At 40.1% G+C, this 142,344-nt stretch overlaps 1 protein-coding gene across 2 annotated transcripts; it reads left to right on the top strand.

Moving 5' to 3' along the window:
* Positions 1-33,823: 33,823 nt before the first annotated feature.
* NDNF (neuron derived neurotrophic factor) lies at positions 33,824-72,076 on the top strand. Of its 2 annotated transcripts, none has more exons than XM_060147420.1 (4): positions 33,824-33,904; positions 61,990-62,178; positions 68,017-68,141; positions 69,812-72,076. In XM_060147420.1, exons 2-4 carry the CDS (start codon positions 61,991-61,993, stop codon positions 71,203-71,205), a joined length of 1,707 nt encoding a protein of 568 aa, XP_060003403.1. In that variant the 5' UTR covers positions 33,824-33,904; position 61,990; the 3' UTR covers positions 71,206-72,076. The 2 variants fall into 2 exon arrangements, with proteins under 2 accessions (XP_060003403.1, XP_060003404.1); XM_060147421.1 differs by lacking the exon at positions 33,824-33,904 and adding an exon at positions 34,506-34,563.
* The last annotated feature ends 70,268 nt before the right edge of the window (positions 72,077-142,344 follow it).

The following is a 142,344-nucleotide window of genomic DNA, read 5'->3' as shown; positions in this document are numbered from 1 at the left end:
GCGAAGGCTCTGTCACATTGATCTCAGCTAGTCTTTATTTCACCATCTGGCTCCTTTTCCAGGGCTCCCTCAAAAAGGATATCCTTAACTAACCCAACAGGGCCTTCTCTCCCACACATCAGTCCGCATAGAAACAACAAAAGATGTCAATTGTGCTGATTTTCTGTGTAAGGCCCCATACCAGGCTTGTTAGCAGAAGCCTCCTCCTTCACCCAGCCTGGCTGGCCTCCCCTTCACAGTCAGGAGTCTTCATTTAAGTCCCTTTTAATGAGAGGAGCTGAGAGCGAACTCAATAGTCCCAACCTTCCTCTTAAAGGAACTGGGCCCCACCCTCCCATCACAGCTACTTCCAACAGTATTCCTAATAAGACTTGGTAATGTTTTCCTGTGATACTTATTCAGTGCCCGCACAATTTTATTTTCGGAAACAACAGGGCTGTTGGTTCACCAATCTGAGCTTATTCCACAGTAGTTCCAAACCACGTATCATTTTGTTGGGTGAAACCTGTTCATTGAAGAGATGAGTCCAGTGATCAAAGAAAGAAGGACAGTGTACAAAAGCTCCTTCTGCTTCCAATTATTTCAGTGATTTATTTGGGGCCAGATAAGCCACTCAATCTAAGTGTGTTTAAATAACGCACGCGTGAGTTGCAGCTGAATCTCAGTGGTGGCTCTTTTAAGATGCTTATGGGCTCCCAGACCTGCCTGTGGACATCACCAGGAAGTCTATTCCATGCTATTCTCTTTGTGCTTGTTTCCAGCGGATGGTATTCTTCAAATACAGAGTGGCACGTTCAAAGATATGTGTAGCATAAATTTTGCTCTGACAGATGATTGGAGCAAATATATGCCCTCACATTTACCTTTAGGGAATCTTTTAATCATTTAATAGAAAATTCATGACAAACGTGTCTACAGTTTCCACATCCTCCATTTACTTGGTATGACCCAATCAGCCTTGCCTATTGTAATCAACTCTCACCCACTGAGGTCAAATTTATGAAACACTGCTATATTGCACCTGTCACTTTGGGTATGAGATCCTTGGTAAGCAGACTGGGGAAAACTGGCAGTCTCTCTTTGTGGCAGAGTGAGAGGTGCCCGTATTTCCTGGCGTGTTGTCTTAACTCAGTAGCTGTATCACACTGCTTTATGAACTGTCCAACAGCTGTGACTTTGGGCATTTAGACACTGATTTCTTCATTGTAAGAAATGACATTATTAATGTTTACAAATGGTGGTTCTCAAAGTGTGGTCCCCAGACCAGCTGCGTCAGCAACAGCTGGGAACTTGTTAGAAATGCAAATTCTCAGGTTATACACGAGAAGTTGAATCAGACGCTCCAGAGGGTGTTTTAACAATCTCTCCCCGGGCCTTGCTGAGCCTTCACGTGTGAGATACTTTGCAGACAGCAGATTTTTACCTGCACATTAACTGGGTAACACAGACAACAGTCTCTCTTGTGTTGAGGAAAGTCTGAACACTGCACTCTTAGCAGACCTTAAATAATCTTTTCTGAAGCCTTTTGCCTTTGCTACAGAAAGGTTGAAATTTCAATATTTTCTTGTTCTCACCCAATCCATTTTATCACATGAATCTTATTCCCTGAAACCGAAAGCCCTGTTGAAAAGAAGCGGGTGAATAATTCTAGGCAGTGGAAACATCCTAGATATGTACAGCAAGCATGGTTCCCACAACATAACTGGCAGGCTGTGCTTCTTTTAAATATTTAAAAAATGAGAATCTCCGTCTCTAGGCTATTCCCTTTCTTCCTTACTCAGCAGAATCTCTTATTTAAGATGTTATTTTGTCCAAGGACTCTATCCTTCTCCTAATAGGCTTTCTCAAGCAACATTTGCTTAATTCTCTCAGGTCAACTCCAAATACAGCCACTCTGATAGTCTTCTCTGTTATTGTTTCTTGACTTGAAATGCCAGTAATTTCCTTTCATCTTTTCCCATTAATCACCAAGTTCATATCTTGAGCCTTCATGTTCTCCAGTAATCTTCACCAGGCTTCTTGGTGCTGTGTGGTCTTCTCCATTCATTCACCATCTTCTACCCAAGCCATTTTTTTATTAGTTTCCTTCAGTTGGTCCTTAGAGTCCCTTATCTTTGCCTTTTTCTGGGATCTATTTAATATCTGATAGCGTCACCTGGTCTGGATGTAGGTAAGCTGAGGGGCTGTCCACAGTGACAGAATGGATCCAAGACAGGATGAGAATCAGACAGTCTCCTTGTGGGTGAAACATTTTAACATAGAATCTATCTGTGTGTGGAAAAGGATAGAGGTTGTTGAGTGAAACAGACCACAGTTGGAAGTCAGGTTGACCAGTGCGGAGCCATAGCTTCACCATCACTTGTTTTGTTCTGGGCACTCTAAGCCACCTGCAATTCCATCTCACTTGCCCTGCTTTGTGTGTTGCTTCCAGCCTTTGGTTTACCCCATGCCTTTGTGCAAGTTCCAAAAAAGTGGTCCCTCTGAGGAGACATACCCACAGGGCAGACATTTAACAAAGGGGCCCTTTTGGGTGGACAAAATACAGACCAGCGGCCCTTCCCGAATGCTTACATTGCCCTCAGGGCCTAGCAAGTGCAATAAGGGCTGGATTTCAAGGTCCGTTGCGGCCCCACAGCCCATGCTGGTGCCTTTGTTTCATGCTAAAACTGCACAACCCGACCTGTGGCACTGCTTGCTTTCCCCCATTTCGTACTGCTCTGTCTAAATCAGTGGTTCTCAAAGTGCAGTCCTTAGATCAATATTACCATCACCCAGAAACATGTTAGAAACACAGACTCTCAAACCCTGCTGCAGACCTCCTGCCTCCGCAAACAGCAATCTGTGTTTAAACAAGCCCTCCAGATGATTCTGGTGCACACTCAACTTTGGAAACACTAGAAAAATATCTGACGTGTAACAGGTATTTAGTAAATGTTTGTTGGTTGAATGAGGAAATTAATTTCTCCATCAAAATTAAGCTCAAGCATCATTCCCCTGAGCCTCCTCCAGCCTCCATCTCATCAGGCTACGGCCCCTCTGTGTTCTCACCTGAGTCTGTATCACTGCACTGTGCAATGAGATTTAACGCACTGCAGGAAATAAATTGGACAACGTGGCTCTCTCCATGACTCAAACTGGCGCTCCTTCAGGAGGAGAAGAGGGTAGAAACTGTGTTTACTGAACTTCATTTTTGTACCCCTCAACACAGTGCTTTGTCTGCAATAGGAACTCAATTCCCATAGAAGGAAGCGACGGAGGATGATGCAAACAAACAGGCAAAGAAAAAGTAGTCACCAGGCTGGGAATTGGTACTCCCGAGAGGACCCAGGGCTGGAAGTTTTCTTTGTATAAAATTCCAATCGATTCACAAACTCATGCTCAAAAAGATCTTTCCTTATTGTGCCTGAAGTAATATGTTACTTCCTCTTGTTCAGTTGTTTTGCTTACTTTTAGTTAATAATAAAATTTGTTTATTAAAGTATTTAAGCGACTTGTGTCTAGGGTGGTATTTGTTTCTATTTCTGGGTCTATATGGAAACAGGATCAGGGAATGAATATTGCTGGACCTTTAAGATGCTGATCTAATCAGTAGCAAGAAATCGTAAAATATTGTCTTTTTGTGTCTGGCTTATTTTACTTAGCTTACTTCACTTAATGTTTTCAAGGCTCATCCCTGCTGTAGCATGCGTCAAAACTCCACTCCTTTCAAAGGCTGAATAATATTCCATTGTATGTACACAACACATGTTAATGGACACTTGGATTATTTCAACCTTTCAGCTATTGTGAATAATGCTACTGAGAACAATAAAGTTTTTACCGTATAGAGTAATGCAGTAGTTTCAAATTGCTTTCCATGGAGTTTCATTTGCTTTATATATCAACACTCCATTTGAGGGTTAAAAGTAATAGTTTTACTCGTAAAGTAGAACAAGCTAAAGCTTTGGAGTCAGACGAGATGCCATTTCTGCCTTCTGTCTTCTATGTGAACTTGGGCAAGTAATTTAACTCCTCAGGGTCTTAATTTCTTCATCTGTTACATGGATAGATGTAATAATTTCTGTTGTACAGGTTGTAATGAGGATAAATAAGGCAGCATATATAAAGCACCTGGTCTAATATTTGGCAACTAGTACGAAAATAGTAACTGGAAACCATTAGCATTATTTCCAAATGGCCTACACTTGTTGTTGTTGTTGTTGTACGCGGCCCTCTCATTGTTGTGGCCTCTCCCATTGCGGAGCACAGGCTCTGGACGCGCAGGCTCAGCGGCCATGGCTCACGGGCCCAGCCGCTCCATGGCACATGGGATCCTCCAGGACCGGGGCACGAACCCGTGTCCCCTGCATCGGCAGGCGGACTCTCAACCACTGTGCCACCAGGGAAGCCCTACACTTTTAATCTAACTATACTGCTTTCTTCAATCCCTTGTCACCCATCTGGCCTTTATTCCCACTTTTTCTTCTAGTTGCTGTTAAGAGTTTTATTTCAATCACTTGCATAGGTCACAATACCACTCCCCAGTTTTCTAACCTGTTTAATATTTTATATCAAAAAGTCTATTTTATCAAGTTTACCTTCTGCTCTAGTTTATAACTTGGAGAAAGATCATAGGAGAATATATTTTTTAGGAATTCAAGATGATTCATGTATGAATTACTCTGAGGCCCATCTATTAAAAAGTGTTTATGTGGTATCAAAGACTTCTTCCATCCCAGTGAAAGGGCAAGGATGATTGACCTTTAAGGCCTAGATAGAAGACATTCATGGACCATATCACTTAACTTCTGTTTTTTAATTGAAAAGTGGCATTAAATCGCCCTGCAAATATATGTAGATCCCTAGCTCATATGCCTAAATCCAGGAAAAGCATTGGGACACTCTGAAATTAGTCCCAGTGTGTGCAAAAGAGGTACAGAGATCCTACTTAATTCAAAACTGCCCTGGTAGGCAGTTTGTCTGCTCTGGGTTGAACCACTTATAGTCAAGGAATATAAGGGATGAAAGAGAGCCAGAAACGTCCTCAATCCAAAGACCCCTGCACCTGGAAATACAGTCTGCACATTCTAGAAGATTTATCCAGAGCTTAATCATTTTAATTTTGAACCGAACTAAAAATAAATAATAATCCAATCAATTATCAATGGTTGATCCAATCAACCAATTTGGTCTTTTAAAATAAAAGAGATCCATAGATTTAGGTTTCAAGTTCATGAAATCAGGATAACAATAACAAGAACTTCTGGCTTACTTTATTCCAAATGTTTAGAGGTTTACTCTGTAGGCTGCCAATCTGCTTTTAGACATAATGTGATTAGAAGTAACACTGCCAAATCAGTAAAAAAAAAAAAATCCAGCCATGTTAATATTTTGGAATCATCCATATGATTAATATTTGAATGAAACATCTGAATAGATTGGCCATCTTGCTATTGTGTTGCAAATTAGAGCCACTATCATAGGTCAAGTTTTTGTATTTCCAATAGTTCACTTTAGATGGCCACTGATATTGATAGGAAGCCCCTCTTGCGCTATAGGACTAAAGCAATTGTCAGTATCATAGAAGTTAGGAAGTGACTGGCATATATTTGATGCCGAACGCCAATAAATATTGTTGCTGAAATGAATAAATGAATGATTTCTATTACTCTGCATTTTGGGAAACGTGTACCAGATTTTTGTTTTTAATCAAATTGTAGTTTGTTTCTTGTCACAGTCATTCCAGTGTTACCTAGTTTGGCTCTCCACATTGATTAAATTATCGAATTCTTTTTTTTAGTGTGTTCTTAAACTTAGGAAAGTGTTTTATTTACAGGTAGATTTTTTTTAGTGTGTTCTTAAACATAGGAAAGTGTTTTATTTACAGGTAGATATTTTTGTTTGTTTTCCAGCATAATTATTTGGTTTCTACCTTGTTACTTGTGAATTTAATATTTTAAACAAGTTATTTATCCTATTATCTTTGTTATTTTCCTCTAATGCTCATTTCATTAAAGAAAAAAACCTTTCTCTAACTTTTGGAATCACAGGTTTGTTTCTAAGTAAATGTCCACTAGATGGAACTATTGCTTCAAAAGAGGAGGGTGACGCCTTAGAAAGGACCCATTTCTAAAGATTTCCCACTGAACTTTACCTCATAAAAACTGCTGATAGGTAATGCCTTTTCTTTCTTTTTTTTAACTAACTCCTTCTTTTTTTCGTAAGTAACATTACCATTTAAAGCACATGCTATTTGAAGGCTTATATTCTGAAGACCTGTTGCATCTCTAAGACTTTTAATCTGTCTCAATGCAGAGTTCTCTTTTTAAAACTTTTTTTTCCTGTATACTTCAAGGGTTTAATGACAACAAACGAAAATATCTTAGTTGTAAAATGTGCCTTAAAAATGGAGGGAACTTGCTTAATGAGTCAGAAATTTAAAAACACAATTCATAGAGGTTTAAATAAAAACCCTAAAACTAAAGTCCTTAACAAAAAGATAATAAAACTTCAAGTGTGGAAACACCTACACAAAGATTAAATGTGAGTGTCCATTAGGTATGTTTCTCAAGTTCTCAAAGAAACAATATCACTGTGTATTCACACATTCTTGCCCAGTTTACACAACTGTATTTAAACTGCATAGCTTACTATTTGCTAATGCAAATGACATGGTAATGTTGCAAGTTACTTTCCTGTTTGCATGCTTAAGCTTCTAAAGCAGTTTTTACATTTTCTTACTATAATGTTTATCACCAATATTTTTAAAGTATTTACTTAATGTCTTATGGCATATTATGTTTTATAATTAAATATGGCTTTGGAGTTATTAACTTATTACCTTTAGGAAGTACAATTTTAAGGAAACAAAGTTATAATGCAATATAAAAGCATGTTAGTTTGAGGCTTCAAAACTTCAACCTAATGATAAGCTTCCTCTACATGTTATCCCACAAGTGTATACTTTCAACAAATGATAAAGAGAAATCTATCATTTCATTGACAAACTCTTTGTGGTAGTGACTGGAGACATCAAAGAGTACATATTTCATACAGCAAGCCTGAGTCACCATGATATCATTGAAAATTCTATGATTCCTTTTTTTCTCTATAAAGTCTGAGGGGAATTTTTTTATCATTATTATGTAAGTTTCAGGTGTACAGCATCATAATTCAACATCTGTATATGCTACAAAGGGATCACCACCACAAGTCGAGCTACCACCCATCACCATACAGTTGATCTTAAGGAGACTTCTTATTAATTAATTTATTTATTTTGGCTGCGTTGGATCTTCGTTGCGGCACACGGGCTTTCTCTAGTTGTGGCAAGTGCGGGCTACTCTTCATCGTGGTGCGCGGGCTTCTCATTGTAGTGGCTTCTCTTGTTGCAGAGCACAGGCTCTAGGTACACGGGCTTCAGCAGTTGTGGTGCACGGGCTTAGTTGCTCTGCAGCATGTGGGATCTTCCCAGACCAGGACTCAAACCCGTGTCCCCTGCATTGGCAGGTGGATTCTTAACCACTGTGCCACCAGGGAAGTCCCAGGGACTTCTTTTAATTAAGTTGAAATAGTTATAATACTTTCTTAAAGTTTTCTTCAAAGCTCTCACAACTAAAAAATATTTTTTAAAGCTTTGAATGTAAGTGTTCTTCCTTACATAATTTACTTAATGGTAAAATTTAGCAAATAAATTAAAGTTCTTAGAAACTAATAGCAATTTTATAGTCTTTCTTTAAATCATTTGTCAAAATAAAATTTCAAATATTGGGTTTTCTTTCCAATTTATTGGGAAATAATTTACATAGATCACTGTATAACTTTAAGGCATACAGCATTATGGTTTGATTTACATATATAGTGAAATGATGACCACTATAGGTTCAGTTAACATCCATTTTCTCATATGGATACAATAAACAGAAAAGAAGAAAGGAAAAAAATTTCTCCTCGTGATGAAAACTCGTAGGATTTATTCTCTTAACAACTTTCCTATATATCATACTTTAGTGTTAGCTATAGTTATCGTGTTGTACATTACATCCCTAGTAGGGATAATGTACATCCCTATTTAATTATCTTATAACTGGAGGCTTATACCTTTTGATTCCCTTCCTCCAATTCCCTCTCCCCCCACCCTCCTCCTCTGGTAACCACAAGTCTGATCTCTTTTTCTATGAGTTTTTTAAAGAATATATTCCACAGATAAGTGAGATCATACAGTATTTGTATGATCACTTAGCATAATGCCTACAAAGTCCATCTATGTTGTTACAAATGATAGGATTTCCTCGTTTTTTATGGGTGAATAAGATTCCATATTTTATATATATATTCAATATATACACATATATTATATACATAATGGAATATTCTATATATACCACAATTACTTTACCCATTCACTCATCAATGAACACGTAGGTTGCTGCATGTCATGGCTATTGTAAATAATGTGGCTATGAGCATCAGGGTGCAAATATCCTTTCAAGTTAGTGTTTTTGTTCCCTCTGGATGTATTCCCAGAAGTGGAATTTTTGGATCATATGGTAGTTCCAGTTTTCATTTTTCAAGGATCCTCCATATTGTTTTCTATAGTGGCTGCACCTATTTGCATTCCCAGCTAGAATGCCCAAGCATTCCCTTTTCTCCACATCCACACCAGCATTCGTTATCTCTTGTCTTTTGATGATGGCCATTCTAATAGGCAAGAGGTAATATCTCATTGTGGTTTTCATCTGCATTTCTCTAATGACCAGTGATACTGAGCATCTTTTCGGATTCTGTTGGTGTTTCATATATCTTCTTTGAAGAAATGTCTATTCAGGTCCTTTGCCCATTTTTTCATTGCACTGTTTGTTTTTTTTGCCATTGAGTTATAGGAGTTCTCTATGTATGTTGAATAGTAACCCCTTAACAGATATATGGTTTGCAAATATTTTTTCCTGTTCTGTATGTTGTTTTTTCACTTTGTTGATGGTTTCTTTTGCTGTGAAGAAGCTTTTTAGTTTGATGTAGTCCCACTTGTTTATTTTTTTTATTTTGTTGCTTGTGCTTTAGGTGTCATGTGCAGAAAATCATTACCAAGACCCATGTCAAGGGTCTTATTGTAGGAGTTCTATGGTTTCAGGTCTTACATTTAAGTCCTAATCCATTTTGGGTTAATTTTTGTGAGGGTAAGGTATGGATCCAGTTTCATTCTTTTACATGTGAATATCCAATTGTCCCAGCACCATCTATTAAACAGACCTGTCTTTTCTCCACTGAGTATTCTTGGCTCCCTTGTCAAATATCAGCCATATATGCTTGGATTTATTTCTGGGCCCTTGATTTTGTTCCATTAATCTATCTGTCTGTTTTTATGCCAGTACTATACTTATTTGATGACTATAGCTTTATAGAATAGCTTGAAATCAGAAAGTATGATGCCTCCTGCTTTGTTCTTCTTTCTCACAATTTCTTTGTTTATTCAGGGTCTTTTGTGATGTCATATAAATTTTAGGAGGTTTTTTTCTGCTTCTGTAAAAATTGCCACTGGAATCTTGTTAGGGATCGCACTGAATGTATAGCTGGCTTTTGGTAGTATTGACATTTTAACAATACCAATTCTTCCAATCTGTGAACAAGATATTTTTCCACTTCTTTGTGTCTTCTTTTAATTTCTTTCATCAATTTCTTACAGATTTCAGAATATATCTTTCAGCTTTCTTGGAAAATGTATTCCTAAATATTTGGTATTTTTGATGCTATTATAAATGGGATTTTTTTCTGAAAGTATATTGCTAGTGTTTAGAAACACCACTGAATTTTTATGTTAATTTTGTATGCTCCAACTTTACTAAATTAGTTGATTAGATCTAACAGTGTTTTGATTGAGTCTTTAGGATTTTCTACATATAAAATCATGTCATCTGCAAATAGAGACAACTTAACTTCTTCCTTTCTAATTCTGATACATTTTATTTCTTTTTCTGGCCTGATTGCTCTAGCTAGGACTTCCAGTACTACACTGAATAGGAGGGGTGAGAGTGGGCACCCTTTTCTTGTTCCTGATCTTAGAGGAAAATCTTTCAACATTTCAACATTAATATGATGTTATCTTTGGGCTTGTGATATATGGCCTTTATTATGTTGAGATATGCCTAATTTGTTTAGAGTTTTTATCAAGAATGGATGTTTTATTTTGCCAAATGCTTTTTCTGCATATATTGAAATGATCATATGATTCTTATCTTTCATTTTATTAATGCGATGTATCGATTTATGTATGTTGAACCATCCTTATACCCCAGGGATATCATACATTAGGTTTTAATTTAATGTTGTACTATTTGTACAAATACAAAATGGTCTTTGTTCATCCATCCCCTGATTCATTAATCAATATTTATCAAATTCCTAATATACCCTTTTTAGCATTCAGTGTTTTCTACATCTTTATTTTTAATATGCTGTCTTGCCTTTCTAATTTGATTCTCAAATGTTCTACTTTTTAAACATAAAAAATTCTATAACTTCCCACTGCCTACTGAAAATAAGTCCAACTCCAAACTCCTTGGTCTGACATGGTGCCTTTCCTCAATGAAGCTCCAACTCTTGAGGTTCATCACCTATTATTCCACCTATTTGACATTTCATTCAAATCTTATCTAGTCACCATTCCCTAAATATCACCTTCAATTCCCTTTGCTTATTCTCTTGCAATGTAATGGCCTACACTTCTGAGTCCCTCACATACTTTAAGAACTATCTCAGACTTTACCTCCTTTATGAGATTCTACTCCATCCCAAATCAGAAACAACCTTTCCATTCAGTAAGCTACCATTCTTTGCCTTCTATTTCTAACTCTCTCATGTCATCTATCACTTTCTACTTAATAACAGAATTATTAGCATATGTTTTATCTCCCTCTTCCAAACTGAGAGAGGACTGGGATCCTGGCATATTCGTCTTGGCATCTTGAAAGCTCTTATCACACTCTCATTACCCAACCTGGGACCATCTGGACCATCATCACTCCATCCTCCTGATACTTGGAGGGATTGCCTATTCCTGGTAAAGGGTAATGCTTCCACCAGTGCACTGTATCTCATACCCTCCTTCCCACCTCCTTAAGGATCTCCTGCCACTGGCTATTCTCTTTTCCTTCTTTATTGGATTTTTCCTATCAGCATATAAACATGCTTAAGTCTCTCTTAAAACCTTCTTTTCAACCTGATACACCCTTTCAACTAGCACACTATCTCTCTTCTGCCTTAACAGTCAAACTTCCTGAAAGCATTTTCTACACTCACTGTCACCATGTCCACAGCTCCCACTCACTTCTGAACCCTGTGTGATCTGGTTTCCATCCCCATCACTCAAATGAAGCTGTTATCACAAGGGACACCAATGACCTTCTGGTTGCTAAATCCAATGGGTACTTCTTAAAACTGTTTTTTTTTGGGGGGGGGGTGCTCTCTACGTCACCTAACACTATGGACCATTCTTTCCTCTTTCAAGTGCCCTCTTCCCTTGAATTTCTGTGATATTTTATGTTCCTGGATTTCCTCCTGAGTCTCGACCATCTCTTATAATGTGGGCTTTGGTCATTGTTCTGTCCTTGGCTTTCCTCTGTTCTACGTCTACACACTTTCCCTGAATGGTCTTCTAATCCACAGTTTCAGATGCCATTAGACTGGTGACTTTTGTAGCTTTGTTTTATTTCCAGCCTAGATGTCTCTTCTAACTTTATACATACATAAAGCCTTCTAGACTTTTCTATTTGGATGGTCCATACGCACCCAAAGTACAACATGTCCCAAGACAAACTCATCACATTTTCCCCCTTCACCCAAATCTGTTGGCTTTTTTTGTTCCTCATCACATTGAAAGGTAGTACCATAAATCAAGTTTCCCAAGTCAGAAACCACAGTATCTTTCCTGAATTGTCCTTCTCTTTTATTCTATATATTCAAAAAAACTACTGAACCCTGCTGATTCTAACTTCAAAGCTTTGGAATATGGTCTCTTTTCTCCCATCTCTTTCATATTACCCTGGTTAAGACACCATAATTTTTAATCTGGATTTCTGCTGTGCTTTCTAACTCATCACTCTGCTTTCAGTCTTGGTTTCTGGAAATGGATTTTTCACACTGAATGTTGAGTAAACTTGAAAAATACAAGTCATCCCCCTGGTCAAACACATCAATCATGCTAATGATTTGTAGGAGAAAGTCTAAGAGAGTTTACAATAAGATAGCTTACAATAGTGTGCATAACCTGATTGCTACTCACTTCTCTGGCCTCATCTATGGTCACACCCCTTGAAACTCAACATTCCAGCTCTCCAAGTTCTCTCAACATACTGCGCTCTCTCACCTTGGGCGCTATACATGCGCTGTTCCCTATGTCTAGATCACCCTTATTCCCACCTCTCAATGCCTTTGCAAGGCTAACTCCATCTCATCTACCAAGTCTCTCAGCTTATGTCTCTTCCTCCAGAAAATTTCTACTAAATTACTGCCTCTGGGTCAGGTATTTGTCCTATGTACCTGCAGTGGCATCTTACACTTTGTAGATCAAACTTAGTTGTTCTTGCCTGTTTACCTGCCTATATGCTTATGAATTGAGACTGTCTATTATGTACACAGCTATAACCTAATGGCTAATACATGCCTAATACAATGCCTGGTACATAGCAGTGACTGATATGTATTAAGGAGATCATAGATGCTCAAAAATGTATATAGTATGTGATGGATTTTAAAAAGTAATCAAACTTACCACAGTGGGGAGAAAAGGGCTTCTGGGCTTGGTTAGATAGTTTTCTTTTGTTTTTCACCATGTGACTGTAAGATAACAATTGTTTCATCTAAGCAAGTCAATACATGGTCATATACATAAGCCATATCATGAAATAGTAGGGCAATTCTATCAAATTATATTTTCATATGTACATAGATGGACAAGTCTACACAGATTGCCATATCCTAACACTTGGGTCATCCTGTGGGAATCAGCACTGACCTTTAAGAGGATCCAAATAAGTGAACTGGCTAGGGGAGAGTCTGTACATTCATGACTTTAAACCCAGCCTGTGTATGTGCTTATACATTATAATATTTATATTGAAGAAGTAATTTATCATAGATTATACTGAACTATTGGAGAAATCACTTTTCTTTGGGCTGGACAATTCTAGTCATTCACAAATTGAAATAAATTCTTCAGTTCAGTTTATAGATCTACACCAAATGCATTGAGTTAGCCAAAAAGTGCCTTCAGTTTTTAAGTAAAAATAAAAGACACATTTTTCATTTTCACCAAGAACTTTACTGAACAATGTATTCACCCTTTCGTTCCACTAACTTCTGCCATTTTTCGGGCAACTTCATAATTCCATCTTCCCAAAACTTTTTATCTTTTTGAGCACAGAACTGTTCCAAGTGCCTTTTACAGTCTTCCAGGAAATTGAGATTTTTTCCATTAAGAGAATTTTGTAAAGACCTAAATAAATGGAAATCTGAAGGTGCAATGTCTGAAGGTGAATATGGTCGATGAATCAGAACTTCCCAGCCGAGCTGTAACAGTTTTTGCCTGGTCATCAAAGAAACGTGTGGTCTTGCGTTTATCCTGATGGAAGGTTATGCGTTTTCTGTTGACTACATCTGGACGCTTTTCGTCGAGTGCTGCTTTCAGTTGGTCTAATTGGGAGCAGTACTTGTTGGAATTAATTGTTTTGTTTTCCAAAAGGAGCTCATAATAAAGGACTCCCTTCCAATCCCACCATATACACAACATCACCTTCTTTGGATGAAGACCAGTCTTTGGTGTGGTTGGTGGTTGTTCATTTCACTTGCCCCATGATCTCTTCCGTTCCACATTATTGTACAGCACCCACTTTTCATCGCCCGTCACAGTTTCTTTTAAAAACGGAACATTTTCATTACGTTTAAGTAGAGAATTGCACGCGGAAATACAGTTAAGGTTTTTCTCGCTTAACTTATGTGGAACCCAAACACCAAAGTGATTAACATAACCAAGCTGGTGCAAATGATTTTCAATGCTTGATTTGGATATCTTGAGTATGTTGGCTATCTCCCGTGTGGTATAAAATTGATTGCTCTCAATTAATGTCTTGATTTGATCACTATCAACTTCAACTGTTCTGCCCAACTGTGGAGCATCGTCCAGCAAGAAATCTCCAGCACAAAACATCGCAAACCACTTTTGACACGTTTAATCAGGCACAACACCTTCTCCATACACTGCACAAATCTTTTTTTGTGTTTCAGTTGCATTTTTACCTTTCTCGAAAGAGTAAAGCATAATATGCCAAAAATGTTGCTTTTTTCTTCCATCCTCAATATTAAAATGGCTACACAAAAATTCACCAATTTTGATGTTTTTTTTTTTAATGCACACTGATATGACAGCTGTCACAATACACTCTAACAAAATTGTTTCCAATAAAGTTAAAGACAACTAAGTGCTACCAGAGCCATCTTATGGAAAAAAAAATGAATGAAACTTTTGGCCAACCCAATAACATTTTTAACTGTCCAAAATGGCTAATTGCATAGAAGAAATAAATAAATAGCAGTGTGCTTAAATCCTAGAGAGTGTTCAGTACCTAATTGTCAATAGCTGGACAAGCAAGGGTCATCTTTCTCAATTCCCTCCTCGTATAGATGAGGAAAAAGGAGTCCGGAGAGGTCAGGTTTCATTGTCAGGTCACCCAGCATATAGAGGCAAATCTCCCATCTTGGTAGTGGGATCAGAGTAGAACCCATTTGGCACACCTTCCTACCCAGTCCTCTTTCCATTACAACGTGTGGTCCCTGACCACCCTCATGTCCTTTCATTTGCAGCTTGTGTAAACACCCTCAGCCTGGCTCAGAATTTCCAAGTCTTGCAACTTTGAGGAGGTATTTCAGTGACGTATGTTTCCTGGCTAAGGTTGTAAAAAAATATTTTTTTTAATGAAATCTTATCTGGAATCACAATATAAAAAACAGATAAAATCAATGAATGAGTTTTTCAGGCAATTTAAATCTTCGTTGTTTGTGGAGCCCCTGAAGCCCTTTCAAAGGTACAAAATACCTAGGGAGGGGAGTTGGGAAACTACTCTAAACTGAGGGAACTGGATATTTGGCAGCAGGAGTTCTGGGTTCTGCCATTCTCCTGGGACTTGGAGAGAGCCGGTTGACACAGCAAAGCATTACTTTAGCATCCCTATGTGTTTTAATAGGGTTGATTTTTTTTTTTTTTTGCCGTAATCAAGCACTGAATAATTACTACAATAAGATAATAGTGTAACTCAGAGCCCAGCCAAAATGATAGAAAACTGGGGGGAAGGAGTTCTCATGCTTTCTTCCCTTGTCATCTTACATGCATTCATTCAACAATTTTAAAACTGTTTATGTATTTATTTTTGGTACTATTTTCCCCAGAGGGGCTTTGGTCACCAGCATCTCAGTTAATGCTCCTGCATCTTAGATACCTGTCCTAGGGGAGGCAACAAATTTTTTTATTAACATAGTTTATGTTGCAGACACTGGCCAGTCGTTAAAACATTTGCACGTTCCATCTGCCTTGTTTTGCTTTCTTCCCATTCCTAACTCCAAGTCTACTTCATATTTCAGTTGCTAGTAATTCTTCAATGCCTATTTCACCCTCGCTCTCTGTTGAATAAAGCCATGTCTAACTCACCTGCAGGAGACTAAGATTGCTTCCTCCTTTAAACCCTTATGGCATTTGCTCATACTTCTTTTATAATACTTGGATTTATGAGTTTTAGAGTTTTCACAGTACTTGTCTCCTCTCTGCCCCACCATCCACTCCTCTCCACACCCCACAATGCACACTTCTATTTTTGAGACACTAGCTTTCTTACTTACCTATATATCCATTGGAGCAACCAGCCCAATGCTTTTTTAAAAAAGAACAGGCTATGGGAAAGATGAATTGAATACAAATCCTTGCCTTACAATTTTTTTAACCTAATATGTTGGTTCGGTAACCTTTCTGCATCTCAATTTCCCCATCTGCAAAATGGGGAGAAGACCTATTTGTAAGCCTTTGGTTAAGATTGCAAATAATGCATATAAGGTCCTCAGCCCTGGGCTAGTCGAGGAAGTCTGTCACTATTGAATACATGAATTAATTCACAGAGCATGGAGCTTTGGTCTGCAGGTTACTGGGGCTGCAGTAACAGTCTTTCCACCAGGTGTAGAAACCTTACATGTGTAGATACATAGGCCAGAGGTTGGTCTGTAAACTCTGTCTTGTAAAGGCCGATCTTCTTTCTACACAATCTGTTCTGTAGTCCTGAGCACACATAAGGCAGTGTAATATAATGGAAAGAACTACTCAAGAGCAAGAAAACCTTGTTTTTAACCTAAGCCTTTTTTTTTTTTAACCTTAACTTTGTTTGTATGATACTGAGGAAGTCAGACATTTATACCCTCAGGTGTTCATGCATAAGACAAGAAGAACCCTGCCACATTTGTCTCACAGGCTTTTAGTGTGGAGCAGAGAGAATTACAGAAGTGAGAGCCATTTGGAAACTGTGAAGGGAAATACCAATATGAATTAAACATTTAGTTGGCTTTTTAAAATATTTCAGTAGCTATTATATAAACTTTGTACACAATTTTAAAAATATAAATGGGTAGACAGTGAAAGGCAAGTCTTTCTCCCACTCCTGTCCCCCAGCCAAGCAGCTCCCCTCACCAGGGGCAACAGATGTTGTATTTTTTGTTTATCTTTCTAATATATTTATATGCAATGTATTATGTAACTTTTTATAAAAATCTCCAACAGCCCCCTACACCTTCCTCCAGCCTAAGGTTCCACTTCACACTTTTAAAGCCAGCAACACCCAGGGTTGACACTTATAGATGGCCACCTTGCACTGTTAACTGTATTTACTATTAAGAGGTACTCAGTCACTGAGAAAGATTCTGTCCTAAGTCTGAAAAAGCCATCATTCTCAGCACACAATCCCTCCAGGGAGCAGAGGGCCCAGTGAAGCCCAAAGATGCTACATCTTCTGCTCAGAACCACAATAACTAAATGGTCCCTATTCTCACACATTCCAACTGAAGCCACAATCCATTGAAAATCAGTTGTTTTACTTTTTTTCTTCCACTTGCCCTTGCTCAACTTTGATATATATGAAATGATTTATTTGGATTTTCCCCTATATTTGCTTGAAATAGTTGTTTGTATACTACTTGAAACCATCTTAATCTTTGGCTGACTTTTGTGCGATATTTACATCCTATCACATTCACAAGATTATATAACTCAGATTAATTAAGTGTCATTATACCAAGCTCTTCCAAATCTTTAGGTAAAAAGTCTTCAGTAGCTTAAGTATGTGGCTTTAAATATTAGAGAGTATCTCTAATATTAAACTACTTCAAATGAGCGTTGTAAACCCTGAAACTTAAAGATTGTATTCTTTGACGTCTTCTGGTAGGTACATCCTGAATTTTGAAGATCACACTTAAAATGATCAAGATTAATGTTTTAAGTGATCATCTGTGTTAGTCTTTAGTCACTTATTCAGTCAGGGTCCAACCAAAAGACAGAAACCCTGTCTGTTCTTTAAATAGAGAGAATGTAATATAACCAGGTGTTGGAGAACTGAAAAGGGCACAAAGGGAACTTGGAGGTCTCCCAGAGGTAGCAAGTGAGAAAGCAGAGGGTTCCCCTGAGCACAAAGAGAAGAGGTGGAACTGTTCAAACCTACAAGCCTGGAATTAGAAGCATGAAGGAGTTTGGTGGAGCTGAAACTCAGATCTCTGAGGATGAGACACAGTTAAACTCATGCTGCTGTGTCTGACCTACGACCTGTGACCTGGACCTCTAAGGACAGGATGCTGGTGTTTCTGACGGGATGTGATGAGGCTGACTCTACAGGCCAGGAAAACCGCAAACGGGCATCCATTGCTGCTACTGCAAAATACCACCATGGCCAAGTGGAGAAGCCCCACTGGGTGAAGTCTGAGGGTACAGGAAGCAAAAGCAGCAGTGGGAATGAAACAGGAAGCACTGAGGAAGGCAGTGCCCCTTCTCCGTCCTCCAACCCTGCATTCTCACCCCATCATCCGTAGGCAGAGCCCATTCCAGAGCAGCTGGCAAAGCAGAAACCTGTTTTGCCAGCTCCTCAACACAGCAAAGCGGGGAGGGAGAAGGAGGGAGGTACAAAGCGGAGTGAAAAGAGCTTAATACCAGGCACAAAAACGTTATGTATTCAAAGGGGAACCTTTGGAAAGAGAATCATTCCCAAACCCGAGAGGTGAAAAATGAAGAGTCCATCCTTGTTTTAGGAAGACCTGGGAACTGTCCACAGCTTCTCAAACATTGGTCAGTAGAATTTATACGTTATTCTCTTCTATGCTTTTGAGATAACAAATATATTAGAAGATTTTGATAAAACACCATAATATTACTCTCAGTTAAGAATTTAGTGGGATATAAATCATCTCTCCATCTCCACTCTGAAGCAGAACTATTCCTCTACCTTAAGTGAATATCTGTCTCTTGAGATGCCTGAATTAGGTGTTTCACCCACTGAGAGATGCCATTTAAAAACAAGACATTTTGTGTTTACTTTAGGTTAAAATCAATTAAGTTGGCCTTTAATTTGGTTCTTCCCATTCGTATTATAAAACTGATTTTCTAGTTCTCTTGAACAAAGATAGTACAAGAAACCTATAATAGACCTGGAGGGGTGTGTGTGTGTTTCTGTGAGTGTGTGTACGATCTATAAGAACTGGCATCCCAAAATAAAAGTGAGAGTTAGAATGAAACTGTTGCTATACTCTTCTTCTACTGACCTAATTCTGTTAAACTTAGCCCCAAACATATTATAGCTTCAAAAGAACACAAAAATGACATTTCAAATTAATATCACCTCTTTTGAATTATGTTGATGACCCTCTCTTGAGTTTTTGAGCCTGTGAGTTGAGGTAGATTAAAAATGGCCACAGGGGGCTTCCCTGGTGGCGCAGTGGTTGAGAGTCTGCCTGCCGATGCAGGGGACACGGATTCGTGCCCCGGTCCGGGAGGATCCCACATGCCGTGGAGTGGCTGGGCCCGTGAGCCATGGCCGCTTAGCCTGCGCGTCCGGGGCCTGTGCTCCAAAACGGGAGAGGCCACGGCAGTGAGAGGCCTGCCTACCGCAAAAAAAAAAAAAAAAAAAAATGGCCACAGGGCTTCCCTGGTGGCGCAGTGGTTGAGAGTCCGCCTGCCAATGCAGGGGACACGGGTTCGTGCCCCGGTCCGGGAAGATCCCACATGCCACGGAGCGGCTGGGCCCGTGAGCCATGGCCGCTGAGCCTGCGCGTCCGGAGCCTGTGCTCCGCAACGGGAGAGGCCACAACAGTGAGAGGCCCGCATACCGCAAAAACAAAAAAACAAAAATGGCCACAAATTCTTTACAGATTCTTCCATCAAGAAGTGGAGTCTAGGGCTTCCCTGGTGGCGCAGTGGTTGAGAATCTGCCTGCCAATGCAGTGGACAAAGGTTCGAGCCCTGGTCTGGGAAGATCCCACATGCCACGGAGCAGCTAGGCCCGTGAGCCACAACTACTGAGCCTGCGCGTCTAGAGCCTGTGCTCCCAACAAGAGAGGCCGCGATAGTGAGAGGCCCACGCACCGCGATGAAGAGTGGCCCCCGCTTGCCGCAACTAGAGAAAGCCCTTGCACAGAAACGAAGACCCAACACAGCCAAAAATAAATTAATTAATTAATTTAAAAAAAAGAAGTGGAGTCTAGGGACCTCCCTGGTGGTCCAGTGGTTAAGACGACATGCTCCCAATGAAGGGGGCCCGGGTTCGATCCCTGGTTGGGGAGCTGGATCCCTCATGCATGCCTCAACTGGGAGCCCGCATGCCGCAACTAAGAGATTCCACATGCTGCAACGAAGATCCTGCACATAGCAACGAAGATCCCATGTGCCACAACTAAGACCCAGCGCAGCCAAATAAATAAATATTAAAAAAAAAAAAAAGTGGAGTCTACTTCCTCACCTCTTGAATCTGGGCTGGCTCTGTGAGTTTCTTTCATCAATAGAATGAGGCAGAAGTAACATTGTGTGACCTCCATGCCAGACCTCAAAGGGCTATTTCCTCATCTCTCCCCCTTTCTTGCAGGCCTCGGGGGCTCACTGCCCATTGCTCTCCTGTATTTCCTACTTCTTTAGGGTCTTTCAAGAGCTTCCCACTGCTGTGGATCAGACAAGAGTCCTTCCTGCCTTCCTCATAGCCTAGGACTATCTCACTTTCCATGCATGCAAAGCAGCAACGGCATGAGATATTATTTTAAGTGGTTCCATAGCAAATATTTTATTTATTTTAATGTGTATGAGGAAAAAAACATAACTAGCATGTGAAACAGATATTACTGTTTAGGTTGTTAATTTCCTTTTTAAATAAGCTATTTAGTAAAAAAAAAAAGAAGGTCTACAGTTTAAACAGATCAAGTAAGTAATAGTAAAGTCTGTGTTTAAATATGGAAAACTTTTGGGAAATTCTACTGTAAGGCATATTGGCTCAAATCTCACTCAGTGAAAATACACAATCCAGTTTAGTTTCTCTCCTTTTACCAGTAGGACCCCTCTAACTTCAAAATCCTCCCCACTTCAGTTTTCTATCTTCCTTCTTTTCACTCAAATTGCCCATGAAAATGAAGCAGCTCTTCGAAGCTTCTCTAACTGATAGTGAGATGCAAAATCTTGAAATATGCTACTCTGCCTCCCAGTAAATGTAGGTGTACATTTTTGTTTTCTCATTACGTAAGTATTGACTCTGTGATGTTACCTCTAGATTTGGTGCTAAGTCACATACCTTTCCTTTTTTCTTGGGCTTCTCGACTCCTCTGATGCACTCTGTATTTTCCGGCCCCCATGCCCACTACTGACTAACCTTAACCTAATCACTTTATTACGTGTCTTTATTTTCTCATCACTCTCTATTTTAAGTTCTTAACTACTATTTTGTCTTCTCTTCACTTTTTTCTCTCCTTTTTATCTCTACTTCCCATCACCTTTATTCTTCATTTTATTGTGTTTCTCCCCCTACATGTGTTTTGCTAGACTTGCCTTGAAATACAGAGGAAGAGCAAGTAGGGGATTTGTAAATGTATTTGCTCATGTAAAGATGAAGAGAATCAAACATTTTTGCACTTCTGAAGTTCTTTCTGCACTTGGATCCTGCTTGATTTGTATCACCTATTCCCTTAAGAACATTCTCACTAGAAATAAATTACAAAATTTCTGGTCTAGAATTGATCGGATATAAGATTATCTTTAGTTCTTGAATGAGACTTTGTGTTTAACACAAATTACATATTCCTCATAGGTTGGTGTGCAATTTCCCACACAGATAAGGTCTTTGAAAAGTTCTTTCAAACTCAGAATGATTTTTCTATGTTTTGACAGATGTACAAATGAGTTCTTTGGAGTTTAGTGTTTCAAATGACCACTGAGTTTCCAACCTATTTGAATTTTCATGATGTTATTCTCTTTTAATTGCAGAAAAATGTCCAGCCCCTAAGTTTTGTTTCTTCACCATAGGAATTCCCTCAGATTTTGACTGAGTAGTCTAAGGTTTGGGGATTGGAAGTGATATGATACCAGTATGATTAGCACATTCATAGAAATTTATAGACTTAGAAATATAGACAGTTACTGATAAAACGCTAGGAAGACAAAAGAGAAAAATTCAAGGTTCTAAATAGGTAATATTTATGGAGAGAATATGTCATATAAGGATCGATCTGAAGAAATGAAGCAGGTTTAGACTAGATAATCTAAGTTTACATTAACAAAAATCAAAATTTTCCTTTGTAACACCAAGAGTTTTCAGATTCACATCAGACTCTACCAGAATGAAAGCTGTTTTCCCAAAATACTTTCAGTGGTTCATTTACAATTTATTATCCAGAAAAATGGCTTTATTCCTTTTAAATGACTCAAAATAATGCAATATTTTCCTTCAACAGAGCATAAGATTGTTGAGAAGTTATTCTCAGGGAACAAGAACCACCTATGTTTCTTATTACCTTGCACATACAGATTTTGAATTTTACAGGGTAGTGATTCATATTTGATGTAGTTTTATAATAGAATCTGATTTGGCACAATGGATTAAATATTAATACATTTGTTTCATAAATGCTGCAGAGGGTATGGAGAAAAGGGAACCCTCTTGCACTGTTGGTGGGAATGTAAATTGATATAGCCACTATGGAGAACAGTATGGAGGTTCCTTAAAAAACTAAAAATAGGGGCTTCCCTGGTGGTGCAGTGGTTGAGAATCTGCCTGCCAATGCAGGGGACACAGGTTCGAGCCCTGGTCTGGGAAGATCCCACATGCCGCGGAGCAACTGGGCCCGTGAGCCACAACTACTGAATCTGCACGTCTGGAGCCCATGCTCCACAACAAGAGAGGCTGCGATAGTGAGAGGCCCGTGCACCGCGATGAAGAGTGGCCCCCACTCGCCGCAACTAGAGAAAGACCTCACACAGAAACGAACACACAACATAGCCAAAAATAAATAAATAAATTTATATTAAAAAAAAAACTAAAAATAGAACTACCATATGACCCAGCAATCCCACTACTGGGCATATACCCTGAGAAAACCATAATTCAAAAAAGTCATGTACCACAGTGTTCACTGCAGCACTATTTACAATAGCCAGGACATGGAAGCAACCTAAGTGTCCATCGACAGGTGAATGGATAAAGAGGATGTGGCACATATATACAATGGAATATTACTCAGCCATAAAAAGAAATGAAATTGAGTTATTTGTAGTGAGGTAGATGGACCTAGAGTCTGTCCTACAGAGTGAAGTAAGTCAAAAAGAGAAAAACAAATACCGTATGCTAACACATATATATGGAATCTAAAAAAAAAAAAAAAAAAAAAGGTTCTGAAGAACCTAGGGGCAGGACAGGAATAAAGACACAGACATAGAGAATGGACTTGAGGACACAGGGAGGGGGAAGGGTAAGCTGGGACGAAGTGAGAGAGTGGCATGGACATATATACACTACCAAACATAAAACAGATAGCTAGTGGGAAGCAGCCACAAGGCACAGGGAGATCAGCTCAGTGCTTTTTGACCACCTAGAGGGGTGGGATAGGGAGGGTGGGAGGGAGGGAGATGCAAGAGGGAGGAGATATGGGGATATATGTATATGTATAGCTGATTCACTTTGTTATAAAGCAGAAAGTAACACACCATTGTAAAGCAATTATACTCCAATAAAGATGTTTTAAAAAAAATACATTTGTTTCCTAGATGTGGCATTTAAAAGTAGAAATGTGACAAAATCCAGTGTTAACTGGTCTAATCCAATAAGGGATTTAATGTTTGAGTCTGTTACTGCACACTGAGAAACTTAACAGATTTTTTAACATTATGTTATTCTATCCAAGAAAAGTTTCATTTTCTCAAAGGGAACTTTGGATATGCCACACTACTAAAAAATAGTTAAAATGGATGTTGATGTGACTGGACTTGGCTTGTTCTGAATTCTTTAGTTCATTCCCCACATTTGTAAGGGACTACCTTGAATCGATTCCAAAAGGGGGCCAAGAGGGTGTCATAGCCAATAGCACTGCCTGGGTTCAAATTTCTTCTTGGCAAGAAACAGGACAAGTTCTGACAGCCTCAGTAGCCTCATCTCTAAAATGGGCATCATAACAATACCTACTGATGCTGGCTCTTGTGGGGACTAGTGAGCAGTAACAGTAGAGGTGTGTAGAAACCACCTAACAACAGGGATTAGACGGACAAAAGGTTAATGCGGGGATGCCTTTTTCTTTTTTTTTTTTCCAGTAATTGACGTCTAGGGTTAACAAGTTCCTTGTAATGGAAACTGGTTGAATCAAAGGTATATATACTCATGTCTGCTTTTTATGAGCTGCACATGTGAAGATTTTTAAAAATTATGTTAGCCCTCCTAGCCACACTGTTTTTCATGGACAAGCCAGTTTGTCAAGTACCATTAGGGAAGCATCCATACTGTGTCAACTGGATGGAGTTTCAATGGTTTTCAAGTAAAAGACTCAGGCAGCTAAATCAGGTTGGACTATTCCACTTCCCTCTGGTTTAATCTTCCAGACTCGTGACCTGAGAAGTTTGTGGCTAGAATTGATGAATTCGTACACTTTGTGAAAACAGTATGTGTGATTAAATTTGCTCTTACAGAGTGCCAAGGAGCCACCAACTCAAATTCTGTGGTCAAATCTTTTTTTTATTATTGTCTATTAACATGACAGAACCAAAAAGAGAAATGAATATGTGAAAACAGTTGATAGAGAGGTTCCAAGTAATATACCTGGACAGCCTGGGGAGCTGGTTAAGAGCAGAGGATCTGGGGTCAGACAGAATGAGGTTCAGGTCACTTGAGTCCCTAAACCTCAGTTTCCTCATCAGTGAAATGTGGAAAATAATGTTTTTCAGTCTTTGTTTTAAGGAATAAACTAGATAAAAATTTGTAAAGCGAGGAGTATTCGATATAGCACATTTTATAAACCTGAAATTGCTCATTTTGGTCGTCCTAATGCCCAGGTTCTCGATGATTCCATTCATTTCATTTTTTTTCACTTACAAATGGCCTTCTGATTAGACAGGGGCAAATGTTTTATGTGTTTTCAGGCAAGTTGAAGCCAGGGAATAAGAATGGGCAGTTATTTAGTGCCTGTTTATATATCCGGCACTTTACATATTCAAAACTGTTTAATTCTGACACTAAAATTCCTCTCAGGGAAATTTTATTATTCCCATTTTACAGATGATAAAACAGAGCTTGAGAGAGATTAAACAACTTTCCAAGTCACACAGCCTCCAAGTCGTTAAGGGGCAATGTAGGAAACTGTACGCAAGACCTCTGATTCAGAAGCCTGTGTTCCTTCCACTCTATTGATGCCATTCAGCTTCAAAACATTAAAAAAATAACTGGGCTTTGTGACCACCTAGAGGGGTGGGAGGGAGAAGCTAGAGGGAGGGGATATGGGGATGTATGTATACATATAGCTGATTCACTTTGTCATACAGCAGAAACTAACACAACATTGTAAACCAATTATACTCCAATAAAGATGTTAAAAAAAAAAAAAGAAGAAAATAGAGGGCTCTGGAGAAAAATGAAAGAAAATAAAAGCTGATTCTTTGATATAAATATAATTGATAAATCTAAAAAAAATAAAATAAAATAACCGGGCTTTGGGTCTGAGTGGCCTTAAGGTAGTATGACATCACTGGCATGTAGCTATCAGGCGCTTGGGCCAATCTTCCTACATGAAAGAATTTTCTTTTTAACTGTGTCTAAACAAGCCATGCGAGGTAGAAAATAAAGCAATTTTTAAATTATCCCAAATTATAAGAACATATTAATCACATAATCCTGGACTCACTGTTATATCTAAGAATACCTCCCCACCCCTATTCCTTTCAGTCCTTTTTCTGCCCCGGACTGGCCTAGTGTTTCCGCGTCTCTTTTTGTGGGTGTGCACATATCATCAGTACCCTCACTACAGTGCTGCTAGTTTGTCTTGCATGGTCTGCTCTTTCTACATAATTGACACAGTGCAGGCTATTGAAAATGGCAATCCATGTCGATTTGGTCAACCAGCCTGGATCAAAGTACAGTGGTGGAATACCACAGGCTGAGACTCAATGTCACCAGTGGATTCCTTCTTCTAGAACATAGGATGCACTCAGGAAATGTTTTTCTGGATTGACATTAAAAAATACTTTAGTGTTTCTATCACATAACTGATAAAGTGTAGTATATCAACTAGAAAAATTGTTCACAGGAAATACAATGAACGAGCAGATATATACAGTGGACCCTTGAACAACACGAGCTTGAACTGTGCAGGTCCACTTATACGTGGATTGTGGATTTTTTTAAATAAATACTACAGCGCCACATGAACCTAGGTTGGTTGAATCAACGGATGAGGAATCACGGATATGAAAGGCCAACTATGGGACTTGAGCATCGGAGGATTTCAATATTCACAGTGGGTCCTGGAACCAATCCCCCAAGGATACCAAGGAAGACTGCACTTTGAAGTGAAACAATAGGGAATTTTATGTAAGAGGAGCCTATTTATTATAATCAAAAGAATGCCTCTTTTACAAACCAGGAGTGTCCTTCTTAAGTGTGGCAAACAATGCTTGCTTTAATGTTTTATTTGTTTAGGTTATACTCCTTGCCAAGAGGAATGAAGCCCAAACCTCATCTTATAACGTGGTCACTCCAATCTACCCAACCTACGTATCCGATTTCTTTTTCTATATTAATTCCATTAATTCCATTATCAAACCCATCCCAGCTAAACTAGTCTATTTTCTGCCTCTTAATGCATCTTGGTATTTCCTTCCTCTGAACCTCTTCCAATGACACTTCTGTGGCTTTGATGTTCTCAGTCTCCTCTCCCTTAATTCAAACTTTTCCCAATGGTGAAAAAGTTACGTCCTGCAATTTTTACTACTCTCTTGGAACTATCACTTGGTGTCTGATGTTGGGACCAATATTTGAAAGCCAACTGACTTGTCGCTATTGTGCTATATGCTCTCTGAGGGCAGGGGTGACATCTGTCTTTTTAATAATACATCCTCAGAATCAGTCAGGCAATAGGCACTCAATAAATATTTATTGAATGTCTAAAGAAGGAAAGAAAGTATGTCTGAACTCATCTTACACACTTTTCCTGGGCAAACACTATGCTTTAGATTTTTTTTTTATCTCTTTAGCATTGAGTTCAGTGCCTTGAACAAGGTAACAATAAAAACATTCTTTTTTGATGCACTAAGTTAATCTTTGGAAAGCCACGCAAAATTGCGTTTGAGGTTTCTAATAAAATTTTTAATCTTTTTTTTAATCCAGTGTTTCTTTTGTAAGATAATGGTAATTCTGATTTAAATTAAATGTATTTAAATGTACTATAATGGTTTTAAAATATCCCATTCTAGTTCTCACACAAACTAAAACTCAAGAAAAATATGTTGATCTTATCTATACCTTTAAAATTAAGGTAATTTCCTGTAGTAGTGGGTTTCTTGGTAACACTTTCTGAATATGTCATAGGCTATGCTGTTCCCTCTTGCTTCAAACCCTCATTGACTCCACTCCGCCATCCTTTAACCCAAGATGACTGACACATTTTCTGGGTCTCTATTTTTTAGATGTTACTTTTCCCAAGAATCTTCCCCTGACACTCCACTCCAATTTCTCATGGATTTGCACAGCACCTCACTACTCACTTATTACATTACATGGTAATTACCTAACTCTCCACTAGACTAGATTCCTGAGAGCAAGTGCCCTGCTTATCCTTTTCTTCCCAGCAGCTAGCATAGTGCCAGAAATATAGTAGGTGCTCAACAAGTATTTATTAAGTGAATAAATGCCCTCATGAAGAATGAGGGGTAACTCAGGCTTAAGGTTTCCACTTAACATTGGTTCTGTGTGTAAGAGTCATCAAATCAGAGGTAATCATTAATTTTGAAGGGAATTTAGAGTCCTACTTCAAGAACTGTGTAACAGCCTCTACCACGGAGAGGGTGGAGTAGGGAAGGGATTGAAAACTGAGCCAACAAACAAAAGAATGCCTGAAACTGATTCAGTAGACTGCCCAGGCATGGCGTGATACTGTTTTATCCAAACTTGTATTTGTATGATGGTTTCCACCAGTTCTTTTGTTCCAGTCCCCAGTGTAGAAATGTCCACTACAACACTCTATAGAGTTAAGTATATGTATAGAAGGGTCTACGTATATTTGTGTAAAATAAGAACTATGTTGGACAAAAAAATGCATGTGAGGTGTTGGCCAATCATTAGGCAGAATACTATGATAAGGCTTTGATGACCTTTCAATCTATTTTCATGATTAGGCCTGTTCTATAAGGCAGTGGTTCTCCAGAACCACTAAGAATCACTGAGGATCTTAGAATCGTTGAGGATCCCAAGCAGTTTTTGCTTATGTGGATTATTTCTATCAGTATTCAACATATTAGGAATTAGAAAATTTTTTAATTTATTTTAAAATAACTATAGCATATCTACTGTGTTAGCATAAATAGCATCATGTTTTTCTGAAAATAACGTATATTTTCCAAAGAAAATAATCTAGTAAGAAAAGTGGCATTGTTTTATATTTTTTGCAAGTCTCTTTAATGTTCGGCTTAGTAGAAGACAGCTGGATTCTCCTATCGCTTCTGTATTCAATCTGTTGCGATATGCTGTTTTGTTTGAAGCAAATGAGGAATATCTGGTTTCACACAGATATGTAGTTGGAAAATAAAATAACAGTTTAATAACGTTTTCAAATAATTCTGGATATTTTTCTTTGGTGCTATACGAAAACTCAACAAGTGGTAGTTTCTTAAACTTTATAATTGCAATACGGAATGTGAAACGACATCAGTTAACGTTTCATACTCTTATATTAAAATTCATTGGTCTGTCTTGGGCTTTGAATGGATCTGTAACTAATGCATGATTTTAGAACATCACACATTATTGGTTATTTGGAAAATACTGGTGCACTGCATAAGCAGACTTCCAAATATCAAGACATTTCATTGTACAATATCAAAAAAACCACATTAATTAAAAAGGCCACGATCCTATTAGAAAAGAGTTTATGTTTATGAGCCTGTCAAGCTCATGGTAGCAGATACAAGTTTTCTAATTTCTATATTTTTTTTTTCCTTGAAAGCTCAAATTTTTCATTGAAAATAAATACTGCCAGTTGTTTACCTTGAAGTGACAGGCTCACTTAATTTGTTTTGAAAAAAAGTGTCTGCCAAACATCAACTGTGAATAACCATAGCTGGTCTGTCAGTTGTTCTTTCAAGGAAAAATATGTTTCATGAAAAAAAACAACAACTAGTTTAGCTCACAACTCAATTACACAAGGGTCTTAATTCAGGACAAACACTGTATGCAGCAGAAAAGCTTTATATGTGTCTCTCACTTTGCTATACAGAATATTAAAAAGACAAAGTCAAGGGTTAAAATTTAATGAAATGAATAATTTCTACTGCATCAAAGGCATTCTTAGGAGAAACTGACATTTGTAGCAGTGGAGACGACAATAACTACTAGTACGGTTTGGTGCCGCTGCCTTGATTCATGCTAAGATGTTAGCAGTTTTACCCGCTATTGCTTTTGTACTATTGATATTAGCGCAAATGTCAACACAGTAAAAAAGGCAAATTACCATCTTCGAGTTAATATGATAGTACCTTGGCCTTACAGATCTCCCTGAAAGGGTCTCATGCCCCACCCCTCCACGGTTCTGGGGACCACACTTTGAGGACTGCTGCCTTAAGACAAGGGCTTGAACTAGGACTTCTCTTAAATAGACTTAAATTACACTCTTAAGTTTATAATAGTCTTGGACTTGTAATTTTTTCCCAATTGACTGAATATTTATGAATTTCATAGTTTAAAGGTAAATTGAGGGCTTCCATGGTGGCACAGTGGTTAAGAATCTGCCTGCCAATGCAGGAGACATGGGTTTGAGCCCTGGTCCAGGAAGATCCCACATGCCGTGGAGCAGTTAAGCCCGTGCGCCACAACTACTGAGCCTGCACTCTAGAGCCCACGAGCCACAACTACTGAGCCCACGTGCCTAGAGCCTGTGCTCTACAACAAGAGAAGCCGCTGCAATGAGAAGCCCGCACACCGCAACGAAGAGTAGTCCCCACATGCTGCAACTAAAGAAAGCCCACGTGCAGCAACACCCAATGCAGCCAGAAATAAATAAATAAATTTATTTTAAAAAAGTAAGTTGAAATATAAGTAATCAAATATCTGCCAAACACTTGAATACAGTATAGTACCTAATCCTCACAAAACATCTGTAAGTCAGCTATAATTTGTTCCATTTCTATATTGGAAAAAAACAACACTGAAGCTCAGTGAGATTAAACTATTTGTCCCACAGCAAATAATTCTCAGGGTTTAGAATTAAATGCAAGTCTGTCTGACTAAATAACGCATGTTCTAACTGATATGGTACATCTCCCAAGTCTCTCAAAACACACTGAGGATCCGTACATATATAAATATAAATACCCACAATGCCATTGGCTTTACCAATGACACATTTTTTGAGAAGACAGCTATATTGATATATGCAAATCCTGATGTTCAAAATTAGGAATATTTGGGGGAACTTGCATAAAAATACCTTTTGGGGCTTCCCTGGTGGCGCAGTGGTTGACAGTCCGCCTGCCGATGCAGGGGACACGGGCTCGTGCTCCGGTCTGGGAGGATCCCACATGTCGTGGAGCGGCTGGGCCCGTGAGCCATGGCCGCTGGGCCTGCGCGTCCGGAGCCTGTGCTCTGCAACGGGAGCGGCCACAACAGTGAGAGGCCCGCGTACCGCAAAAAAAAAAAAACAAAAAAAAACCTTTCACAGAGTTTTTATAGAACTTTCCCCATAGACTCCTCAGTCTGTCATTAATGGGCTGATTTAATAAGTCACTTTAACATCTTTTGGACTCCGTTTCTCCCCAATGGCAATTTTAAATCACTATCTTAATGCCTGGTTTATCTGAACTCCCATCAACACTGTGAGAGTCACCAGGGAGATACTGGTGCCACCGCTGCACTGAGGCGGGAACAGATCCTCAGAGAACTTCATAGACTACTCTGCCTTTCTCTCTCCACCTGCTTTCCCCTCAGCACTGTGCAATTAAGACCAGGTATATCAAATCAGGAAAACAAACAGAAGTACAACTACAAAAATGCTTTTCTCATCATCTCTCTCCTTCCCTCCAGGGCCAAAGTACCAGGGACATGAGCTATGTTCTCTGTCCCCATGATCTCACCTTCTCTACCTGCTATTAACTGGATCCATTACACACATACAACAGAAACTACAATTGCTTAGGTCAAGATCACTGAGACATTCTGAAAAGAGTAGCAGTTGCTTTTTAGCCCGGTTGTATTGTTCACCCTGCCGCCTTCCACCTTGGTCACCAGTCCTTTCCTTCCTCGGCTTCATCAATGCCGCTCCCTCCTTGGTCTCCTCTTCCCTCTCTGGTCTCCATCTGTTTTTTTCAAAGGCTCCTCTTTCCCCATCCAGCCCTAGAACACTGGTGTTCTGCCATGTTCCATCCTAGGTCTTCTCTCCCTGGCTGCCTTCGCCCTCTCCCTGGCTTCAGGAAATATCTGAATGCTGATAATTCCTGACGGATCCTCCAGCTTGGATCTTCTCTCCTAGGAACTTTGTTTCTGGCTGCTTACAAGGTACTGCACTCAGGTGTCCCAAATGCACCCCCTACTCAACAAGTTTAAGACAGAACTCATGCCATTCCTCCTAAAATTCCTCCTATCTATACATTGTTTCTCTTGACAAATGGCACAGTCCCCTGCCTGCTTGCCCCAGCCAGAAATCTGGGAGGCAGTCTAGACTACTCCTCCTCTGCATTACCCTCCATGTGCAATCGACCACTAGGTCCTGCTATACTATTTCCTAAATATCTCTAGAGCTGTCCCGATCTTCCAACTGGTACTTTCACTGCCCTAGTTAGGGCCTACTTTTTCCTCTGGAAATAACCTCTTCACTGTTATCTATTTGTCTTCCACCATGATTCCAGAGGTAACTTTCCAAAACTCGTATGTGATGACATTTGAAAACCTTAAGCTCTGTCCTTGCTTAAAACCCTTAATAGTTTCCCAACCACGTACCACCTCCAGAAAGTTCTGGCTCTCTGGGCCTGTAGTGTGTGGTGTGGCCTGGCCTTGCTTGCTTCAGCGGCAATTCAGCCACATCTAACTTCTCCCAGTTCCCAGGACACACCGTGTACTTTGACACTTTTCTAACCTTTTCACTTGCTTCTCTCTGTTTGTGGAAGTCCTTTCCTCCCCCATCCTTGTTTGCCTGGCATTCTCTTCCTCATGCTTCAGAACTCTACACTAAAATCTCTACCAAGAGTAACTTCTAAAGGGGAATTAGCTGCTTCCCTTTCCATGCTCCTACAGGAACAGGTACAAACACATATTATAGCACTAATCACATTTTCATTGATGCCTCTGTCTCCCCACAAGGCTATAAACTTCTTAAAGGCCCAGCACTATGTCTTACCTTGAAATCTTGGCACTGAGACATGTATGGTACACAGCAGGCGCTTAATAAATGTTTGCTAATGAGTTCTCCAATGACCTGTTTGGGGCCATACCTCAGAAGTGCAGAAGCCACTCTTCCAGAACTTCTGAGCAGAGATCCAGAGATCCCTTTTTCCTACCTCATTGTCTCATCTGCTAAAAACGTTGGCACAGTGATCTCAACGTCGCTTTTAGCGCTTAAAAATTCTAAGGCTTTTATAAAGCGATTTTGTGGAGTAAATCGGTTTCATAAATCCACCTACTGCAGTGTTCTCATCCAGGAGCCACAAAACTTAAGGAGCTGCATTGGGCTGCCCTCTGTGACCAGGTATTTAACAAGAATATTACCTCGGTAAGGTTGATTTTCATCTTGTCTTCATTTTTCTGTGGCAACGAGAAGCGGGCAAGTATTTTTCCTGCTTTCATTCCTGACACTATATCTTAATAAACTATATGTTCTGAGAACTTAAAGTGCAAGGGTCTACAAACCAGGTTAGCCGAAAACTAGGTTCGAAGTTGCCAAAGTGAGGTCACTAAATCACTTAGTCCCGCCCCGCCCCCCTCCCGCCTCCGCCCTCCCGCAGCCTTTTCCTGCGCCCAGGCCAGGTTGCAAATTAGGTAACTTCTTATCATAATTACCTAGTCAGCCTTAATGGCTTCACACACTCCGCTCAGTCTCTCTGGTCCTGCAGGGCCGCTTTTCAATTGTTAAAACAGCTGCTGAGTTTCAAACCCGAGGAGGCTCGGAGTGCGCAGAGGGGAAGCGCTCTCCGGCTGAAGGCTGTGGTAGGCAGGCGGCCGGGTGAAAAGTGGGACAGGAATGCACAGTTTGCACACTCTGCTTCCGCCTCCAACCTCTCCATTTAGCTCGTCTCCCCACCCCGCCCTCAAATCAACCCGAGTTCCCCCTTATTGTGCACCCAGGTCTCCCAGACAGGGCGATGGTCCCGTTATGCGTCTCTCTTGGTTTCGTAGCTTTGATGGGGTCTCGGTGGGCCTCCCTCTGCTTCCCCGCGGCTGTCTGGGAGGTACGGAGGGGAGTACGCCCCCCGCGACGCCGCCCGCGAGGGTCCGTTTGGGAGGGGGGGAGGGTGTGTGTGTGCGTGTGTGTGTACGCGCGCGCGCGCGGTGGCGCGCAGCGGGAGGGAGGGAGGAACAGAGCGGGAGGCAGCGGGCAGAGAGGGAGGGGGCGGGCGGGCAGCGGTGGGGCGGGAGGGGAGCGGCTCCGGGCTTCAGCAGTGACACTCGGGAGAGATCACACACTCCCAGCTCCGAGCCGCGAGAGAGCGGAGCGAACCGAGCCGCTCACACGCCGCCGCCCCGTGCGCCCAGCTCTCCCCGCGCGGCGCTCCAGCCTGGAGCCGGTGCCCAGAGCGGCCGCCCGTGGAGCCCGCGCCGGCTCCCCTCTCAGCTGCAGCATCCTCCCGCCGCCCGGCCCCCGCACTCTCCCTGCCTTTTAAAAGGACCTTCCGCCGCTCCCTCGCTCTGCCCCGGAATCCCCCCAGTTCTGCGCTTCTCCCCGCGCCACTTCGCAGCAACTTCGGCGGCCGCGCGCCGCCAGCCCTCGCCCGCCTTTGAAGTTTGCAGCGCCGGCCGCAAAGTTGGGACACTTCGGCCCATTTCATTTTTCTCCTTTATCCGCTTCCTCCTCCACCCACCTCCCCCAAGTCCCTTTGGTTCCTGAGTACTGGTGCTTAGCATCTTGGCCGGAGCCGGGGACGTGGCCCCATCACACCTCGGGAAGGGATATTTCCTCTTCCCCGCAGGAAAACATTTTTTGTAAGGTAAGTTGCGAAAGAAAAACCCCCGACGTCCGACGCCTTAGCCCGCCACCCGAGACCTGGCGCAAGAAGCGTTCGCACCCGAGGGCTCGTCTGGGATGGGGGTGGAGGCGCGCGTCTCCTCACTTGGTGGGGCCCCGCTAGGTTCTCGGTCACAGCAGGGCGAGGGCGCCGGCTCCCAAGGAGCCGAGGGCGTGAGGGGCGTGGAGCAGGTCTCCCTCAGTTCTCCAGGCTGGCTTCGTGGCTGGGCGGCCCCAGCGGTGCTGGGAGGAGACGCAGAGAGTGCATAGGCCGGGGGCACGGGGTCCGGTGCCCAGGGGGAGGCGGAGTCCGGGGAGCCGCCCCCGAGCCCTTATCCCCGACTCAGCCTGGACACTTTCTTTGCCCGCCCGCCGGGAGGGCTGCTGCCTCCCTCCCCTGGTTCATGCCCTCCGCCGGCCGCTGGAGAAAGCCTGCGGGGCTGGTGGGGTCTTGCAGGGCGCGTCTGCGTGTGAGGCGAAAAGCGAGAAGTCAGGACAGCGCGCGGGGCTCGCCCGCCGGCGGGGCGACGCAGGTTCCTGGCGGGCGGTCCGGAGCCGCGCAGCCCCCGGGGGCGTTGGGATCTCGCCGGCCTCGCCTGGCGGACCCCCCACCGCTCTGGCTCCTCCTTTGCCCTCTGCGTGGTAGGCGAGCATCGTTAGAGAAACTTCCTGGAGCTCAGCGGGGTGGCCTGGGACCCGATCCTACTTTTACCGGGAAAGCAGAGCGGCCACCGAGGGGACGCTCCTTCCCGCCCCAGCTGGAGCGACAGGGCATCCGGCCGTAGCACCGTCTATGAGGGAGTCTGGCGCTGCCTTCAGGACTGCAGGCGGGGCAGCTCCGACCCTCAGGAATCCGAACGATTGGCTCTAGGTCCCAGCTGTTCTCTTGGGGGCACTTCGCAAACTTCTGAATTTGGGGTGCTGTTTCGTTTCCTCGTGCGCCCTTCTTACCCCTTCCTCGCTGCACACTCCTGCCCCCAGAGGTCGAGGCGGGAGAACTCCCCGCAGCCCCCAGCCCCCACTCCGCGCGGGTCGCCAAGGCCCCTGGAGCTCACCGCGGGCACCTCGGCGCTGCCGCTGAGCTGTCCTTCGGGTCAGGTCGCGGTTCCTCTCCCGGTCCCCTTCGGGGCGCTGTCCATCTCCTGCTCTCTAAAAGCAGTTCCCTGAAACCACCAAGACCTTGAGCGGGAAATGAACCTGAGAAAATGTTTCTGGGTTGGTTGGTTTGTGTGTTTTTAACAAAGTTCTTTTCAGCAACTTAGTTGGGTTGTAAATGTTTATTCCTCATCCCTCGATCCCGCTAAATCACGCAAAATGCATATGTGTATATATTCATTTCGTTGCTGATCGCTCCGAACACGCTACCCTCTCTTCCCCCCGCACCCCTCCTCCTCCTGCCTCGTTTCCTGAACCCTTTTTCTTTTCTGAAGGAGGGAATCTCCGCACCTCCTCCTCTCTTCCTCCCACCCGATCCCTGAGCGCCTGTGAGAACCAGGGGAGTTATCAATGGAAATAAATAGGACCCCGCTCCATTCTCCGCCCCCTTCAAACAAGTAAAATCCTCCCTGGGCTTGCAGAAGTAGAGATAAAACATCCCTCCCGAGGGAGCGGTTTTGAGGATTTGATGGGATTGAATTGTGTTATTATCCTGAAAGACGTGATGGATGGATGCGAGAGCAAATATGCGTGCAGAGCAGAGGGTACTGAGGGCGATCAGTATTTATTATTACTCATTATCGTTTATTAAGAGTGATAATAAGGCCGTAACCCTGGCTGAAGACTATGTTTATATTTGGTTTTAATTTTACGTCAGTCTCTTATTACCGTGGTTTCAGAAAGTGAAAACACCAAAAGGGTATTAATTCCTCACACTCATGCTGCACATGGAATTAATCAATGTCAGAAAGATACTGTCGTTTTACCAAAGTTTTAACCCATGAACTTTTATAAGGTTGCAGTCTTATAAATGTCCTCATTTGCCTCAATCTGTCTCCTTAAAGTTCAAAAAACTTGGCAACATAATTAATTATGGTCCCAATTCCCATTTTCAATCTAAACCTATATTCAGGATTATATTAAACTATCCCATCATTTATCCTTTAAAAGTGACTCTGATGAGTTTAAATTCTTGGATGGGGAGCTGGGAATGAGGGCCCCAGAAGTTAGAGAAATTAATACTATTTCAGATTTCTCTCAAAAATCCTTCACTAATTCCTTAAAAAAAAAAAGAAAAAAGAAATCACAAGTTTTTTTCTCTGCACAGTTCTTAACTTCAGCGAATCTACTTAATCTTTACCACACACTGGGAACATAACAGCTTGCAGCTCTGTCTGTATCATTGTTTTCATTTTTATGTCAGGCTGTTTTATTCATTAACCTGTATGTCGAAGTCACAGGCTCAGCGTGACAGTAACACTCTGTTTTAATTAGTAGCTATCATAAAAAAAGAAGCTAGAACTCTGTAATGGGCCTAAATTGGTATGAATTATGTGTGGTTTAAATTACGCATTTATTTCAGCAGAAATGAAACCATGAATATAAAACATCTTTTAATCACTTGCAGATACAGCTTTTATCTCTTTAAAATGTAGCAAAATATATAATTGAAAAATACCCTTGTAAGAATGAGGGAAGCCCCCGCCCTCAGTTTATTTGTCCTGGGTTTATTGAACATCCGTGTGGTGAAGTATGAATGTTAAAGAGTAAAGAATAATGGCATGCTGAGGGAACGCTACATTCGAAGTAGCCACAGTGGGTCAGTCTTCAGATAACTTAATGCAGCAACTTTTTCAGTCGGCTTCATGAGCCTGGTGATTCAGATTTTAGTTTCCTCACTTGGATTTACTGACCAGGCTCTCTGTGTGATAGTGGGGGAAATGTGTTGTAAAGCTCCGACAAATTATTTGAAATAAAGGGGGGAAAGGTAGAAATAAAGCATAAACTGTCTGTTATCTTCCTATGTTCATTTTTCTATTCAGTCTATCTAGACGTCAGAATTTTTATTTTAAAACCGACTGTGTTTTTGTTGTCATTGTTAGGACAGAACTTATTTTGCATTTTGCTATGATGGATGAGTAGATATTGGAAATGGAACGGTTGTGCCTGAACTAACAGATAGTGTGGGAGTAGTGTGATTCCACATAATTTGCATTGATTGAAATTATTTTAATCCCTCTTCCTTAGTTTTCCCAATGATTATGTGGTTGATTCTAGTAACCAAGCAGGGTTCCCTGACACTTACTTGTTCGTTGTCTTCTTGTCAGGTGTTGCTTTGGGCACCAGCGCATCCGTAGTAGCAGCCTTGTATTAATGAAACTTGCCAGGGTCAGTTGCCATCAGCCATTCACCAGAAAGAAGGCATTTCCTATGATCTGTACTGGGTCAAAGGCAAGCGTAACCTGCAAGAATCATTCAGAGTATTCATTTGACCTTGAAATGATATCGAATACCTCTAAATATTTATTTTGGAACGATTATTCTGAAGAATGTAATTTACTCTTCCCCATTGGTTCACAATCATTTAGCAGAAGCAATAGCTTTAAAAGTTACAGTTGAATAGTCAGTCACACCAAGTCTGTGCCTTGAAGACTTTTAAAATTAAAGTCCTCCAGTATTTAAATACCCCATTTAAAAATACTTTGCAATTTAAGTCCTGAATTTAGGCTAAATTCTGCTCTATTTTCCCACTGTATTACAATGCAAATTGACACCTAGGATACACAGTTATGTTTCCACATTGTCAATTTCTACCTAGGAAGAAAAGTAAATACTGCTGTTGTTATTGTGGTTAAAGAAAAAAAAAGAGAATCGTATAGTATGACATGGAAAAACAGAATTGCTAATATTTTATTGAATTACACAGTGGTATATTGACCATAAATTCAATTATATTGCTGGGAAAACCAGCACCCTTTTAGTGTGAATCTGTGTGTGTTTGGTTGTGCGTACAGACTTACGTATCTATTGCCACTTCTGAGATGACACCTGAGATTTGCTGTTCTATATCCCACCAATGCCCAAACCAGTATAGGAAGCAGGTGGTTTCGTGGCTGCTTATTTCCTAAACACGCTTCTTAAACCCAAAGATGCTATATCTGCACCTTTCCCCTTCATTTTGGTATTTTACCAAAAACTGCAAACCAACAAATCCACACATTTTAGTCTTTTGAGATATTTGGAACACGTGAAATATATAATTTTAATTCACCCCAAATAAAAAAGGTATTGCTTGCTTTGCATTTTAAAAAGTAAGAGTGAAGCATTTGATCAGTATGGAATAAAAGCAAACTAGCAATATGTTTCTGCAGACTTTTCCCTTTGGGATGAAGAATCAGATTTGACCACAGAACAACTGGATATTGGGTCCTGTTACAATGTCAATTTTTTAAAGAACTCATCAAGCTAGATTTGATTTAAAATTAACTTAAGTCTGCAGACCTCAAGTTTATAAGTATAGAAACTTCCAAAATTACATGTTATTACTCCTTCAATAAGTTCCGGATCCTTTGGAAACTGATTTATTTTGGTAAGTTGGTGAATAGTTTTTGGTTTTCATTTGTTAATTTTTTCCTGTAGCAAATTTGGACATGATATATATTTACTGTTTCATGTATCTCTCTGAAGTATTTATTTTTAGTTTCACTTGTAAAAACTCTGAAATGAATCTTTTCTTTGAAAAAGAAAAATGTGGCAGAATGCATATGGTTATCAAATATCTCTTTAAATTATTCTTTTGAAAGAATTTGCTGCCTTTTATATAGTTATGAGAAAAGAAAAAACATTTTTAGAAGTAACGGGGTTATATAAAGTTTGGAAGGAACACAACAAAAAACATGATTACACATGATTGAAAATCAGTTCATTTGAGTGGAACTCTTACACACTGCCTCTGCAGTGTGGAGATTTTATATATAATAACCAAATAACAAAAAAATCAAGTTATGCACTCGTGTCTGTTTTCTAGTTGGAATGATTTCACACAATAGCACAAGTAGGGGAGACTGACTGAAGTAAATGGTGACTACGTAAGATTTTTGTCTGTTAGTGTTTCTTCTCCCTAACATGAAATCAGGGTAAACGCCCTCTTCTTCCAGCTGTGTGATCAAAGAGCCTATATTCCACAATCTAAAGACATAGCCAAAAAATATGGGCTATATTCAAATGGGTGTTTTACCAACAACAAAAGATTATCATAAGTACATCTTGTTCGCTGAGGCATGTCCTTATATACACAGATCTAAGTAAAGTATAAGACTGAAATTTATCATTTTCTAAAATAATTAGTAAAAACTGAACCCATAATTAGAAAGATCTGTGAGGTGTGACACCTTTTTGAAATTACCATGATTATTTTTAAAGTTATAGAAACTATGAACCAGTGTTTATATGCAAAGATAGATAATACCATATCTAGACAGTTGACAAAATGATAAACATTGTGGTAGTTACTTGGAGATATTATGTTTAAAAGGGAAAAATCTAATGTAAAAGGGCTTGATTTATTTAGGATTAATTTCTCCAATATAGGTGCCTCTTGGAGTATAGATGGTTACAATTTATAGCACATCGCCGTGAAAAGTAAACCCTAGCAATGCATGTGAACCTAGGAGATGGCTTTGATTACTCTCTTTTGTTCAGGTCATATGTACTCTAAGCCCATAGGCCTTGCCAAGTGTAACATTATGCATTTTATTCCAGTAATAAAATGTGTTTCTGATTAAATTATCAGTCATACCAAACACACACACATACACACACACGAACATAAATGTACTTGATCCTTCTTAGTTATCTTGTTTAAAATACATTTAAAGGTAAATAATAAATACTAGTATATCTATCATGATTTAAATCTAAATATTGTTCATATGTTGATAGCACTCAGTAAATGTTGTAATTTCATATTAGATTACAGCATTCACTAAAATTCACTGATATTATCAAAAGCTTCAAATAGAGATTGATTCAGAAGTAACTGGATCCTGTAATTGAAGAGATATTTGTTGCCAACAGTGGTGACAGAGATCGGAAACAGCAGTGCTGGCTAAAACACCTGGCCAACTGAGAAGAGACAGCAATCACTTACCTCTTGGCCTCTCCAAGTCTCAGTTCTAGGGCTGATCCTTCAAAATTTGCTAAAATTGCTATGAGGGACTTCCCTGGCAGTCCAGTGGTTAAGACTTCGCCTTCCAATGCAGGGGGGTGCAGGTTCGTTCCCTACTGGGGGAGCTAAGATCCCACATGCCTCACAGCCAAAAAACCAAAACAAAACAGAAGCAACATTGTAACAAATTCAATAAAGACTTTAAAAATGTTCCACATCAAAAAAATTCTTTAAAAAAATTGCTATGAAAATATATTACTTTTTAATGGAAAAATAAAACTGCCTCTTAAATAGGAGATGCAAATTTAACACTCTAACAATTGCAGTAGCAGGATTAGGTACTAGTAGATGAACCAACAGATGGGTCTCCTGAGAGATGGCCTAAGAGGTATTGGGACCCTGCCCCAAATGTCAGTATGGTCTCTCATGGTACTAAAACACCACCTAAAAAAAGATGATTTTTCATTTTTAAAGTAATTTTGTTTTTCAGTGTCCCCTATAAATATGAAAATATCCCCAAGATGGGAAACAGGGTAAGCTGCAATTGGCCAACATCTTCCAAAGATGTTAATGGCTAGATAAAGCCAGATTGAAATGAGGCTAGTTTTAGACAGAATTTTAGAGAGGAATGATGTATATCTTGGGCTGTCTTAGCCTCTCCTTCTGTAGACAACCTACCCTTAGTATGTACCTGTTCTATGGTCTCTTCCTCTAATCGATTCTCAGTTTCTTATACTCTAGTATAAGTTATACTCAGGGCCAGCTTCATGGGCTGCAGTTAGGAGGAACCCCTGTGCTCAGTTGAGTAGTCTGCTGTTGTCATCTTGAAATTCTTAATTTATGAAAAAGAAATCTTGCATTGTGTCCCACAAATCATGGAAGTCACCTTCATTGTCCTTTGGTGTGAATTTAAGACAGAATCTTAATGTCAAGGAATTGGAAAGGACATTTGAGGTTATTTTTGCAAGGTTGGGTCCAGTGAATATTTGATTTAAAAACATGTCTTTAACTAAAATGAAAGAGACAGGATACTTCTTTAAACAATTGAGGTAAAGGTTTCCCATTGCCTCCAAAATTATACTGAGTAGTTATCCAGCTTCCAATAGTGTCAGTCTTGTAAAGCAAAATTCCCTAAAACAGAGTGTCCTTTTCCCCTCATTACAGAACACACGGTGTCTCATTATGATGAAAGGAGAAAATATCAGATGCTTTATTTATATTTACTTTTATGTATAAAGAAGGAAAATGTTTTGTTAATATTATTTTCAATATATCTATTGAAAAAGGCACTCTCAGCGTATCAGATGGTCATTGAACAATAAAAACAACATGGCAGAGGTGACAGCTTCTATGATGTAAAAAGACAAAGTAAAAATGACATTCTAATCAACTTTTACGGGAAGTCAGCCCTCGCCACAGATTAACTAGAAAAAAATTTTAAATATACAATTTCATCCACTATAATTAATTATGATACTTATTCCAGTATAGAATGCCTTAAGTTATTTTATGTAAATAAAATATATCTATATATTTTAATCAGAATTCTAAGAGATTTGGAGACAACCCATTACAGAGCCAGAGGTCTTGAAAGGAGGTGGACAGGTAGCTGGAAGAACCCTCAATTAAATTAGCCACCATTATCTTCAAGGGTATTCTTAGTTATTTGTACAAACATTTCATAAGTCCTCTGTTATCGATAATTAGATATTATACTCCATTATATTCTGAAATTTCAGTATTTTAAGAGTTAAAAAAAGTTATCTAACCTTCTTAATGCTCTCATAAAAATGTATATTGTGTTACCTTTTGAAATTTTTATTTGAAATTTTATTAGTTTTCAGTATGGTTAGTTATTAACTGTGTTAAAGTTGTTTCTGTGCTTTGGATTTCACAGAGTGAATGGAAAAGATTCTGTTTACTAATAATATTATAGCCCTTGACTGTTTACAAGGTGCTTCCGCATCCATCGTTTTCTTTCATCTTCACAGGAACTCAGTGAGGAAGTTATTATATCCTCTTTCTCCTGAGAAATCTGAGACTCAGTTTCGGATTAAAAGACTTACGGAAACACACACTTTTAAAATAAAGTGATAACTCTTTGATTTTAGAAGGAAAGTTGATAGAAATGTCTAAAATTTTTTAATTTAAATTAATTGGCAAATTAATTTGCAAGGACACAATTTGCTTAGAATTTTTTTAAATATAATGATTCAAAAATATTAATTTAGTCTAAATCCGCAAGACTTTAATCGTAAGCTTTTTATGTGCTACATGTTTGTTTGTTTGTTTTGATATTAGTTAACTTATTACGGAATCTTTTAGGGGAAAATGATTACGTTTTCCAGTTTTAAATCATTATTTAAGGTCATGCCTAAACAACTTTTCTTTGAGAATAAACACATTCTAGTTGAAAATAACACAAAGGTCCAGCAAGGATAAATAGAAAAACAATGCCCCACACCTGTCCTTCTAGAAGGTTAAAGACTTTTTTTTTAATAAGGAGAATTTTTGAAAGTGAAATGGGGTATCGATTTCTGACTATATGTGTAAGTTCTGGTGTAAACCTGCCCCGCCTCCCCACAATCCCAACCTCTGTTTGCACAGATTCTACCCCAATCACAAAAGGCAAAGTAGTTCATCACTTTGCTTTATTAAATCTACATATAGCCATGGAATCAATTCTTGAAGGCAAATCTCTTTTCCTTTCTTCAGCTCTCCTCTTATGGTCTCACTGACCAGCCATCCAACCCTGGGTGTTAAAATGCCCTAAGATACGCTATTGGTTGCATCTGATGTGTATGTGTGTGTGTCTGTGTGTAAGTGTGTGTGTATAACAGACAAAGTCTTTAACATACTTTAGAGACAAGTTGTCTGGAAAAGGAAACAATAAAACATTTTCCTCAGAAAGTGGAGACTAATAAGAAAATTAGGGATTAAAATTGAGTTATAAGTGTATTAGAGACATATAACCTATGATTTTGACACATATTCCAAGTATATGTGGCAGGTATAGTACTGAAAAATCAATAAGCTACAGAATCCCTTTTAAAATTAGTAGTAATGAATAGTAATTAGTAGTAATTAATAGTAATTCACACTACAGTTATTTTATTATTCCATTAATAATGTGACATTTTTGAGAGGTAAGATTTCAAGTTAGTTCAGTGCTAAGATTTTTTTAAACAGTGATTTCCCAAAAACTTGGATGAAATTTTATTTTTCAATGGAATAATGAGAGCTATTATAGACATATATGATAAGATATTCCAAATATCCAAAAAGTTTAAAGCCCTTTAAAACACAGTGAGGAATAAGTAAGTTCAGACAATGAAAGTATTTATACACACCCCCATATTAACACTTCAGCCACCAGATTCAGTCTATAATTGAAAAAATGTCTCTACATTTAAAGTTTATTCACACTTACAAAGCAACGACCACAAAGAGGCAGTTTGGAAACATCTTTTCTCTTGGCAGGTTCTGTCTTGTAATGAGCACTGAACACTGTTGACCCCCAACACTCACCAGCTGCAGCCTTTCCTCAATGTTTCCCTTAAAAAGTTTTTAATAAGAATAAAAGCCACACCTACCTATACATCTTACTTTTCGGGGAGGAAAGGAATGAAGTAATTGTGGGTCTGAATACCCATATTGGGTCAGTATTTTGTGATTAGTCATCTCGCTAATTGTTGCAGGCTTATATGTTTGTATTATTTCATCATAATTTGCTATAAACTCTTTATTAAAAGTGACTGTGAGATCAGTCCACATCGTCTGCCTTTTGACTGTCCTGTTCTTCAATCATCTCTTAATCCAGGAATAATAATGCAGAACATCGCAGGGACTGAGCCTAACCCTCAACTCTCTGATCTCAGCACATGCATCTTAAATCCTTTGCTGGATCTAGTGCCTAAAAAGCTGGCGCACACTCACCTTTGAATCAGTTTTAATCCAGCTTTGTTTTTATTAAACAGTACTGATGTCCTCAGATAAGGCATACCAAGGATAACAAAAAGAATATTAAGAGTTTCTACTGTCTGTGTGGTTGTTTTTAAAAACCCAACATCTTGGCCTTTCCTCCGTGTTTCTAGTCAGTCTCTTATTAAATAGGAACCTAACCTTTTACCTGATAGATTAGGTAAATAAAGGTAGAATAATCTGATGCTGAAACTCCTTCTCATATCTTGTTTTAAGAGCAAGTCAAAACCTGTATCTTTTGCCATTGAATACAATTTTGCAACTAGTTGGGTAGCTGGATTATAGTATTTGTAAATAAATAGAGCCTTCTTTACTTTAAAAAGAGCATTCATGTCTATGATTTTTTAATCTTATAACAATCCTGGGAATAATTGTCTTCATTTTGTAGATGAGGAAACTGAGACTCAAAGAGATTGAGACTTGCTCAAAGAACAAAAGCCGATAATTATTTGGTCAGAACTTCTCCAACCCAGATCTTCTTACTCTCAGTCCAGTGATTGTTTTCTATTTTAAATAGAAATTTTGGCAGCCTTTTAACTGTCCCCAAACTTGAATAAATAAATTAATACATACATAAAAATTACATGACAGGGGGAGAATGGATAAGAATAAAGAACAAACCAAAAATTAAATTCAAGTTTTTGTAAAAATATTCAATCCTGAATTGATAGGAACCCAAGATGTGGGAATAGTCACCTGAGACACTGAGACAGGAGACAGGAGGGTGAGACAGAGAAAGACAGGAGAGAATCTCTAAATTACTAAATTGTCAGGAACCAGTGTCCTTGGAGAATATTACCTCATCTGTCCAAAGAAATGGCTCTAAGTTTATAGTTTGTTTTTGGCCTTGGATTTTAAGGCCAAACAGTTTGAAAACTTTAACTTATTTCTTTTTACAAGAACAACATACTCGCATGCCCTCCTTTTTTCTGGAAATAAGAATAATCTAGGGTTAAACCATTTTGACTCTTTGAGGTCCCTGGTATATCTATCTCACTCATCTCTCTTTCGATTACGTTATCGTGCGTACAGTTATTTCTAAATCGCTGTTTTGATCTTGTCCTGGGCTTTGGCACCGGAGACCCCTTTAAATCCTCTTTGGTAGCAGACAAGCTCTAATGCTGTCATATCAAAACAACTGCCAGGGGAGAGGAAGGAGTAAAGCTTTAGGACCATCAGATATTTGGGAAAATATGGGATTGGGTCCATGGAACCACACCCCTTCCTAGTCTATGATATTTATTATTCTATGGTAATAATAAATAATTTCTTCTTGATAGCATTTATTTACTAGGACTGTATTTGCCAACTCCAGTATGTATCACTATATGAACAAATTAGAAACTTTGGAATAACTTTGAACCTTCTCACAATTTCCCAAATGGTAAATGGTCCACTTGTCCATTATTGGGCTTTAAGATGAACCTAGACATATTCCTCAAAGGCAATAAACCTGCCTGTCATTCTTTTTTTTAATTTAAAGGAGGTAGAGAAAAGAGAAAGCTGAGAAATTGTGTGGATATAATAATAGTTCTCAAGGTAAGAGGAAGAGAGGATGTGGACAACCTCTATTTCACCCATGCTTCTCCCTAAATAGATGTTTAAAATGTTAAACTTTGGTAATGAATGAAAATTAGAAATCAGAAAGTTCAAACAGTGAAAATCTTGGAGATGAAAATCATAGTGCTGATCTTACCGGATTAATAGGATTGGAAGAGTCAGAGCTACTCAAAGTACCGTCCCTGAAATATCAGCACCTGCATCTCCAGGGAGCTTGTTCGAAAGGATGAGTCTCAGGGCCAACCCCAGACCTTTGGAATCAGAGTCTGCATGTTACCAGGGAGGCTGGGTGATTTGTGTGCATAATAAGGTTTCAGAAGCACTAGTCTGTACCACTCCTATTCTCTAATCAGAATGTATCCCAACCAAACATATTTTACGTGTTTACAGAAGACAGAGGCCTTCCTGAGTAATGCACTATGTTATTCTTACCAGGACATTCTTGTGTTCTTAAGGGCAAAAGAAATGCATCCTTATACGAAGTCCCGGCACTGCCTAGCACACACCATGTGTCTGTGGCAGCCACACCAGCAGATGTCTGTGATGTCCACCTCAAAAGATTAAAGATATTCTTCCCAACTTTTTAGGTTTCACACAGTAACTATTATAAGTTTAGCGCCCATAAAATTGTCAAAAGCATCCGTAACTTATTTCCTATTTAGCTTGTATTATCTCTTGTGAAGCAGATTCCATAAATCAGCAACAACAGTCAATTTCATTATTTTCATTTCCCTTTATTCATTACACACTCATGAAACATCATGGGCATCTGCTAGGGGTTGGGTTCCGTGATCAGCATATCACTGTTGTAGAGAGAGAGCATGTGTCCTTGCCACCCTAGGGGGGTGTCAAGAATACGTACAGAGAATTCAAAATGGTTTGCAATAGAAGTATGAGCGTGGAACATTTAGTGCACAACTAAATTTCTCTGTGGCTGTAGATGCTGGCGTCTTGAAGAATGAGTGGGATTTTGCCACCAGAGAGGGGGCAGTGGTATCCTGGCAAAGGAGGCGGCAGCTCCTCCGCGAGCTGGGAATGTGAACAGAGTGCGGAGAAGTTGTAGGAAGTGAGTTTGTAGAGTGAGGAGGGGCCTAAAGGACCTCGCATGCATGCCCTTCATTCTGTACTTCATGGGAAGCCTCTGACTTTTTTTAAGCAGAAGAGTGAAACAGATTCCATTTAGAAAGGGGACAGTACAGTGCTGTGCGGCACGATTGAGCAAAGATGCAGGAAATGAGTATGAGAACAGTCAGGGGAGATGCAGTAAGTGGACAATTTGAGGCGTTGGCCGTTTGGTTAGAGGAGAGAGAGCAACTTTGAGAGAAGATGCAGCAGGGAGATCATCAGGACTTGATGGGTAACGGGACACGGGGATCAAAATATCAGATAACGTTGAGGTTCTAGTTTAGCTGCTGGCAGGACCGGGCTGCTGAGGTAATACTGATGTGCACTGATGTCAAGGTAGCCCTTCAGCAGCCTCACCAGGAGCTACTGTGCCCTTTCAGACAACAAACATGGAAACCAAGGCTCAGAGCAGTTCCGCTTACTTCATCTGCCCACAGTGGCAGTGGTACCCAGGGGTTTCGACAGAGGAAGGAACCCAGGTTCAGATTCGAGCCTGACTCCTGAGTCTGGCTTGGCGAGGCCAGCCTTGAGCCACTCCACACCGTTGAGGGTTGGGTGCCTGGGAAAGGAAGGAAGATGGGTCTGGAGCTAGCAATCAGCCTTGAGGGTTTGGCCAATAACCACCCCCAACTGCCTTGCACAGTTCAGAACATTTAGGGATTTTTCTGATGGGAGACATTTCTGATTACCTTCCTCTTCCTATAAGCTTCTTGAAAACAGTATAATTAAGCAAATATTTATTTAGTGCCTATTTTATGCAAGAACTAAAAAAGTCTATGCAGGGGATATAAAGAGTAAAAAAGTAATCTTGGTCTACGGGGCACTTTCTTGAGTAAATTCATGTTATGTAAGCCTCGTGAAGAGCTTTTTTTTAGGGACAAGAAAAAATATAAAAATAGCTATAATTCAAGTGAGATAAAGTACAGAAGAATCAAAGTCTCTGGTTTCGCTGGAGGACTGTTATTCTGCCTTATCCGCCTCTGATGTCCCCAGGGAACTTACAATAGGCACTTAATAAACACTAGCTCATTTACTGACGGTGTACAGAGAGAGCTCAGATAACAGACCATCTAAGTAAACACCACCCTGCTGCAATCCTATTAAGAATCTCCCTGGGGAAAGTCAGGCAGCATCCTTCCTCTGTCAGAACACCTCCTCCTTTTTAAACTGCGCCTTCGCCCTTCAGTTTAATGGCTTTATCAGATAAATCCTTATTTTACTGAGTCCCAATGTCCTTCCCTATAATGCCGTGCCAACCACTGAGACTAGCTGGGCTAGCCAGAGGGCTTCAATCCCTCTTTTATCTGCTAAGGGGCCTTAACAATATTTGGTGTCACCCTTCCTAGCACACCCTGGGTTTAGCATTGGCCAGTTGTCCCCCACCTGATGTGATTGTCACGGTCCTCAGTGCCTGTCTTCTGGTCCCCAAGGCTTGCCAGTGTGGAAGCAAAGCCTCTTGGGTGCTGAGGGTTGAAGTTAATGCACAGGTGAGGCAGATTCCCAGATGTGAAGCCCAGGAGATGAAATAGGTCCTTCCCCTCTGTCTTCCTCAGTTTCCTCATCTGTAAAAGATCCCTTCTAGTCCCAACATTCTGTGTCTCGCCATGGCTTATTTTCTCCATTCAAGTCCCTGCTGAAATGTCACTTCCTCAGAGAGGTCCTCCCTGACCACTCAGCCTAGAATCACGCTGTCCCCCCAGCTTGCCCCTCTCTGTGGCTCCCCTCCAGCCTCGTCACCAGTTTCATTTTCGTCATGGTGCTACTGCTCTCTGGAATCAGTATGTGTAGTTATTTACTTATTCATCATCTCTCTCTTACCCGCCGAAGTGTAAGCTTTGCAAGCATGAGAACCTCATGCACACATCTTGTTCACTACTGTATTTCTAGATATCAAGCGGTGCCTGGTACAGAGTAAGTGCCCCAAACTGTTTGTTGGATCAGCCAATGAGATCTGCATTTCCATCATGCTTGCTGTCCTAAAAAAACTTTCCGTTCTCATTGCCTTGTGGATGAGTACCGCTTTTTATTACATCACTAGAAGCTCTGTTATAAAACATTTCTTTGATCAAAACTTATGGAAGATGCAGCCCATGTGTTCAGCAGACATAGCTGGCAGAACTACCAAAGCAAGTTTTTTTCTTTTTAATTTATTTATTTTATTTATTTATATTTGGCTACGTTGGGTCTTTTGCTGCGCGTGGGCTTTCTCTAGTTGCGGCGAGCGGGGGCTACTCTTCGTTGCGGTGCGCGGGCTTCTCATTGCCGTGGCTTCTCTTGTTGCGGAGCACAGGCTCTAGGTGGGCGGGATTCAGTAGTTGTGGCACATGGGCTCAGTAGTTGTGGCTCGTGGACTCTAGAGTGCAGGCTCAGTAGTTGTGGCACACAGGCTTAGTTGCTCCGCAGCATGTGGGATCTTTCCGGACCAGGGCTCTAACCCGTGTCCCCTGCATTGGCAGGCGGATTCTTAACCACTCTGCCACCAGGGAAGCCCCCAAAGCAAGTTTTAAAACCAGGTTTGTCCTGAGAACAGGACTATCTTTGAACTTGAATAATTTAAGTACCTGATTTTGTTAGTAGGGTAAATAGAACTAAAAAAGCCTTTTAGATTTTGAAGTTCCTTTGAGAAGGTAGTACGTCTGCCCTGAGATAGATGGAAAGGACATAAATAGTCAGGGTTGTTGCTGATGGATGAGTGATGAGCTTGATCACTTTTTAGAATCTTTTGTTCCTGCTACAGTATTTTGCTTTTGTCTTTTAGTTTTATCCTTGGTGTCACTAACACACAAAACCAGTAATGGTCTCATTTCAGAAGATGTAGTGATTATTCAGTTTGGCCCATCGGTCAATCAATATTTAGTGAACACTTAATTTGTGTATTACAAAATATCTGAAATGATTGCTAATTTTTCTCCCTTAGACTCTTATCTTTCAGAGCCTGGCGTCTGTCCTAATGACCCTGCCGAGGTCACATCTTTGCTTTCTCTGCTGCTTTTTCCTGCCTGTTGGTGAGCTCACGGCCTGCCTCTCCCTTGCCCACGCCTGTGTCGTCAGCCTCCTTGTCATATTATCCCTCTGTCTTGGGATTCCTCTCGTGGTGCTGCTTGCCAGAAAAGTGCCTGGGAGCCTCTGCTACGTGACATTTGGCAGGTGTGGCTTCATCAGAAAGTTCATAAGTTTTATCTAGCCTATCCATTGGGACATAGCTTATAAAGGGGTCTGATCATATATGCCAAATGGCAATGGTTTCTTGTCAAATTTTCTTCATAACTTCTGTATCTGTCTTTCTTCGTTTCCTGCGCACTTACCACAAACAACCCCTTACCAGAAATTTTGACAAAATAGTTGACCTCATGCATCCTTTCCTTTGAAGCAACTACTGGTGTGTGTGTGTGTGTGTGTGTGTGTGTGTGTGTGTGTGTGTGTGTGTGTTGCCTTTCCCCAGTATGTCTCACCACCTTCCCTGTATCCGGCGGATCCCATTTCCCACCCTAACAACTGAACTCCTGCTACTTCTCACCTTGGCCTGCGCTCCTTTATGTTTGTCATAACACGAAGAGAACACCTTCCTCTTTTCTCCTCTTTTCTAATACTTTATCCAGTATAAGAATTAGCTTTCAAAAACTGCATCAAGATGGCCAGCAACTAAAAATTATTTGATGCCAGCTGGAAATTCTGCTTGACTCATCTCATTTCCCTCTGTTTTCTTCCATCTCTTCATTACTTAGGTTTTGTCATTTTATTGTACCTGTGTTACTATAATCAAGGTGTTATCTTCGATTCCTCTCTTTTCCTCACTTCTTACCTCCAACTCACCTGCACATTCTGGTGGCCCTGCCTGTAAAACATATTCCCAATCTCTTCACTACTGTCCATCTCTGCCACGAGGTTTAAGCCATCAGCATGTCTACCGTGGACAACTGTAGTAGCCTTGCCTTCATCTGATCTTTCTGCTTTTACAGAGATGAGCTTGGTTTTTGCTTTGACAATGATCCCTTCCCTAAAACCCATTTTCTACACAGTAGACAGAGTTACACCGAAAAACCATGGACCAGATCACGGTCCTGGCCTGCTTAAAGGGCCTTCCATCACACTCAGGATAGAATCCTAACTCCTTCATATGGTCTGCACGGCTGTGTGTGATCTGCCCTTTGACCTCCACTCTGTTCCACACTGATAGCCTTTCCTCTCCATAGTGCCCCAGGCCTACTGCCAACTTAGGGCCTTCACACCTGCTGTTTCTCTGCAGGAATGCTCTTTTCCCTGCCATTTGTTTCACTGCTTCCTTTCCTTCATATCTCAGAGTAAATGTCATTTTCTCCAAGAAATCTTCTCTAAATATACCATCTAGAGTGGTCCTCACCACACTATCTTTCACACAGGCATCCTTTAATTCTCTGCATAGCAATGACTACCAGCCAATAGTGCTTTCTGACTTATGCATCTGTGTCTTGCTATGACCCCCATGAGAACATGGATTCATGAGATCATCCCTGGCCCCAGAAGAGGGCCTTGCATGTAGCAAGGACTCATTACATATATGTTAAGTAATAAAATAGTGAATGAGTGATACGGACATGATTGGACTCTGGTGTCTGGGTTGTGTAACTATTGTCTTTATGAGTAGATTATAAATTCCTAGGATATTTCTTTTGAGCCCTTATGTCACCTACTTCAGTTTCGAATATGGAGTCAGTGCTTGGAAAATTCTTATTCTCTTGATTTTTAGCTCTTTTGACCATATTTAGTTTTTGGTATCCTAAGAAATCTATGGAGTATCTTACTGAAAAGTTCCCTTCTTGAATAAAATAACTGTAAAAATATCAAATCTGTAATTCATATACTATAGTCCCAACCTCCAGGAGGTCTACAACAACTCACCTCCAGTGTTTTAATGATTATTTCCAAGAAAGTAGAATTGGGTTTACTTGCCAGTAGAATTTCACATTAATATTCTTCTGTAGTGTTACCATGGCTGTGGAAACCCTTTCTCAAGGTTAACCTACAACAGCAACCATTCAATACATGAAATGGATGGACATGTTTCTGTAAAGGTAGGTTGATTTTTCTTTACTTCTGTCCTTAACCTGTTATTTCTCATCTTAGAATTAGATACAGAGGAACCCAAGTTGCATTGTGTCCTTGAGGAGCTTAGTTTCTGCCCTATGCTACCAGCTTTTGTGAGAAACAGGCTGAACTAACCCTAGACTCAGGGGCTCACAGCTACAGGGTACCCTGGAGAACACCTGGGCCAACAAGCCATCAACATGAATAGCTCTCCTGCCTGCAGTGGAAGTGTCTTGACTCTCAGTCTGTGATTTTTCCACTGAACCATGCTTCTTGACCTTGGGGGTGGCGGGAGGCTCTGTGTGGAAAAGAAGAGTGATCTTCAAAAAAGTAGCTTGTCTTGATGAAATATTTGTCCTTGCCTCTGCGGTCTTTCTCTGTGATCTTAGGGACATGATGTGAAATTTTAAGGACCCTCTTCAGAAGGCAGTTCCCTGCTGATCTCTCTCCTAAGAATATTTTCTTCCTTACTTCTTACTAGACCATAAACACCTCAAGAGGAGAGTACGTGTTAGCTAGCACACCGTTCTGTGTCCAGCACATGGAGGGGGCTCAGATGACATTTGTTTACTGATGCAGTTCTACTTCTCTGCCTCAACTCCCTGACCTCCCCACCTCCATCTCCCTTCCCCAAATCTAGTTCATTCTTCTCCCTTCATCCTACTTCCACTCTGATTCCCATTCTGTCCTCACCAGCTCTCGGTGACTCTTCACTCCAACCCTGTTAAGCACTTATTATCTCAACTACCCTTTTCCTCTTGGTATGCGTTAGCTTACACTGGAGGGCACTTTTATGCATGATTAATGTCCGTCCGCTTGACTCGATGGTAGAGAGTGGGACGGTATGGCTGTGTATTCAGTATTGTTGTACTCTCAGTGTATTTTTGGCGTGTTTTACACAACAGGGACTCTGCTGACCATGACGATTCACTTTTGAGGCTGACATGTGCTGCTGTTAGATGCTGCTGGTACATTGCCACGTTCCATCTTAGCTACGTTTCTGTTGAGGATGGCGTGTGTCGTTTCTTAACTGCTTTGGAGAACATTGCACAGGAAGTCATTTCCATTTTGTTGCAGATCAACAGGAAATAAGGCTTAGTTGCCAAACTAAAGTAAGAAAAGCAAGCGAGCATATTCCTCCTCCCTTAGGGGCTTTCATTATTCCAGGAATCATTAGCTTCTCCCAAGACAGTGGAAATGAGCCCAGGTATCTCAATTGCACCTACAGAGGAAATTTGGAGAGGAGGAGGATATTCAGTATCTTGTTCCAGCTTTATTTTGCATTATCTTCTAAATTGCTTTTGAATTTATCATATCTTCGAATCACCTAACTAACAGATGCATTTTAGGAGATCTGCTCCTTCCTTTAGTAAAATGAGTGTGGCTTCCTGAATCAAAGACTACTCTCTATCTCTAGTACATTTATTTTGGCCATCTCTATTGTTCATGATTCTTTCCATTGGCATTAATTATGGTAGGAATACAGGGTCACTTCCTTTCAAACCTTATCCTCTTTCAAGCTGTTCTTATTATGTAGGCTTGGCCGTCTTTTAAAATTAGAGTGCCCTAGCCTTGGCCCTGCTGTGAACTGCACACCATGAGGATCAGAGGGAAGGAGATGACAGAATGGAAACTGTATTCAGATCTTTGGCATGTTTTAATTTTACATTGCTTTTTCATACTAATTTAATTTCCTTCCAGAATGAAAGTTGGCAATCATTTAGAGAAGTGGTAGAGGAGGTCGGAATCATTGCAGCTGAAATGCCTGTGAAGGTCCCTAATCCATAGATTATTGACATAATGAACTCTAAAACCCTTAATAATCATTCCACTCTGTAATGACAGCCTGCATTTAGAGAGCTTTAGCCTATGTGTTCTGTGCCCAAGGCTGGCTCTGCTCTGTTGGGCTATAGGCGTTAGAAATATTGCAGCTCACCCAGCACGGGCAGGAAACCACTCCTTAGCGCAGACCAGAAGCCCTTGACTTCTACCTGCTTCTTTCACCCTTTTCAAATATGGAAACACACCAAACCACAGAATGCTCTATTTCCCTCAAATTTGCAACCATAGTAGAGGCTATTTGTATATTTATAGGAACAACCAACTAATTTCAGTTAACATTTTCATTGTTTGCAAAAGACGGCAGAACAAAACGACTTCTGGGAATTCAGCTTTTTTCATTTTTTTCTGCCTTGAGGGAATCTGTAGGTCCAGGCTGGACACTCTACTGCGTCAAGTGCACACACAGACCCCCCCACCGCCCCCCCCGACCCCGCCACCTCTCCTTGCTCACAGATCACATCCCGGCAGGCACGGGGGCCATCCCCCCCCGACCAAGGCTACGTTTTTTTTTTTTCTTTACAGCTAGATCAGATGCTTCAGATTTATTATCAGATGTGGCGTGGATGATTCAAACAAAAACAAATGCCCTTGAGTTTAAAAATAGAAGTTAAAAGACTAAATATTTGCACTTAAAAAGGAAAAGAAAATAACAGAAATCTCTGCGGCAGACCATTCCTTGAAATTATCCTCACTAAATTATAATCATGCACTTTCCACTCTCTGTAATTAAACATTAGATTTTATTTATTCCAGATGCATTTGTCTCAAGTAAATTCAGAACGCCCCATCCTTCTTTTTGGTCATTGTAAGTTCATTTCATGTTTGTGGCCTACACGTGATTGGGCGCATTGGATAGTTTTTAAGTGCATTTTAATGACTCTATGAATTTTCTTTTTAATTGTATGCTATGTGTGGCCTGTTTATCCTGATGAATCTGATCTTATTAAGTTTTATACCATGTAATGTCTATAGGAGCTCGATGACATTTTTTTACAAATACGTTCACATGTTCTACAAGGAATTTGCAGAATCTTGGTGGTTGGTGGTAAAGGGATGGAGGAATTTGCTTTGATCATATAACTCACAGGTAGGTAGAGCTGCCGGCTGCTGTTCTGAGAAATCTACAGAACTGAGAAAGGTTGCAATGCCTTAAGTTATATGACATCTTCTATTCACAGAGCCTTGGAAGTTCCATGAAAACCCTAAAGAACTTTTTATTTACCAGCCTTGCAAATTTCTTAGATGAGTGAAATGATGTAACTAAACAGCAGTCTATAAATATTAAACGCAAGCATTTTAATGGTTTGAAATATTCACGACTCTTAAGACAAGATTCTCAATTAGGATTTGTGGTTAAATTCATTGAATACCTATTTCAAAGTAAAAAAAAAAAATTAACCACATTTATTTACTTACTCTCATTGTTTACACAGTTTCAAATAATAAATTTTTTTTTTCTTGCGATACACGGGCCTCTCACTGTTGTGGCCTCTCCCGTTGCGGAGCACAGGCTCCGGTCGCGCAGGCCCAGCGGCCATGGTTCACGGGCCCAGCCGCTCCGCGGCATGTGGGATCCTCCCGGACCGGGGCACGAACCCGTGTCCCCTGCATCGGCAGGCGGACTCTCAACCACTGCGCCACCAGGGAAGCCCTCAAATAATAAATTTTTATTTTCACTAAGTGAATCAGTGGATTAACCAAGATGATAAGTTGACTATGTAACTGAAGATAAGTTTTACAAAATGACGGTAGTAGAGCTGCTGCTGACTCCCTGGGGAAAGTTTTATTTGCTTTTAGGCCTATTGTGGTTTTTTTGTGGTGATAGAGGTCATCCTGGGTGGTTAGTTGGTACACTGATAAATTTTTCCAGGCCCCTTTAATTTTTTTTCTTGCATACCATTTGACCATTTTGCAATTCTCAAGCATTTCCACAGGTTTGTGGGAAAAGGTTGTGCCAGGTCAGTCTGACTGTTTAAAAGCCACGTAGAATAAAATTTGGGGCTTCCCTAGTGGCACAGTGGCTCAGAATCCACCTGCCAATGCAGGGGATACGGATTCGAGCCCTGGTCCGGGAAGATCCCACGTGCTGCAGAGCAACTAAGCCCGCGAGCCACAACTACTGAGCCCAAGTGCCACAGCTACTGAAGCCCGCGCACCTAGAGCCCGTGCTCCACAACAAGAGAAGCCACCGCAATGAGAAGCCCGTGCACCACAATGAAGAGTAGCCCCCGCTCGCCGCAACTAGAGAAAGCCCACGGCGTAGCAACGAAGACCCAACACAGCCAAAAATAAAAATAAATTAAACAAATAAATTTTTTAAAAAAAGGTCATGTTAATGCTGAAAATAAAGTCTTAGAATTATTTATGTGTTTTCAGTTACCCATTAGCTGCTGTACTCCCTACCCATTCTGGGACAATACAAATGCTTTATATCTCTACATTGGCATTTTGTTTAAAACTGATCTTCAATTCACCCACTGCGGTCCACGCTCCGCGTTCTCTCTGTGGGGTAGGGCAGCAGAGAGCCCAGCAGGGAAGGAGGCAAATGGGAGAAGCAGCTCCAGTCATCACAGCCCTCAAACATTCAAAAGCAGCCCCCCTCCACCCTTCTAGAGCTGTAGTGTTCACTCGCTCGCCAGAGAGGGGGCAGCAAATATAAAAATAAAATTGCATATTTAAAAGGTTCTTTTAGAACCATTGCTCATGTACCTTTACTCTAACATCAACTAATTGGATTCATATAGTGTATCTAAATAGCTTGAATTTAGATATCTCTGTGTGTGTGTGTGTGTGTGTGTGTGTGTGTGTGTGTGTGTATAGTCTAAACTAATAATAGTTTATTAGTTAAACTAATAAACTTTAATAATATTTAAAGTTATTTACTTTTCAGTGCCCAAACCTGTCTCTACCTTTCCAGGTATAGAATACATTGTTTTTTTTTTGTTTTTTTTTTGTTTTTTTTTTTTTTTAACATCTTTATTGGAGTATAATTGCTTTACAATGGTATGTTAGCTTCAGCTTCACAACAAAATGAATCAGTTATATACATACATATATTCCCATATCTCTTCCCGCTTGCGTCTCCCTCCCTCCCACCCTCCCTATCCCACCCCTCCAGGCGGTCACAAAGCACCGAGCTGATCTCCCTGTGCTAGAATACATTGTTAATCTCATTGGACAATTATATTTCAAAACAATTTCTCCTTTTAATCCAGGACACATTGGCATTCCAAAGGATAAAAGTACCCCATATCTCCAGTAATCTGGATTCCCAATAATCTAGGTTAAAGTTTGAGGTATATCAAATCATTAGGTCATTTTTGTTTTCTCACTTCAGTTTTGGTAGGATAGGAAGGAATGTTCAAATATGGGGAAGGCCTCTGACAATATGAACAATCTCAGAGTTTTAGATTAGCACCTATGAACATGATTCACCAGAACTTTTCAATCGAAACAAAGTCAATCTTCTCAGTAATAGGATAACACCACCTAGTTTTTCTGGGCTGAAAATCATTGTGCAACCAAGTTGATTGATCTGCCTAGTAAAATAAAAATATTTGGAACTATCCTAGCAACTTTCTACTTCTGTTGGAACTAGACCCTTGACTGTAGAAAGATAGCAAGATTTCTTGCTGTGCAGACACATTTCCTAGATTATCCACAAGATGTCCATGACAGAAGTAATAATGCTGAATGAGAAATTCTAAGAAACGTTATTTACTTTAAACTTTAAACCTAGATAAGCTCTAGATACCTAGAAGTAACAAAAAGAAATGAGAGGAAAAGTTATGCCGTTAGAGGGCACTTTTGTAATCTTAGAAGAAAAGTCTGTTCTTATAGACTGGATTACCCGAGGCTTATTCTTAAGCAGAATGTATTTTCAGTTGTTTATTTAAAAGTGACTAATTCTTAAGCTGAATGTCTAAGAGAGAACATTTTTTTTGGTAGGGAAAAAAATCTGTAAAATTCCATCCTTTAAACAATACTTACATAAAGCTTTATATTTGAATAAGTGAATATAAACTGTGAAAACATGCACAATATGTCTGCATAATCGTTTTTTGATTAGCTATATTCAATGCTTCTTTTAAGTACATCTTGTTAAAAAAATGCTGCCTGTAACCTGATCAAATTGAACAAATTATTAGGCTTCCCTAAAAACGGAGTATGTTTTTCCCCAGCAATACATGGATGTTATTAGATAACATTTTGAAAACAATAATCCTACAGAATATAAAGTCCTGTGTTTGGGGAATCATACTAATTTTTTCCAGTTTTATTGAAAAATAATTGACATACATCACTGTATAAGTTTAAGGCATACATCCTGGTGGTTTGATTTACATACATTGTGAGATGGTTACCACAATAAGTTCAGTTAACACCCATCTTCTCCTGTAGATACAATAAAAAGAAAAGGGATCATACTCATTTTAAACACTTTTCTGAAAAGTATCTGTTTTGCCCATAGTTGATGTGGCAATTTAAATAGCTAAAATTGTTTCAGAAACGGAAAGTGTGACCTGATAGAACTTTAGCTGAGGATATACGATTTTTTTTTTTTAAAGAAAGCAAAAGATAATTTAGTCTATTCCCTATTGGTGATTATCTAAATAAAAATGTCTGCCTGAGCCAGTGTGAAGTCAATAAGCCAGTAAAATAATTTAACAAGTAAAATCTTAGTGTCAATAACCGTGAAGAGTATGAGATTGCAAGCTAACAAGTTAGCCTGCCGTAGTTTCATGGATGCTAGATGGCATGACACTCCTGGGTCGGCGACAAAGGACTTTATTACGCAGCAATAGCAGAAGCCACAGATCCACAGCAGCAGCATTTTCTCCCACTGCCTGACCCCCCAATTCTCGTAGGATGATTCAAAGAGGGCCTGATGGCATCAGCCCATATAGTGGCGTTTATTATAAGAGAGCAGCCCTGAGCTTAGGGAACCCAGATTTTTATAATGGGTAACAATCACGCCTGCTCTTTGCTCCAGAAGCTTTATCTTCCAAGGCTGTTTATTATACAAACATCCTTGAAAAGATAATCTGGAACAACGGCAGTCAGTTCTTCTGCTCCCCACATATGCACAAACGAGCACAGAAACCCATGGAGTATTGTCTTTTTAACACTTACTCTGCATAATCCTATCATCTGAAGTTGTTCACTTTACTGAATATTACATGGCTAAGTAGCTGACGTGGGGGAATATATAATAATCATATTTACCACACTCCTGATAGTTTATATTTCTCATATCATATTGTATTCACTATGTGTTCTTATGTGTCCAAGCCTCAGTTTGATCATTTTTGAGATGAGATGAGATAAATAATAGGGCCTACATCATAGGCTTGTTGCTGGCATTCATGAGATAATAGACATGAAGCACTTAGAAGAGTGCCTGGCATGCAGCACATACACAACAAATTTATTAATATTGTTATTAACTCAAAATTCATCTCTTCTTATTAGCTGATTTAATAAAGAGAAAGTTCCTCCCACAGGCAGCTGAGGATGCTGGGAAAATTCCCACCAGTCATAACATGCTAGCTGTCTAACTCTGGGGCTGACCTAAATATCCCAAATACCCAGGGGCATTGGGCAGCTTGTCCTGTTCCGCTGTGCAGTGGTACTGTGCAATTGACAGCTTTGCGGGCAAATATGGGGCTCGTGGGAGAAGGCTGCCCTTGAGCGGTTCTAGGGCAAATACGCCCAAGTATGTCACACTCAAGTGCTGCCATGGCATGTTTGCTCTAAGTTCCTAATAAATATGGAAAGCCAAATTCTAACCCTTTCTAAAGAGACATATTTTATTATCTGGCCCCTTCTGCTCTCAGGAGGCAAACTTTCAGAGATGCTACTACAAAGTAAACTGAATGTGTTTTATTATGCTGAAATAATAAGTATTTCTTTATAGGGGCAGCATATCAAATTCTATTCAGATTTTCCGTTTCTGTTGGCTGCAGGATGAAGGGCATCAGAGGAGAGGGACTGAGGGTCGTGAGTGGTGGTCCCATTCAGTCTACTCCACCATGTCCCTATTTGTTTTGAATAGGTTCACTGAGCTTTGATTTTTGATCCCCCCAGCCATCTTTTGCAGATATAACCTTTGTTTGCTTTTAGTAACTCCCATGACCTCTCGTTTACATCCCCAGCTTTCCTTGGATTCTACCTTGACAATCACCTGGATATCTGAGGGACAGGTTATTTAATGAAACTCAAGGAGGCCTGTTCTTATTCCTAAACTGCTAGCTATTTGGGAAGAGGATTTCAGTGTTCAGTCTCAGAATCATCATTTGTTTTCAGAGTTTAGAGATCATCCATCCAAACCCTTCATAAAATTGAGGTCCAGAATTTTAAGTGAATTGCCTAAGATGACACTTCTAGTTAGCAGCTGAAACTAAAAAGTCAAGTTTCTTAGCTCTCAGTCAAACTCTCATTCAATGGCAATACAATTGAGAAATAGGATGGGAAATAAATGTTTGGGCTCTGCAGTCAGATTCACGTGGGTTTATATCCTTTCTCTGCTTATGTTAAAGGAGGTTTATACTTATATAAGAATAGCACCTACTTCACAAGGTTATTGTGAATATAAATGCAACTTCGCACCATGTTTTGCACATAGTAACTCCTAATTACTGCAGATATTTATATGGAAAATTGCAGAGCACATGGCAGAAAGCAAATTTTGAAAAAGTAAGTTAAAGGAACTTTCTGAGCAAGCTCACTGGGAAAAATTACTTCTCAAACTCTCATAGAAGAAAGAAAAGCTTATTCCCTTCAAAAAAATATTTTCAGTTGTATGAATCTATTTTTGGTAGCACTCAAAGAAAACTTAAAGTCAAGTGATGGTTTAAGTAGAGGTGACCGCATAGCTATAGCAATGACTATTTAGAAATAAAACTGGCATTCTCTTCATTTCAAATTATTGCAAATATTTGCATTTGACTTTCTCACTATTTAAAGTACTTCAATGTAAAAACACTATATTTCCCTAATGCTTGAATTCCCTGATGTATGTTGTCAAAGAGATAAGGGAAAACAACTCCTTGCCTAGTTTTTTCTGTGAGGAAAACAGGCACCAAATCTTCAAAGGAAGCAAAGCCTTTCATTAGCACTTGAGGTGAAAAGAACTCGCCTACCTGCGTCTTCCTGTTGGGAAAGGGAAACATGTAGAAGATGGTGTCCTTGAAACAATCCCTAAAGCAAGGTGCCCTAGAGAATGATCCATGATTGCTTATAGGATTTTTAATTTTATTTTTATTTTTTTGCGGTACGCGGGCCTCTCACTGTTGTGGCCTCTCCCGTTGTGGAGCACAGGCTCCGGACGCGCAGGCTCAGCGGCCATGGCTCACGGGCCCAGCCGTTGCGCGACATGTGGGATCCTCCCGGACCGGGGTATGAACCCGTGTCCCCTGCATCGGCAGGCAGACTCTCAACCACTGCGCCACCAGGGAAGCCCTGCTTATAGGATTTTTTATGAAAGTCAGTGATAAATGTCAAAGTGTAACTCAATGAAAACTGAAGTGGTAAATATATAACTCTGCTGGAGGTTTAGACAAATGACCTAAGTATAGAACTTTCCAATGGTCTTTTTTTTTTTTTTTTTTTTGGCTCCGCCACAGGGCATGTGGGATTTTAGCTCCCCGACCAGGGATGGAACCCTCTCCCCCTGCATTGGAAGCGTGGAGTCTTAACCACCGGACCACCAGGGAAGTCCCCAGTGGTCTTTCTTGATTTGAAGTGGGAATCCAAGCCCACTTTTTAATATGGTAAAAGTTTATATATAAGTGTTGTGTTGAAGAGTCTGGTAAATCTGTAATATTAGACACTGGCAAATAACTCACCTTGGGATTTTAGACAAATTGCTTATCCTATAAGAAAGTTAAACTTTATAATCTCTTAAAATCTCTGATTTATGAAAATCTGATTTGCAGAATAATTCTATATATGATCCTTAATCAAATTTTAAGGACGAAGAAAAGTAACTGTGTAGTGGTAATTTTCAGGCTCTCAGTGGGTCTCTGAGACTTATGTTATGGTTTAAGCTTTGAGACATTTGTATGGAGATGTCTACAATGACCATATTGGCTTCTGCCATAATGAAGGGGGAACTTTTCTCCCTGACCCAAGGAAGTCAAGGCACCAAGAGTCCTTTTGTTTCAAAATCTTTTTAATATCTGAAATTCTGGTGAATTCATTGTCAACTTGTTGAAATACTTTGAAAAAAAAGAACTGGAAAGTCGCCTTAAAGCTCATGTGCATGTATCCAAAATACATACTACAGCTCTTTCTGTCAAAACCAAATAGTGTGAACCCTTCAGAAAGTTCGCAACTTGCCCAAGTGTTTTGCCTGTAAAATTAATGTAAGCAATTCTTTTTTGTTGCCCCAGGATGGTGCCTCTCCACTGGTGTATGCTGTGGCTGCTGTTACCACTCAGCTCCAGGACCCAGAAGTTACCCACTCGAGATGAGGAACTCTTTCAGATGCAAATCCGGGACAAGGCATTTTTTCATGATTCGTCAGTAATTCCAGATGGAGCTGAAATTAGCAGTTATCTCTTTAGAGACACACCTAAAAGGTATTCTCCCTGCAGGACTTCCTTTATCAATAAGCTCAGAACGGGTGTCTCTGAAAAAGAAAGTGACCTTTTAGACTTAGTTTAGGTAATTTGCAATCAACCTCTGAATAGCGTTGCCTATTTTTCTCTAAGTAAGAAAATAAAACGGCAGTGCAACGTCTAGCCATTAGACGTCTCTTTGATTCTCGCTGATTGTGATCTTTTGGGTGGAGAGAGAAGTCCTTGCATGTCTAACGTTTTGGAGTGGTCATTTTCTTTTCTTCAGGATGGTAGGAAATTTCTAAGAATGACTCTACAGGATGAATGCAATTAATTGAACACATATGATTCTTCAAGGGTTTGCATTGGCTTGTAAGGATAGTATTTCCTTGATCAATATGATTGGTTCTGAAAGCATCAAACCAAACAGAGATAAAAACTGGCCCCTCGGGCTTCCCTGGTGGCGCAGTGGTTGAGAGTCCGCCTGCCGATGCAGGGGACACGGGTTCGTGCCCCGGTCCGGGAAGATCCCACATGCCGCGGAGCGGCTGGGCCCGTGAGCCATGGCCGCTGAGCCTGCGCGTCCGGAGCCTGTGCTCCACAACGGGAGAGGCCACAACAGTGAGAGGCCCGTGTACCGCAAAAAAAAAAAAAAAAAAAAACTGGCCCCTCACTTATCTTCACTCCAACATCAACATATTGAACTCACATAATGCTTCTAAGTATTTTGACCTTTAAAACTTACATATATCAACATATATCAATCAATCAATCAATCATATAAACTAATTATATTTAAAGTTACTTACTTTGCAGTACCCAAACTCCTCTTTATCATATTTCAAAAACAGTTTCTCCTTTTAACCTAGGGCACCTTGGCATTCCAAAGGATAAAACTATGTCCTGTCATCAATAATCCATTTTCCAAAGATTGAGGTGTGTCAAATTATTGTCGTCTTTCTCTTGTCACTTCAGTTTTGTTTTTTTTTTTTCTTGGTACGCGGGCCTCTCACTGTTGTGGCTTCTCCCGTTGCGGAGCACAGGCTCCGGACGCGCAGGCTCAGCGGCCATGGCTCACGGGCCCAGCTGCTCCGTGGCATGTGGGATCTTCCCGGACCGGGGCACAAACCCATGTGCCCTGCATCGGCAGGCGGACTCTCAACCACAGCGCCACCAGGGAAGCCCCGTCACTTCAGTTTTAATTGACAATAAGAATGGAACGTGGTGCTCCTCTTCCACTGAATGGCACAGACATGTTACCATCCGGTCAGTCTGTGTGAGAGTAGATAATCAGTTTTCATATTTTGACTGGTGTGACCTATTGTTTGGGTATCATTTCAGCACCATCTGAATGAAATTATTTGTTTGAATGGAAGTAATAGATTAGGAACTGATTTGTCAGTAATATATAAAATAATTATGACTCTTTCAATGACATTCCTAAGACTGAAGGCACAAAATGCAAGGATGATTACACTAAAGGAACTTGATGTCTTAGTATTTACAGAGACTTAGTCTGTGAAAACAAGGAAGGGTAGAGGAGGCAGTTTTAATGATTCAAATTAGTCTTAAATATCAGCTGAATTCATGCCGAACCATTTTGCTTGTCATATTCTTTTGTCTCTTGAAACTTTTGAGTGAATCCAAATTTTTCTTTAAAAAATTACTTTGATTTCCCAAATGTACTTGTGCACTGCTTTGCAGTGTTCTTTAAAACACAGCGTTCCTCATTATGTAATCATTTCACTTAATCAAATAAATGGTTTATCTTTGATCTTCCAGTCTCTTAAAAACTAAATAAGTTTTGGTTCTAAGCGCTGTCTTAAAATTACATTTTTTTTTCTTTGAAGCAACATGTTTTTACTATAAGACATTTCAAAACAACACATGCTCCTTTCCTCCTTCTGTTTTTATTTCTTTCATTTGTTCATTCTTTTGGGGTTCCCCCCACACACAAATCATGATTGGAGACTTCGATATCTACATTTGGATGCAATGTTAACAATAGTTAAATAAAGAGTTGTGGCCACAGTCATTTCTAGGGGTAAAATATGTGATGGGAGAACCCACATAGACATTGTTGATATTACAACTAAAGATGAAATTCCAGATAAAGTTTGGAAGCAGAGACTAGCAAAAGAAAACAAATTCATTAATTATGCTTATGTTTATACATAAATTCCAAAGTCTAAATGGTTCACGGAGTGTTTATCCCTCAACTCTGGCCTTATAATTTGGAGCATATTCGTCACATTTCTGTCTCCCTCACTAGCCAGTAAATACCTGGTGCTCATAGATCGTGCCCTATCATCTCTGATTGCAGCTCCCTTCCATGAGTGCACTGTGCATGGTAGACAATAAATGTTTGTCAAATTGTTAAAGTTTATTCAGATTGTCTTTTATCCCTAATCATAAGTGCTTCCATATGAAAATGTTGACTTAGAGGGACTCTCTGATGTTTCATATGTAAAATGATTACCCTGTGGAATGCAAGCATTGTTTTCTCTGTTATTGGTTGCTTATGGCCTGTATTAAAGTTACTAAGACACAGTTGCATACTTTTGGAAATAAACTACTTTCTTGATTGAAATGAGAACAGAAGATAATAGGTGAACGTGCACATTGATTTCAGCACTGGTTAGCTCTGCTACCCACATAAAAACCAAAAACAAACAAAACTAAAAAGTTTTGAATACTTTTAAAATTACACGATGCTAAATAAATTATTTTGTCTTACCTAATTCTTTGTAATGTTCATAGGTTCAGTCATGTTTATGTGGTTAATATCACCTATGCAACCTGGCCAAAGGAACAAAATTCTACTCTCCAAAAGTTGACTGAATTTGAAAATTAAACCATCTGACACCTCTCTTTAGGGATGCTTAAGTCCATAAAATTTCCATATAGTAAAGAGTGCAATCATCTAGTTATTTTGTTTGGATGATTGCCTAAGTTTACTATATTCCAAACAAGCTTTTTTTGCTTTTATAGGGTCTTCACTTTATTTGTCCTTCCACAGCCCTATTTCCACCCTCCAGCTCCTAATTCATCTTGGAATAATGAAGGGGGGAAAGCACATATATTTCCATTCAGATTCAGTATCTTCAGGTAGAAACAGACTAAGTGTAGGTATCCTAAGGCTAGAATAAGGTAGGTGTTATGATTCTTGGGTTCTGTTTGTTCATTTAGTAATGCATTCATTAAGAAGAGTTTATCAAGTACCTTCTACCTGCAGAAATCTGTGATAAATGCTGAGAATAAAATGACATGGAAAATGAATCCTAAGTGGGCCTTTGTTGGGAAAATGACATTAATCGAATAATAATATAAATATATAGTAACAAATTGCAATAGGTGCCCAAAGTGAAAAGTATAGGACACTCGGAGTATGTGAGAGAACCTGAGCCAGAACAGTTAGAGAAGGCATCCCTGAAGAAGTGACATTTAAATATTAGTAAGGGCCTGTACATCAACTATATTTCAATTAAAAAATTATTTATTTACAAATATTAATAAGGACTAAGGGGTGTATTTCAGGCAGAGCAAACAACATCCCAATGGCTCAAAGAAGCCCTACGTGGTTCGAGCACAGAAAGCAAAAGGGATGATGACATGACAGTGAGGTAGGCGGAGGCCCCACTGCTGGGGAAGTTGTAGACTCTCTGAACAATTAAGGACTTTTTTCCCCAAAAGTGAAAAGCTAAACTTATTCATTAATCCAACAAATATTTATTAATAATTCTTTTAGTCTCTAAGTCTTCATCAATGAACTAAATGCCCTGCCCTCTTGTAGCTTTCATTCTAGTTGGGGGAGGTGGAAAAATAAAAAAACAAACAAAGGTATATCTAATACATCAGGCAGTGATAAGTGCTTTGAAGAAAAATGAAGAGGAGTAGAAAAGCTTCACGGGTAGGAAGGTGATGTCTTACATAAGGGGTCAGAGTCGGTCTATGGCGAGATGGTGACCGACTCTAAGAGAAGAGAGTTGATGCAGTGACTGAGCACGTAAGGTCAACAGCTGGAGGATGAGCATCTCAGATGGAGAAACAGCAAGTTCAGAGGCCCTGAGGCAAGAGTGTGCCGTAATCATTCCACAGAGAGCAAGGAGCTGAGTAAAGAAGGGAGAGAATAGAGGAGACGAGTTTAGAGATTTGGTTGGGGACGCAAATCATTGCAAGTTCTGAATGAGACAAGAAGCTCCTAGAGGGTTTGCAGCGAGTGTGTTCAGACTTAGGTGTACATGGATATCTCCTCCTGGAAGGAGGTAAATAAACTAAGGGGGTCAAAGTGGAAACAAGGCCAGTCAGAAGGCTATTGCAATGCTCAGACAAGAAAAAATGGTGGCTTGATCTGGTGGTAACAGGGAAAGTGGAACAAAGGGATGGACTCTGGGTATATTTTAAAGATGAAGCCAAAAAAAAAAAAAATGACTGCTGATTCAGTGTATGTGGAGTGGAAGAGTAAGAAAAAGTCAAGAATGCCTCTAAAATGTTTTTCCTGAGCAACTGGAAGGTTAGGGCTGTCATTTACTGAGTAGAGACAGACTGCAGGAGAAGTTGGTTTGGCGAGAGAATGAGAAGTTTGGATTAGACATCTTAAGTTTGAAACTTTCAGTAATCTCTAAAGGAAGATGGTGAGAAGATAGTTGTCTCTAAAATTTAGCTAAGAGTTCAGGCTGACAATTTACATTTGAGAATCATTAAAATAGAAGAGCTTAAAGCTGTGAGCCTGGGTGAGATCACACAGGGAATGAGCACGGGTAGAAAAGAGTGTCCTAGCACAGGCCCTTGGTTCACCCCATGGGTTAGAGGTCGGGGAGGTGAGAAGAACTGCAGAGGAGGCTGATGGAGCAGCTGGCCACGGTGGTCAGTTTGGAGAGGGTGTTGGGGTAGATATAGAGAGAATCAAGAGGCAAAGAGGTACCCAGGAGGTGCAATCTCTAGGAGGTGAAACTTGCTTATTTTTTGCCGTGAAACCAGTGAGGAAACCACTGTTTCCTCCCTTGCAAGATTATGGGCTTTGAAAGATAAATGGAATCATCTAAGTTATTCAGAGTAAGAATATATAGCATTGTTATACATAGGCAATATTTTTATTCTACTTAAAAGTTCTTTTGAGACATCATTTAAAAAATCTAAGGGGAAAGCATAGAGGAGAATGTTTTGTTCTTTTAAAATGTTTTCAAATCACTAGGTTATTAATTCAACAGAAAATCTTAGTGACAAAGAAATGTGCCTTTCCACTGACTGACACAGTTATCTTTACCTTTTAAAAATATTTCTCAAATGGTCATTAGATACCTCTCTCCAAAAGGATATGGAATAGTAAAACTGTGAACAAAAGTCAAGATTGTAAAAGCCTGAATACAGTGTTATTTTGCCAGAGACCAACATGCATTTTAGAAGGACACTGCTGTGAAAATGATCTCTTGGAATGGTTGGCGCTTTAGAGTGCCCTTGGGGTAACTTATAAATTTATCGCCAAATTTATGGAAAATGCAGTACCTGTAGGGCAACGTACCTGGAAATTCCTCTTGGTTGTGACTTACTTTGCACTGGTGTTAAATAACACCCCCAAACTGGTAAGTTTTGATTCTTAACTCGAGTAACACCCAAACTCCACATTTTGGTTCAATGTCTTTCAATTATTTCAGACTGTGTCGATGGTAAATCTGGTCGCAGAACCTTGGGCTATTGGACTTCCACGGCTACTGATGAAAATATCATGATTTATGTCAGATAGCCAGTTTGATTTTCTGTTAAGTGAATACAAATTAAACCAAGCGATTTTTCCCACTAATCTTGGTTGTAAGTGTTAGGATGAATTACCTCGGTCTGAAGTGGTCCACTTTCACCCAGGTATTTCTTTGTGGTGGAAGAAGACAACACGCCATTGTCAGTCACAGTGACTCCCTGCGATGCGCCCTTAGCGTGGACGCTGAGCCTCCAGGAGCTGCCAGAGGAGGCGAGCGGGGAAGGCTCAGGTAAGCGGTGCGGCAGACCTGACCCCAGACCTCTGGATGGATAGCTGAAAGGCTTATGAGACAGACAACCTTCTCTTAGTAAGAAAAACCAGCACGGATGCGTGGGGGAAGCTGGAGGTTTGGGGTTGGAGATGAGGGAAACAGAGGATGACATCAGATGGCGGTGATTTGGTGAAATAAAAGGTTGAGAGAGACAGGTGTGTGGGCTGAAGGAGTGAGGAAAGGCAAGGGGTGAGCATCGGCTTCCCTGGTTGTGGTTTGCAGTCTTGCCTAACCACCGGACTCACCACTGGGGGCTGTATATGCTACTGACGCCTGCATCCTACCTCCGAGGTTGTGATTTAATTGCCCTGGGGTGGGGTCTGGACATTGGGATGGTAGAAGTTCCCCTCCAGGTGAATCTAATATGCACCCAAGGATAAGAGCCTCTGATCTCTGGGGAGTAAAGGGTCGCCACAAAGAGAGAACAAAAGGGCATCGAGCACCACGGGAAGTCCAGGATGAGAAGAAAGTCAGGAGGAATAGGTCAGGCATCTGAAGAAGATGCAGATGGTGGGAAGCAAATGACAGATACAAAGAAATGAGTAGATTCTGTATGAGGCCCTGGGTTGACGCTGCTTCCCTTTAAGGGGCAAAGGCATCCTAGCTTGAAATGAAGGCTTGAGACTGGTGCCATGACAGGATGGTAGCCAGCTAGATACGTACAGTGATGTGGGAACACTGTAATTAGGAAAATATTGAAAGGGCGTATGGGGAGTGGCGAGATTGAGATAGAATGAGTAGTCACATGATGATTGTGTTAATTGCGTGGTTTAGGAATATGGAATTCTACATACCTCACTCTCAACCTGCAGTGATCAGCTGGAAAAGATCCATTCCCACTCTGGCTACACGGTCCTTCTCTGGGTCTTCTAACACTGATATCTGTGTGACATCTGATATGAATAGTAACAAAAAATGGAAAACGTTATTTTAGTTTCAGTACTTTCCCTGTATTCCTGCTGAGCGCGTGTTCTACACGTTGAAAATTAGGTCCTCTTACTGGTGCTTTATAGTCTATATTTTAATGAGGTTGTCCAGTCCTACTAACAAAAGTGAAATTAGTGAAATGGCTAGCCATCCAAGTGCAAACTGACAGAACCCTTCTGGTCAAAGCAGATTGACAGTAGGGATTAGTCTCTAAGAGGTTTGCAGTCTTTGACCTAAAAATTCTACCAGCTGGAATCTATCCTGAAGAAATAATGTAAAATCAGAAAAGCCTTACATATATAACAGCATTATTATAATGGTCAAAAATTAACCAACAGTTTCATTTTTATGATATAATATTAAGTGAGAAAAATGGAGGTTTCTCTAGGTACATATATGCATGATCATAAATGTTATAAAGTTGCAGAGAAAAATAAGAGAAAATAATAACAATTCCATAAACATGTGTAGAAGGAAGACTGATAGAAATAGACCAAACTGTTAATAAAGGACTATATGGATTTGTATTAATGGATGATTTTTTTTATCTTGTTCTCTATCTCCCAGTTTTCTACTGGGAACATGTATTCTTTTTATAATGGAGAAAAACTAAATTAAATTGTCTTAAGAACACAATTTAAGGTTGGCAAGCCACAGCACATGCCCTGACGTGTAGGCTGTGCTTCTCTTGTGTCTTTTAGGTGATCCAGAGCCTCTGGCTCAGCAGAAGCAGCAGATCATCAACGAGGAAGGCGCAGAGTTATTCTCCTACAAAGGCAACGACGTGGAATATTTCATATCTTCTAGTTCTCCATCTGGTTTATATCAGTTGGAGCTTCTTTCAACAGAGAAAGACACACATTTCAAAGTATATGCCACCACAACTCCAGAGTCTGACCAGCCCTACCCTGAATTACCTTATGACCCAAGAGTCGACGTTACCTCCCTGGGATGCACCACGGTCACTTTGGCTTGGAAACCGAGCCCCACGGCCTCTTTGCTGAAACAACCCATTCAGTACTGTGTGGTCATCAACAAAGAGCACAATTTCAAAAGTCTCTGCGCAGTGGAAGCGAAGTTGAGTGCGGACGACGCTTTCATGATGGCACCAAAGCCCGGTCTGGACTTCAGCCCTTTTGACTTTGCCCACTTCGGATTTGCTTCGGATAATTCAGGTAAAGAGCACAGCTTCCTGACAAAGCCGTCTCCAAAACTGGGGAGGCACGCCTACTCGAGGCCCAAGGTTGACATTCAGAAAATCTGCATAGGAAACAAGAACATCTTCACCGTCTCGGATCTGAAACCCGATACGCAGTACTACTTTGACGTCTTCGTGGCCAACAGCAACAGCAATATGAGCACTGCTTATGTGGGCACCTTTGCCAGGACCAAGGAAGAAGCGAAACAGAAGACAGTTGAGCTGAAAGATGGGAAAGTTACGGATGTGTTCGTTAAAAGGAAGGGGGCAAAGTTTCTACGGTTTGCTCCAGTCTCGTCTCACCAAAAAGTCACCTTATTTATTCACTCTTGTCTGGACGCTGTCCAAATCCAAGTGAGAAGAGATGGGAAACTTCTTCTGTCTCAGAACGTGGAAGGCATTCGACAGTTTCAGCTGAGAGGAAAACCTAAAGCCAAATATCTCATTCGACTGAAAGGAAACAAGAAGGGAGCATCTATGTTGAAAATACTAGCTACCACCAGGCCCAGTAAGCAGTCATTTCCCTCTCTTCCTGAAGACACGCGCATCAAAGCCTTCGACAAGCTGCGTACCTGTTCTTCAGCCACCGTGGCTTGGCTAGGCACCCAGGAAAGGAACAAGTTTTGCATCTACAAAAAGGAAGTGGATGATAATTACAGTGAAGACCAGAAGAAAAGAGAGCAAAACCAATGCCTTGGACCAGATACAAGGAAGAAATCAGAGAAGGTCCTCTGTAAATATTTCCACAGTCAAAACCTGCACAAAGCAGTGACCACAGAAACAATCAAAGGTCTTCAGCCTGGAAAATCTTACCTGCTGGATGTTTATGTCACAGGACACGGGGGGCACTCTGTTAAGTATCAGAGTAAAGTTGTAAAAACCAGGAAGTTCTGTTAGTTACCTTGTATAGAGATATATCACTTAGAACTCCAGGAGACATTAAATCACTTTAAGTATAAACTGACTACTCCCACAGCTGAGAGAAGTTGTGACCTGTACTTGTACTACGGAAGAAGGGATATCAACTGGTGTATATTGATGTTTATATAAGTAATTGTTGGAGGAGACTTGGTCTAGTGTGCCCCAATGGTACCTAGTGTGTATCTGATATCCACTGATGTCAAAGAGAAAGGACATCTTGAAGGAACTGCCATCCCTTGCTTTGACCACTGCATGAACTGCTTCTAAATTATTTTATCACCTAAAAATTTTGAATATGCCATTCATTGCACACATCCACAAATGCAAATTATTCCTCTCAATAGATGCTAGAATATATATAAATTATTTTATAAAGTCTTGTTTTAAATGTCAGTGTTTCTATGATTGTAAACTATTAAATTCTTTTCCTGTTAAAGTACAGATCTAATCTAAGTATATTAAGTGGACAGCCCTTTAGTCAGTTCTATTGCTATTGTAAATTCTTTTTTTTTTTTTTTTTTTTCCGGTATGTGGGCCTCTCACTGTTGTGGCCTCTCCCGTTGCGGAGCACAGGTTCCGGACGCACAGGCTCAACGGCCATGGCTCACAGGCCTAGCCGCTCCACGGCATGTGGGATCTTCCCGGACCGGGGCACGAACCCATGTCCCCTGCATTGGCAGGCGGACTCTCAACCACTGCGCCACTAGGGAAGCCCTATTGTAAATTCTTATCTGTTGAGTAAAATGTTTAAATACTGTATGTATCTCATGTACAAAGTTGACATACATTATATTCATGTATATAAAATTAAAGATATTAGATTATATACTGTTCATTTTCCCAAGCAGCTACCTTGGTGTATTCAATTTCTATTCTGTCCCCCAAACTGCGCCTTTATGTAATTTTGCACCAGGTTTGACCCTTTTTTAATAGTTAAAAGGCATGCTGCATCTCTCTAAAGTTACTGTGGCATTAGAGACAGTTATTGAAATTTGTATTTTGACATTGAATAGGAGCTAGCTGTTGTGAGAATTGAGAGCGCACCAATGGACTTGGAATAAGACAAGCCTCAAAATACTGTAGCTCGATAAGTATTCAACAAATCGTCCTTAACAACCTAAAATATATTACCTCTACTTTAAAAATAACCATCTATTTTAAGTACAAAATTGGGATATGCCAAATATTTTCCAGCTGCTTGAATATTAGCAAAATAATTGTTTTGATTTCTAGTGGGAACAACTAAGCAACCACCAATTAGGACTTTAATTAGTAAAGAGAAAAATATGGAAGCTGCTGTTTTGTAACATTAACAGTCTGATACTTTTAGCTTTGATTTTTCATGAATCTTCAAAAAGTAATTTAGGTGTAAGAGAAAATGTAGGCAAATAATAATAGGAACCTTCATTTATCAAAAACTCTTTACAGAGGGCAGTTTTAGATAGTTTCATTCCCCACAGGTTCTATACATGATGTGTCATGAAAACACTGGAGGATTTAGAAGAGTCTGGGATTTCCAGTCAACTAGGCTATGCGGCTTTAGGAAAATCTGCTACGTCCCCTTGTTCCTCTTTCCCAGTTATAAAATTAAGTGGTGATAGACTTGGATAAGATGATATCATAGGATACCTTCTATCATGACACATTGTCTTTTGTAGAATTCTATGGTTCTACATGAGAAAGTGTCTCTGTAACTACAAGTGGGGCAGGTGTAATTCCTTAACCACTGCATTTCCCCTATGTGCTGGCACCGCCTTCATGTGGCGGACCTCTCACTGCCGTGGCCTCTCCCGCCGCGGAGCACAGGCTCCGGACGCGCAGGCTCAGCGGCCATGGCTCACGGGCCCGGCCGCTCCGCGACATGTGGGATCCTCCCGGACCGGGGCACGAACCCGTGTTCCCCGCATCGGCAGGCGGACTCTCAACCACTGCGCCACCAGGGAAGCCCGAGTAGCATTCTTATGGAGTATAAAGTCACTATGGCTTGGAGAGTATAAGTGGTGGTCCTTAGGAGAAAATATCCCCTCTAAAAATGTGTCATCCAATTCATCAGTGTTAAGATATCAAAACAAAATTTATCATATCTGTATGAAGCATTGTGACACCTGAAATAATTTTTTAAAAGGAAGAAAGAGCATGTCCCCAGTGGCCACATAACCAACCAACTTGGAAGGAGAACTTTAAAATTGACAATATCCCAGAGACCTTCTTATCCTAAGTTATAAATACGGTGCCTTTGGAAGGAGAATCTGCTTTCTCATATTATTCACAAATATATTATTACAGAGCAATGTGCTAAATGGGACTACAGTGAATCAAAGAGTTATTGCAGCTTCTGAAGGTGACGGACTTAACTCCCAGATATTGCTAAATGCCTGGGAAACACTGGGAGCCAGGCCAAATCAATTTAACCAAGCTTTTATTTTTTAGCCAACTGGGATGGCGATTTCTATGTACTCTGGATATACCAGAGAATTCTTTCATGGCCCCAGTGAAATTTGCCTTTTAAAAATTATGGGAAAATTAAACACACATTGTAAAACTTCTATCCCTCATAAAGGAAGAGAGAAACCTATTAAAAACAAAGCTCTCTTATTTACTAATGTGTTTAGATTTTAGGAGCGTTCAGGTGAACTGAGGACAAGAAAGAAAAATTTGTTCTTAATTAACAAAAGAACTAGAAAGCTAATATGAAAGCACCACCTTTTCTCCATTAAGCTCTGGGATGGCTGTATTGAGAACAGGGCATTTAGAATACCAAGTATAGCCATAGTATCATTGAGGAGGGAGGAATCTCTGAGGACATTTTATTTGAGTTCACTATCTTTATTTTTTCAGGTGCAAAAGGAAATTGAATACCAGAGAAATAAAAAGAAAGTTCTCATAGTCGAAACAAATAAGTAATAGAATTGCTTGGACTCCAAAATCCTTACTAGAATATAAATCACCAATTCTTAGGGAAAAGAAGTCACTTATGGATTATTTTCCAAAAGGAAATAAAATTTTTGTCTTATTTATGACTTCAAAGCAACTCATTCTTAAAGACCATTTCAAATTTCGTTAAGACTGTGTGTGTAACCCATAACTGACAACTGCAAACTTGTAAGAAAAAAAAAGTTATGATTATTTTTAGAGACAGAAGGTATTCCAATCTAGGTTTGCATGTACACACAAACTGAGGCTGTTAAGTTCATTAGTCAATTATTTTAATCTAAAACTATTCAGAATCTATACAAGTTTATAGCAGATGATTTTCTTGGTTAAGTTATAATCAATGTCTAGATTAATTTTTTAAACATGCATCAGAGGATTAGTGCTGGAAAGGATATATGCATTGATTATTTTAGTTACTCCGAATACACTTGGAAAAGTTGTGATCTTTGTATCCTGAAAAGCCAAATGAAGCAACTTCAGATAAAAAATCACTTAGATGAACTTTAGAATTTGAAATCAGTTTTAATGGTTTTTAATAGTTTGGGAGGTCCAGACACCATTGAAAACACACACACACACACACACACACACACACACACACACTCACACACACACACAAACCCACACACACGTTTTGAATACACTTCAAGGAATTTGTTGGACCTGAAACCAACAGGAATCTCTTCCAACACATTACTAATGCCTCTTAGAGATCATCTAGTTCAACTATGTCAATTTATAGATGAGGAAATTGAGGCTCAGCTAAGACTAGAACCCAGATTCCTGTACTCCCAGTTTAATGTTCACTCCAGGAGTTCATTTTAAACACTTCTTCACTCCAGAAGACATGCAGCCGCTCACACAGACTGTGCACCTTTGTCTCTCTTCACTGGCTGGCTTCAACACAAAAACCAGCATCTAACTTGAAGAACAAGGTCATTTGGAGCATCTCCAGCCACTTCCTTCCCCACTTAGATATGGTACAATAGAGATAAAGTCAGCTGGGAACTTGCCTTTGGGTCCTTCCCCCAGGACCAAGCAAAGTGACTGCAGCCCGATTTCAGCTGTACTCTGTTTGAAGTTGTCCGCAGGACCTGGGAGACATCAGGGCACACTCATCATTGTGTTTTTCCCAGAGAGTTTTGGTCAGAAAAATATGCAGTAGCTTGGGATTTGGGTCTTTGTTGTTGTGAAGGTGGGAAATGGGAGAGAGGAGAACAGAGAGAGGAAATGGAGCATGGAGCAAAGTATAGTTTTATCTAATTTCTTTCTCAAAGTGGTCTGAGAGATCAAGGGAAGTTGATCTAATACAGCTTAATTTTATTAAGGTTTTGGATTCTGTTCTACACACAACCTGACACCGGAAAATTTAATAGATCACCATCCACTCTATTAAAATTGCATCCCGCTATTTGCTAGGAATGGTTGATCATGTATCTGGGTAAGATTTCCTTCACTTCTGTTTCTTTGCATTCCCCTTCCTCAACCTTTGAGAAATAAACTTAGTAATCAAAGTTTAGAGATGAAATTACTTAGAATGGCTTTTCATATCCACCCTTATACCTCTTTCAAAGATATTTTACAATATTCTTTCAAAGTATAAAATATATAGAAGGCTACTGATCGCCATCACAGAAAAATAATTGGTGCCAAGATGGAAGAGTGCAAGGCCTTAGGGGTGGTTATGTTGCTATATTGTCATTATTCAGATTCTAATGAAGATAGTGTGGCATCTAGTGTTAGAGGGGGAAGAGAGTAGTGCCGGGAGGGACACTGCATCCTAGTAAAAGACCGCTTAGAAAACAGAGAGAAGAATGAATGTAACTTGTCATCCCATTGCCCTACAGGGGAGAATTTTCAGAAAAGTGTAAGGTTTTCTGGAAACTTGTTAGAAACTTAGAGTCTAGAAACTTTGAAGCAGGGACACGTCAAGCAGGCTCCCAGGATGTGGACATGTCCCAAGACTTCAGAATTTGAAATAATTTTATGAATTGAGACTAAGGTGCAAAACAAAGAAGTTACAGCAGATGGGTTCTTGTTATGGGTGATGAGATCCAGACAGAACAGTTAAAAATAATAATAATAATAACCATCTTACAACTAAGAGAAGCGATGAACGCGTTGCTTTGTTTTTGAGTCCGGTGCTATTGTCAGAAAGTGAGCTTTAAGAAGCAATTTCAAAATGTTTCAAGTCTCTCTCTGCTTGTGTCAATACTTGCCAATATTAATATCCAATCAAATTGTCATAATTTGGAAAGGAGCAAATATCCATTTCTTGTCTATAGTTAGGCCTTGGTATAATCTTTCTACATTGTGTAAATAAGGCAGCACAGAATTATATAAACAGTTGTTTTAAGATACACTTGACAAGACTCCCAAATGTCCACAGTTAATTATAATTCTGACAGGATTTTGCTTCTGAGAAAAATTATTTGTAATAAACAGAACCAAGTACATTAATACATAGCAGGGTTAGAGGTTTGACTGTTCAGTCTCATCCCTTCCCATAAAATGAACTCTGACCTATTAAATAAAATTAACATATTGCTACTTTTACCATGCAGGTTGCAAAATTTCCCCAATGCCCAATCAACAAGCAGTTTTTGGAAGCAGTTTGTTACCCTCAAAAGCCACAGAGATGTCGCACAGGCCTCTGCATTTGACTGACCAATTTTGTGCCCTTCTGTGGATCCATATGGTTAAAATACCTGGATTGTGGCTGAACCATGTAAGAGTTATAACCACAGATACAGTTTGCTGTGTGAGCAATTTGCTACGAGCAACTGGTGTAGTCACAAATACGGCCCATTTCCAATGGTTGTGTTCCCAAGTATCAGAGCAGCCACAAGTAGCCTTAGTGACATTTAAAGTTTCCTGGTGCTTCTGGATGTAGTAAGAACTTTACTTGAGACCAGCAAAGAGGCAAGTGAAACAACTGAGAGAGACAAATAAAGGTACATATATTTTTTAAATAACCAAATAAAATTCAACCAATTTTACTATGGTAAAATGTAATTTTAAAAACATGTTTTTAAGGAAATAACAGACTCTTTTAGCTTGCGGGCCTCTCACTGTTGGGGCCTCTCCCGTTGCAGAGCACAGGCTCCGGATGCGCAGGCTCAGCGGCCATGGCTCACGGGCCCAGCCGCTCCGCGGCATGTGGGATCTTCCCGGACCGGGGCACGAACCCTTGTCCCCTGCATCGGCAGGCGGACTCTGAACCACTGCGCCACCAGGGAAGCCCTCTTTTACCTGTTTTTAATGGTAGTATTGAATATCTCCTTCCTGCCAAATAAAGCTTGCCGTGCTTCCTCAAGTAAAGAGGCCAAGGTCTAAATTACAGGTTGCCCAATTTTGACTTTTTCCATCATGCACACGATCACGGGTTCTCTTGGCTTATCCACAGGTGATCTTCAGGTATGGAAAAAGATGACAAAGATATGAAAGCAGGGTAAGATCCCAGCACTTACATTTAAACTACTTTGCATTTTGTGCAAGTTCCATTGACTAATGGAAGAGAGCCGGGCTTCAAATACAGCTGTGTGCTGAGCAAACTTCGCTGCTCTGAATACTGAACTCCAATTCCTTTGCCGATTCGATGGGCAAGCATTCCTAAGGCCTGGGTTCAAATGTGCAGATAAATACTCAGTGCTGGAGGTTTTGGTGCCAAAGCCTACAGAATACTTATGTTCTGCTATGGAAATCTTGGAAAAACAGAACTTCTGTTTTTAATATCTCTGAGGATTTCAGACGGTTCTTAGACTACTTATTACCTTTCATAAAACTTACTCCTCCTTTAAAAGTCTCTTGGTGGCTTACCTATATTAAAAAAAGGAAAACAATACTTTTTGATTCCACTGAGTTTTCTCTTCTCTATTGAAGATAAACAAGCTAATAAGAGAAAGGACAGCAGTGGAAGGAGTGTAGAAATGGGACTCAGGATGTGTGGTTTTTTTAACTTCTGTGGTCTTGAGCTTTTCTCATTCGTAAAATGAGAAGGGTGATGATCTCTTAAGATTCCTTTTGGTAAAGCAGGGAAACTAACAACTGAGTGCCAGCATGTGAGATACAATTATTTTATCCCCATAACAACTCTGAGATGAAGACGTTATTGCAGTCTCATTGAACAGACAAGGATCCAAAGAACAAAGAAATTACATAATGTGCTCAGGGTCACAAACTGAATAAAAAATGGATACGTCTGGCTCCAAATGTATGCATCTTTCTATTTCCATTTGTGTGGTGTGAGCTCTAGTGCTTATTAATGAACTTACAGAATAGAATACATGAGGAGACAATTGATTAAAATGTGGAAAATTTAAAACATATTCAAAGGTTGGCCTGGACATTTATCAACAAATTATCTTTGACATGGATAACTATGAAGAGCTAGAGATAAAAGAGAAATAATTCACAAAGGATCACTAAGTTCCTTTTACTGTGTAGGATTTCTCCATTTAATGATGTCTTATACTATATCACAACAACCTTTCTTTCCATTTGTTTATATATCTCATTATACAGAATTTGCTGTAATGCTTGCATAAGATAAAATGTGTCTGTAATATGATGCCAATAAACCTTTATTTAATGCTTTTGTGTTTTAGCATATAGAGTTATCTGTGGTTGTTTGGGATTTTGTTTTGTACAGATTTACTTTCTTTTGTTATAGGTTTTTTAATTGCAGATACTTACTGGGTCTTCATTTATATGCCAGCCCCCAAGCTGAGGCATATTGTGATCATCCACACAACAGTCTTATGAGGTAGATACTATTATTCCACATTTTACTGATGAAGAAACCAAGGGTCAGAGAGGTTGAGTAACTTCCCCGATATCACACAGCTAATAAGGGGTATAACTCAGTGTCAAATCCAGGGTTATAGATAAAGCCAATGATGGAAAGGGTGATTCTCATTTCCTGCCTTTGGGAAACGTCCTCTGACTTCCCATAGAACCCACTGGCACAGATTTACTTTTAAAGTTTGCTGGACTTGTGCTCATTCTACTAAGGACTTACTTTGTTGGCATATTGAGTATTTGATACTGACATTCTCCTGATTCCCTCTCTTACACCTTTGTTCCCATATAAATTTTTCCTATGTACCTGGCATTTAAGAAGCTCACACAGCCACTGCCTGGGTCGCAGGCTGAAAGCTGGTGAACTCTGTGTCCTGCCTGGGGAAAGAGCAGCTGACGACAGGATTCGAGTATCGCCTTTGGGGCCAGTGAGTTAGTTGATATGACTTCTTTTGTTGAACTCTTTCCTAGGCAGTGCTAAGGAGAGATGAGGGCTCTGTTGCCCCCTTAGCCCCTCCCCCATTTAAAAATTATTTTTTTCCTAATTGCTAAGGTAGTGTTTGTTATAAAAAGAAAACTACAACAACTAAAAAATTACTCAAACCTATACCATGAAACTTGAACTTTCACTCTAATTCTATTCCCCAATGAAAACTATTTTTAACAATTCTGTTTACATTCCAATACTTTTTCCTTCCCTGTGTATAAACTATTATTACCATTCAGTTTTACAAAATATGGAGTTATACTAAACACACAGTTTTGCAACTGGCTTTTTTCATTGAATTTGATATTTGGGCCCACATTCCATGTCAGCTTGATCCCATTTAAACATCCTTTCTTCCCATTCTCCTCAGATATGTAAAATGTGTATCAATATGAACACACAGTGATGGTCTCTATCAGTTACATGTTAAACCATCCTCAAATTCAGGACTGAACCATCGCTGACCTCTCCTGTGTTCATTGTTGCATACGGGCGTCCTCTCCCAACAAGTGACAGACTCTCTCCTTGACCTGTAGTCAGGCTGGTCTGAGCTGCCTAGGCTTGGATCTCAGTGTACATCCTGGGAGGGCCTGCATAGCCCAGTTTTAGCAAGAATCCTGCTAAGTCAGTTTAACCTAAATCCCCCACCCTGGAATCTGATGACTCTGGACATCTGGCCAAATTTCTCATCCCCTACCACCCCCCTCAGATAATATTGTATCACCCCAGCCTGCCTTCAGCAAGAATCCCATTAGGTCAGTTTAACAAGAATCACCATACTCTCATCATAATTTTTCATCCACTGACTCCCTCCTCCCACCCTGTTCTTTGGCTGTAAATCTCTACTTTTCTTTGTTGTATCCTGAGTTAAGCCCAATCTCTCCTTGCTGCAAAACCCCATTGCAGTAGTCCCTACACCTATTGCGACAGTCCTGAATACAGTCCACCTTACTATCTGAACAAGTATCAGAATGCATTTTTTTAGCACAAGTAAACTACTTCCAGACCTTGTCTTCATCTTCAGCCTTGTCAGTATCTCTGTGGGAGTGCTCACCCACCATGTGGAATACTGCTTAGGGGTTCATGCACACATGATACCCACAATCAGGCAAATATATTCAAATGTAAGTTCAAAGGAAATGTTTCCAAAGCCCAGTTGACGTGATTGTTATATTCCCATTTATGTTTAACACTCTTGGGAGGATCTGTGTTTCTGATCCACACTACTCAAGTTGACATTGGCAAGGAAAGCTGAGATTCTACGTAGAATTTGTCCCTGAGTCCATGTGACACAGAAGTTGGGTTAAAAGCAGGTCATTCCCTGGCTTCTCTTTTATGATCACCCTCATAAACCTCTACCCCACCCCAGCCACTTAATACCATGAGAGCCAGGAACCAAGTCCTTTCAATCAAAGCTTCAGCCTACATGTGTCGTGGATCGTAATCAGTTTCCCGGGAGGGGTGAGAATAGTGAGGCAGGAAAGTCTCTTATCTATTCACCCAGCGCTCCCAAACAATTCTGTCAGAGATGAAAACGACACACATCTTCAAGCCACCCTGAGGCTTTCTCCTTTGCAGGCAGCTCTTTGGAGCGTTCAGGTAGGGGGCTGAATGGCAGGCACCAACGGGGGCAGAGACTGGTTCAGTATCTGGATCCCCTCGGGGTTAAATGTCATGACACTCTTCTCTGACAAGAGCTTGAGCAAATACCTTTAAAATTCCCATTTCATGCTCATTACAAATTCAGGTTAAATGAAGTAACCATAAAAAAGTAAAATGAAACTACTCTCAAGGGATCTATAGAGGACTGAACTAAGAATTGGAAAGTACTTTTAAAGACTATATAATAAAAATGATTATTGCATTTTGGGCAAGATAAAATACAGATAAAATCAAAGTTAATGCCAACATCTGGTTTGTTGTACAAGTCCTGATTTTACATGTGTTTACAAAAATTATGTATATTTTATATAAATACACAGAGAATATAAAGTCATTTACAAAACCATATATAGACTATAACCATAAAATATAAAAAAAAATTTACAAAACCATATATAGACTATAACCATAAAATATAAAATATGCTTTCATGTCCCAGAATGAGAATGTCTTCTAATTTTTCTTTCTCAGACTGCCTTTGTCTGGTTTTCTTATAAAGGTTTTCTTTGCTTCACAAAATTGATTGGAAAGCTTTCCTTCTCTCTCTATCCTCAGGAACAATTTGTATACTATTAGGAGTTACTGGTTTCTTGACTACTTGATAAAACACACCTGTGAACCATCTGGTTCTATTATCCTTTGGAGTGTTGTGACTATTCTATTTATTTACTGACAGTATTCTCTCAAGTTTTCTATTTTATCTTAAATCAAAAATTTATATTTTCTTTAAAACTTGTCATTTTACTTAAATTTTCAAATGCACTGCTCCAAATTTATTCATAGTATTATGTTCTTTAAATATTTTACATACTTTTAATTTTATTTCCTTTATTATTTTTAAATTATTTGTCTTATTTTCTTAAATCTTCCCAAGAGCTTGTCAATTGTTTTCTTTTTCTCAAAAAAAGCAGCTTTTGGTTTTATTACTCTTTTAAATTGTTTGTTTTATGTTTTGTTAATTTCTAATGTTATCTCTATTGCTTTCCTCCTTCTGCTTTCTTTGCATTTAATTGCATGAGTTGATTGATCACTTAGCTTAAATATTTTCACTTTTTTATTTTCTAACTGTACAGTTTAATGTATGCAAATTTTAAGAAATCATCTAGGAGGCCAGGGGATCCCAAAAGGGAATACAGATTTTGGCCAGAGGATCTAATTGTATTACAAATGCATGTGAAACCACACCACTGAAGGGGATGGTTTTGCTGAGGGCGGGCGGGAGGGGAGGGAATTGCTGACCTAAGTAAATTTGGAAATGAAATGGAATTTGTAAAACTAAGAGCAAAAGAAACTTACATGAGCACTATAGTCCAGTTGACAAAGTTGCTTCCCATGGGGGTAAGTATTAACAATTCTGGTACTGCTATAAGTATATACTGGAATTGTACAATTGGGTAAATGCATGGCAGATGGGGGAAGCCGGTTTTTCACCGTTGGAATGGGAGATTACTGATAAACAAGGAGAGGAGGCTACAATGATCCATGTGATGGTGATGAAATAGAGTTGGAGATGCCAGTATAAACTCATGTTTAGAATAATATAAATACAGATGGTTAGTATAGAAAAGTTTATCAATACGTGTATATACACGGATTAGTATACACACATGTATTTCTATGCTCTGTCAATGAGAGAGTGTAGAAGCAGTGACACCCCAGTAGCAATAAACACAGCTCTCACCCAGATCTTGGTTTCTGTCTCAGTGAAACAGAACAGAACCCTATGGTCCCTGCCCCTCATGTCCTCAGCCTGCCTTTTGTCTGTGGAAAAACTTTAGCTAAAGAAGAAGTTTAATCAGAGAAGTGAGAAAATGCAGAAACAAAGGAAAACAGTCCAACAAGACTAAATAATAATACTTTAGTCATTAAGCAAAGTCAAGGACCTTTAGTTCCTCTTCAAGGGCTATAGATAATATTCCGAGCCACATCCTGTGAGCTGTCGCATAGATACTGAAACCCCTCACCAGGTGGAAGCAGTTAACTACATGATGACCAGACTGCAGCCATGACATAAGCTGCCACGATTCTGACGACTGTGAGAGCTGACTGTGCTGTTTCTGTATGTAGCCCCCTCCCTCCATCGATAAAAGCTCTTGCCGACATCTGAACTACAGCAGCTTTCCTTTCCACCAACTTTGCCTCTTTATTGGCTTTTGAGCAGCGAGCAGCCGGACCCCACTTTGAGGAACAGCTTTTGAGTCCAACGTGGGGCTGTAGCGCTCTCGTGACATCTGGCTCCCCGGGGGTTTCCCGAGTAGAGCCGCAGCCATGACGACACGCCTGGACTGGATGGCCGCGAGGAGTCCGCTGCTCGTGGCTAGCTGGCCCCGAGAGGGAGATTTTGGGGGACATTCGTAGGAGCTGCTGAAACCATTTGTTTCCGGGATTCTCCCTGTTTCTCCCTTGCTCGGCACTGGTTGCCAACTTACACTTTTCCTTGGTGGAACGGAAACGTGCATCTGGACCAGCTGATGAGCTCCAAGACCGAGTAAGTCCACCGGTGTGCACCCGGGCAAACTTCACTTTTGAGCCCTGAGTGTCATTTGGGCATTTTGCCAATTGGTTCTGACTGTCTGATGTTGAGGGCCATTTGTGAGCACTGAACTGCTATTTGGGCGTTTTGCCAATTGGTTCTGACGTGTGTCTGACCTTGAAGGCCATTTGTGTTGGGGAGGTGTTTGTTTGGGACTCCTCTTAGAGCAGGGGTCCCCAAGCCCCGGGCCACAGACCAGTACCGGGCCGCAACCTGTTAGGAACCGGACTGCACGGCAAGAGGTGAGTGTAGGGCAAGTGAGCGAAGCTTCATCCACCGCTCCCTGTCACTCGCGTTTCTGCCTGAACCTTACCCACACCCCCCTCTCCTGCCCACCCCCGCCCCGCCCGCGGAAATATTGTCTTCCAGGAAACCAGTCCCTGGTGCCAAAAAGGTTGGGTTCCACTGTCTTAGAGGATTTGTGACAGTTCTGTCTTCTGGTGTGTCGATGTGTATTCCGTTTTTGTGGTTGGTATTCTTGTTGGATTTTGTAAAATGAGAAATTCAGGTTCTGTTCATGAGAAAGATTTTAGCTATGAAATTATGACTAAAGAAAAAGAAAGATAATTTGTTTAAGCACTGTGTGGTCACCAACATTATCCTTCCAACTCCAGAGAAAATTGGTTAAAATGAAACTCTTCTGAAACTCCCAAACTGGTTCTTTTTGCATATGCAGTTATAGAAAGCCGGCTTGATAAAAATACTTTTTGCAGAATTCTGACTCTGAGAGAATAAAAATATTCCTAGGAGAAAGCTTAAAGTTAACTCTCATCATGTCCTTGAAATATAAACACAACCCACTTTGCCTGAGACCCTCAGACTTCAACCTTGGGTTAATTAGTAGAACTTCAAGCCAGAAAAAAAAAAAGAAGAAGAAGAAAGAGGGTTTGGGTTTATTAAACATGTATCTTGTATCACATTAAAAAGAGATATTGTGCTATGAGAAAAATGTACGTTTTTAAAGGTTATAAAATATGTTCTTAAGTTTGCCAATCAAAAAATGCTGGTATGACAGTTCAACTACTTGTTTCTTGGTTTTGTTAAGGTTTTCAAGGATTAAAATTTTTAATACATAAAAATGATAAGGGAAGCATTTCTGTATGTAAAGCAAACAGGACATGTTTTGCCGGCGAGAGAAGACATAAAGACTGGAGACATTTTTGTTGAGGGGGAAAAGAAGGAGAATAATTTTGTCCTAGGTCTGGTTACTTATGTGTGGAGAAAATAAGGGACAAGTTAATATGGATCCAGAAAGCAATAAAATGTTTGTGAAAAAGGAACTTTGAGAAAAGAATTTTGTATGTTGTCAGGATTAAGATTAGATTGAATTTAATTAGGTAAATGAATTTTGTTACTAGCAGTAAACTGATGCAAGATTGAATTTGGTTTTCTCTCTATGGAAAGAAAACAAAGTTTTCCTGGAATACTGAGCTGCTTTTGTTAACAGATTGTAAGTTTCTTTCTCTAGCTAACTGAGTTTTCCAGAGGGCCCCTGAGGCATCTCAGAGAAAAATATTAGTAAGAAATTTTAAAAACTCTAATGGAAACCTATTGTTTTACTTCTAACCATACTTTTGACTCCAATGTTCAAGATGAAGAGATTGTCTACTGACAATTTATACTGAATATAACTACTTATGGTGTGTATCACTTCTGGCTTTAAGTTTACTGCTTGAAGCACATGTACAAAGTCTGTGTGACAATTGGGTATAACTGATAAAATGTATAGCCTATAAAATGTTTCCCCATCAGCATACCTCTTTATACTTGTATGTTATGTCTGATTAATTTCCCCCAAAAATAGATGACTAGGCAAACATATAAACAAATAAGTAGGCCTAGTACTGACGGACATGAATGGAGCCACTGAGTGCAAGCTGAGCCACTCTGGCAATGCTGGAAAAATATATTAATTATCAGTGCTTTCTATGAAAAGATTTACAATTAAAAGGGGAAAATGATGGACGAAATTTTCACATATTGAGGTATGGGGAAGTCATTCTGGCTTATACATGATTTAATTTGAACTTTAGGCTAACGAAAACATGCTGTTTGTGGCCTGTTAAGTATACATTTTACACCTGCTTTAACCACTAAGAAAAAAAAATTCAGAGAACAATACAAAGATGAATTTTGATTATTATTCTCATTGTAATAGGTCAACTCATTTTCAAATGTTCGTCTAGGTACTATGACAAAGTAATCGAAGAGAGAGGTAATGTTTTCAGAATAGAAAATATTGATACTAAGCTTGGAACTTGAGATTTGTTCCAACTCTGTGTGCATTCCCCAAATTAGGCAGCATTACCCCCCATTTCAGCAGAAACTAGCCAGAGCGGTCATCGTCCCATTCCCTCAAAGAGCTGGGAAAAATTGAAATAAAAATGGAAACTAAAACCAAGTTCCTCTGCCTAGTTTATGAAATGGAACAGGATACTGTGGTCCTTGCCCCGTACGTCCTCAGCCTGCCTTTTCTCTGTGGAAAAACTTTAGCTAAAGAAGAAGTTTAATCAGAGAAGTGAGAAAATGCAGAAACAAAGGAAAACAGTCCAACAAGACTAAATAATAATACTTTAGACATTAAGCATAGTCAAGGACCTTTAGTTCCTCTTCAAGGGCTATAGATATATTCCAAGCCACATCCTGTGAGCTGTCTTAGAGATACTGAAACCCCTCACCAGGTGGAAGCAGTTAATTGCGTGATGACCAGACTGTAGCCATGACATAAGCTGCCACGATTCTGACAACTGACAGAGCTGACTGTGCTGTTTCTGTATATAGCCCCCTCCCTCCATCGATAAAAGCTCTTGCCGACATCTGAACTACAGCAGCTTTCCTTTCCACCAACTTTGCCTCTTTATTGGCTTTTGAGCAGCGAGCAGCCGGACCCCAGTTTCAGTAACATTAGTCTGTCTGGGCTGCTATAACAAATATCATACTTGGTAGCTTATAAACACTTAAATTGATTTCTCACAATCCTGGAGGCTCTTAAGTTCTGGAGCCCTCTTAAGGCTTGCAGACTGCCAACTTCTTGCTGAGTCCGCACATGGAATGAGCTAACTTTCTGAGGCCTCTTTTATAAGGACACTAATCCCAGTCACGTGGGCTCATGACCTAATCTTTCTTTTTCTGTTTTTTAACATCTTTGTTGGAGTATAATTGTTTTACACTGGTGTGTTAGTTTCTGCTTTATAACAAAGTGAATCAGCTATATGTATACATATATCCCCATATCTACTCCCTCTTTCGTTTCCCTCCCACCCTCCCTATCCCACCCCTCTAGGTGGTCACAGAGCACCGAGCTGATCTCCCTGTGCCTTGTGGCTGCTTCCCACTAGCTATCTATTTTACTTTTGGTAGCGTATATATGTCCATGCCACTCGCTCACTTTGTCCCAGCTTACCCTTCCCATTCCCCATGTCCTCAAGTCCATTCTCTATGTCTGCGTCTTTATTCCTGTCTTGCCCCTAGGTTCTTCAGAACCATTTTGTTTTTCTTTTTTAGATTCCCTATATATGTGTCAGTGTACGGTATTTGGCTTTCTCTTTCTGACTTACTTCGCTCTGTATGACAGAGTCTAGGTCCATCCACCTCACTACAAATAACTCAGTTTCGTTTCTTTTTATGGCTGAGTAATATTCCATTGTATATATGTGCCACATCCTCTTTATCCATTCATCTGTCGATGGACACTTAGGTTGCTTCCATGTCCTGGCTATTGTAAATAATGCTGCAATGAACACTGTGGTACTTGACTCTTTTTGAATTATGGTTTTCTCAGGGAACATGCCCAGTAGTGGGATTGCTGGGTCGTATGGTAGTTCTATTTGTAGTTTTTTAAGGAACCTCCATACTGTTCTCCATAGTGGCTATATCAATTCACATTCCCAAGAACCCTCCCAAGAGGGTTCCCTTTTCTCCACACTCTCTCCAGTATTTACTGTTTGTAGATTTTTTGATGATGGCCTTTCTGACTGGTGTGAGGTGATACTTCATTGTAGTTTTGATTTGCATTTCTCTAATGATTAGTGATGTTGAGCATCCTTTCATGTGTTTGTTGGCAATCTGTATATCTTCTTTGGAGAAATGTCTATTTCAGTCTTCTGCCCATTTTTAGATTGGGTTCTTTGTTTTTTTGACATAGAGTTGCATGAGCTGCTTGTAAATTTTGGAGATTAATCCTTTGTCAGTTGCTTCATTTGCAAATATTTTCTCCCATTCTGAAGGTTGTAATTTCATCTTATTTATGTTTTCCTTTGCTGTGCAAAAGCTTTTAAGTTTCATTAGGTCCCATTTGTTTATTTTTGTTTTTATTTTGATTTCTCTAGGAGGTGGGTCAAAAAGGAACTTGTTGTGATTTATGTCATAGATCATTCTGCCTATGTTTTCCTCTAAAAGTTTTATAGTGTCTGGCCTTACATTTAGGTCTTTAATCCATTTTGAGTTTATTTTTGTGTATGGTGTTAGGGAGTGTTCTCATTTCATTATTTTACATGTAACTGTCCAGTTTTCCCAGCACCACTTACTGAAGAGGTTCTCTTTTCTCCACTGTATATTCTTGCCTCCTTTATCAAAGATAAGGTGACCATATGTGTGTGGGTTTATCTCTGGACTTTCTACCCTGTTCCAAGGATCAATATTTCTGTTTTTGTGCCAGTACCATACTGTCTTGATTACTGTCACTTTGTAGTATAGTCGAAGTCCAGGAGCCTGATGCCTCCAGCTCCGTTTTTCTTTCTCAACACTGCTTTGGCTATTCGGGGTCTTTTGTGTTTCCATACAAATTGTGAAATTTTTTGTTCTAGTTCTGTGAAAAAGGCCATTGGTATTTTGATAGGGATTGCACTGAATCTGTAGATTGCTTTGGGTAGTAGAGTCATTTTCACAGTGTTCATTCTTCCAATCCAAGAACATGGTATATCTCTCCATCCATTTGAAACATCTTTAATTTCTTTCATCATTGTCTTATAGTTTTCTGCAAACAGATCTTTTGTCTCCTTAGGTAGGTTTATTCCTAGGTATTTTATTCTTTTTGTTGCAGTGGTAAATGGGAGTGTTTCCTTAATTTCTCTTTTAGATTTTTCATCATTAGTGTATAGGAATAAAAGAGATTCCTGTGCATTAATTTTGTATGCTGCTACTTTACCAAATGCATTGATTAGCTCTAGTAGATTTCTGGTAGCATCTCTAGGATTCTCTGTATAGTGTCATGTAATCTGAAAACAGTGACAGCTTTACTTCTTCTTTTCCGATTTGGATTCCTTTTATTTCTTTTTCTTCTCTGATTGCTGTCGCTAAAACTTCCAAAACTATGTTGAATGATAGTGGTGAGAGTGGACAACCTTGTCTTGTTCCTGATCTTAGTGGAAGTGCTTTCAGTTTTTCACCATTGAGAATGATGTTGGCTGTGGGTTTGTCATATATGGGCTTTATTATGTTGAGGTAGGTTCCCTCTATGCCTGCTCTCTGGAGAGTTTTATCATAAATGGGTGTTGAATTTTGTTGAAAGCTTTCTCTGCATCTATTGAGATGACCATATGGTTTTTCTCCTTCCATTTGTTAATACGGTATATCACATTGATTGATTTGTGTATATTGAAGAATACTTGCATTCCTGGGATAAACCCAACTTCATCATCATGTATGATCCTTTTAATGTGCTGTTGGATTCTGTTTGCTAGTATTTTGTTGAGAATTTTTGCATCTATATTCATCAGTGATATTGGCCTGTAGTTTTCTTTCTTTGTGACATCCTTGTCTGGTTTTGGTATCAGAGTGATGGTGGCCTCGTAGAATGAGTTTGGGAGGTGTTCCTCCCTCTGCTGTATTTTGGAAGACTTTGAGAAGGATAGGTGTTAGCTCTTCTCTAAATGTTAGATAGAATTCGCATGTGAAGCCATCTGGTCCTGGACTTTTGTTTGTTGGAAGATTTTTAATCACAGTCTCAATTTCAGTGCTTGTGATTGGTCTGTTTATATTTTCTATTTCTTCCTGGCTCAGTCTTGGAAGGTTGTGCTTTTCTAAGAATTTGCCATTTCTTCTTGTCCGTTTTATTGGCATATAGTTGCTTGTAGTAATCTCTCATGATCGTTTGTATTTCTGCAGTGTCAGTTGTTACTTCTCCTTTTTCATCTCTAATTCTATTGATTTGAGTGTTCTCCCTTTTTCTCTTGATGAGTCTGGCTAATGGTTTATCAATTTTGTTTATCTTCTCAAAGACCAGTTTTATTGATCTTTGCTATTGTCTCTTCCATTTCTTTTTCATTTATTTCTGATCTGATCTTTATGATTTCTTTCCTTCTGCTAACTTGGTGTTTTTTTGTTCTTCTTTCTCTAATTGCTTTAGGTGTAAGGTTAGGTTGTTCATTTGAGATGTTTCTTGTTTCTTGAGGTAGGATTATATTGCTATAAACTTCCCTCTTAGAACTGCTTTTGCTGCATCCCATAGGTTTTGGGTTGTCGTGATTTCGTTATCATTTGTTTCTAGGTATTTTTTTGATTTCCTCTTTGATTTCTTCACTGATCTCTTGGTTATTTAGTAGTGTATTGTTTAGCCTCCATGTGTTTGTACTTTTTACAGAATTTTTCCTGTAGTTGATATCTAGTCTCATAGCATTGTGGTGGGAAAAGATACTTGATACTATTTCAATTTTCTTAAATTTACCAAGGCTTGATTTGTGACCCAAGATATGATCTATCCCAGAGAATCTTCCATGAGCACTTCAGAAGAAAGTGTATTCTGTTGCTTTTGGATGGAATGTCCTATAAATATCAATTAAGTCCATCTTGTTTAATGTATCATTTAAAGCTTGTGTTTCGTTATTTATTTTCATTTTTGTTGATCTGTCCATTGGTGAAAGTGGGGTGTTAAAGTCCCCTACTGTTACTGTGTCACTGTCTATTTAGCCTTTTATGGCTGTTAGCATTTGCCTTATGTATTGAGGTGCTCCTATGTTGGGTGCATAAATATTTAAAATTGTTATATCTTCTTCTTGGATTGATACCTTGATCATTATGTATTGTTCTTCTTTGTCTCTTGTAATAGCCTTTATTTTAAAGTCTATTTTGTCTGATATGAGAATTTCTACTCCAGCTTTCTTTTGATTTCCATTTGCATGGAATATCTTTTTCCATCCCCTCACTTTCAGTCTGTGTATGTTCCTAGGTCTGAAGTGGCTCTCTTATAGACAGCATATATATGGTCTTGATTTTGTGTTCATTCAGACAGTCTATGTCTTTTGGTTGGAGCATTTAATCCATTTATATGTAAGCTAGTTATCGATATGTATATTCCTATTCCCATTTTCTTTATTGTTTTGGGTTTGTTATTGTAGGTCTTTTCCTTCTCTTGTGTTTCCTGCCTAGAGAAGTTCCTTTAGCATTTGTTGTAAAGCTTGTTTGGTGGTGCTGAATTCTCTTAGCTTTTGCTTGTCTGTAAAGGTTTTAATTTCTCTGTTGAATCTGAATGAGACCTTTGCTGGGTAGAAGTTGTAGGTTTGGTTGTAGGTTTTTCCCTTTCATCACTTTAAATATGTCCTGCAACTCCCTTCTGGCTTGCAGAGTTTCTGCTGAAAGATCAGCCGTTAACCTTATGGGGATTCCCTTGTATGTTATTTGTTGTTTTCCCCTTACTGCTTTTAATATTTTTTCTTTGTATTTAATTTTTGATAGTTTGATTAAGATAAGTCTTGGCGTGTTTCTCCTTGGATTTATCCTGTATGGGACTCTCTGCACTTCCTGGACTTGATTGACTGTTTCCTTTCTCATATTAGGGAAGTTTTCAACTATACTCTCTTCCAATATTTTCTCAGTCCCTTTCTTATTCTCTTCTTCTTCTGGGACCCCTATAATTCAAATATTGGTGCATTTAACATTGTCCCAGAGGTCTCTGAGACTGTCCTCAATTCTTTTCATTCTTTTTTCTTTATTCTGCTCTGCAGTAGTTATTTCCACTATTTTATCTGCCAGGTCACTTATCCGTTCTTCTGCCTCAGTTATTCTGCTATTGATTCCTCCTAGAGAACTTTTAATATCATTTATTGTGTTGTTCTTCATTGTTTGTTTGCTCTTTAGTTCTTCTAGGTCCTTGTTAAACGTTTCTTGTATTTTCTCCATTCTATTTCCAAGATTTTGGATCATCTTTACTATCATTACTCTGAATTCTTTTTCAGGTAGACTGCCTATTTCCTCTTCATTTGTTTGGTCTGGTGGATTTTTACCTTGCTCCTTCATCTGCTGTGTGTTTCTCTGTCTTCTCATTTTGCTTAACTTATTGTGTTTGGGGTCTCCTTTTCACAAGCTGCAGGTTTGTAGTTCGCATTGTTTTTGGTGTCTGCCCCCAGTGACTAAGGTTGGTTCAGTGCATTGTGTAGGCTTCCTGGTGGAGGGGACTGGTGCCTGCTTTCTGGTGGATGAGGCTGGATCTTGTCTTTCTGGTGGGCAGGACCACGTCTAATGGTGTGTTTTGGGGTGTCTGTGATGTTATTATGATTTTAGGCAGCCTCTCTCCTAATGAGTGGGGTTGTGTTCCTGTCTTGCTAGTTGTTTGGCATAGGGTGTTCAGCACTGTAGCTTGCTGGTCATTGAGTGGTGTTGGGTCTTAGCATTGAGATGGAGATCTCTGGGAGAGCTTTCGCTGTTTGGTATTACGTGGAGCTGGGAGGTCTCTGGTGGACCAGTGGCCTGAACTCGGCTCTCCCACCTCAGAGACATAGGCCTGACACCCTGCCAGAGCACCAAGATCCTTTCAGTCACACAGTTCAGGAGAAAAGGGAGAAAAAAAGAAAGAAAGAAAAGAAAGTTATTAAAATAATTTTTTAAAAAAATTAAAAAGTAATTAAAAAAAAGAGAAGAAAGGGCTTCCCTGGTGGCGCAGTGGTTGAGAGTCCACCTGCCAATGCAGGGGACACAGGTTCGTGCCCCAGTCCGGGAAGATCCCACATGCCGCGGAGTGGCTGGATCTGTGAGCCATGACTGCTGAGCCTGCGCGTCCAGAGCCTGTGCTCCGCAACGGGAGAGGTCACAACAGTGAGAGTCCCACATACTGCAAAAAAAGAAAGAAAAAAGAGTGCAACCAAACCAAAAAACAAATCCACCAATGATAACAAGTGCTAAAAAGTATACTAAAAATCAAAAACAAATAAAAAGGCACAGAGAGAACTCTAGCACAAATGGTAAAAGCAAAGCTATACAGACAAAATCACACAAAGAAACATACATACACACACTCACAAAATAAAAAAGGAAAAATATATATATATAAAAGAAAAAAAAAGGAAGCGAGCAACCAAATCAGTAAACAAATCTACCAATGATAAACTCTAAATACTAAACTACGATAAACATAAAAACAGAAACAAAGTAGATGCAGAAAACAAACCCCAAGTCTACAGTTGGTCCCAAAGTCCACCGCCTCAATTTTGGGATGATTTGTTGTCTATTCAGGTATTTCACAGGTGCAGGGTACATCAAGTCGATTGTGGAGATTTAATCCGCTGCTCCTGAGGCTGCTGGGAGAGATTTCCCTTTCTCTTCTTTGTTCGCATAGCTCTTGGGGTTCAGCTTTGGATTTGGACCCGCCTCTGCGTGTATGTCGCCGGAGGGCATCTGTTCCCTGCCCAGACAGGACAGGGTTAAAGGAGCAGCTGATTAGGGGGCTCTGGCTCACTCAGGCCGGGGGAGGGAGGGGTACGGATGCCGGGCCAGCGTGCAGCGGCAGAGGCCAGTGTGAAGTTGCAACCGCCTGAGGCGCACTATGTGTTCTCCCGGGGAAGTTGTCCCTGGATCACGGGACCCTGGCAGTGGCGGGCTGCACAGGCTCCCAGGAGGGGAAGTGTGGAGAGTGACCTGTGCTCGCACACAGGCTTCTTGGTGGTGGCGGCAGCAGCCTTAGCATCTCATGCCCTTCTGTTGTGTCCCTGCTGATAGCCACGGCTCACGCTGGACTCTAGAGCTCATTTAGGCAGTGCTCTGAATCCCCTCTCCACGCGCAGGTGGAGACAGGGTCCAGGCAGGTCCAGACTTTTCCCCAGACTGCCTCCAGGCTAGCTGTGGCACACTAGCCCCATTCAGGCTGTGTTCACACAGCCAACGCCAGTCCTCTCCCTGGGGTCTGACCTCTGAAGCCTGAGCTTCAGCTCCCAGCCCCCGCCCGCCCCGGCGGGTGAGCAGACAAGCCTCTCGGGCTGGTGAGTGCTGGTTGGCACCCATCTTCTGTGCGGGAATCTCTCCGCTTTGCCCTCTGCACCCCTGTTGCTGCGCTCTCCTCCGCAGCTCCGAAGATTCCCCCCAGCCCACCCCGTTCTCTGCCAGTGAAGGGGCTTCCTAGTGTGTGGAAACTTTTCCTCCTTCACAGCTCCCTCCCAGAGGTGCAGGTCCTCTCCCTATTCTTTTGTTTTGTTTTTTCTCTTTTCTTTTGCCCTACCCAGGTACATGGAGAGTAGGGCAAAAGAAAAAAAGCCTTTTGGGAAGTCTGAAGTCTTCTGCCAGTATTCAGTAGGTGTTCTGTAGGAGCTGTTCCTCATGTATGTGTATTTCTGATATATTCGTGGGGAGGAAGATGATCTCCACTTCTTACTCCTCTGCCATCTTGAAGGTCTCTCACAGGTGTTGATTTCTCTGTAATTAAAATCCTTACGGGGAGAGCAGAAAACTGGGCTTTTACGTCATTTTCTCATTATTTTGGTTTTTCATTCCTATTGGCTCATTGTTTAGGCTTGTCACAGGGAAACTTTCATTAGGGTCTTTTGGCTACAATGTTGTTTTAGCAGAACAAATGGGATTCAAAAACCCAACAAGTATCTTCTCATCATTTTCAATTGATAAAAGAAAGATGCTACCAAACAAAACAAGCTTTAAAGGTATTATTTCAACTGTACTTAATATTTGATCTTCAAGTTTAGGTAAAGACTATTATTTAAGAAAATTTTACAAATATTAAGTCAAAATTTTAAGAGAGTCAGTTGAGTTTTCTACTAGGTATAGAATCTAAATGCCAGAAACTTAAGAATCTGGAAACTAACTCTATGTTGTTGCCTTTCTTTCCTTGGTTATGACATTAGCCTCGAAAGCAGATTCAAAGATACAACTGAAAACTGCTTCTTTGGGGGCATTGAAATCCTTTGATTTTTACTAATTTTGTCCTCAGCCATCTCTTTCCAAATTCAAATATGATATTTGAATGCCTATTTAGGTATGTGTGTATCTATAAAATACATGTCTATATATCCACCTCTAAATTTTCATCTTTTGTGGAAGCCCACTTCCAACTCTGGCTAGATGTTTTATTGCTAGGTCAAACAGAACAGAGTAAAGGTAGCTGCTTCCCCCCCATAATTCTGCTTTGGTCTGACCTTTATCACCCAGACATTTAGGGAAGCCTGGTACCAGGATTTCACACATAGTTAGATTATACCAAGGAGCCATAAATAAACTCAAGGTTGCTGACACCATTGCAGACATCAGGATCAAAAGAGGAAATTGCGTTGAAACTAAACCTGAGTTCAGATAAGAAAACCTTAGCCTTCAATTTTTTTTGTTGTTGACATTAGTCTTACTAAGGTTTCCTCTTATAATACCTTTGCCTACTTATAAACCAGAATGGAGTCCCGGAAAAACACAACTATAACACAGTCTTGGAAAGCACACACATTTTGAAACTAAAAATTCAATGACTTCCCATTGCCTATATCACAAAATAACCATAGAAAATTTATTCATTTGATAATGGAAGAAAAAGTGTGTGTTAGTAATAATCTATGTATCGGGAGCTGGCAAACCTTACCATTTAAATGTGTTATCCAAGCCATATACTCTACCAAGGGCCGACGAAAACTGTCTGTTTGCAAATAAAAGGTAAATGGCCCTCTTCTGGGTCTGCTTAATGTCATGACTTGAGCTTTTGTGATTAGTTTCTTTAACACATGCCTGTTCGAAGAAGCTTATGCAATGGTCCTGCTGTTTCAGTCCTCACGTATTAAAAACATTCTGTGATCCTCCACATTTACAAAATAGATAATGTGGGTGCCTTGAAGCAAGGGCTGTAAAACTGCAATGTTATGAAGCAGATGGGCTCAAATGATGAGAAATGAACAATCTACCCTGTCAACAACCCAGAAACAGAGTGGAAACAATCTCACCCCTCCACACCAAGTAATTTCTAGCAAGTCATAAAACCACAGAGAGACCACTATAGATAATTAATCCTAGAAGAGCTCTCTCAGCTAATCCAAACATCCTAAGTTTAAAGTTAACAAGGCAGTCTCAGAATGATGAAGCAGGTTGCCCAGGGTCACACAGCAAGTTACAGAGCCTGTTCTTTGATTGCTACTGAAAGGCTTTTTTCTACAATATTTCCTTTGTTTGGCGCCTCCAGTCACTGGCACAATTTCAGAATTAGTTAGCAAACTTTGACCTGATAGTCGTAATTATTTCTCAGAAGTATTTTCAATAATCAAAACTTCATGCAAATATAAATTTCAGATTTCAGTGGTAAATGCGATGGTCAGGAGGATAGATTTCTACTCCCCTACACGTTTCCAACTTGCAATAACATTGATCATTAAAACTACCTGGAGCACGACTTCAGAAATAGCATATACCAATTAACAAAAGTAACATTAAAATGAGAGATTGGCCTATAAATCAGTTCTCCTTTTAGCTGCCCTTTAAGACATTCCACGTCTAATCAAAGTCTATTTTCTTTTGGTAAACAAGTTCTGACCCACTCTTACTTACTGAGGGGCTGAGGAGCAATAATCATTAATAACAACTGTGTGAAACTTACAAGGTACCAGTTGTTTGCAGGCTTCTGGGTGAAACTAAAAGCATTGCTTGCCAAAGCTAAAGGCAATGAGGCTTGATAAATGCCAGAGCTGGTACAGAACAGAAACTCTACATCCTCCATCCTTCAAAGTAAGAACGAGCCACAAGCAACACAAAAGAAGGGTGGGCTTATCAGAGAGGATGCTGGGGGGTTTGGTCACATGTGGAATAATGCAGAGGACTTCCAGAGAAGCCAGACCTTGCAGAGCAAGAGCAGGATGAAGCCAGCGCCAGCGCGGGGCTCTTTGGGGCACCTCTGAGTCTCCCACGCTACAGCGGTATCAGCGGGAGTTGTGAAACGGGCCAGCGCTAGTTTCATACACCATTGTAAACAGTCAGGAGTGAAACTGGAAGGTTTCGTTGTTTGCTTTGTTTATTTTTCCCATCTCTAATATATAGATTTGAGGGATTTCAAATAAGAGTATTGGGTCAAACGACAATCTTAGTGATAAGCTAGTGGCATGGGCTGCTTTAAAAGTAAGTATAAAAGCTTATGGTACGAAAGCTATCCTTTTATTTCCTTCTAAATGAAGATACAAATCTAACCTAAAAGGAGAGTTGAGGGTGAGATGTTTTATTGCTCTGCTCTTGAATGCCAGAGCTGGATTGTTAGAAGGGAAGCGCTGGAATAAAGATGCAGACTTAGAGGATGGACTTGAGGACACGGGCAGGGGGAAGGGTAAGCTGGGACGAAGTGAGAGAGCGGCATGGACATATATACACTACCAAATGTAAAGTAGATAGCTAGTGGGAAGCATCTGCATAGCACAGGGAGATCAGCTCGGTGCCTCGTGACCACCTAGAGGGGTGGGATAGGGAGGGTGGGAGGGAGATGCAAGAGGGAGGGGATATGGGGATATATGTATACATATAGCTGATTCACTTTGCTATAAAGCAGAAACTAACACACCATTGTAAAGCAATTATACTCTAATAAAGATGTTTAAAAAATAAATAAATAAAGAGGCTTAAATAAAAAAAAAAAAAGAAGGGGTGCAATGCAACTCGGACCAAGAAGGACAAGTTCTATTAGGAAAACTTTTAAAAACTTCAACCCCAGAAATATTAACATTTCTATGGGAAAAAGAAAACCCACTGATGTTATCTAACAGTGTAACTGTTAAGTTTTCATTTCCTGTATCACCAGGGGCTCTGCCCCAGGGATGCGGTGAAACTTATAAAAGGGCATAAACTGTTGAGAGGCTGGGCTGAATTGGAACAAGGCCTAAGCTGGCAGTGCTGAACTGGGAGCCTAGAGCTGAGGGCTCTGCCCAGGTGGAAACCTCACTGGCTGTGGGTGAAAGTGACTTCCTTTTTCAGGAGCTTCACTTTCTCAACGCAAAATGAGGGGTTAGGTTAGAGCTTCCCTAATGTTCCTTCTAATAATAAAATTCTATGATTCATAGCATAAGTAACTCCATGCACTCTTTACTTGCCTGAGATCACTGAAAATTGTATTTGGTGAAAATCAAAAAACAACAAAAAAGCAACGTTTTATGGATTCAACGATACTTAAGTCAAAAGGAATTCATTATAGCTTAAGTTGAATAGAATTCTTAGCAAATTAGGCAGAAATTAGGAAATCACTTTCAGGAGTGGTAAAAATTAGATATCTTTCCTAGATAATAAAAACTTCCACTATGAGTGTTATCCAAATGTTCTTTCTTGTTTCCAATTTTAAGTAATAAAAGAGATCTTGGATATTTTAGTGTCCAGGTTCCTCGTCACATAAAACTTAAGACACAATTTTACATTCAGTTAGCTCTTCATGCTATTAAGCAATTTCAATAAAAAGGATTTAAATATTGCATCATTCAGTACTTCCTATAGACACAATTTGTCATAAAAAATAATTTGACAGTATTATTCTTGGAAAAGTCCACAGTAATCACACCTTATATATTTGTACAATGATTTACACTTCAGAGCAGTCATATACTCATTATTTTACTTAGTTGTCACAGTCATCTTGTTACGTAAGTCTTTTATCCCTATCCTTAGGTCGGGATACTGAGGCTCAGAGACATTAAGTGACTCCCTGGAGGTCACACAGCTGCAAGTAGCAGACTTAAGATTGTGCTGACAGTTCTATTGTCAAAGCCAGTTTTGCTTCTCTTTTAATTTTTAGTAGAGTGCTATTGTCTTTAGAATGTGAGCTCCACAGGGCAGGGAGTTTTCTGTCTCTTGCTCACTTCTCTATCCCTAATGCCCAGATGAGTGCCTAGCTGGCAGGCACCCAACAAGATTTTATTGAATGTACTATTGGTGATGTTATTATTAAAAACATAATACATAGTTAACATTTTTTAAAACAGAGGAATTGAAAAAAGGTACCAATATTCAACCATTCAAACATAATCACTATTACATTTCTGATAAATTTGCTTTCGTTCTCTATACACCTTTATTCAGATTTTAGTTTTATGTTGTATTCTGTGATTATGACAGGATGTATTAGATATATGTGTGTATGGATGTATATGTACATACACACATATATACATATATAAATTTTTTCTAGCATATCTTCTGAGAAACTTCACCATTCTCAATCCATATAGTTTACATGGGTTGATTTTTCTCCTTCAAGGGCATTTAACCCTAGTCATGGTGATTGGTTCAATAATCATTTAGAAAAACAACACCACCAATAATAAAGCTAATATTTATTTTGTGCTTACTATGTTTCAGGAACTCTAATAAATATGTATTAGTAATTTGCATTTATAATCTCTTTAATTCCTCAAGTAATCCTATAAAATAGTAATTATTTTTACCTTCATTTTCAAAATGAAGGATTTCCCTGGTGGCGCAGTGGTTGAGAGTCCGCCTGCCGATGCAGGGGACACGGGTTCATGCCCCGGTCCGGGAAGATCCCACATGCTGCGGAGCGGCTGGGCCCGTGAGCCATGGCCACTGGGCCTGCGCGTCCGGAGCCTGTGCCCCGCAACGGGAGAGGCCACAGCAGTGAGAGGCCTGAGTACCACAAAAAAAAAAAAAATCAAAATGAAGCACCTGAAAGATAGAAAATATAGGAACCTCCACAAATCGCATGACCAGTAAGTGGTAGATCCAGTATTTAAATTTGCGGAGTGTGACTACAGAGCCCACACCAGGCAATGTGGGAAGAGCCAGCTAGAGACTAGAGCCAGACAAGGAGAGCTGGGGCTGGACAGAGAAGCAGGCTCTGCCATCATTTTTTTTTTTTTTTGGCCCCAGATCCAGCGATTCCTGAAGCCATATCCACCTCTAGTTCGACTGGCACACGTGTGGAATATTCAAGGGAATTCATGGCTTTATTACTTAATAACAAAAGACCAGAAATAGCCCAATGTCTACCAATAGGAGGCTAATTGTGATACTGTGATTTATAAGAAATATATATTTGGTCATTCAGATAACCAAAATATACTTCTCATATATATATCTGTTCTTCATCCACAGTTCTTGGCTCACAGCTCTAGAAACCTGTGGAATTTCCCAAGTGTTGAGAGTGATAAAATTGTCTTTTGTTATATGAATGATGTGACTTTTGGAAAGCACCTAAGGATGGGGGCTGATTTGCCAAGAGAACCAACCGTGTGATGAGAGGGTTGGAACTTTCAATCCCACCCCCTGACCTCTGGGGAGGGGAAAGAGCTAGAGGTATAATCAATCATGCCTATGCAAAGAAGCCTCCATAAAACCCCAAAAGGACAGGGTTTGAAGAGCTTCTGGGTTGCTGAACTCATGGAGGTGTTGGGAGAGTGACTCAGAGAAGGCATGGAAGAGCCACATCTTTTCCCCATACCTGTCTTATGCATCTCTTCCATCTAGCTGTCCCTGAGTTATACACCAGTTTATAATAAACTGGTAATCTAGTAAATAAAATGTTTCTCTGAGTCCTCTGGGCCTCTATAGCAAATTATTCAAACCCAGGGATGGAGTCTTGGGAACCTCTGAGTTATCGCCATTTGGTCAGAAGTACAGGTAATAACCCGGGCTTGTGACTGGTGTCCAAAGTCTTAAGTGGGGATGGAGCAGGCCAGTCTCGTAGGATTTAGCCCTCAATCTATAGAATCTGATGCTATCTCCAGGTAGATAATGTCAGAATTGATCTGAATTCTTGAACTCCCTGCTGGTGCTTGAGAACTCCTTTATTGGAGGTATGGGGGAACCGACCACCACTTCCCACATTGGAAACTGGATGCTCAGAACATTAAAAGAAGAATAAAAACAAAATATTTTTTAAGTATGAAAAGAACAGTAAAAAAAAAAAAAAAAACAAAACCTGGAACCCAGCAACTCTCTACCTTAGGAAGGAGAATCTTATAATCTTTTGATCTTTATGGGAGAATTTTTTTTTGAAATTCCCTTGGTTAATCCTAATTTCATTTGTTTGCACCTAAAATTAAGAAATAAGGATTCCCCTGGTGGGGCAGTGGTTAAGAATCCACCTGCCAATGCAGGGGACGTGGGTTCCAGCCCTGGTCCGGGAAGATCCCACATGCAGCGGAGCAACTAAACCCACGTGCCACAACTACTGAGCCTGTGCTCTAGAGCACTTGTGCCGCAACTACTGAGCCTGCGTGCCACAACCACCGAAGCCTGTGCGCCTAGAGCCTGTGCTCCGCAACAAGAGAAGCCACCACAGCGAGAAGCCCACGCACCGCAACAAAGAGTAGCCCCCTCTCACCGCAACTAGAGAAAGCCCACGTGCAGCAACAAAGACCCAACGCAGCCAAAAATTAATTAATAATTTTAAAAAAAGAAATAAAAAAATGTTAAGCAGGTTATATTATCATAGATCAAAATTCACAGTTAGAATATGAATTTCTGTCAAGTTGAATCTGCCAAATGGTTAATCACTCTCCCCTGAGACAATCAAATCACAGGAGTTAGAGAGCAAATGTTTACTCTGAGGGCAGGTAACCTTGTAGGATAGGCCATGGTGAGGCAATGCTCCCCAATCAAAGAGCTGATCTCTTCAGATGCTCACATAGAAATGAAAACAAGTTAAATATTCAGCCATAATAAAACTGGAGACTCCATCAAAGCAGAATGATCCAGAATCTCATGATAATTACCTACCTGGTCACTACGCTGAACAAGCAGCAGTAACTAAAATTACTGCACCCGTACCACTCAGAGTCAAAAAAGGCCATTTTTTTTTTTTTTTTTTTGCGGTACGCGGGCCTCTCACTGTTGTGGCCTCTCCCGCTGCAGAGCACAGGCTCCGCACGCACAGGCTCAGCGGCCATGGCTCACGGGCCCAGCCGCTCCGTGGCCTGTGGGATCTTCCCGGACCGGGGCACGAACCCATGGCCCCTGCATCGGCAGGCGGACTCTCAACCACTGCGCCACCAGGCAAGCCCCCAAAAAGCCCATTCTTAATTGCTGAAGATAAGCCCCTGATTCAGAGAAAAAACATTGGGGAAGATCAGAATGCTAAGTGCTTGAAGATAACTGTGTTCACAAAACTGTTGTCTGGTCATACAAAATGATCTTCTGGAGTTCAGAAAAAATGCTTCATTATTTTACCCATAATAGCATATCTAAACTGGCCATGATATTGAATCCTCATTGGCTAGGTAATTTTAAGAGTATTGCCAAGGATGTTTCCAGTGTATGTCTTACTTGCCAGCAACATAATCCTGGCAAGACTGTAAAGGTGGGACATGGACAAGACTCAGAGCCTCAAAGCCCCTTTGAATACTTCCAATGCTATCTACCCCCAGAAACTGGGAACAAGTATATTTTGGTCGTTAGTTGCTTATTCTCCAGGATGCATTGAGGCTTTTTTTGCTGGAAAGGAAGGCTTTGACGGTTGTGAAAATTTTGATTTTTTTGTTTCTGATATGGGGAAATATAACCCATCTCTCCATGACAGGGCACACATTTCACTGGGGCTTTTACTAATGAACTTTGCAAAGCCTTGGCTTTTATTAACAAAAACTTTATCCTCAATCTTCAGGAAAAGTAGAGCAAATAAATGAAATTCTCAGACTAACATTAGCAATGCTTTCAGAGGTAGTCAACTTCCCTTGGCCGAAGGTATTTCGTTAGCTTTAATGCCAGTGAAGGATTCATCAGCTTTGTCCTTTTACATTTTTAAGAGACTGTTGCGTGTAGGAATGTCCCTTTCAATCCCTGTTGCAAGTTGATATAGCCAAGCACTACAATGGACTCCTGCACATACCCAGTCTTTTTTTTTTTTTTAATTTTTATTGGAGTTTAGTTGATTTACAATGTTATGTTAGTTTCTGCTGTACAGCAAAGTGAATCAGTTTTACATACACATATATACACTTTTATTAGATTCTTTTCCCATATAGGTCATTACAGAGTATTGAGAAGAGTTCCCTGCGCTACACAATAGGTCCTTATTAGTTATCTATTTTATATATAGTAGTGTGTATATGTCAATCCCAATCTCCCAATTTATCCCTTCCCCCCACCCTAGCCTTCCCCCTTGGTAACCGTTTGTTTTCTACATCTGTGACTCTATTTCTGTTTTGTAAATAAGCCCATTTGTACCATTTTTTTAGATTCCACATATAAGCAATATCATATGATATTTGTCATTCTCTGACTTACTTCACTTAGTATGATAATCTCTAGGTCCATCCATATTGCTGCAAATGGCATTATTTCATTCTTTTTAATGACTGAGTAATATTCCATATTATATATGTACTACATCTGCTTTATCCAGTCCTCTGTCGATGGACATTTAGGTGCTTCCATAGTGCTGTGATGAAGATTGGAGTGCATGTATCATTTCGAATTATGGTTTACTCCGGATATATGCCCAGGAGTGGGATTGCTGGGTCATATGGTAGTTCTATTTGTAGTGTTTTAAGGAACCTCTGTACTGTTCTCCCTAGTGGCTGTATCAATTTACATTCCCAACAGTGTAGGAGGGTTCCCTTTTCTTCACACCCTCTCCAACATGTATTGTTTGTAGATTTTTTGATGATGGCCGTTCTGACTGGTGTGAGGTGATACCTCATTGTAGTTTCTTTTGATTTGCATTTCTCTAATAATTAGTGATGTTGAATATCTTTTCATGTGCTTTTTGGCCATCTGTATGTCTTCTTTGGAGAAATGTCTATTTAGATCTTCTGCTCATTTTTTGATCGGGTTGTTTGTTTTTTTGATATTGAACTGCACGAGCTCTTCGTATATTTTGGAGGTTAATTCCTTATTGGTGGCTTCACATACCCAGTCTTAGCATCAGCAAGTGTAAGCAGCCTCCTCATATTATTCCCCGTCCTACTAAGCAGCCTCTGAATGATCTAAAATCCAGAGATTTAGTCTTCTAGAAGTAGATTGCCCTCAAAATTTGATTAAAAAGAACTTATCAGATATTGTTAATAATAGTACCATGGTAAGCTCCTAGGAATCCTTGGATTCCTGTTTTCTAATTTAAAAAACACAAATCGTCTTCCCTGGACCATTGGACATCCGTTTCATCAGGACGCTTTAAACCAAGGATTCTGGAGAATCCAGAAGACTGAAGATAATCATAACCAGCTTGTTAACCCAAGATCTTTAGATCAAGCTGAGGATAAGACAAAGTGGACAGCTTCCATCTTAAATGATGCAACAAGATTATTTTTCTGATAGCATTCCTATCCTATTTATCCTTTCTTTATTGTTAATCTTACTTGCTATTGTACTCTGGTAACCCCTAGAATTGCCCAAAATGGTTTATCAATATGTTTTTATACATACATATAATTTTCAGAAGTTTGACCTCCCATAACTTTTCTCTACCAGCAAAGGAGAGAGAATCTAATGGATTACTGGATTTGTTATTCTCCCATCTGATCCTGCTAACAAAATTTATTATTTTTTTAAAATTTATTTTTGGCTGTGTTGGGTCTTCGTTTCTGTGCGAGGGCTTTCTCTAGTTGCGGCAAGCGGGGGCCACTCTTCATCGCAGTGTGCGGGCCTCTCACCGTCGGGGCCTCTCTTGTTGTGGAGCACAGGCTCCAGACGCGCAGGCTCAGTAGTTGTGGCTCACAGGCCCAGTTGCTCCGCGGCATGTGGGATCTTCCCAGACCAGGGCTCGAACCCGTGTCCCCTGCATTGGCAGGCAGATTGCACCACCACTGCGCCACCAGGGAAGCCCCTAACAAAACTTTAATAACTATTAGGCTGCAATATCAGAAAGTGTATTTCCTTTCAATGGTCTCTTCAGGTATTTGCAGTGTCCTCACAGTATTGAGCCAATCTTCAGCCTTAAGGGAAATTGAATGTGGACCACAAACCAACAAAATACTTCTACTGAAATCTGTACCTCCATTTCAGTGGCATTGACCTCACCAGATTGAGAATAGGTATTGGATCAATAATTTTGGTTGTAGTAGTTAGTCTGTTATTATTATTACTTTTTTAAAGATTCTCCAGCCAGCTTCATAGTACCTATTTAATTCCACTTAAGAAATCTACCAGCCAGTGCAGAGGATCAGTAATTGACTTACTCCTTTTCTGATCATCTGTGCCCTACTAAGATACTATCAATACTTCTTATGTGGACACCAAGCTTTATTTACTTACCATGCACAAAATGCTCTTGTGTATATAGCATAATAGCTAGAGACTTTCAGAGGATACCTAGATACCTCCAAAATAAATAAGTAAAATAAGGACTGCTCAGGAGAACTACATGAAGGGGCACATGAGGGAGTCAGGCTCCCACTCCATGTGTAGTGCATGGGCTGTTATTCCAACAGTAGGCATAATTAAATTAGAAAATATGGATGAAATTTGTTTCTAACCCAGGAAGAAGTTATTAGTACTATTGCAAGTGCTCTTGAGGTGCCCCCAAAACTATTTAAATTTACTAGCAAGGATTATCACTGATAGTTATATAGCTCTTGATTTGTCTTGGCAGGACTGGGGTAGTGTGTGTTATAACTAACACTCTTGTTGCACCTGTATAAATACCACTAGTTAGGTGGGAAAGTCTGTGACTGGAATTAAGGAAAATTCAACCTGTTTCTCTAGAATGGACCCAGCTGTATTAGGGGTTTTGTTTTCATGGCTTGGATGCAATAATCTAGTTTCCTGACTTCTCAGTCATGTATGATAAATAATAATCATTTTTGTTCTGGAAATCATCTGTATTTGTTAGCCTATGAAACCTGCCCCGAATCTTAGATGCTGGACGCAACACACAAAATTGATGACTGTCTAATGGGTTGCATCCCAACAGTTGAACTACAGTGTGTTACCACGTGGGACATTTCACTCATGCATATTCAGTTGTGCAAAAGATTTTGCTTTTTAAAAAATTTTCTACAAATTCTCTGCCTCTTACTGCTGTTCATCATGACAACAGAGCATATGATCAAGGAATCCCAATTCTTCTCAGATATTTAAGGTTTAGAAAGAGTTACATCTTTCTCCCTAGGAAAACACCTAAGTTATAGGTATTCTTACAGAACATCATGGCAGATGTTCAGAGGGGGGCATTTATAGCATAAGAACAGAGAAATAGCAGAGAGAGGATCAGAAAGGGGAGTGGTTCACAGTGACCAAAGCTGCAGAGAAGATAAGCGTAGGGAGGGTAAAATTTTAAAATATTTGTATTTTATGGTTATTGGGATATTTCTGACCTTTTTTTTTTTTTTTTTGCGGTACGCGGGCCTCTCACTGTTGTGGCCTCTCCCGTTGCGGAGCGGACGCGCAGGCTCAGCGGCCATGGCTCACGGGCCCCGCCGCTCCACGGCATGTGGGATCTTCCCGGACCGGGGCACGAACCCGTGTCCCCTGGATCGGCAGGCGGACCCTCAACCACTGCGCCACCAGGGAAGCCCAGTAGCCACGTTTTAATGGAATCACCAACCTCACAGGACATCCTTCTGAACAGCTATACTGATGATATCATTACAATAGGCCATTAGGAGTAGAATGTAGCTGTAACTTCCTAAACACCTTAGTGAAATAGTCATGTGCCAGAAAGAGATATAACCTGGGAAAGTGCAGATTCTTTCAATCTCAGTGATTTTTTTTTTTTTTTTTTGGCGTCTGGGACATATCAGAATACGATCTCCAAAGTGAAGATATGAAACAAAGTGCTGCATCTTGCCCCACTCCACACTACCCCCAATAAGAAGAAGCATAAGGCTTGAAAGGCCTTTATAAAGGATTTGGATTTTGAAAGAAGCATACATCACATTTGTGATGTATGTTTGTGCGTGTGTGTGTGTGTGTATATAATATGCATATATATATATATATGTATGTGTGTGTTACTGTCTCTCAGATAAGCCATAAAGCTGCCAGCTTTGACTGGCCCTGGGCATTAGAAGTCTTTCCAGCTGGTTCAGTGTAAGCAGTTTCCAAATCAATGGCTGCATACCATATGTTAACAGCAGTGTTGTCAATAGAGCACATCTGGAACAGCAATTATGATTTGAGTCACCGCCTTATTAATTTCAGAAAAATTCCTTTTTATTCTCTAAGACAAAACCCAAGTTAAAAGGGAACATGATAGGAAAAGCCACTTCTACTTATTTCAAGTGTTTAACGATGACGTTAACATCTGTAATCACCCAGAAAATCTATATTGCATTTGGTTAACCCTTTTGATAGGGAAGGGTGATTACAGATGCTTCCTCTTGGCACTTACATCAAAATAGGCTTTACTTCAGAAGTTAGTGAGCCAATGTATGTATTTTGCTACTTGCCAAATGTTCCTATTTTAAAATCTATATTCATAAATGGGGGAAATAACCAGGGTATGTTTGTGGAGCCTTTATGTCCACTATGAGACAGCGTCAAGATAAAACTCCGTTTATCACCTGAGCTCCGTAAGCCCCAACTGTAACTGGTAGAAAGCAGTGGTATTTAAGCAGCAAGCCTCAGTATCCAAATAGAGCCCAGGGGCTTCCCTGGTGGCGCAGTGGTTGAGAATCTGCCTGCTAATGCAGGGGACACGGGTTCGAGCCCTGGTCTGGGAGGATCCCACATGCCACGGAGCAACTGGGCCCGTGAACCACAACTACTGAGCCTGCGCGTCTGGAGCCTGTGCTCCGCAACAAGAGAGGCCGCGATAGTGAGAGGCCCCTGCTTGCCACAACTAGAGAAAGCCCTACGCACAGAAATGAAGATCCAACACAGCAAAAATAAATAAATCAAATAGAGCCCAGTGATTCCTGAAAAGTCTAGATAAACAACTTCAATAAACAGTCACAGGTTCTTTTAGTGAAGTACAGCAAAAATATCTACACAACAAACTTTATGCCTTATTACAGTCCTTTGCCTTTAATGTACTCTTCACTAATGAAGCTCTGCAAATTGCATGAGAAGCCATTCCTCTCTACTGAGATAATTCAAGTCAGGCTGCTGTATTGGTTAGGTCTAGAGTATTGTAGAAGATTTGGGTCAGTTGCCTTTCTATTTCAGTTTGAGGACGCCCATTGACCCAGTAGCTATTGCCCAAGTTTTTTGCAGGTAAAACCTTTCTGATTACCACTTTTACCCTGATGCCTACTGTGATAACCATGTGTATCTTAGCTCTGGTGACTGAGAGTTGCCATTCAGCCTTTGCCACCATCAAGCCCATTTCAACAGCAATATTTTCTAACTTCATCCCTAGGAAAAAGGAGAGGGAGTTTCCTCCACTTTTGACAAGCAAGGTGCAGTGAAGCTTGGGCTCAGGTGCTATAAGTAATCTAAATCCCCCTAAGTGTTCCCATTCCAATTTTGAGCTCCCCTGTCTCCCAACCAACACTCTAAATTTCATATAAGAGACCAGGAAAGACTATGAATTCAATTTACTTTGTGAGGTTGGACTCTATATCTGATCTTGGTTTTTCCAGCAAAGAAGCACCAGGAGATAATGCCTTTTTAAAACACTCATAGAAGGTCCCTGGTTCTCTGCCTTTTCAATTGGAGTAAGAATTTAAAACCCTGAGCTTTACACTTCTTAAATCTCTAGAAATCAGGAGGAGCCAGCCCACCCTCAGTCCTTGTATTCCATCCATAATAGCCCATCACAGCAGCCTCTCAGCCTGCCCAAGCCTTGCCTTCAAAGGCCTTTATTCCAGGGGACAATTTAAATAACTATTTTGCTGTTGCTGTGTCCCATTTTCCACTGATAACTGGATCGTCCTCACTGCAAACCCAAATAAATCAGATAACCAAACTTAGTTTACCGTACTTGAGGTTTAATTGCCTGCAACTATTTTGAAACTCATGACTGAATGAAACAAGGTCCAATTGCAGAAAACCAAAACTATTCTAGCAGTCATGAAGAGAAAGGGATTTAGCTGTTTAAAAATCTTAAAAAAAGAAAACTTAAGAAGAGTCAGAGAAGCACACTTCAGAATAACACTGCAAAGGAGTTTCTACCTCTGCTGTAATTGGCTAGATGGGAATCGGGAGGCTGTAAGTGAACTGTTGACTTCAAAACACATTGCCTACACCCATGTTCATAGCAGCAGTATTCACAATAGCCAAGCGGCGGAAGAAACCAAAATGCCCATCGAGGGATGAAAGGATAAACAAAATGTGGTATATATACACAATGGAATTATTCAGCCTTACAAAGGAAAAAACTTGTGACACATGCACAAGATGAATCTTGAGGACATTATGCTAAGTAAAATAAGCTAGTCACAAAAAGACAAACACTCTACGAGTCTACTTACGATCTACCTAGAGTAGTTAAGTACATAGAGACTGCAAATGGAATGGTAGCTGCTCGGGGCTGCGGGCAGAGGGAAATGGGGAGTTGCATTTAATGGGTATAGCGTTTTTGCAAGATGAAAAAGTCCTGGAGATTGGTTGCACACAATGGTAATATGTTTAATGTTACTGAAATGTACACTTAGAAATGGTTAAGATGGTAAAATTTTATGTTACATGTGTTCTACCACAATTAAAAAGAAAAAGCACACAGCCTTAGCTGAGATCCAGGGAGGAGGTCATGACACTGTGACCGCCATAACCACATCTTATCAGTAACATAGTAAATGACTGGATATCTAATGTTTGATGAAGAAAAATCCCATGCCTCAAAGATTGTGCTTCCCGGTAGAAAAACAGAACAGAAGGCAGAATGCCTCTGCCTCTCTGGCCTGTGAAACCCTACATGGCTATTTCTGATAGCCACAACCTCAAACCAGCCTCCAGACATTTTAGCAAGCAGTACAGGAAGATTCATCAGAAGGAGGTTAAACGGATGCCAAGTGCCAATCCACTCTATCCACCACAGAAAAATACTTTTCTATAAAGAAAAAATATTTAAAGTACATTTTCAAAGACTTCTGGTTCTAGTAAGAGCAAAAGCAATACAGTTCTGGGGCTTCCCTGGTGGCACAGTGGTTAAGAATTCGCCTGCCAGTGCGGGGGACAGGGGTTCGAGCCCTGGTCCGGGAAGATCCCGCATGCCGTGGAGCAACAAATCCTGTGCGCCACAACTACTGAGCCTGCGCTCTAGAGCCCAAGAGAGCCACGACTACTGAAGCCTGTGTGCCTAGAGCCCGTGCTCCACAACAAGAGAAGCCACCACAATGAGAAGCCCTTGCACCACAACGAAGAGTACGCCCCGCTCGCTGCAACTAGAGAAAGCCCACACGCAGCAACGAAGACCCAACACAGCAAAAAGTAAATAAATTAAAAATATATATAGTTCTGAATCATCCCACTTCCCCTCAAACCTATACAAAGAAGAGGCACAATGGAAACAAAAAATTCCCACAAACTGCACTTTCTGTAAAACAAGGTGTAAGGTCGGATCTTAACAAACGGCACCACGAAACAGAGGAAAGCTTCAAGTGAGCTTTATTAGGGAGCGCTCCCGGGCGAGGTTCACTGGTCCGAGAGAAAGGGGCCAGAGAAGTCGCGCCCGGGCGAGGGGTGGGCAAGATTTTATAGGGGAAGAAGGGAAAGGGGTGTGGTGAATCTGGGAGGGCACAGGGTATTCCTTATTTGGTGGTCTTTTCGGGTATCCTGGGGGACCGTTAGTCCCGCCCCTCGAAAGGCGGGAAGGCTGGGCTGGTTTCAAAGTCCCCAGGTCAGTTCCTGGAACTGGGTGGTCCGGAATGTCTGCAGGGCAGTTTCTGGAACTGGGTGGTCCGGAGAATTTCGTTCTGATGCAACCTGTGAATCTGATTGTGCTCCCCTGCCTCGGGCCAGTTGGCCTTACACAAGGCAATAGAGAAAACTACAGATTACATACAGGAGGTGTCATAGGCAGAGGCAGGAAAACTGCAAGACAGAAGAACAGAGTGCTGGGAAGCTAGTGGCAGCAAATTCCAGAGATCTCTTGAATATATCACTCCTAGAAGGAGACAGCGTCATCCTGAGAGGGAGCTGCAGACACCTGGGCTGAGATCAGACAGAGCTCAAGGCTGAAGGAGGCTCATACTGAGCAAAAGAATGGGCAGAGAGGCCGAGAAAGAAAATGGTGAGGACTGTAGCCAAAGGAGCCTGGAGGTGGCAGGCCTTTAAAAGATCTTAGCAAAATATAAATTGGATAGTGTGCATTTGTCACCCTGGGAGGTAAACTGATATCTTTTGCTGATGGGCAAGAGGAGGACTCCAGGGTATGGAGAGGGAAGATGGGGGGGAAGCCTTGGCTGGTGGCAAAAGCCCTCCTGAATCAGATATGACAGGCTGTCGGAGGAAGTGGCACAGATGAAAAAGAAACAGTCTATCACTCTAGCACGGCGATTTTCGACGCAGCGCAAGTTTCTTCTCTAGACAGAGGACATTTGGCAATGTCGGGAGACATTTCGGTTGTCACCCTGGAGAGCATCCTACAATGCACAGGACAGCCGCCACGATAATGAACGATCAGCTCTGAATGTCAGTGGTACCAAGGTTGAGAGACTCTGGTCTAGTAGCAGAAAAGGGAGACCTTAAGCTGTGAGTTTTAGAATGCTACCTTGGCTCATTCCTTCCTCCACTGGAAACTCCTGCTATTGGTCCAAGAAAATCAAATACATTCAACTACTTTGAGAAAGTAATAAGCACAGAATCATATGAAGAGCCCATAAAGGAAACTGTGAAAAAGAGAGGCTCAATTTTTCCAATTTATTATTTTTTTAACATCTTTATTGGAGAATAATTGCTTAACAATGGTGTGTTAGTTTCTGCTTTATAACAAAGTGAATCAGTTATACATATGTCCCCATATCTCCTCCCTCTTGCGTCTCCCTCCCACTCTCCCTATCCCACTCCTCTAGGTGGTCACAAAGCACTGAGCTGATCTCCCCGTGCTATAGATAATGAAAATTCTTTTAAAAATATTGCCACAGAAGATATTAACATTGTAATCCAACGGTCCTACAGAAATTTGGAAAATTCATGGACGACTACAGAACATAAGTACAATAACTAAAGTAAGAGATGGACACATAAAGGGAGAGAATAACTACAATCTGAAAATTTGAAGGAAATCTGGAGATCACAGATCATTTTGAACATGTAGGAGCTCAAGAAACCACTAGAACAAAAATACAAACTTCCTAAAATTTAGAATTATATATTTTTTAAAAAAGGAAACAAATCACACAGTGAAGCACTTTTATAGATAGAAAAATAATATAAAAGGTAAGGCCAAATATATAAATAAGTATAACTAGATTAGTTGCCTGACCAGGGATCAAGCCTGGGCCCTCGGCAGCGAAAGCTCAGAATCCCAGTCACTGGGCCACCAGGGAATTCCCTTCTCCTTTTTTTTTTTTTCCCTAAAATTTAAAAACTGGGGCTTCCCTGGTGGCGCAGCGGTTGAGAGTCTGCCTGCCGATGCAAGGGACACGGGTTCGTGCCCCGGTCTGGGAGGATCCCACGTGCTGCGGAGCGGCTGGGCCCGTGAGCCATGGCCGCTGAGCCTGCGCATCCGGAGCCTGTGCTCCACAACGGGAGAGGCCACAACAGTGACAGGCCCGCATATCGCCAAAAAAAAAAGATGGCGGAAGAGTAAGACACGGAGGTCACCTTCCTCCCCACAAATACATCAGAAATACATCTACACGTGGAATAACTCCTACAGAGCACCTACTGAATGCTGGCAGAAGACCTCAGACCTCCCAAAAGGCAAGAAACTCCCCACGTACCTGGGTAGGGCAAAAGAAAAAAGAATAAACAGAGACAAAAGAATAGGGACGGGACCTGCACCAGTGGGAGGAAGCAGTGAAGGAGGAAGGTTTCCACACACTAGGAAGCCCCTTCACGGGCAGAGACTGCAGGTAGCGGAGGCGGAAAGCTTCGGGGCCGCGGAGGAGAGCACAGCAACAGGGGTGCGGAGGGCAAAGCAGAGAGATTCCCGCACAGAGGATCAGGGCCGACCTGCACTCACCAGCCCGAGAGCCTTGTCTGTTCCCCTCCCCGGGCGGGCGGGGCTGGGAGCTGAGGCTCGGGCTTCGGTCGGAGCGCAGGGAGAGGACTGGGGTTGGCGGCGTGAACACAGCCTGCAGGGGGTTAGTGCGCAACAGCTAGCTGGGAGGGAGTCCGGGGAGAAGTCTGGAGCTGCCGAAGAGGCAAGAGACTTTTTCTTCCCTCTTTGCTTCCTGGTGCGCGAGGAGAGGGGAGTAAGAGCGCTGCTTAAAGGAGTTCCAGAGAAGGGCGCGAGCCGCGGCTATCAGCGTGGACCCCAGAGACGGGCGCTAGACGCTAAGGCTGCTGCTGACACCACTAAGAAGCCTGTGTGCGAGCACAGGTCACTGTCCACACCTCCCCTCCTGGGAGCCTGTGCAGTCCGCCACTGCCAAGGTCCGGTGATCCAGGAACAACTTCCACGGGAGAACACACAGCGCGCCTCAGGCTGTTGCAACGTCATGCCTACCTCTGCTGCACAAGGCTTGCCCAGCATCTGTACCCCACCCTCTCCCCGGCCTGAGTGAGCCAGAGCCCCCGAATCAGCGGCTTCTTTAACCCCGTCCTGTCTGAGCGAAGAACAGATGCATTCAGGTGACCTACATGCAGAGGCAGGTCCAAATCCAAAGCTGAACTCTGGGAGCTGTGCAAACAAACAAGGGAAAGGGAAATCTCTCCCAGCAGCCTCAGGAGCAGCGGAGTAAATCTCCACAATCAACTTGATGTACCCTGCATCTCATAAACAAGGAATCACCACAAATTGAGGAGGTGGGCTTTGGGAGCAATGATATATATTTTTCCCCCTTTTTCTCTTTTTGTGAGTGTGTATGTGTATGCTTCTGTGTGTGATCTTGTCTGTATAGCTTTGCTTTTACCATTTGTCCTAGGGTTTTGTCTGTCCGTTTATTTGGGTTTTTTTTTTTCTTTTTTTTAGTATAGTTTTTAGCACTTGTTATCATTGGTGGATTTGTTTTTGGGTTTGGATGCTTTCTTTCTTTCTTCTTTTTTATTACGTAAATTTTTTTAAATAATTGTTTTTTATTTTAATAACTATTTTATTTTACCTTTTTTCTTTCATCTTCTTTCTTTCTTTCTTTCTTCCTTTTCTCCCTTTTATTCTGAGCCGTGTGGATGACAGACTTCTGGTGCTCCAGCCAGGCGTCAGGGCTGTGCCTCTGAGGTGGGAGAGCCAAATTCAGGACACTGGTCCACAAGAGACCTCCCAGCTCCACGTAATATCAAACACAGAAAATCTCCCAGATATCTCCATCTCAACGCCAAGACCCAGCTCCACTTAATGACCAGCAAGCTACAGTGCTGGACACCCTATGCCAAACAACTAGCAAGACAGGAACACAACCCCATCCATTAGCGGAGAGGCTGCCTAAAATCATAATAAGGCCACAGACACCCCAAAACACACCACCAGACGTGGACCTGCCCACCAGAAAAACAAGATCCAGCCTCATCCACCAGAACACAGGCACTAGTCCCCTCTGCCAGGAAGCATACACAACCCACTGAACAAACCTTAGCTACTGGGGACAGACACCAAAAACAATGGGAACTATGACCCTGCAGCCTGTGAAAAGGAGACTCCAAACACAGTAAGTTAAGCAAAATGAGAAGACAGAGAAACACACAGCAGATGAAGGAGCAAGACAAAAACCCAACAGACCTAACAAATGAAGAGGAAATAGGCAGTCTACCTGAAAAAGAATTCAGAATAATGATAGTAAAGATGATCCAAAATCTTGGAGTAGAATGGAGAAAATACAAGAAACGTTTAACAAGGACCTAGAAGAACTAAAGAGCAAACACACAGTGATGAACAACACAATAAATGAAATTTTAAAATTCTCTAGAACGGATCAATAGCAGAATAACTGAGGCAGAAGAATGGATAAGTGACTTGGAAGATAAAATAGTGGAAATAACTACTGCAGAGCAGAATAAAGAAAAAAGAATGAAAAGAACTGAAGACAGTCTCAGAGACCTCTGGGACAACATTAAGCACACCAACATTCAAATTATAGTGGTCCCAGAAGAAGAAGAGAAAAAGAAAGGGTCTGAGAAAATATTGGAAGAGATTATAGTTGAAAACTTCCCTAATATGAAGAAGGAAATAGTTAATCAAGTCCAGGAAGCACAGAGAGTCCCATACAGGAGAAATCCAAGGAGAAACACGCCAAGACACATATTAATTAAACTATCAAAACTGAAATACAAAGAAAAATATTAAAAGCAGTAAGGGGAAAACAACAAATAACACACAAGAGAATCCCCATAAGGTTAACAGCTGATCTTTCAGCAGAAACTGTGCAAGCCAGAAGGGAGTTGCAAGACATGATTAAAGGGATGAAAGGGAAAAACCTACAACCAAGATTACTCTACCCAACAAGGATCTCCTTCAGATTTGACAGGGAAATTAAAACCTTTACAGACAAGCAAAATCTAAAAGAATTCAGCACCACCAAACCAGCTTTACAACAAATGCTAAAGGAATTTCTCTAGGCAGGAAACACAAGAGAAGGAAAAGTCCTACAATAACGAACCCAAAGCAATTAAGAAAATGGTAATAGCAACATACATGTTGATAATTACCTTAAATGTAAATGGACTAAATGCTTCAACCAAAAGACATAGACTGGCTGAATGGATACAAAAATAAGTCCTGTATATGTGCTGTCTACAGGAGATCCACTTCAGACCTAGGGACACATACAGACTGAAAGTGAGGGGATGGAAAAATATATTCCATGTAAATGGAAGTCAAAAGAAAGCTGGAGGAGCAATTGTCATATCAGACAAAATAGACTTTAAAACAAAGACTCTTACAAGAGACAAAGAAGGACACTGCATAATGATCAAGGGATCAATCCAAGCAGAAGATATAACAATTGTAAATATTTATGCACCCAACATAGGAGCACCTCAATACATAAGGCAAATACTAACAGCCATAAAAGGGGAAATAGACAGTAACACAATCATAGTAGGGGACTTTAACACCCCATGTTCACCAATGGACAGATCATCCAAAATGAAAATAAACAAGGAAACACAAGCTTTAAATGATACATTAAACAAGATGTGCTTAATTGATATTTATAGGACATTCCATCCAAAAACAACAGAATACACATTCTTCTCATGTGCTCATGGAACATTCTCCAGGATAGATCATATCTTGGGTCACAAATCAAGACTTGGTAAATTTAAGAAAACTGACATCATATCAAGTATCTTTTCCGACCACAACGCTATGGGGCTAGATATCAACTACAGGAAAAAAAATCTGTAAAAAACACAAATACGTGGAGGCTAAGCAATACACTATTTCATAATGAAGTGATCACTGAAGAAATCAAAGAGGAAATCAAAAAATACTTAGAAACAAATGACAATGAAAACACAAGGACCCAAAACCTATGGGATGCAGCAAAAACAGTTCTAAGAGGGAAGTTTATAGCAATACAATCCTACCTTAAGAAAAAAGAAACATCTCAAATAACCTAACCTTACACCTAAAGCAATTAGAGAAAGAAGAACAAAAATACCCCAGAGTTAGCAGAAGGAAGGAAATCATAAAGATTAGTTCAGAAATAAATGAAAAAGAAATGAAGGAAACGATAGCAAAGATCAATAAAACTAAAAGCTGGTTCTTTGAGAACATAAACAAAATTGATAAACCATTAGCCAGACTCATCAAGAAAAAAAGGGAGAAGACTCAAATCAATAGAATTAGAGATGAAAAAGGAGAAGTAACAACTGACACTGCAGAAATAAAAAAGATCACGAGAGATTACCACAAGCAACTCTATGCCAATAAAATGGACAACCTGGAAGAAATGGACAAATTCTTAGAAATGCACAACCTTCTGAGACTGAACCAGGAAGAAATAGAAAATGTGAACAGACCAATCACAAGCACTGAAATTGAAACTATGATTTGAAATCTTCCAACAAACAAAAACCCAGGACCAGATGGCTTCACAGGTGAATTCTATCAAACATTTAGAGAAGAGCTAACACCTATCCTTCTCAAACTCTTCCAAAATATAGCAGAGGGAGGAACACTCCCAAACTCATTCTACGAGGCCAGCATCACCCTGATACCAAAACCAGACAAAGGTGTCACAAAGAAAGGAAACTACAGGCCAATGTCACTGATGAACATAGATGCAAAAATCCTCAACAAAATCCCCACAGGCCCTGGCCCACACCAGCTCCAGTCATCCACCCAGGGGGCCTAGATGTAGTGTGCCGCAGGCTCTTCACCTCAGTCCACTTCAGCTCCAGCTGTCCCACGAAGGTGGCTCCAGCACAGTGCAGCCCTGATCCCTCATGCCCACTCCGGCCCTCCCATCAAGGCAGCCCCAGCATGGCACACCCCAGGACACCCCCCTTCAGTCCACACTCTCTCCAGCTCCAGACATCCCATCAGGATTGTCCCAATGTGGCACCTCCTGGGACCCGCTTTGGTCCACGCTTGCTCCAGCCAGCCTGTCAAAGCCACCCGGCACAGGCAGTCTCCACAGGGGAAGTTCCTACACAGGCCACGACTTCAAGATAATGAGAGGTAGCTGTTTCATCTAATTCGTAGAAACAAATACAGAAAGGCAAACAAAATGAAGAGACAGAGGAATTTTTTCCATATGAAAGAACATTTAAAACTTCAGAAAAAAACCCTAATGAAACCAAGATAAGTAATTTACCTGATAAAGAATTTAAAGTAATGGTCATAAACATGCTCACCAAACTCAGGAGAAGAATGGAGGAACACAGTGAAAACATCAACAAAGGGTTACAACATATAAGAAGGAACTAATCAGAGTTGACGAACACAATAACTGAAATGAAAAATATACTAGAGGGAATCAACAGCAAATTAGATGATACAGAAAAATGGATCAGTGATCTGGAAGACAGAATAGTGGAAATCACCCACCAGAATGGCGAAAAGAAAAAGTATTTTAAAAAATGGGAATAGTTTAAGGGCCCTTTGAGACAACTATACTAACATTTGCATTATAAGGATCCCAGAAGGAGAAGAGAGGAAGGGGTGAAAAACTTATTTGAAGAAATAAAGGCTGGAAACGTCTCTAAACTGGGGAAGGAAACAAATATCCAGGAAGCACAGAAATTCCCAAACAAGATGAACCCAAAGAGACCCATACCAAAATATGTATCATAATTAAAATGGCAAAAGTTAAAGAGAGAATTTTAAGACAGCCTCCAAATTCATTCTACAAGGACAGCATTACCCTAATACCAAACCCAGACAAAGACAATACGATAAAAGAAAATTATAGGCCGATATCCCTGATGAAGGTAGATGCAAAAATCCTCAACAAAATATCAGCAAACCAAATTCAACACTATATTGAAGGGGGTATACACCATGATCAAGTGAGATATTCAGGGATGCAAGGATGGTTCAATATCCACAATTCAATCAACATGATATGCCACACTAACAAAACAAAGGATAACAATTGTAAGGTTATCTAGGTAGATGCAGAAAATAACTTATGACAAACTTCAGCATCATTTATTATAAAAACTCTCAAAAAAGTGGGTACAGACAGAGCCAAGCTCAACATAATAAAGGCCATATATGACAAACCCACAGCTAACATCATAGTTCAACTATTTTTGATTTTATATTATGTTCCATGGAAAGCCACTGAAGTGTTTAAACAGGAAGTGTCCTCACCAGGTAAATATTTTTAAAAGAGCACTCTGGCTTCTTTGTATAATATAGAAAGAAGGAGACATAAATGGAAATGAGAAGACTAGATAGAAGGCTATTTTGGTAATGGAAAGTGATGACGGTAGCTTGGGCTTGGGTGGCTTCAGTGAAATGCAGTTTAAGACGTATTAAGGAGTAGGATCCCCAGAATTTATAGATTCATTTGATGTGAGGATTAGAGGAAAAGAAGATATCAGGGATTTTACTTTTCTTTCCAGTTACCTTGCCTCAGGAATATCAACTGAAATTAGAAACAATGAATCAGAGATCCTTGAGGGCTCTTAGTTGTAAAATTCCATAAATTTGTAATGTTAAGTTTGTGCATTAATAGCTTCATTATTTATGGTTGTTATTATTTTAAACTTAAAATTTAGGGCATGTTAAATATAATTATCAGTTTAAAATTATGACTATCAGGCAAGTGTAAATGAATGTGTATCAAAGATGTTATTTAACTCATTAATAAATGAAAGATGTTTTAATTGGCTCAAAGAACATTTAAGAAATATCTATCTGAAATTTTTAAAAAATGTTAGGATAAAATTGCTAGATTAGGTACTAAACTGGTTAATATCTTCCAAGGTGGTTAACTTTTGTGGTTATCTGTTCCACCAGACCGAAACTATTCATATAACCTTTGCTCCTACAGAATTGTAATATACCCCAGTCATTCAAACATCAAGCCCAGTGCTACACTAAAAGGACACCATATCATCTCCTTTGCCTATTTTCAAATTTCATATAGTTTTTCTGTTAGGTACATTATGGTGTCCATAGTGGAATAAATGAGATTGCTCATTTCAGCATAATATAGATTTATAATAATTCTATTTCTATTCTAATTTCTGTCATATTTGGAACCTAGCGAGGGATAAGCCAAAGAAGTCTTTGACATAAGAACAATATAAGGTGGAAAGTGAGTTTTATATAGAATCATGGTTAGAATACTTCCTTCAGATTTAAGTGTAAGTTTTCCATTCCTGGTTAGTCACTAAAATTTTGTTTTAAATCCAGAAGTCTAATTTTAAATACACAAAACTGAATTTGTAGTGGGGAAAAAATACTCTTCTTAAAACTGAGAGCAACATTAATAATGACCTACTGCAGCCAAAAATAAGATGTAAGGATATTTTCCTTCATTTTTTCATATGACCTTGGCTTGCCTAGCAGACAGCTTCGTAATTTGAACATGTCCTGCTGTGAAATGAAAAGCTGACCAGACTGTTTTGAAGAGAAGATCATCAGGATTGCAGTTTATAGCACCAGCTATCATTTGCATGTAAACCTCTCATTCTTCTCATCTAATTGTCACACTTAGGAACTGGTTTTCTCTCAGATGTCTAATTATAAAGCATATAAAATTAAATGCTTTACTACTCCATGTTTGTTTTAAACTTTGATACTTTCTCAAAGCATACCTTTGTGGGCAGTAACTTGTATCATTATTCATCTCACTTGCCAGTGGGAAGTCTGAGCCATGAGAAGCAAACATCATGCCAGTGATTTCCCACTAAACTAATCAAAGAAGCTTAGAGTGTATTTTCCTGGGGAGTTAAAGGAATCAAATCATGGGAATTTAGTACTGGCCTAGAATTTGAGTTCCTGAAAACCTATTTTGAAGGTCAAAAATAAAAATTCTGAGAAGAATAATTTTACAGAGGAATTCTAAGAATCTTTGGCTTTTTAGTAGGTGTTACTCATGACTAATGAGGTGTTCTATTGTGAACTTGGATAAGGTAACTCCCAAAGGTGCTTTCATACAATAGGGTGGGAAGGAGGCCATATCACTCTAGTATCAGACTTGGGAAATGGAAATGGAATTACTCCCAGGGCTAGGATTTGTCTGTCATTTACTACTAAGTAAGCTCAATGGCCCAATTCTCTTTCTCTCCCTGGTAAACTAATTCAAAAGGCAGAGGAAAATTAACTATTTCTTGCTGAATTCAGACAGTTCTAGGTATAATCCAAATGTTCAAATGATTTCTTTGGCTTGTGGCATGCATTTTTTTTTTTTTTTTTTTTTTTTTTTTTTTTTTTTTTGCGGTACGCGGGCCTCTCACTGTTGTGGCCTCTCCCGTTGCGGAGCACAGGCTCCGGACGTGCAGGCTCAGCGGCCATGGCTCACGGGCCCAGCCGCTCCGCGGCATGTGGGATCTTCCCGGACCGGGGCACGAACCCGCGTCCCCTGCATCGGCAGGCAGACTCTCAACCACTGCGCCACCAGGGAAGCCCTAAAATCTGATTCATTATAAACATATAGGTCAGTTTTACATTCTATTTCATAATACATATGCTTTTATTTTACAATTTAATGATTTTTTAAAATTAATTAATTTATTTTGGCTGTGTTGGGTCTTTGCTGCTAAGCGTGGGCTTTCTCTAGTTGCGGTGAGAGGGGGCTACTCTTCATTGCAGTGCGTGGACTTCTCATTGCAGTGGCTTCTCTTGTTGCGGAGCACGGGCTGTAGGCACACAGGCTTCAGTAGTTGTGGCTTACAGGCTCTAGAGCGCAGACTCAGTAGTTGGGGTGCACTGGCTTAGTTGCTCCATGGCATGTGGGATCTTCCCTGCATTGGCAGGCAGATTCTTAACCCCTGTACCACCAGGGAAGCCCAATGATTCTTAAATGACTGAAAAAATAGAGATTTTCTTCCCTATAATCGATATTCTTTATCTGATATTTGAGCCTCACTTTTATTGAAACACTCTTGCCTCATGAAGTAATATACCAACAGATATTTTTTAATGTTAAATCATTTAATGAGCTAAAAATTATCATTAAGATGAACCATGAATTAATTTACTTTAAGATTTTTGTCCTCTTTTCTTCTACCTCTGGAAATTTCCCCATGAGTTCAAACAGTTTTGATCAGCACCTTCCGCAGCTTAATCATATAGAGTAACCCAAGGCTAACAAGGCAGTAATGAACTTTGAGGCCACAGTTCATTGGCTTCTCCAAAGTACAGTCCTCGAGGCTGCCTACTGTGTGAGTCTGTTTGGTTAATTCCTCTCTCAGTTAATTCCTCTCTCAGTTAATTCCTCTCTCAGTCCCTGTAAAGGGTCAATTTTAGGGTCAATTTAAAATTGTTTAGAAACAATTTTAGTCATCCTGACATCCCGTTTTATTATTCTCAATTTAGATTAGTGGAAGAAAAGTGAGAGTTTGAAAAACAAAGGCTGTTCATGTCCAATTTTAAGGTTCATTGTCTTTATTTACATCCTCACAAAAGTAAGTCTTCATGTCCACTCTGCACAGCCCAGCAAAGGAAAAATGCAAATTTGCTTGTAGTAAAATTTCTTTGCAGTCTCTAACATCGAAACATTTTTTCTTCAAACCTTTGAATAAACATTTGAATTAAATCCTTCTGAAAGGATTCAACATGTTCCATTGACTTCTTGTATCCCTTCAGTTCACTGCAATGTCCTGGAGGCTCTAATATGCAAATGAAGTTGTCTTAGATCAAATTTGGTTCAGAAAATTGCCCAAGACAGCTGCCAAGCACTGGCCAATCAGTAGGTAAGAGAATGTAGGATAGAAAAGTGGAGTCGCTTTAGGAGACTTCAGTGAAACAAGAGCATATATTGCAGAGCTATTTCTTCCTAGGTCTTTGAGACCAATCCAGGTATATGACAAAGTGAGGCTCTTAGAGATGTCCATGAAGCCTTTCATCCTCTCACTACTAGGACATATTAATGACGATAGGACCATCTTTTGCTATGTTGTATTGATATTATTATCACATGTGAACGTACATCTTTCAGGAATAAATTGGACAATAATTAAGGTGATTGTTGGGTTATAACCTGAGGAGTTTCCTGGGTGATCTGAAACCAGCTGGAGGGCAGGGAGAGACCTAAGAAGGAGGCAAGGCTTCCAGATTGATGAAGTTTTAATGAGCAAGGGAACTTACATGAGAGGCCTGTCCTGGGTGGTTACAAGACGAGGAAATTTCTGCACCCATGGCCAAATCTTAAAAGTTTCTAAAGAGGCCTTAACTGGGTTTGGTCATGTATAGTATCCAGATGTCCTCACTCTCTCAAGGCTACATCCTTGGAACAGCACTCACTGTAGAAATGGTAGGCAGACCGTATATTCCAAGGACAGGGGCGGGGGTGAGCAGCTTCCGATCGCCTAGGTCCAGCCCAAGGTTCAACTGGCAGTCACGTCCTCTTGATTACCTCCTCAAACGGTGAAGTGACAACCCCTAAAGTGCTTTTGAAAAGGAAGACTCTAGTAAAGAAGAGTAGAAGGAAAGATGGACTGGGGTGACTTATACAGGGCCCTTACATGTTTAGGGTCAATGACCTCTCAGGTCACAGCAGAAGGAACCTCGAAAATTAAGAACTATTGCCATTCCACCAAGATGACTCTACCCTATTCTGAGACAGTCACAGCATTCTTGGTAAGTTAAAATTTTCCCTCATTACCATGGAAAGAGGGAGAAAAAGTGACACCAAGGAAAATAGAGGCCGTGTTACCTTAAGTCTCCCTTGGCCATTGATCAATTTTGTAAGCAAAGATAGAACAGGAAAATGTATCTATTTGCCCAATCTCTTCTTTCCCCTCACACCTCCTTCCACTGAGTAACGATTTTGAGGTCCTCACTGCAAGCACATTGACTGGGCATCCCTGCCAAAAGACCCGTTAAAACTTGTTCCACTGCTATGATGCAATATTTCCTGTCCTGCATTTTTGCTCTGCCACCGCTGTCATTTGAACTTTATAAGTAATGGATAAGACCTGCGCAAGACAGTTTAGAGGCAAATAGTAGAATAGACTTGTTTAGACAAAGATTTAAAAACATACCGTCCCAACTGAAGACAGATATATTTTCTTCAGATATTCTCCATGGACCCAGAACAGTGGAAAGCTGTCCTGACTATACAACTGGTAAGCTTGCTTTTCAATTTCAATTCTTTTTTAGACTTATCAAGCACTCCAAGGTTGTTATGGAGTTACATATTTTCAAAGAATTTCTTTCTGTCAGTATGCAGCAACTCTACACTTCATCCATCGTCTGGAGAAATCTGTCTTGGGGTCAGTTTTGCATGGTACTCTTCATCATGTATAGAAGAAACTGTAAAGGTTTGAGGTAATTTTTTTACATACAGTACATCCTTGAAATGTTTTTTCCAGTGTACTGTTAGTCATGGAAACACTCAGAATGTGTCCATTCTTGTGCCAATACGAATATTACCTCTCCGGCAGTTACTGAATACAGTCTCTTGAGAATTATATCTATGCTATGTAGCTATTTATCACCTTCCAAATATAAGTTAATAAATGATGGGGTGATCTGAATACTTAACGCTTCACGTTGAACATAGGTAAATTGGCATTTATCAATTAGGAGCGCTTCTGCTCTAGCATAGACTTATTTCTCGTGGAAATTCCCAACATGGAATTTCAACTTCCATGTCCTATTCATTACAGAAACACTTCAGACTGTTAAAGGTCTTTCAAGAGTTCATAATGACTTTATTGTACAGTTGTACTGCCAAATGTAGAGAGTTAACTGATAGACCAAAATAGTCCTTTGATCAGTACCTAATTTATAGAGCTTTCCAAAAGGACAATCCCTGCACGGGGAAAAATAAGGCTTCTAAAACACACAGGAGCCACTCAATCACTTGGTTAACTCTTCTGCAAGTGAATACACTCTGTGACTTTCAAGATCACATGTGCTCTATTCGCGACTTTTCTTCCCGCACCTGCACCTGCACTTCTGTTGTGCTTGGATGCCAGAGCAGACCTCTCTGACTCAAATTATCAAGAACTCTGTGCAATTTGGAGTTCTGTTGTTTCCTTTTCTACTCAGTTTTGTTTGGCCCGAGTGACCCAGCTGTAGGGTAACACCACATTTATGTACTTTCATAATACTCAGTACAACTGAAAGGTTAACCCACCTAGGCTTGACTCTTACAGACTTATTAAGGATGTGGATGATCTCTGATCATTGTTCATTATTCTCAAAGTTATTCAATGGGGAGTAAGAAGCATCTGTTAGAGCACTAACTTTCAAATCTAGTTTTAAAATGCCATCCATCCATCATACATTTGGTGGGCACCTCTTATGTTTAGACCACTGTGTGTTAGGTGTTAGGGGCTTACCATAGTGTAGGAGATAGCTAAAGAGAGTATGATTCTTAGTTTACAAACTCAAGTGAGCAAAATTTTTTAAAGTTGTATTTATTTTTTTAAAGCCCTCATTCTGTCAAGCTGGAAGAGAATTCAGTTTCAGTCAATACCAAGTTCCCCTGCGCAAACGTGTGGAAAGGTTCTAGGGTTTTATGTATACTTTAGAGTTTTATGTAAACATATATATGTGTTTTATGTTATAGCACATCATAAGGTTCTTTGGGTCACTGCTGGCCATTTTTCCCCATTTTGCTGATAAGACACCGAAGGTTATATCCTAAAGGGACTCAACAGGACTGGCCATTCTGATCCTGTGATGTCACCCTTGGCACGGATATTTTGGGGAAGTTTTAGTCACTCAAAACTGGCCTCTCTCAATGTCCCGTGTGGTTATTCCTTCCAAGGGCTCTGTCAGAGAGCAGAATGCAGTTCCCCTGCACCCCAGAGACCTCCATTCCTTCCCCAGTCTAGAAGGGTCACTTTCTCTACTCTGTACTCCTCCAAGTTGCTGGCTCAAGCTTTGGGAAAATGAAGCCACAAGAGAAAGCATCAAGCAGACAATTTGTGCTTTTTGCCACATGACATCAAACACAATCCCAAAAGGGGGAGAGAGAGAGATGCCAGAATCCCCAGAAAAGTTCCTGATTTTTGTGCTATTCACCTTTTATTGCCCCAATTTAAGCCAATGGAAAAAAAGCGAGGGTTTCTATGACAGAGGTTGTGCGTGTCCCCACAGTCCTTGAAATAATCTCTGTGGCCAGGCAAATGTCTCGCACTCAGCTGCCTAAGCATGAGTCACGTGTCTTATAGCAAAGAAGATGGAATTAACCTGATTGGTTATCAATCAAGGTTCACTTCTGGAGTTTAGAGGTCAGCCCTCCAAACTGAATAGTTACTACATACAGGAGAGGTTGGGGAGAGAGACTTGATGTGTTTCATTACTTGGTTTAACAGACTATTTTCACCCCCAAACCTCACATTGTTTTCTGGTACTCTGTATATAGAATACTTAAATACCAGTTTCAACTTTGGTGGCTGTCCTAAGGGAGCTGAGTGAAGTGCAGGAGACAGTAAACTAAGAAACCAAAGATCCAATTACTAACCACTCTGTTGCTGACCAGTCATGTTTCATTTATTTGCCATTCTCTGGGCGCCCGATATGTAACAAGTTCTGTGCTGGGCACAGAAATTACGAAGATAAAAGAAACAGTCCCTGCCCTCAAAGAACCCAAGCTTGCGTTCTTCCCACTGATAGCCTCATATTTAGCATGTCTATTGAAAATATTTCCTACACACCTCTGTGTGTCTCTTGCAATCGAAGCAAATAAAAATATCTAAAGGATGGTAATAAACTTAAAGAGTAGGAGGGCATTTAAAAGCTTGCATGGGGCTTCCCTGGTGGCGCAGTGGTTGAGAGTCCGCCTGCCGATGCAGGGGACCACGGGTTCGTGCCCCGGTCCGGGAAGATCCCACGTGCCACGGAGCGGCTGGGCCCGTGAGCCATGGCCGCTGAGCCTGCGCGTCCGGAGCCTGTGCTCCGCAATGGGAGAGGCCACAACAGTGAGAGGCCTGCATGCCGCAAAAAAAAAAAAAAAAAAAGCTTGCATGAACATCCCCGATGTAACTTCTGGCAAATAGATCCTCAAATCCCTTTATTCTCAACTCTTAAAAACCTAACATAATTACAACAGCTCTGACACTTCTTGAAAAATTGAAATGGCCCTTGCTCAATCCCCATCTCTGATTCTTCCTAGGCCTCTTTGTACCACTCAGACTTTCTTCAATTTTTTCTTCCCTTGGCTTGCCTTCCAGCTCTCTCCACTGTTTCAATTTGCCCTTTGCTCTGACTCTTGCTGGTTCATCCTCTTTACTGACACTGCCTCCTTCCTTCCCCAGCAACCCTGGTTGGGCCTCCTATGCTGCTTTTGCACCCAGTTTTATCTGAGTACATCTGTTCATCTCTCTATAAGTTCCCAACCTTGAGTTCATCCAATTGCAGGGTTTCAACTGTCACCTTTTCAGATAATTCCTAAAGGAATATCACATTCTCTGTCTTTTGCCTGCATTCCAGGTCCCTACTTCCTGAGTGCGGATAGGACACCTCCTGTGAAAAGTCTCAGCATTAGCTGGACAACACCATGGCTCAAATGCTGGTGCCGACTCCTACCACTTGATAACTTTGAATAAGCCATGCCACCCTCTAGGTCTCACTATCCCTCCATTATAGAATGAGGAGGTTGGACCAGATGATCTCAGAAGTCTCATGGAATTCCAAAGACTTCGTGCTAATTTATTTCCAAATCTGAGTTGATCTCTCTCTACCTCAAAGCACTTATTCTTACCCTACTCTCCAGTTTCCGTCGCACTTTACTTTTGACTTTTTTCTGTCTTTTATAACATCTCTCACCAACTTCTCTCTTCAAACCTTGTCTATCTTTTCAATTCCGAGGGCTACTCCCCTCTGCCACTTCAGCTATGCCCTAATTTAGCCTCCTTTTTCTTCCTAACCCAAACCTTCTTTATGCCTTTTCTAAAACAATATTTTTATCATGCCATTCCCTGTGTAAAAATTCAAAAAATTGCTTTTATTGTCAATGTCAACTTTCATCAAAGCAGATTTAATAGATAAAAAGAGTGTGTGCTTACCCCTTACAAGAGATCTGGGAGCCTAGACCAAGGGGCTGTCTGCAAGTGAAAAAAATTATTTTTAAATGTTTTAAAGTGGATTTTTCAGTTTTCTTCATAATATATCCATATAATAGTCATGATGTTTGGGAATTGAGGTATGGGTGCTGAAGTGGTTAAGTATTTGGACTCCAAAACCTGCATCTGAAGCCCACCCTACTCCTTACCAACTGGGTGACCTTGGGAAGATAAAAATCTTTTTGCTCTTTGATTATACCCATCTACCGAATGAGGATGATAACAGTACCTATAATATGATATTGCTATGAGGATTAACTAGTGAATGTAAAGTGCTCAGCATAACTCCTGGCTCACGTAACTCCTGGTAAGGACTTAGTTACATGTTTTGTTCTCCACACTTAACCACTTGGAGTTAAATCTTGGTTCCAGCCCTTGCTAGCTATGTGACCTTGGGCAAGTCACTTAACCATCCTGAATTCCCCCGTCTAGAGGTAATGATAGCATTTACTTCATAAGGTTGCCATGAAGGATAGATGAACTAATCTGAGGTGGATTTACCATGAAACTAAGCCTCTCATTTCTATGGGCTCCTTCTAAGACCCCAAGACCTTGGCAGAGGGTAGAGGAGGTAGCTAGAAATCTACTCATATGGTTATATGTTCTTATAAACTTTCCAAAAATAAGATGTCTTACGTTTGATTAAGACTTCCAAAGACTCCAACCTCCTCCATCCCAGTTTCTCTCTGGTTGGGTGAGGTTGGAGTGGCCCATGGCATTTTGGGGGAGGTGCATAGTTAAGTTATTGCTAGCTGTCCCTGGTGTAGAAATGATTTCCAGGAATATTCCCGTCCCCACCTGTGCGATGACAGAGCATGGCAAGGCCAGAGGTCACAGTATGAGCACGTTCTATAGCGCCCAGTGCTGAAGTATGTAGATAATGGTGGAGAAACCAGGTTTGAAATGCATAGTATAAGACAATCTGTGGAAATTTCTCTCCTGTCAGGAATATAGTCCATAATGCATAGTATATAATTATAGATACATAATACTTTAATTTTATTTTTGATGTCATATTCAATAAAGCTCTCGTACACCATTTTAATTGGAAGTTGTAAAGACATTTTGGAATACTTCAATAAAGTAAGTGAAAAATTTATAAACTTCACTTGATTTGGTCATATCTTTTGTTATCTTTAAATTTACTTATTAAAGAACTGAAAATTCAGATAAAAATTAATGAAATATGAAACAGAAGTGTTAAGGTGAGTGATGAAATCTATATAAATTATTTTGATGTTGAGAAGCAAATTGTAATAAAAAATACCTTAGATGATTTCAAAAGTTGCAATTAATTAAAGGGAAGAGATAAGTTTTGAAAATAATAATAAATAGGCCCTGGGATTGTTTAACAATAAAATTCCTGAAGAGAAGTGAATTATATACACACAGGAAAAAGATTTGCTTGTCTTGATGATTGGCTATTAAATACTGACAGTAACAAATAAAATGAAACACTCATAACCACTATTACAACCAAAGATACCAATTAAAAGTTGCCTAATCATCAGTTTAATGAGTATGATCACTTCCTGAACATATACCCACACACATACACGCACATACACACACACACAACTTTAAGTGCCCCAAAGTCCTACAGTTTATAAAGTTTTTTAAAAAGTAGGGGACTTTAGCAAACTTAACAAAAAATACAAAAGTTTATGTGACTTTACTAATAATAATTTGTGAAGCTACAAAACACTTTTTCCAAACTGTTAGCCCTTAAAACAAATTTCAAGTAATCATGCTAGAGGAAATTTTAAATTATCTTTCTCTTCTCTCTATGGAAAACAACATCACTAAATCTTTGTCATAAGAAATAGCAATCAAAAAGAGTGCACCAAAAAAATGAGGCAATGAAATTATTACAGAAGTGTGTCCAGCATATTGCATTTTTTTTTTTTTTTTTTTTTTTTGCAGTACGCGGGCCTCTCACTGTTCTGGCCTCTCGCATTGCGGAGCACAGGCTCTGGACGCGCAGGCTCAGCGGCCATGGCTCACGGGTCCAGCCGCTCCGCGGCATGTGGGATCTTCCGGGACCGGGGCACGGACCCGTGTCCCCTGCATCGGCAGGCGGACTCTAAACCACTGCGCCACCAGAGAAGCCCTACAGAAGTGTGTCCAGCATATTGCATTGTTTCCCCTGGATTTGGGATGTTTGTAGTTTCATTGAAAAATTTTGGTTCGAAGTACAATTTATATACTACAGAATGCACTTATCTGTTTTTTCAGCTATTTAAAATTTATAATTTATTATTTCTTTCTCATCTAAATAAATTCTCACTTTCATACCTAATTTTGTGTCTTAATTTTGTATTTTTTTCCTTGAAGTTACCGTCCCCCGCAACTGCGTACACGTTAGAACCCACAAAACCTGGATTCGCCCCTGGCACTTTGGGAGAAATACTTGGCAGGCACATAGGAAGGTCTCAGTTGACGTTCTCTGTAATTGATGTCCTTCATGTTTTACGTTTCTTAGCTTTGGCGAGATCATGCACTAAAAGATAGGGGCATTCAGTTTTGTGAGTGATGGTTTCACTTATCAAACTCAGATTCCTTTGCTTAATAGACAAAGCCTTCATTTTTCTGGTTCTAAGCTACCTCTTACATGAACATTTGCTGTTGTCCTCAAGTTGTATGCTTTGTTCTATTCTACCTATTTTCTATTCACTATTGACGCTTTGCCTTTGCTATAATTTAGGAAAAAATTAACATGAGAATGTGTTATGTATATAATGTATATTTCTAGTGGAAAAAAAGTTTACAAATCTCAACTCAAGCATACCCACAACTATGCAAAATAAAAGTAAGCTTATGTGCAGAAAATGTACATCTATGTACAATTTGACTAATGGCTAACTTTGAATGGTGAGTGGTTATTATTTTACTCTTTATATATTTCTGTGTATTCCAACTGTTCTACAATAAACATTTATTCAGAAAAATTACTTAAAATTAAATAGAGCAAGGCTTCCCTGGTGGCGCAGTGGTTAAGAATCCGCCTGCCAATGCAGGAGACACGGGTTCGAGCCCTGGTCTGGGAAGATCCCACATGCTGCAGAGCAACTAAGCCCGTGTGCCACAACTACTGAGCCTGTGCTCTAGAGCCTGCGAGCCACAACTACTGAAGTCTGCACATCTAGAGCCCGTGCTCCGCAACAAGAGAAGCCACCACAATGAGAAGCCTGCACACCACAACGGAGAGTAAGCCCCTGCCACAACTAGAGAAAGGCCGCGCACAGCAGCAAAGACCCAACGCAGCCAAAACTAAATTAATTAATTAAAAAAAATTAAATAGATCAGATATATTTTATTTGGTTATTTTTAAAGCAGAAAAAGTGCCTTGAATAAAATGTGCCTATATTCAGACTTTTCAATGGGCCATTCTTTTGAAAGTGGTATTCTAATTGGAGCTTAAAGTCAGGAACCTGGCATTCCTGTGATCAACTCCCAGAAATAGTATTAACTTATTCAGTAGCCTTAAGCTCTTCACTTAACCTTTTAGCTCACCCTTTGTTAAGAGAGGATAATAGCCATTCTTGGGGAATTACAATGGCAAATTAGCTTAAGTTTGTAAAGTGTTTTAAAGATGGGTTCCTGTATTAAATTGCTTTGTAAATTTTGCTATTATTTAAAGAAATAATGAGGATGGTAATTAATTATCTTAAGTGTCTATGTTCCTATAGTAAAAGAAAACAGAACTTTTTAATAATGTGTAGAGTAAAAGATTGGAATGGAGGTAAAAGGGCTTGGTGAATGAAAGCATGCATGTTTGAAAATAAAAGTCAGGTGGAAACATCAGAGTTTGTGTCTTTTCCCCCGGACCCACACAGTTGGTTCTTTTTAAAATTTTGTTTACGTATGTATTTTTGAGGCAGATTGGGAGTTGGGGAATCTGAGATGAGAGGAAAGACAATATTCTTTGCAACATTAATTAAAATATGAATAGGATGGGGGAAAACACTAGAAAATTGAGAAATGATTATAATGAAAGCCTCTTCCTTATAAGGTAGCAAATTGACAGCATCATGTTACTTTAATAAACATGTTTCTGCTGATCAAAAATAAAATTCTCCAAACCTGAATTAACCCAAACTTCACTTAGTTGGGGGTGATGGTACTCGTGTAATGAAGAAATTAATGGCCTAGATTGAAATACTGATTGAAGTGAAATGGTTTTGAAATCACTTCTAGATGCAAATGTTACCAATTTTTATCTTTATAAATCATTTGCTCGTAGCAAATCAAAATATATTGGAGGAAAAAAAACATGTTTTTTACATCATCAAATGTATAAGCAAAGAAAAAACAACATGACATGGAGGAGGGGGAGGGGTAGCATTTTCCCAAAGGGTGGAAGGGCCCTCTTAAATACTGACAAAAGGCCTGTTTAATTGTTTAAGAAAGTAGATTATGTCTTTGATTTCTTTTGAGGAACACAAGTTTGAAATCAGTAGTGAACATGTGGTTTGTGTTGAGTTCATGTCAATGAGATTCGTTCCAGGTCTTATATCTCCAACTGTCCCATTCCTATTAACACCAGACTGTGAAGGAAAAAAGAGTCATGAAGCTTGATCTTTCAGAAGCAGAATGTAGTACATAGGATGTTATATGACCTTGCCCATGCCCTGCAGTGATACCACATCCTCCCCTTAATCCTCATCCCTCCTAATTCGCAAGGGGACTCCCCTCGTGCTGAGCTATTGCTGGGGAAGTACAAGAGCTGTCAAAAGCAATTTGATGAAGCAGGGTGTCACCTTCCAGACCCAAGCCCTGAGACTTAGCCACAAACGGGGCCCAGCAGTTTCAGACAATCTCACCTGCACCCAAGGAAGCTTGCTGCCCATTATAAAGGCTTAGTGAGGGTTTGTCTTGCAACTTCTGGCTCTAATTTTGTTCTTTTGAACATTAGCTTAAACCTTCCAGGAGTTCCTTCCAGGTTTATAATTTTCTTGACCTTACTTGACTTGCTTTGCCACTTTCACAATGAGCAGAAACAACTGAGAATTAGAAAGTATTATTCAGATATTTGCTGAAGGAATTGTTTACACTGCTCTTTTCTTATTTTTTAAATTTTATTTATTTATTTATTTTGGCTGTGTTGGGTCTTCGGTGCTGCACACGGGCTTTCTCTAGTTGCAGCAAGCGGGGGCTACTCTTCGTTGCGGTGTGCGGGCTTCTCATTGCGGTGGCTCCTCTTGTTGCAGAGCATGGGCTCTAGGTGCACGGGCTTCAGTAGTTGTGGCACGCGGGCTCAGTAGTTGTGGCGCACGGGCTTAGTTGCTCCACGGCATGGGGGATCTTCCCGGACCATGGCTCGAACCCGTGTCCCCTGCATTGGCAGGTGGATTCTTAACCACTGTGCCACCAGGGAAGCCCCATACATTGCTCTTTTAGATATGTCAGAAAAGAACACAGTTTTTCGAAATCATGGACCAGTAGCTTTCCTTATATTGTGAAAGAAGTGCACATTTCTGAGGATTTCTGTCTCCGTTTCAAGAATATGTATCAGATACTCCTTGTCTGATTTTCTCTGTCAGCAATGTCCCCATCACTAAAATAAAAAGAAAGTTTAAATATGGGAAAAAAAGTTTGATACCATTATTTCTTATGGTGCTTGCTACTAAAGGCCTTGTCTCTGGGGTATAGATTTTTGGCCAGTTAGTCAGTAAACAGTTATTATTATATAATGAGTATTAATAATAGTAAAAGACTAAGTGTTATGGGATAATATTAGGGTACAGTATTGTCAACTTAAAAAATGCACAATGTGAGAGTTGCGAGTTAAGTTTTATTTGGGGCAAAATGAGGACTGCAGCCCCGGAGACAGCATTTCAGATAGCTCTGAGAAATTGCTCCTAAGAGGCAGTGGGGAAGGTCAGTATAAATGTGATTTTGGTGAAGGGGAAATACATGCAATCAAGCACATATTTTTTGCAGAGGTTTCTGCTAGTCTCGTGCACGTTACTGCTAGTCACAAGAGCAGACGTCCCCATGAAGGATTTTAGTGCTTTTCTAGTTTTGAGGAGATGCAAGAATTGGGCTCATAAAATTGGCTCCTGAAAATATCTATCTGAAGACCTGTTCTGCCAGTTTTTCCCAGAGCACAGAGTGTCTCATTTCTGCTTTCCACCCTGAACTCCTTTCAGGGGGTGTTGAAAATCAGCAGCTGCAGCAGCACATGATTTAATCCCTGTAGAGGTAGATGGCGAAGGCCAATTTGTAGCTGACAGTATGATGTGTATTTTAACAACCTAACGTCTTCCACAGTTTGGCATTTATGCTAAAGAGCTTGACCTTCTGAGACTTCTGTTTTATCTTTCTCAGAGTGTTTTTCATGTGTTTTGCATAAGCAAATGAATTTGAATACAAAGTTAAAGCTGAATTAAACTCTGGAAATTCTTCACACTTTTTTTTTAAAATCACTAACTCTCCTTTACTAATAAACTCCCTAAAGAAGTTGGTTGGGAAGTTAAGGGGTATAATGGTTCAGCTACCTGAATGAAATCCAGAGAGAGAGGACATTAACATTAGGTCTCCCAGTTTAAGAGGAGAAAGCTTATTTTCACTGGTTTAAAAATGCAATCTTTGCCTCCACCTTATTAATTCACTTAATGTTAATTATCATATATATATATATATATATATGCATGCCATTGGCCATAGATAATAAAAGGGTAAGCGAGTTGAGAGTCTGACGCTCTTCACCAAAAACTCAGCTTCAAGAAACACCGTTTAAAGCCAAATATTAAGTATGGTGCCTAATCTATCCTGAGCACACTTGTCAAACTTGACCACGGTTTGGAGGCTATATGTTTCTTCTATTTGTTTTCTGAAAAAGAAGGATTAGCATATGCACATCACACTTTTATCCACACCTAAGTAAACTGATTTTTCTTAGGGAAAATTGCACACTGTTTTACATTTTTCATTTTAATTGCATACTTACTTTTGTGGGTTATTAACACTTGCCAATATCTCCATGAGTTCCAGCCCATCACACTCCTCTCCCCTTCCCTGGATAACCTGCAGTGGACCAACCATGAGTAAAGTGATGGGCTGCCCACGATCAAAGTCAAGTAAATGATGTGAATCACTTTTGAAGAGGATAAGTACCATCACAGTCATATATTCTTAGTTGAAAGACAAATCTTGACTATCAATAGTCTACCATTTATGTGCCTTATAGTTATAAGTGCACCTGGTGTAAAACTTCCTCCTCTTTTTAAATTCTGGCCCTCCTCTTTTTAAATTCTGGCCCAAATTCCTCCTCTTTTTAAATTCTGGGTTTTAAATATATGGAGACATTTGAGAAATTGTATACATACTCCAGTAACTTACACAGTGAAACATGGCTATGAACTTCCTTTTGGAAGGTATGTGAAAAATATGTGAATCTGTTAATTTGAACAGAAATGCAGTACAGGCATCCTTCAGAGATACCGTAAGTTTGGTTCCAGACCACCACAGTAAAGCAAGTCACACAAATTTGTTGGTTTCCCAGTGCATATAAAAGTTATTTTTACGCTATACTGTAGTCTACTGAGTGTGCAATGGCATTGTGTCTAAAAATACAATGGACATATCTTCATTAAAAATACTTTATTGCTAAATAGTGCTAACCATTGTCTGAGCCTTCAGCAAGTCATAATCATTTTGCAATAGTAGCATCAAAAATCACTGATAATAGATCACCATGACAAATAGAATAATAATTAACAATTTGAAATATTGTGAGACTTACCAAAATATGACACAGAGAAAGGAAGTGATCAAATGCTACTGGAGAAATGACGCATATGCCAAAAAGATACTTGAGGCAGGGCTGCCACAACCTTCAATTTGTAAGAAATGCACTATTGGCAAAGTGCAGTAAGTGAAGCACAATAAAAAGAGATATGCCTGTATTTAAGGGGGATAAGAGTTCCTTTTGATAATTTTCTTAACTATTAATAAATGTCATACATAAATATCATGTTGTACCAATAAACCAGTCTCTGACTTTGCAGACAGTAGGGTCAGAAACTAATTAAATTAGGAAATTTTAGGTTAGAATGAGCTGGTTTTCAGAAATCTTTATAATGTTCTTTAATTCTGAAAGATTGTACAACATCTATATAAATATAAAAATACTTGTAATCAGAATATTATTTGTTCATGGAAATAGATTGTCTGCAGGAGAACTAGAGTAGTGATACCATGTTCACATCTCAGCAGCTGTTTAAATATTAAAACTACTTGTACAGAAAGAAGGCAATGTGGCCTTATGAATCAAGGAAGACTTCAAGGTTTGGACTGGGAAAGAGAAACGGAAAGAGTGTTCCAGATTGGTGGATTTAGATGAGCGAAGCAAGAAGAAAAGATTGAGGGCTTCCCTGGTGGCGCAGTGGTTGAGAGTCCGCCTGCCGATGCAGGGCGTGCCCCGGTCGGGAAGATCCCACATGCCGCGGAGCGGCCGCTGAGCCTGCGTTCCGGAGCCTGTGCTCCGCTACGGGAGAGGCCACAGCAGTGAGAGGCCCACGTACCGCATAAAAAAAAAAAAAAGAAGAAGAAAAGATTGAAGACTCACTGATTATGAGAAGATACATCTAAGGAAAACAGGAGAAAATGGTGGCTTAGAACCAATTATAGAAGGGCTATGCCTCCAACCATACTAATGCATGAATCCCTTAGAGGTTATTCATATTTAGTATTTATAATTATTGTTTGTAATAGTTTAATTGAAGAAGGATGGATCGAATGGGTGTTTATCATTTATTGAATAAAGAGAGTGATGTAACAGATGAGTTCACCTTTGCAGTTCATTTTCCCCAACATTCTTAAACTCCAATGTGTGGAAACTCTGTTTTCCTCAGGTTCTGGGAATTTTGTTGAATATCATTGCATGTGAAAGCAATGAACAGTTCTAAAAGACCTGTGCTTTCTAGGGGAAATAACCTAGATTGGTACTCTGTGATGTGAGCCATAAGAGTAACCCTTGGGTGATGTTTACATGCAAACCCATTCAGTTAAATACTGTATTTACCAAAATTGCTTCCTATTGCTTGGAGGGAAAATGAGGGAGAATTTCATTTTAAAAAGTGATAAATTCTTGTGTGAGTCTGGTTTAAATGATCTAACTTAATGAATGACTTACTTCTAAAAGATTATTCACACTTGCTCACCGTAGAACCAAGCATAACAAAAAACTTAACTACTGCTTTTTTTTTTTTTTCCAGTATGCGCGCCTCTCACTGCCATGGCCTCTCCCGTTGCGGAGCACAGGCTCCGGACGCGCAGGCTCAGCGGCCATGGCCCACGGGCCCAGCCGCTCCACGGCACGCAGGATCCTGCCGGACCGGGGCACGAACCCACGTCCCCCGCATCGGCAGGCAGACTCCCAACCACCGCGCCACCAGGGAAGCCCCTTAACTACTGCTTTTTTACATTACCAAGCAATATTTATTTTATTGAAGTAAATATAGAACAACACATATCTATAAAAAATTAACCTCTACAGTGCACTACTTCATCTAGAGATGTGCAATTTCTCTAGCTGAATGGTAATAGTTGACTTTTGTGTTTTTTCTAGGAGGCGAGGCTGCAATTTTGTGTTGTAACACTTTTAGTAACAACAAATGGAGAAAGGAAAGCAAAAAAGTTATTAGTAGCTTTACATGTAATTATTAGAATTAGAATTAGAATAAAATTATTATTTATGTCATCTCTTTGCCAATGCAGAATGGAGGTGAATTTTAAATGGTTACACATTATACATATTACAATATTTTAATTAGTGAAGAAAGTCAGCCTCAAAATTGTCTTCCGCAAGTTAAGTATGCCATTAACTATGAACTTGAAAACAGGCCTCCACAGTGATTTTTAAAAGTCTAGTTGATACCTTTCATTGGTGCTGTACTTTATAAAATCTAGTTTTGTAGTAAAATATATTTATTGGAAATGAAACTATATGAATAAAAGTTTATGCATTTTTGCACAGTTTTCAAATAATGGCTGAATTTTACACCATTCCAGAAAAATCAATATGTATTTACCTAGTTAGTAAAGCTGAAATGCTGAGTTGTATATTTGTGCATGTGAGAGTATATATTTTACTTTTTATGAATTTCTTTGAATCCAAGCTGAATGATTTCATAAAGACAGCCTGAAGGAATATGGGCACCTTGGACAACCAGCTGAGAGGACAGACTCCACTTGTGTGGAGTTTGGCAAGGAAGCACCTCTTAAGTTTTCTCTGCAAAAGTAAAGAGTAGGAGTGGGGAATGGGGCAGGATGTGTGGGGTTGGAGGAGGTGGAACTCAAGGAAAGAGCAACCCTGAGGCACTGGACCCGCACTCCCTGCTGGTGGAACCCATCAACTTCTTTTACTGGTTTCATCTAGTTTCTCTGGCACCTTAGAATTCCTGGGGAACTTTATTTTCAGAATCTGACTGTATGATTCAGAATGCCTATTTTCTTCCTAAGAAAACACTGACAATCTGTCCAGGCTTCAGCAAGAGTTTCACACCACTTCCTGAATTTGACATCAAAATTCGCCTGCATCATTACAAAGGTTGAGGGCTCTAGGAACACTGGCAGACACCAGCATGAGTCTTGGCTAGGTTTCTCTAGGTTCAGAACGTAACGTGGATTTATTAAATCCACAAGCTTAGAGATGGGCTTGAATGATTCAGAAAAGAATTGAAAGACAGAAACCACAGTATTCTGACAATAAGTTTATTAAAAATCCATCAATGTTACATTTATTACATGAGAAATGTACTTCATATTTGGTTTAAATCCATTCTCAAATCTTCATCACCAGATTAGCTTCACGAAGATATTGCATTTTACAAATTCCAAGAGATTAAAAGGGGGTTATCAGACAGGAGAAAGAAATGCAATATAATTTGACACTTGTTTTTCATAGAGGATCAGATTTTCAAAGGGATTTTTTGATTAATTAGAGTTAGGCTTAATATCACGATCCATATTACTAGTCACATTATTATGGCTTGAAAGAGTTAATATGTCTTTGAAATGAGAATAGTTTAGCTCCTATTTATTGGTAGGGCCCGATAAATGGTCCCCCAATGTGCTTTAAAATCTTTCTTATTGTATCGTTCTCATGATATTCTTTTGAGACAGGTGATTACGGCCAACTGCCAGACGTCAAAGGTAGCAGAAAATTGTGACATTTTGTTATGGCAGCCCTAGGAAACTAACACAATGAGTGAAAAATAAGAAATCAAGAAATAAAAACGTTATGAATTCCAGTAACATGCTAGAGTTAATCATTTTTAGAATTCGAAGGTATCTTAAAGATTAACTGGGAATTTGCTGGCGGTCCAGTGGTTAGGACTGCGCTTTCACTGCCGAGGGTGCAGGTTCAATCCCTGGTTGGGAGCTAAGATCCCACATGCTGCGTGGAGTGGCAGGGGTGTAAAGAAAAAAAGATTAACTGGCCCAATTCCCTTGTTCTGCAACTGAGGAAACTGAGTTATAACGAGAACTTTGCAGCACATGTAAGGTAGAATTTCCATAAGACAGATCCATTCCATAAGATACCTATTCCTGGTCCTCTTTTCTCAATGGCTTACCGTGTTCAGAGAAAGAGTACCTGTAACCAAAGTCCAGAAAGACCATAAGTAAAATAGACAATATAGATGAGTGTATTTGATAGTCAGATCAGACAAAGATCCTTTTTTTCCGGGAAGATCAAGGAAGGCATCAAAGAGGATGTAGAATGTGTGTGTGTGTGGTTTTGTCTGTGTTTTGTTTTAATTTTTAGGTTTGAAGGATGGTAGGCAAGTTGGTAGGCAGAGTGGTGAAAAGAGAACATTTCAGTTGGAGATGGTAGGAACATCCTAGGTGGAGGCAGGACACACTGGCTATGTTTGGAAAAAGTGAGGGATCAGTTGATTGCTGGATAGGGCTCCAATGGAGGTTTAGTAGCAAATAAAACTGGAATTGTGGCAAAGACCACGCTACTAAGAGTCAGAGCCTGGGGAAGGAGGGTCATGCTGTACGGATAGCAACATACCCTTGCTGGGTAAGGAAATTTGCTTTGATTCGGGGCCCAGGTGTCCCATCTGTCAAGATTCATTACTCTTTTCCCTGGCAGGAGGTAGTTGCCAATGGGTAATTCAGATTTGATTATAACAGCATCTGGGAACTACTATAATGTTCTGCCTGCTTCTGATTCCTCAAACCTGGTTATTTGAGTGAATGCATGTGTGCTTACATATGTATGTGCACAAGAGAGAGGCCCCCATGCAAAGCCCCAAATTAGTACACGTTGGTTCAAAAATGTCAGTCTATTCTAGCTGATACCATGCCTTTCTGGGCATTAGAATGCCATGAAAACCAGCACGAGAAAGTGAACCATAGTTCTTAAGGCCATATGTTTTTGACACAGAACGTTTGTCACTTCCAGTATTCCCAAGAGGCAAGCAGTTCTCGAAGGGGGTTATATCTATTTATCCCTGTACATCTCTAAAGGGAGAAATATTAAAGGAAGTTTTACATTGTGCAAATAATCATTAACAGCCATTTTAATTGCATATGCATTGAGTTCTTGCAATGTCAATGTACAAATTTTATATTTAGTGTACTATCCTTGCAAGAATTTCCTACAAGCCATTTGGATCACGCAGCAATTACTGCAGAATGATGGTGCCTTATGTTTTCAGATATATACAGGTTATCACAGGATAAAGTGTTAATGACTTGATGATACCTCAAGTTGTTGTGTAAGGAAAAGGACTAATTTTTAAATCAAGGACTCATCAAGCTTAAGGTAAAAGAATAACACTTAGTCTTTATAAGCAGCACTTCTGTCCTGCAAACCCTAAATTGTTAAAGATTTTACAAATATTAATTTATTCTCATTCTTTTCAGACTAGTTTTATTTATTGTAAGAAAAATATATGGGTCAACTTAAAACAAAAAATTTCACCTTACATCAATAATTATATTTGACATACAGTTCTTAAGGCCAAATACTTTTTTAGACAAATTATCTTCATTGCAACTTGTACGCTGGGACGTTGTTTTGTAAGGTATATTTTATTGCTCCGTGAATTTAGGCACCTCAAGTACTTTGCATCTAACTCAAATTAAAATAGTTCCCAAATAACTGAGAAACAGTTTAGTCCCAAATGTTTATCTCTAGGTTACAGATGTTTTCTTTCTTCATCTTTCTGCCTTAGATGCATTTGATTCCTTTTTAACGTTATAATCGGAGTTAAATAAATAAACGTTTCCATTGGGAAAATTGGGGAAAGGGCTTTCACCAGCTTCAAGCTTCACCGCATCGGTAAATTTATGTTTATTCTGTGGTAAAACAATAATGCATGGCTCTGGCCCGAATTCACAGTTAAATGTAATCTGTTTAATTGGGTAAGTTCAGTCTGAGGTCCTTCTGTCCTTCATAAAACCGTACTCTGGCAGTTACGATTCTAACAAACCTCCAAGAGAGAGTTACGGTTTGGTGCTCAAACTGGGACTATCTACAGGATTATTCAGAAAGTAATATCCCAACTGGGGGCACTTTATCTTTTTACAATGGGATATTTAATTTTACTGTGCTTAGAAATATTTGTCAAAGAGGCAAAAAAAAAAAGTTTTTTCAGAGACTTTTTTGGCTCTTTCCTCTAGTTTTCTAAGGTAATTAGTGTAATAATGTTTCAGTTCCTTTGAGTGAGGAATATGTTTTAAAACTGTCAGATGAGTTTTAAAGAGAAGTCAAGACTACATACAGGTTAATGAATCATGTCTGAATTTAGGATTTGGGCTCTTTCCCATCCTCATGGTCAAGTGTTTCTCAGATACATTGAAGATAGACTGTAGGCCCACGAATTAGGTGCACACTCATAAAAGGCTTAAGCACCATTACACATGCTCTGTTTTCATTGAATGGAGGGGAAGGAAACTGGCATTTTTTGAGCACCTATTATAAACAGACAGAGTGCTCTGTGTGTTACACACATTAACTCATTCAATAGTCTCTCTCTTTCTATTTTCTCATATTTATCTACATATCTACATCTATATATAGTTTATCTTTGTAGTAAAAGAGGAAACTGATTTTCGGACGTTAAATATTTTTTCAATGTGGAACCAGAAGCTAAAAGCTAAAGCCTAATCTTTCTGGCTCCAAAGTCTATTCTCTTTTTCCTTTATTTTTACTTTCAAAATTTAAATAAGTAATGCAAAAATCCATTCTCTTTGTAAAAAACTAGAATATTGTGGTTAACATTTAAGTGCCTTTGGAAAACCATCTCTACTTCTGGTCTCTTTCTTCTCTCTGCTGAGATAAACAATTTTATGAATTTAATGTGTATTTTTTCAGAACTTTAAAATATTTTGCTCACATATATGTACCCATAAAAATGTATAGCATGGTTTGGTATGTTTTGTTATTTTTCACATAATAGTGTACAAATAATTGTATAAGTCACTTTTTATCACTCAACATTATGTATTTGAGATCTACCTATCTTGAGACCCACAGATCTAGTTTAACAGCTCTGTGACTATATCATGTTTGAATTTATAATTACAATTGCGATGAATATTGTGACAACATTCTGTTACAATTCTCCTTGAGCATATGTGCTAGTGTTTCAGTCAGAGGGTAGAACTGCTGGGTAAGAGTATGTACATTTTTAGGTTTAATAGATACTGCTCAATTTCTCCCCAAAGTAGATCTCCCAGTTTTTCTTTGTAGAAACAGAGTATGAGAGCACCCATTTCCCCATACCTCACCAACTTTGGGGGCTGTGCTCAGCTTTTAGGTTTTTGCCTAACTGATGAGACAAAAAGTGTTATCTCACTGTTGCTTCAATTTCTTTTCCCCTGATTACTAAAGAAGGTAGCCATCCTGTTAATGGCCTATTACTCCTATTAATTACTTTTTCATTTTTGTCCATTTTTCTTTCAGGTATTTGTCTTTTTTCTTACTGACATATTGTCTGTT

Source organism: Lagenorhynchus albirostris, chromosome 4 (genome assembly GCF_949774975.1).
Source record: "Lagenorhynchus albirostris chromosome 4, mLagAlb1.1, whole genome shotgun sequence".
Taxonomy (NCBI): Eukaryota; Metazoa; Chordata; class Mammalia; order Artiodactyla; family Delphinidae; genus Lagenorhynchus; species Lagenorhynchus albirostris.
Note: the sequence above shows the minus strand (reverse complement) of the source record. Positions and strands in the feature narration are given on the sequence as shown.

Bases quoted from the DNA above. Each gene is read 5' to 3' on its own strand.
- NDNF (XM_060147420.1), top strand. From the start codon at position 61,991: ATGGTGCCTCTCCACTGGTGTATGCTGTGGCTGCTGTTACCACTCAGC. The intron at 62,179-68,016 runs GTATTCTCCCTG...ACTTTCACCCAG, and splicing joins TTTAGAGACACACCTAAAAG to GTATTTCTTTGTGGTGGAAG. The intron at 68,142-69,811 runs GTAAGCGGTGCG...TGTGTCTTTTAG, and splicing joins GGCGAGCGGGGAAGGCTCAG to GTGATCCAGAGCCTCTGGCT.